The following is a 144,179-nucleotide window of genomic DNA, read 5'->3' as shown; positions in this document are numbered from 1 at the left end:
CTCCAAATTTAGTTTTTTGTTTTTTTTTTAAGAAAATTCCACATTGGCTGCACCAGACTGCATTCCCACCAAGAGTGTACTAGTTTTCCCTTTTCTCCACAACCTTTCTAGCACTTGTTTGTTGATTTGGTTATCATGGACATTCTGACTGGTGTGAAGTGGTATCTCACTGTGGTTTTAATTTGCATCCTCTAATGAGTAGTGATGTTGAGCATGACTTCATATTTCTATGGGCCCTCAGTATGTCCTCCTTGGAGAAATGTCTGTTCAGGCTCTTTGCCCATTTTTTAATTAGATTGTCTTCTTGGGGTGGAGTCATGTGAGTTTTTTTACATATTTTGGAGATCAAACCCTTCTCTGAGGTATCATTGGCAAATATGTTTTCCCACACATTTACTTCCCTATTCATATTGCTGATGTTTTCTTTGGCAATGAAGAAGCTTTTTCATTTAGATGTAGTCACCTTTGTTTATTTTTTTCTTTATGTTCCTGACCTAGGGGATGTATTGGCGAAAATATTGCTACATAGGTTATTTGAAGTTTTCCTGCCTATATTCTCCTCTAAGACTTTTATAGTGTCAGAACTTTTATTTAAGTCTTTTACTCATTTGGAGTTAAATTTGGTGTATGATATTAGTTGGTGGTCAGGTTCCTTTTTTTTGGGGGGGGGGGCTGTACTTGTCCAGATCTCCCAATAGCATTTTTTGAAGAAATTTTTGTTTTACTCCAGTTTATGTGCCTGCCCCCCTTGTTGAATATTAAGTTACCATAGAGACTTGGGTTTACTTCTGGGATCTCTGTTCTGTTCCATTGATCTATGTGTTTATTCTTTTGCCAATACCAGACTGTTTTGATTGTGGTGACTTTGCAATATAATTTGACATTAGATCTTTTGATCCCTCCTACTTTCTTCTTTTTCATAATTGCTGAGGATATTCAGGATTGTTTATGGTTCTATATAAATTTTTGAAATATTTGTTCTGTACCTGTGAAATATATTGTTGGTGTTTTGATAGAGAATACATTTTTTAAGGTTTTGTTTCTTTTTCTTTGAATCTTTTCATTATTGTTAAAGTGAAGTTGTCTCAATTTGTTCCCCACCACTATCCCACTAGCCATCCTCAACCTCAATTCTATTCCTTTTGTCTTTTTTCATGTGTCCTTTATACATATTCCCAGACAACCCTTTCCCATTTTCTATTCATTATTGCCTCCTATCTCCCCTCTGCTTACTGACAGTTTGGTCTTAATTTTAATGTATCTGGATATATTTTGCTTGTGTCTTTGATTTCTTGATTAAGTTCCATTTATAGGTGAGATCATATGGCATTTGTCTTTCATTGCCTGTCTTATTTCCCTTAGGATAATGCTCTCAAGATCCATCCATATTGTTGCAAATGGTAGGATCTCCTTCTATCTTTCTGCTGCATAGTATTCCATCATGTAAATATACCATAGTTTTTTCATCCACTCATTTACTGATGGGCACTTCGATGACATGGGCTCTATAGATTCCTTTGGGTAGTATTGACATGTTAATTATGTTAATTCTTCCAATTCATGAACATAACATATATTTTCATTTATGTGTGTCTTCTTTGATTTCTTTCTTTAGCGTTGTGTAGTTTTCTGCATAGAGGTTTTTTTTTACTTCATTGGTTTGTTTAAGTCTAAGGATGTTATTTTTCTAGTTGCTATAATAAATGTTTTTTCTCCAATTTCTGTCTGATATTTCACTACTAGAATACAAAAATGCCTTCCATTTCTGAATATTGACTTTGTATCCTGCTGTTTTGTTGAATTCACTTATTATATCAAGTAGTTTTCTGGTGGAGTCTATAGGGTTTTCTATGTACATTATCATGCAATCTGCAAACAGTGATAGTTTTACTTCCTCCCTTCCACCTGGATACCTTTTGTTTATTTTTCTTGTCTGATCACTGTGGCTAGAACTTTGAATACTATTTTGATTAGAAGTGGTAAAACCAAATACCCTTGTCTTGTGTCTTATCTTAGATTAAAATATTTTATTTTGGGGGTATTGAGGACGGTTTTGGCTGTAAGTTTCTAATATATAGCTTTTATGTTGAAGTATATTCCATCTATTCCCATTTTCCTGGGAATAAATAGATGCTGTATTTAGATAGAGAGAATCTTAAAAGCAGCCAGAGAAAAGCAAATAATTACCCATAAGAGAGTTCCCATACAACTCTCAGCTAATTTTTCAAAAGAAACTTTGTAGCCCTGGCTGGTGTAGCTCAGTGGATTGAGCATAGGCCTGTGAACCAGAGGATCATGGTTTGATTCCCAGTCAGGGCACATGCCTGGGTTGCAGGCCAGTTCCCTGCAGGCCAACTCCCAGCAGGGGACACACAAAAGGCAACCATACATTGATGATTCTCTCCCTCTTCCCTTCCCCTCTAAAGGTAAATAAATAAATTTTATTAAAAAATAGAAACTTTGTAGACAGGAAGAGACTAGCAAGAATCATTGAATGTGATGAAAAGCAAGTACCTATAACTCAGAAGGAGAAGAAAGAAAGCAACAAATTTAAAACTTATTTGAAAAAATACTAAAGGAGAACTCTTCCAGTCTGGTGAAGGAAATAAACTTGCAGGAAGTCCAGTAAGCTTGAAGAGTCCCCAAGAAGTTGAACCCAAGGAATCACACTCCAAGGAATGTCATAATTATGTTACCTAAGATTAAAGATATGGAGAGAATCTTAAGAGAAGCAAGAGAAAAGGAGACAGTTACCTACAAAAGAGTTCCCATGACACTATGAGCTGATTTCTCAAAATAAACTTTACAGGCAAGAAGGGGCTAGAAAGAGGTGTTCAAAATAATGAAAGGCAAAGACATAATTCTAAGATTATTCTATCCAGCAAAACTGTTATTTATAATGGAAGGGCAGATGAAGTGCTTCACAGATAAGATCAATTTAAAAGAGTTCATCATCACCAAGCCCTTATCACAGGAACTGTTAAAGGTATATGTCTAAGAAAAAAAGAATATATATTTTATATTCTTATTTGAACAGAGAAATTCACAACTACCAATAACTGAACATATAAATAAAAACAAAAAACAAACTAAGGCAACAACTAGAAAATAAAAAGAATCACAAGAATGGAGATCACATGGAGGGTTAACAGTGGGGAAAGAGTCAGGGGAGTGGGGAAAAAGTTACAGGAAATAAGAAACATAAATGGTAGGTAAAAAATAGACAGTGAGAGGTTAAGAATAGTATAGAAAATGTAGAAGCCAAAGAACTTATATGTATGACCCACGAACATGAACTAAGGTGGGGGAATTTGAGTGGGAGGGGGTATGAAGGGTAGATGGGGATATAGGGGGAAAATGGGACAACTGTAATAGCACAATCAATAAAATATATTTTACTAAAATAAGATACATACAAAAATAAAAATAAATACAATCTTTAAAAATTATAAAACATATCTTTTTTATAATATTGTGTCATAATCCTTTTGATAAAATACTTATGGTCATTTTTGCTCTTATGCCTCTTTGCCTATTTATTCTGGCATAATTATTATTAGTTGTATTTCTTAAGTATTCCTTTTCTTTCCTCTGAAGAGCATGAATGGAGTCAAGAATTCAGTATAAGTGTGGAATCAAATAGGTATATTACACGTGTGAAATTAGTATATTGTATACTAACTATATATCAACTATACCTAACTAAAAATTGAAAGAATTCAGTATTCTGTTCATTAATTCATAAGAATTCATTAAATACTGGCTCTGGGAATGTTAATTCATTCAATTCAGCACGGGCCCCACTGTCCACCATGGACAGGGAGTAGAGAAGTGAGTTACAAAGCAGTGGGATGAGTGTCATCAGAAAGAGGGTTTAACTGGCTAGCAGAACACATTTGAAAAGTTATCTTTCCTTTCTCGAGGAGGTTATGGAAAACATGCACAAGGAAAGCTGTGTTTTTGCTGCATCTTGAAAAATGAGAAGAAAAACACAATAAAAGTTGAGAGAATGACATTTCATGGTATCAGAGTAGAAACTACACTGGGCATTTTGAAAGAACTTCCTCCTAGCTGGAATATAATTTGCACAAGGAAATGGGAAACAGGCTAAACAAGTAGGCCGGAGCAAGTCATGATACTCCTTAAACCTCACCCTAAGATTATGCCCCTTTCAGGAGATGTGGAAAGGTGATTGCTGCTTTAACTCATGGTCAGTCCATAGCCCTGCTGTGGCAATGCCCTATTCCCCCTTTGGGTAGCTCCACTTTACAAAGCTATCTTTGATTTTAATGACAGAGTCATTCTAGAAAGTTGGATGCCTCTTCTCGAAACTAACTTGGACATATTAATTTCCCCTGAACATAGTGCTGCACTTCCTTCTGTATGAGGGGGCAAAGTCATGGTAATATTTTCAGGTTATGTAAGTATCCAAAGCCGAGATGTTATATGTAGGTCTTTCTTGGGCCCACTGTACATTAAAATCGCAAATCACTTTGAAACTATGTTAAAAAGAAGAGGAATCCATTTGTTCTCTCCCAGATTCAGTGAATCAGAACCTCTAAGAGGTCTTTTTTTGTTGTTGTACAGTTAGAAAAGTGTATTCCCTTCCCCCAATCTTGACCATCATGCCAGCCATCTCCACCTCCATCCCTCATTTCCACAACCCCTTGTCATTGTACATGTGTCCTTTATAACTTTTCCTGCACCATTCACCTCTTTCCCCCATTAACCCCTCCCCTCTGCTCACTGGCAGTCTGTTCTCAATTTCTTTTTTTTTATTTTTTAAAGATTTTATTTATTTATCTTTAGAGGGGAAGAGAAGGAGAGAAGTATCACTGTATGGTTGCCTCTCATGAGTCCCCTGCTGGGAACTGGCCTGCAATCCAGGCATGTGCCCTGACTGGGAATCGAACCGTGATCATGTGGTTTGCAGGCCTGCACTCAATCCACTGAGCTACGCCAGACAGGGCAGTCTGTTCTCAACTTCAATGTCTTTGGTTATGTATTGCTTTCTGTTCATTTTGTTGGTTAACTTACAGTTGAAGGTGAGATCATATGGCATTTATCTTTCACTGCTTGGCTTATATCACTTAGCATAATGTTCCCCAGTTCCTTCCATGCTGTCCCAGAGGGTAGAAGCTATTTCTTTCTTTCTGCCACATAGATTTCCATTGTGTAAATGTACCATAGTTTTTTATACATTTATTTACTGATGGGCACCTAGGTTGCTTTGAGCATTTGGCTATTGTAAGTTGTGCTGCTATGAACATTGGGGTGCATAGGTTCTTTTAGATTGGTGTTTCAGTATTCTTAGGATAAAATGCTAGCACTGGAATTGCCAGGTCAAAAGGCAGTTCCATTCTTAGTTTTCTGAGGAAATTACATACTGTTTTCCATAATGGTTGTACCAGTCTGCAATCCCATCAGTGGTTCACTAGGGCTTTCTTTTCTCCACAACCTCTCCAACACTTGTTTGTTGCTTTGTTTATTATGGCCACTTTCAATGGTATGAAGTGATATCTCACTGTGGTTTTAATTTGCAGCACTCTGATTGCTAGCAACATTTATTTGAAATGTTTGTTTCTTTTTTAGATAGGCCTGTATCACTATGACCTTACCTCTCTGGATTGTCTTCACTATATCCATAAAATTTGCATTGCTGTGAGTACATTTTCACTTGCTTTCCAAAACTTTTTGATTTCTTCATTGATCTCATTCCTGAACCTGTTCATTATTCAATCTCCAGGAGTTTGAATGTTTTGCAGTTTTTTTTCCTTCAGGTTAGCTGCTAGTTTCAGTCCCTTGTGGTCAGAAAAAATGTTTGATATGATTTCAATTTTCTTGAACATTTTTTCATATGTCTCTGGACTCTCTTGGAGGGTTCTCCTTGGAGAAGTGTCTGTTCAAGTACTTTACACATTTTTTTAATTGGGTTACTTTTCTTCTTAGAGTGGAGTCCTGCCATCTCTTTATATATTTTGGAGATTAAACCCTTGTCTAAGGTATCATTGAGAAATATGTTTTCCTATATGAAATATATTTCTCTTGGTTCTATTTTCACTTTAATGTTGTTTTTTAGCCCTACAGAAACTTTTTATTTTGATGATATTTCATTTGTTCATTCCATCCTCTATGTCCCTTGCTCTAGGGGAAATATTGCTCCATGGAATATCTGAAATTGTCCTGCCCATGTTCTCCTGAAGGATAGTATCATGACTCATATTTAAATCTTTTATCCACCTGGAATTTATTTTTGTGTGTGGTGTAAGTTGGTGCTCAAGCTTCATTTTTTTCATGTAGCTGTACATGTCTCCCAAGACTATTTGTTGAAGAGGCTGTTTTTACTCCACTTGATGCTGCTGCCCCCTTGGTTGAATATTAATTGACCACAGAGACTTGGGCTTATTTCTGGGCTCTCTATTCTGTTCCATTGGTCTGTGTGTCTGTTCAAATGCCAGTACCAAGCTCTATTGATTACAGTGGCCTTGTAATACTGTTTGATATCAGGTACGGCGATCAATCCCTCCTACTTTATTCTTCTTTATCAAAAATGCTGCAGCTATTCTGGGTCATTTATGGTTTCATATAATTTATTGAAGTGTTTGTTGTATATCTGTGGAAATATGCCATTGGTGTTTTAATAGGGTTTGCATTAAATATATAAATTCCCTTGGGTAGTATGGAGTTTTTGATGATGTTAATTCTCCCTATCCATGAACACAGTATATGTTTCTATTTTTTCTGTCTTCTTTAATTTCTTTCTTCAGTGTTGTATAATTTTTTTAATACAAGTCTTTTAACTCCTTTGTTAAGTTTATTCCTAGGTATTTTATTTTTCTTGTTGCTATATCATATGATATTTTTCCTGATTCTTGTTTCTGATATTTCGTTGTTGGTATACAAAAATGCCTTGGAATTATGACTACTCACTTTGTATCCTGCTGTTTTGCCAAATTCACTTGTTAGGTCAAAAAGTTTTTCGGTGGAGTCTATAAGCCTTTTTTTATGTACACTGTCATTCCTTTGGCAAACAATGGCAGTTTTGTTTCATCTTTTCCAATTTGGATTCCCTTTATTCTTTTTTTTTCTTGTCTGATTGCTGTGGCTAGCACTTCCAATACTATGTTGAGTAGAAGTGGTGAAAATAGACAACTTTGTCTTGTTCCCAATCTTAGTGGGAAAGTTTTTAGTTTTTACCCATTGAGTATGATATTTGCTATAGGTCACTCATATATGGTCTTTATTATGCTGAGGAGTGCTCCCTCAATTCCCACTTTGCTGAGTGATTTTATCATAAATGGGTGCTCTACCTTATGAAATGGTTTTTATGCATTTATTACTATGATCATGTAATTTTGTCATTCATTTTCTTTATGTGATGTATTATGTTTATTGATTTGTGAATAATGTACCACCCTTGCATCTCTGGGTGAATCTCACTTGTTTATGGTGTATGACTTTTTTTGATGCATTGCTGGCTGAGGTTTGCCAATATTTTGTTGAGGACTTTAGCATCTATGTTCATCAGCAGTATTGGCCTGAAATTTTCTTTCTTTGTTATGTCTTTATCTGCTTTTCTGAATAGAATGATGCTAGCTTCATTAAAAAGTTTGGGAGTCTTCTATCTTCTTGAAGTTTTTGAAATAATCTATAAGGGATAAGCATTAACTCTTCTTTAAAAGCTTGTAGAATTCTGTGAAATTGTATGGCCCAGGGCTTTTGTGTCAGGGATTTTTTTTTTTTTACTGTGGCTTCAATTTTGTCAGCTGTTATTGGTCAGTTTAGGCTTTTTGCTTCTTCATTCAGTTTTGGAAGATTATATTTTTCTACAAATTTGTCAATTTTACCTAGGCTTTCAAATTTCTTGGCATATATTTGTTCATAGAAATATCTTATAATCTTTGCATTCCTGTGGTATTGGTTGTAACCTCTCCTGTTTCATTTCTGATTGTGTTTATTTGCATCCTCTCTCTTTTATTCTTGATGAGTCTGTTTAAAGACGTGTTGATTTTGTTTACCTTTTCAAAGAACCAGCTCCTGAAGTCATTGATCCTTATAAATTGTGCTTTTAGTCTCTATGTCATTTAATTCTGCTCCAATCTTGGTTATTTCCTTTCTTTTACTTTCTCTGGCTGTTTTTGTTGTTGTACCTCAAGTTCTGGTAGGTTTAGAGTTAGGTTGTTTATTTGAAATGTTTGTTTCTTTTTTAGATAGGCCTGTATCACTATGACCTTACCTCTCTGGACTGTCTTCACTATATCCATAAAATTTGCATTGCTGTGAGTACATTTTCACTTGCTTTCCAAAACTTTTTGATTTCTTCATTGATCTCATTCCGGAACCTGTTCATTATTCAATCTCCAGGAGTTTGAGTGTTTTGCAGTTTTTTTCCTGCAGGTTAGCTGCTAGTTTCAGTCCCTTGTGGTCAGAAAAAAATGTTTGATATGATTTCAATTTTCTTGAACTCATTGAGGCTTGTTTTGTGGTCGTGATAGATCATGTGGTCTATCTTTGAAACCGTTCCACGTTGACTTGAAAAAAATGTGTTTGCTTTTTTGGATAACACTCTCTCTCTCTCTCTCTCCATATATATATATATATATATATATATATATATAATGCACATTATATATATATATAATGTTAAGTTCATTTGATGTAGGGCATTTTTTGAATGCCACAATATCTTTTGATATTTTGTGTGGACTATCTATCCATTTTTGACTGCGGTGTGTTGAAACCTCCTACTATATTTGTGTTGTTGTCAATATCTTTCTCAAAGTCCTCCAAGATTTTCTCTAAGTACTTGGGTGCTACTATGTTGGGTATATATATATTTACAATGTTTATGTCTTCTTGTTGGATTTTTCCATTGAGTATTATAAAGGGATTTTGTCTTTTTTATGGCTCTTTTTTTTAAATCTATTTTGTCTGATATGAGTATTGCTATTTTGGCTCTTTTTTTCCTGTCTGTTTGCTTGGAAAGTTCATTTCCAGCCCTTCACTTTTAGTCCATGTTGGTCTTTTTTCTGAGGTGGGTCTCTTGTAGGCAGCATGGGTTTTGGTTATGATTTTTCATCAGTTCAGCTAGTCTGTATCTTTTGTTTGGAACATTCATTTCATTTATGTTAAAGGTTATTATTGATAGATATTTATTCATTGTCATTTTTTATACCTGTGTTTCTATCTCTCACTCTTTTCCTTCCTTTCCTTAAAGCAGTCCCTTTAGCATTTTTTGCAGAGCTGGTTGGTGGAGGTGTATTATTTTTTACTTATTTTCTACAGAAACATCCTTATTTGGCCTTCCATTTTAATTGAGAGCTCTGATGGATAAAGCAGCCTTGTTTGCTGGCCTCTGTTTTTTATTACTTGTAGTATTTCTTGCTATTCCCTTTTGGGTTGTTGTGTTTCCATTGAGAGGTCAGCTGCTAGCCTTATCAGGGCTCACTTGTGGGTCACTTCCTTTTTCTTGCTGCCTTTAAGATTCTCTCTTTGCCTTGAAAATTTCCCATTTTAATTATAATGTGTCTTGTTTTGGGCCCTTTGGGTTCCATTTGATTGGGACTCTGTGTTTCCTGGATTTGTGTGACTTTTTCTCCCATCAAATTAGGGAAGTTCTCCATCATTACTTTTTCAAACAGGTCTTCTATTCCTTGTTCTTCTTCTCCTTCTGATATCCCTATTATACAGATATTATTACATTTCAAGTTGTCTTGCAGCTGCCTTACTACTGGCTTATTATTTCTGAGTCTCTTTTCCTTTTCTTTCTCTTCCTGAGTGTTTTTTTTTCTACCTTGTCCTTTAACCCACTGATTCAATTCTCTGATTCATCCAGCCTGCTTTTAATTCCTTCTAATTTTTTTTTATTTCTGACAATTTGCTGTTCATTTCTTCCTGATTTTTATTTATAATTTCTATTTTCTTTTTCATGCTGATGTAGTTTTCACTCAGTTCCTTGTGGTTGTCTGTGAGTTCCTTAAGCACCTTCATAACCATTACTTGGAATTCTATAACTGTTTCCTCCATTGTGTTTAGCTCTTTTAGCGGGGGATCTTCCATTTCTTTTGATTGCATGCTCTTTCTTTTTCTCCCCATTTTAAGTGACTATTTTTGTTTGTTTCTACACTTTCTGATGTTTTCTTTTGCAAGATGTATTTGTAGTGTGGACTTCTATGGTAGGGATTCTATGGAGTTCAGTGGTGTGATCTCTTTGATCTCCTTGTCTGGACCCTCAAGGTTTGTGTTCTCTCTTGTTTGTGTGGGCCCTCTTGTTGTACTTTGTTTTTTACCTCTCAGTGATTTCTTTGTTGATGGTTTTTCTCCTCTAGCAAGTATACTTATATTCACAGCTCCCACCTATTCTTGTATGTGATCAGTGATGGGGGGTAGACAAAATGCATTAAGACAGAGGAAAAGTATTTTATGGAATTTAAATGACCAGCAAGTAGAGAAGAGATAGAAAAAAATGGCATAAATTAGCATTATCTTTGATATTTCACCCAACTATCCACTTTTTAAAAAATATTTTATTTATTTATATTTGGAGGGGAAGGGAAGAAGAGAAGGAGAGAAATGTCAAGGTATAGTTGCCTCTCATGGGTCCAGTCCCCTGCTGGGAACTGGCCTGCAACCCAGGCATGAGCCCTGACTGGGAATCGAGCTGTGATCGTGTGGTTCACAGGCCTGCACTCAATCCACTGAGCTACACCAGCCAGCACAACTATCCACTTATTATAAAAGTTGAAAAAGAGGTAAGACCCTTCTAGAGGGGAGGATGATTGTAAGCTGAATCTAGAAAACACAGTGCTTTTGTAAGGTTGAATGATAAGATATAGTGAGAGTAAAAGATTGAAAGTAGGCATAGTGTGAGAGAGAATAGAGTTAACCACAATAATAATAATACTCAAGAATAAAGTGGGCTAAGATCAGGGAAGGAGGCTGTGTAATATGTACAACTGTATTGTAAACTATTATTTACAATAGTACTGGAACAACAATAATATATGATTGGAAAAACATATATAATAATAATATATATACTGGAACAACAGGAATATATGATTTGGGTAACCAAAATAGAAATTACCTGATCAAGAGTTGTGTGTTATTGGAACATGGGTAAAGTGAAAGAAGGAAAATGAGAGTACAATAGAGAAAGAATAAGGAAAACCAGTCAAACAATGCAGTTAATCAGAGAAATAAAAAGAGGAAAACTAAACATAAGCAAGAAAAATTTAAAAAATACAGATAAAAGAAAAGTGGTAAAAATAATGAAAAAAATAATAATGCACATAAACAATAAAATGCCAGCTCTATGGGATAGTAAAGTTACATGTGTCTTGGTTTCTCAGTTTTGGAGGTTACCCTTGTGTTCCTCCGTTCAATCCGTCTCTGAACCTTTCATAACCCCAGGTCTTATTGTCTCACTTGAGGAAGAAAAAATAATAGAAAAAGGAGAAAGAAACAAAAAAAAAATCTCCTGGTGACTTTAATTTTTTTCAGTGAGTTCTGCTGTCATTCCCAGAAGCCACAAGAAGGGGAGAGCTGGGCTTCCCTTCCTATGGTTTTGAGAGGATGAGGACCAGATCTGGGCCACAATATTCAGTTTCCCCGCTTCTGGCCCAGGTTCTCCATGAACTGCCAGGCTCATATCAGCCACTAGCTGGGCACCGCATGAGACAGCAGGGTAGTTTGCTTCCACAGGACCATTGATTCTCTGGGAGTTTGCAGCTGAAATCACCCTCAGGGCCAGCCAGCCACTGAAAGAGCATTCCTTACCAAGCACCCGCCCACTGTTCTTAACAAGCTCATGGCTTTTCACATAGCCCAACTTTCCAACCAGTCCAGAGACCATCTGAGTCAGTGTCCAACAGGGCCCAACTCCTCCCTTCTCTAGATGTCACCTAGCACCTAAATTTCTCTGGTGCTGGCATCCACAGTCCCAGTGGATGTGTACTGCCTCTGCGTGTCTCCCACTTCATCTCTATTTCCCACAGTAACTTCCCGCATCTGGGTCTTTTCTGCTGCTAGGCTTCCCTCCTTGCTCTGGTACAAGAGGGAGGTGGTGATCTAGCTCTCCTCCCCATATCCTACAGCAGGTGCAGGTGGGGGCAGGGATTCAACAGCCCTGGTCCCAGCACTGATCCCAGGGACCTTACCACCCCAGCGTAATCTCCTCACCATCTGTTTTTCAATGTCCTCTGTAATTTTTGGCCTCCAAACTTCATATAAGCTGGGATTCTGTTGGCTGTTCAGTCTATTCCTCAATTGGTTAGGTATTCTAGCTGGGCACAGGGAGAACTGGGCTCTGCTCCCACCTACCTTGCTGTTATCTTGTCTCTCCTCTAGGAGTACTTGCATGGGCATTTTTCAAAATTTCTTCAATTAGCCTAAGTAAAATAAAATTTGACGATAATTACTCTTGCCTCTTATTTTTTTTAATAAGGATTATTTTAAAGAACACTTTTGGATTTACAAAATCATTACAAATATACAAAGGTATTATAGACAATTCCCAGCCTAAGAGCTCTGTCCAAATTGCAGATTTGTGGTAAGAAAAAAAAGCCTTTTTAAAAATGCTTTTTTAAAAAGAAACGGTTAGATTTTATGCTAGTTTGTTAGCAATAGATAACCAAAGTACCTGGTTTTTCAAATTTTTTTTAAAGACAAAAATCTAAATTTGGTGAAATCCATGACTTAAATGTTATCAACTAATTCCAAATTTAAAATGCTTTCTACACATTGCATAAAACATTCTTACATTATTTTCTGACTTTTGACCACAGCTTACACATTTTCTCAATCATCACAATAATTATAATCCTGCCAGGCATTTGTTATTTTATCTTCTACAGATAAGCCAAGAAACACTGAATAAACCAGTCCAAAGTAACGCAGCTGGTGAGAAGTACAATCATGTTCTGAACTCTGCAAATCTGCTTTCCCTACAGCATGCCATAATTTTAAGCTTTATATAGAAGACGTTATTCCCTGCTTCATTTAATCTTCGTATTTCTCACTCATTTAGAAATGGACCCAAGTTAATTTCATTTCTTTTGCTTTTCTATCCAATTGGTGCTGCTTTTCTTATACTTCATTTCACCACATCCATTACTTCCACCTTCATTTCTTATTTTGGGTTCCAAAGAGAAAATAAACCAAAGAAGAAAAAGGTGATCTTTTATCACAGAGGATTCACTCAGGACTGCAGTGAGTCATGCTGTGGTATACGAGAGATATAACAAGCATGAGTTAGGTTAGTTTTATAAACATCTCCAACCCAGACACTGCGAACATAGTTGTGATGTTGGTAGAATTGCCATTTTGTATTTTGTTTTGTTTTTATTATTTATTTTTTTGGAACCAGTTATCATTGATTCAAATCCTTTTTACTATGAAAGTGCTACAAAGATGTCACCATCAGATTCAATATTTGGAAGTGTATTTTTATGTATCTATTTGTCTATATAGGTAGATCCTATGCTATCCTTTTTCTGTTGCATTTGAAAGACAAAAGAGAAAAGATGGTAAGAGCCACCACTGTTTCCTAGGTGATTAAAAGGAAGAAAAAGAAAATCCTACCCTCATTTTTGAACAATGTTACCTTTGAGACAAACCCAACTGGATCAACAAAAAAAAAGTATGTACTTCAAACAAATATAATAAATTGGCTTTTAGGATAATGGTCTTAATTTTCTTCACAAACATTTCTCAGCATTTTCACTCACAAATGTTCAAACAGTTCTGTGAGCATTTTGATTATCAGGATTTTAAATTCTCCATCAGTTAGGTGGGCAATGTCCTCATCACTGAGTCCTGAGGTTTGGCTGTGTTCTTCCATTTGGGCCATATTTATTTGTTTTGGCACACCTAATAAGATGTAAAAGCTGGGGCCTTAGATATTCACCTGGGCAGGGCAATCCTCCTTGCTGATGAAATTGATCCAATCAATTTCATCTCAGAATGCTGAGTGAAAATGCTGATTGAAATTAGCCAGACAGTGAAAGATAAATACCATATGATCTCACCTTTAACAGGAGCCTAAACAACAAAACAAACAAGCAAGCGAAATATAACCAAAGACACTGAAATAAAGAACAGGCTGACAGTGATCAGAGGGCAGAAGGGAGGGAATTTCAGGGGAAAAGAGGAAGGGTTTACAGGAACAACTATAAAGGACACATGGACAAAAACTAAGGGGTGGAAATGGGAGGGAGGTGGAGAGCATTGAGGGGTTAGACTGGGATGGGAATAAAAGACAGAAAACTGTACTTGAATAAAAATTAAAATAAATTTTTCAAATAAAAAAGGTGAAATAAGCAAAAGGGGCAAGCAGTCTCTTGTTTCCTGGGAATTTTTAAGGCATTTCCACTAAGAGCCCTTGCTAGCTCTAACTTTCCAAGTTTTGTACATATGCTGAAGAAGGAAATGCACCTGCAAGTGCTCATTGGGGTAATATCTAAATGGAAACTAGATTTCAAGCTGAATTTGAGCATAGCATTTTGATTTTTTTAAAGAAAAATTTTCACGTGAAAATTCTGCTCTTCTTATACAGTGATCCATAAACATGCTATGACAACATTCAGAACTGTTTAAAACTAGGCCTGTATTTCTAAATGTAAAGTCCTGAGTCAGGGTAAGTAAAGCAAACAAATCTATTCCCTTTAGATATATTCAAATTGTCCATGAATTGAAATTTTCCATAATTTCCAGTTATTTATACTTTGGCACCTTGTTAATCTCCTCCTCCCTCCATCCAATAAAAACATTCACACAAACTAAAGGAAAAATGTGAGCAAATGTCATTGGAAATTTTGTAAATTTAATACAAAACAATCAGAAGTTAAAGAAAAATATTTCTGAAGATAGATATAACAATCAGCCAAGTTATTTAAGGGAATGAGTAGCAGCATGAGGGTAAGTTTGACTCTTATACAGTTTATTTATCACATTCCTTCTTTTTTACAGTTGTTCACTTACATCTGTTCCACCTTTTTCCACATTATTCACACCTATCCTGCCCCACCCCAACCCCATACTCAATACCCTCCTCATTGTCCATGCCCATGAGTGCAGTCCTCAGTTCATTTTCCTTTGCTTGCCCCTACCCCAACTTTCTCCCTGTTATCTCCCTATGGTCATTGTCAGTTTGTTCTTCATTTCCACTTTTCTGGATTTATTTTGCTTATTTGTTTGTTTTGTCAATTAGGTTCCACTTATTGGTAAGATCATTTGTTTTTCACCACCTGGCTTATTTCACTTAGCATAATGCTTTCCATTTCCATCTATGATGTCACAAAGAGTAGGAGTGCCTTTTTTCTTTCTGCTACATAGTATATATTGTGTAACTGTACAAGAGTTTTTTCAATCCACTCATTTACTGATAAGCACTTTGGCTGTTTCTAGCACTGGGCTAATGTAAATATTGCTGCTATGAACATTGGGATGCATAGTTCTTTTGAATTGTTGATTCAGGATTCTTAGGGTATAGTCCCAGCAATGGGATTGCTGGATTGAAAGGCAGTTCCATTTTTAGTTTTTTGAGGAAATTCCATACTGTTTTCCACAGTGGCTGTGCCAGTTGGCATACCCACCAACAGTGTACTAGGGTTCCCTCTTCTGCACATCCTTGCTAGCACTTGTAGTTTGTTGATTTGTTAATGATGACCATTCTGACTGGTGTGAAGGGGCGTTTCATTGTGGTTTTCATTTGTGTCACCCTAACGGCTAGTGATGTTGAGCATTTCTTCTCATGTGTCTACTGGCCATCTATATTAGTATCCACAGTTGGTGTCTCCTTGGTACCTTACTTACTAGGAGAAAAATTCATAATATCAAGGTCCACATGAAGACAGTGGATAATTTACAAGAAAGTCACCCAGGCAGCTCGTGGCTGAAATGTGTCAAAGTACAGAGAATTTTTTGCGAGCGTGATAAAACATGCATAACACAAAATTGATCAAGTTCACTCACTTTGAGTACATTCACATTGCTGTGCTTCCATCACCACTATTCATTTCCAGAAGTTTTTTATCACCCGAAACTAAAACTTCATACCTCTAAAAAAAAAACTCCCTGAGCATCTGAAAAGCAACATTCAGCTTTTGTTTCTATGAATTTGACTATTCTAGGTATCTCACATAAGTGATACAAATGTTCATCTGTTTCACTTAGCAAATTATTTTCAAGGTTCATCCGCATTACAGAATATATCAAAATGTTTTTCTTTTTTAAGGCTGAGCAATGTTTCATTGTATATATACCACATTTTTTTGCTCATTCATCCACCAATGAACATTTGAATTGTGTCTACTTTTTGGTATTGTGAATAATGTTGCCATGAATGTTGATGTACATGTATCTGTTTAAGTCCCTGTTTTGGGTACACACTCAGAAATGAGACTGCTGGATCATATGGTAATTCTACATTTAATTTTTAAAGAATGACCATACTTATTTCTACAGTGGCTGCTGCACCATTTTATATCCCAACACCAGTTACATAAGGGTTCCAATTTCTTCACATCCTTGATAACACTTGTACTTTTTAAAAAATAATAGCTATTCTAATAGCTATTAGAATGACATCTTATTAAAGTTTTGACTTGCACTTCCCTAATTATTAGCATGCTGACATCTTTTTATATGTGTATCGGCCATTTGTGTATGTTTTTAAAGAAATGTTTTTTCAAGTCCTTTTCTCACTTTAAAAAATAATTTGTCGTTATCGAGTTAGCAAAATTTATATTCATAGATTAATTATGACAATGTAATTGTCAGCTTAAAAGTTGTAAAAAACAGAGGTAAAAAATTAATGATGTGCCATATTCACTGTTGAATAAATATATTTTTAGTCAGTAAAGGGAAATTTGTTTTGTTGTATGTAACTCATCCTGTATAAATTATGTTCTCCTATTTTTGGCAGAATTTTCTCATTTTACAGATTTTTTGGGTACTCTCATAATTAAAGATCAAATTCAAAAAAAGTGTTTTCCCGTGGTATTTCTCATCTCTTTCTGTTTACTCAGTTCCTCTTACTGCGAAACAACAGTATTACAGCAACAGGATGTTTTATTTGTTTTAAACACATAGCTCCCAACCTGGCCTTGTGTGAAAGAGGACCATATAGCATCTTTTACCTAACCAAACTTTGTCACCATGCTCTATCACCATGACCTTACTGATCACTTGCTCATGGGTGCCTTAGTTAAGTCTCCTCACCTCTTGGTGCCTCCCTTCCTCAGGTGAAAGCTCTATTTGACATGACCTTATAGGATGACCTGAGGCCTCAGCTGGCAACTCCTGCAAATGCTTAGACCCCCTCTCTCACTACTATCACCACCTCAAAATGGAAAACCTGAACTTCTGGTGGCTCTGCCCAACCTGCGCACAACTGGCAGTATCCGGCAGCCTGAATGAAAGCATTAAGCAAACACATAGCACTTACCTTCAGCATTTTATGCACATTAATTCATTTACTTCTTGTAATAAACCCAAACATCCTCTTATCATCCCCCCTTTACAAATGTGAAATCCATAGCACGGAGAAGATAATCGAAATGAGTGAGGTCACACAGTCAGTAAGTGGTGGGAGGCAGATTATATGCTTCCAGGACTTCTTAATCTCTGCCTCAGTCTGCCCCTTGCATTTGCTTGACCCCCATGTCTCAGTGTTCAGATCCTGCTCCCTCCTAATCTCAATACTTATCACTCATGACCCACTTTAAGTCACCAGAAGGAATTGCTTCACTTCTAATTTTTTTTATTTAAATATATACTTTAAGGCTCAAACACGAAACCTTGTATTAAGGATATTATTATATCCATCTCTCATCTTCATTCAATTTGTCATCTCACTTGCTCATATTTGAGATTAATGAACTGACCATCAAAAATTGCTAAATTGAAGCAAAATAAGATCAGAGTTGAATTGATTGTGCATCCAACTGCTATATAACTATTGTTTTCATGAGATGAGAATTACAAAGATAAACCATGAAGATAGCTGTATGTGCTCAGAAACCAAGATAAAAACATTCAAATAAATTGTGATGTTTCTTTTTTTAGAGAAAAACTAGTCAAAAGGGGCAAAGTAGAAACAAACAATTGTGAATAATATAGTAATCATAGCATTGGTTAGGATTTAGAATATTCATCTGTGGCAGTATTTTAACTGAAAATCAATCCCTGTTAATTCATCACAGCTAATATGCAAAGTATCCCCAAATAACTGGATCCAAATCCAGACATATAGTTGCAGGATGTTCTGCATTGAAAACCTTTGCATGATGTTACAATTCTGAATTTCTCAGACCATAAAGAGATTTCAAGTCTTCCTCTCAATCACCAACCTCAAACTGGGTCTCAGGAGGAGGCTCCCAGTTCCACAAGTCTGGACAGGCAACACCTGTCCTTTGATGAGAGAGGAAAACGTGAACAGTTTTAGAGAGATGGTAGAAACCGGTTCTGAAATAAGGGCCACCTGAGGAACTGGGAGTAAAAGAAACAGGGAAGAACTCCAGGTAAAAAGAAAGTATCAAGTGGGTAAAGGTGAGAAGGAAGGAGAACGGGTGCAAGCAGATGCAGCAATAAACTAAAGGTAGGATTAACCAATAAGTGCTATTAATATTTTCCTTAAACTGATGAAGAAACTGAGACATACAGAGAGTTGATATAAGATCTCTCAACATTTGGCAGAGATAAAAGTCACAGAAAGAACTACTTTGACACATCGCTATTCAGGATGACTTTTCACCTAACCTTGTACATTGTCATTCTGTACATTGTGGCCCATTCTGCAGGATCTGTAACAGAAAAGAAGCAAAGACCATGGAGGAAAAAAATGGCGTAGTTATTACTTACAGATAATATAACTGATTTTTTAGGAAGTCTGAGCATTTTAGGACTAATACCAACATAATGTTACTAAATACAAAACAAACACAGGTTTCCCTTGCTGTCCAAAAGCAGAGTGTTCCTATGAAACTTTCTTAAGTTGAAATGGGCTAGAAAACAAAGAAGCAATTACCATTGGTTTATATGAAAAAACTTTTGAGCATTTCCAAACCCCCAAAATAGCTTTAAGAATAACACATAAAACCTAAAGTAGCACTAACATAGTAGTAAATGCAGGAAGGGAAAAAAATCTTGGTAGTTCCACTATTGCTGCCTGAGGTGCACACTGCCTTTAATGGCTTGCTTCAAAACAAACACTATTTTTAACTTTTTAATTTTTTTAACCTAAATGTAAAATTCATCCTTGGATTTCTTTCAGGTAGTAAAAATAGGTACAATACAAATCTCTCATGAAAGTAAAGTGGCAAAAGTGAAGACTACTTGTATACTAAAATTAAGTGGTTTTCCAAGTATAAGCAATTATTTATTTAAAAAAACAATGAGGAAATATATGAATCACACAAGCAGAAAAAATATCATAAAAATAAAGAAACATAAAAACAAAGAAATGAATTTAAGAATAAATGTGCAAAAGCAAAACATAATCACCCTAAGTTTTACCTGAAGGTCATAAAATCTTATTATTTTGAAAGACAAGTCATGGTTTATAGAGGATAACAGATTACGGCACAACATCAGTTTCTTCCAAATAAATGCATCAGTTTTATAACTCTAATTAAGTCAAATCAAGATTTCTTTTAAAATTTTTCTGTTCGGATAACCAGGCAAAAAAGTCAGAATTTAAAAAGTAAGAAAAAATACACTAAGAGTGACTTCTCTTAGCAGCAAGGAAATGCAGCAGGAGTAGAGACAGTGATAGTAGCTACGGTTTGTGACTAACCCCTGTGAACAATATGTCCTGTCTTTTCTGAGCTGTCACATTTCTTTTCTTCCCACAACCTTATGCAGAAGGGACCACAATAACTCTCTCTTGGTAAGGACAAGATAATTTGCACACCTCTTCACAAAGTCGCACAATTAATGGCAGGCTTTTGCACAGCACAGTCTAACTTCATTACTGACCCACTTAACCACTATGTTATGAGCTATGTACAGTCAGACCAACTAGCATAGGTGCACAATAAATGACAGGCTAACCATCAGAAGTGGACATGCTGCATTAACCATGTGTTAAAAGAACCACCACCAATCAGAAAATACGGTATCTTTAAAGACTTTGCTGAATAATTACTTGACTTTTGGGGGAAAATAAAAAAAAAACTTTCATATAAACTTTCATATTATGTGATCTACTAAAGTAAATTCCATCTGTATTAAAAAAAGTAAATGAAACCCTGGCCAGTGTGACTCAGTTGGTTGGAGCATCATCTCATATATTAAAACAGTTGGGGGTTTGTTTCCCAGTCAGGGCACACACCTGGTTTGCAGATTCAATACCTGGTTTGTGCTCATATGGGAAGCAACAAATTGTGTTTTTTCTCTCTCACATTGATGTCTCTCTCTCTCTCTCCGTTTCTTTCTCTCTAAAATCAATAAACTTCAAAAAATTTTAAAGCAACATGGAAAAAGTGAAAATTAAAATAAAAAATTGCTGTACAGAAAATTACATGAAAATCTAGCTGTTATAATGTTGGAGGAGAAAGTTCTATACATAAAGTAAATCACAAAAGTATTAAGAAGATTTCATTGTCCCTCCCCAACCTCCTCAACCCAGCCAAACCCACCTCCCTACCTTGGTCCCACCTTACCCCTTGTTTTTTTCCATGTGACCTTTATACTAATTCCTAAAAACACTTCTCCCGACTGTCTCCTTTCCCCTCTTTTCTGGCAATTGTTAGATTCTTTTAAATTTCAGTATCTCTGGTTATATTTTGTTTGCTTGTTTTTTCTTTTCTTGGTTGTGTTCCAGTTAAAGGTGAGATCATATGGTATTTGTTCCTCACTGCCTGACTTACATCACTTAGCACAACACTCTCCATTTCACCCATGCTGTTGCAAAAGGTATAAAGCTCCTTCTTTCTCCCTCCTGTGTAGCATGCCATTGTGTAAATGTACCATTGTATTTTGATCCAGTCATTTGCTGATGGGCACTTAGGATGCTTCCAGCACTTGGCTATTGTAAATTGTGCTATTATGAACTTTGGGGTGGATAGGTTCTTTTGGATTGGTATTTCAGGGCTCTTAGGGTATATCCCAACAGTGGAATTGCTGGGTCAAAAGGCAGTTCCATTTTGAGTTTCCTGAGGAAATTCCATACTGTTTCCCACAGTGGCTGCAGTAGTCTACATTCTCACCAACAATGCACTAAGGTTCCATTTCCTCTGCATCCTCTCCAACACTTGTTTGTTGATTTGTTTATGTTGGCCATTTTGACGGTTGTGAGGTGGGATATCAAGGTGGTATTAATTTGCATCTCTCTGATGGCTAGTGATGTTGAGCATCTTTTCATATGTCTCTGGGCCCTCTGTATGTCCTCCTTAGAGAAGTGTCTGTTCAAGTCTTTTGCCCACTTTTTAATTGTTTTTTTTGTCTTCCTCAAGTGGAGTTCTATGAGTTCTTTACATATTTTGGAGATCAAACCCTTGTCCAGGGTTTCATTGGCAAAAATGTTTTCCCAGACAACAGGTTCTCTTTTCAGTTTAGTGCTGCTTTCTTTAGCCATGCAGAGGTTTTTAATTTGATGAGGTCCCATTTGTTCATTTTCTCCTTTATGTCACTTGCTTTAGGAAACATAATAGTGAAGATGTTGCTGCTTGGAATATCTGATATTTTCTTGCTGATGTTTTTCTCTAGGGCTTTCATAGTGTTACAGCTTATATTTTATTATTTTATCCACACTGAATTTATCATTGTGTATGGTGTAAGTTGGTGATCAAGTTTCATTTTTTGCATGAAGCTCTCCAGATCTCCTAACACCATTGGTTGAAGAGGCCATTTTTGCTTCATTTTATGGTTCTTCTCCCTTTGTCAAATATTAACAGATTGTAGAGGCTTTGTTTTATTTCTGGGCTCTCTGTTCTGTTCCATTTGTCTATATGCCTGTTTTTATGTCAGTTTCAGGCTGTTTTGCTTACAGTCACCTTGAAATACACTTTGATATCAAGTATTGTGATCCTTCTTGCTTTGTTCTTGATGTTCAAAATTGCTGCAGCTATTCAGGGTTGATTATGGTTCTGTAAAAATATATGAAATGTTTGTTGTACATGTGTGAAATATGTTATGGGTACTTTGATAAGGATTTCGTTAAATTTATAAAACGCTCTGGGTAGTACGGCCATTTTGATGATATTAATTTTTCCAATCCACGAGTATAGTACATGCTTCCATTTGTTTGTGTCTTTGTTAATTTCTTTCTTCAGTGTTGTGTAGTTTTCTGAGTACAGGTCTTTTACCTCCTTAGTTAGGTTTATTCTTAGATACTTTATTTTTCTTGTTGGTATATCAAATGGGATTTTTTTCTGATTTCTGTTTCTGATGTTTCATTGTTGGTGTAAAAAATGCCTTTGATATCTGAGTATTAACTTTGTATCCCACTATATTGCCAAATTTATTTATTGGGTGGAGTAGGTTTTTGGTGGAGTCTGTAGAATTTTCTAATTACACTATCATGTCATCTGCAAAAAATGACAGTTTTACTGTCTTCTTTCCAATTTGCATGCATTTTATTTCTTTTTCTTGTCTGATTGCTGTGGCTGGGACTTCCAGTACTATGTTGAATAGGAATGATGAAAGTGGGCATACATTTTTTCTTTCTGATCATAGTGGTAAAGCTCTCAGTTTTTGCCCATAAAGTATGATGTTTGCTGTAGGTCTCTCATATATGCCCTGTATTATGTTGAGGAATGCTCCCTGTACTCCCACTTTGTAGAGTGTTTTTATTACAAGAAGGAGTTGTACTTATCAAATACTTTTTCCTTATCTGTTGACAATATCATATGGTTTTTGCCTTTCATTTTGTTTCAGTGGTGTATTAGGTTTATTGATTTGCAAATATTGCAAGATACTTGCATCCCTGGGATGAATCCCACTTGGTTGTGCTGTATAATCTTTTTAATGTATTGTTGGATGTGGTTTGCCAATATTTTGTTGAGGATTTCAGCATTTATGTACATCAGAGGTATTGGCTTGAAGTTTTCTTTCTTGGTAGTGTCTTTATCTGCTTTTCTGAATAGGATGATAATGGCTTCATAAAAAGAGTTTGGGAGTCTTCTATCTTCTTGATTTTTTTTAGAATAATCTGTGGAAGGTGGGGATTAGTTCTCCCTTAAGTGCTTTGTAGAAATCTGTGAAACCATCCTTCTAGGGCATTTTTGTGTCCCGAGGTGTTTGTTTTTTTTTTTTTTTTTTTTTTTTTTTTTACTTTTCCAATTTCATCTGCTGTTATTGGTTTGTTCAGGCTTTCTGCTTCTTCTTCATTGCGTTTTGGAAGATTATATCTTTTCTAGATTTTTTTTCATTTTACCTGCTTTAAAATTTCTTGGCATACTGTTCTTCATAATAATTTCTTACATACATTGTATTTCTGTGGTATCAGTTGTAATCTCTCCCCTTTCATTTCTTACTGGGTTTGTTTGGTCTTCTCCTTTTTTTTGTCTTGTTGAGCCTGCAAATAAGCTTGTGGATTTTCTTTATCTTTTCAAAGAACCAGCTCCTGGATTCATTGATCCTTAGAATTGTGCCTTTAGTCTCTATGTCATTTAATTCTGCATTGATCTCGGATATATCATAACTTCTACTTGCTCTGGGCTGCCTTTGTTTTTTTTACTCAGGTTCTTGTAGGTGTAGGGTTAAGTTGTTTATTTGAAATGTTTCTACCATTTAAGGTAGGCCTGTATCACTATGAACATCCCTCTCATGATTGCCTTTGCGGTGTCCATAAATTTTGGGTTGTTGTCAGTTCATTTTCATTTGTTTCCAGAAACTTTTTTATTTTTTCTCTAATTTTATTCTTGACCTATTCATTGTCTAATAGCACGCTACTCAATCTCCATGATTTTGAGTGTTTTGGGTTTTTTCCTTGGGGTTGGTTTCTAGTTTCAGTCCCTTGTGGTCAGACAAAATGCTTGGTATTATTTCACTTTTCTTGAATTTGTTGAGGCTTGTTTTCTGTCCTATCATGTGGTCTATCTTTGAAAATGTTCCATGTGCATTCAAAAAGAATGTGTATTTAGCTTCGTTGGGATGAAGGGCTCTATATATCAGTTAAGTCTATTCATCTAGGGAATTGTTCAATGCTACAATTTTTTTTGGGGGGGGTATTTTGTTTGGTATTTCTGTTCATTTTTGACAGTGGGGTGTTAAAATTCTCTACTATAATTGTTTTGCTGTCAATATCTTTCTGGAAATCCTCTAAAATTTTGTTTATGTATTTGGGTCCTCCTATGTTGTGTGCATATATATTTCCAATGTTTATGTATTCTTGATATGTTCTTCTCTTGATTATTCTGAAGTAACCTTCTGGGTCTCTCTCTTTATGGCCCTTTTTTAAAAGTCTGTTTTGTATGATATGAGTATTGCTACCCCATCTTTTATTTTTCCTGTCTGTTTGCTTGGAAAATTTGTTTCCATCCTTTCACTTTTGGTCTGTGTAGGTCTTTTGTCCTGAGGTGGGTCTCTTGTAGACAGCATATGTGTGGGTCATGCTTTCTTATCCATTCAGCTGTTCTATGTGTTTTGATTGCAGCATTTAATCCATTTGCATATAAGGTTATTGTTGATAGGTACTTATTCATTGCAATTTTTGTACCTGTATTTCTCTCTCTCTTCCTTTCTTTCCTCACAGCAGTGCCTTTAGTATCTCTTGCAGAGCTGGTTTGGTGGAGGTGTATTTTTTAGACTACTTTTTTTCTGCAAATCTCCTTATTGGGCGTTCTATCTTGATTGAGAGCTTTTCTGGGTGAAGTAGCCTTGGTTGCAGGCCTCCGTTTCTCATTACTTGGAATATTTCTTGCCATTGTGTTCTGGCTTGGAGCATTTCCATTGAGAAGTCAGCTGTTAGACTTATTGAGGCTCCCTTGTATGTTACTTCCTATATCTTTCTTGTTGTCTTTAAGATTCTCTCTTTGTCTTGGAATTTTGCCATTTTAACTATGTTGTGTCTTGAAGTGGGCCTCTTTGGGTTCCTCTTCATTGATATTCTCTATGTTTCCTGGATTTGTGTGACTTTTTCTCTCATTGTATTAGAAAAGTTTTTCATCATTGCTTTTTCAAATAGGTTTTCTATCCCTTGGTCTTCTTCTCCCTTTGGTATCCGTGTTATATGGATATTATTATGTATTGTATTGTCCTGCATTTCTCTTAATCACTCTTTATTCTTTCTGAGCCTCTTTTTCCCTTATTGCTCTTTGGGGGTGTTTTTCTACCTTGTCCTCCAGCTCACTGATCCAATCTTCTGCTTCTTTGAGCCTGCTTTTGATTTCTTCTGTGTTCTTCAGTTCTGGAATTGCATTCTTTGTTTCCTCTTGGTCCTTGTTGATAGTTTCAATTTCCTTTTCTATGTTGATATAGTTTGCAGGGAGTTTATTGCTGTTTCCCTGTAGTTTTTGGTAATTTTTATGAGCTAATTTAGCTTCATTATAATCACTTATTGGAACTCAATATCTGATAGTTGCCTTATCTCTATTTCCTTTAGCATTATTTCTGAGACTTCCTCTTTTCCTTTCATTAGGGGGATTGTTGCATTGTCTTTCCATTGTTTTTGAGACTCTTCCTGTTAGCCTCAGCTTCTTAAATTTATTTGTTTTGACTCCCTGGGTTTATGATGTAAATTTCTATGATAAAATACCTATGAGATTCAGTGTTGCAGTCCTTGATTTCCTAAAATCACTGCTCTTGGGCTGTTGTTTATGTTGGCTCTATGTTTGTCTTTGGTTTTTAATTGCTGTTGTATCTTTCTTTGGTGGGTCCTTTCCTCCATTTGGCCAACTGATGATCACTCCGTCCACCACCTCTTGTGTTTTTGTTTTTTTTTTTGTTGGTCTGGGCAAGCTGTGTTAAAGCTGGTTCTTCCATGTGTAAAATTGTCTGAGACTTCTCTCTTGCTCTTGTTCAGTTGTTTGTTCTGGGTAATTTCTCCACTATTTAGTTGTATGTCCAACTAGGTCCTGAATTGTGGTTATTGTGGCTTCCTCTCCCTCCTTCACCTTTTTCTGTTATTATGTGTTGGTGGTTTCTTTGCTGGTGGGTTTCCTCTTCCAGTGGATATTCTGGTGTTCACAGCTGCCATATATGCTTGTTAAATTGTATCGACAGGTTTCTCCTGTTCTCCAACTGTAATCAGTTGAGTATTGCAGTTCTCCAACTGTAATCAGTTCTCCAACTGTACTCAGTATTACAGTTCTCCAACTGTAATCAGTTGGAGAGGGAAGGCAAACTGATTTAAGACATCAAGAGTGTATTCTATGGTATTTATAGCAGCAGCCAATAGAGAAGAGATAGGGGATCCTTTGGCTATGTATAGTGTTAACTGTGTTATTCCACTGAACTAGTCACATTTTTAGGAGGGGTGGAAAGAAAACAATACTTTTGTTGAGGAGGGAAGGATTTTGACTTGGATCTAGAAAGCAATGAGGTTGTGGGAGGTCATATTCTGAGGTAAGGTGAAAGTATAGGTTAGTAAATAGGCGTAGTGCATGAGAGAATAGTTAACCACTACTGCAATAGAGTTCAGAAAACCATGAAGTGAGCTAAGATCTGGAAGGGGTGTTTTGAAGTATTTACAATTGTATGGAACAGCTTTATTTACAATAATGTTAGAGCAACAATCATATGAGAGAATCTATGTGATCTGGGTAACAAGAATAGGGAATACAGAATCTTGAGTAGTGTGCTAATGGAACACAAGTGCAGTGAAGGACAGTAAATTAGCAATACACTATGAAACAGAGAACAGGAGAAACCTGTCAATTGATACAATTTAACAAGCCAAGCAAAGAAGATTAAACAGAAAGAAGAGGAATATGAAAATACTATTAAAATAAGAGATGTAAGAATAAAAATAATAATAATAATACAAATATGCAATAACTTGCTGGTTTTCTGTAATAGCAAAATGAAATTTGTCTCACTGCCTCAGCTGTTTAAATGACCCCTCTTTGGGAACAACTCTGGTCTTTTCACAGTTCCAGTGTTTTTTGTCTCACTTGTGGTTATTTTAAAAAAAAAAAGAAGGAAGGTAAAAGAGATAAAATTGTAAAAAAAGGAGGAAGGAATAAAACATGAAGGTAGGAAATAGAGGAAAAAGGAATCAAGAGATAAAAATAAAACTTAAAAAAATAAAGACTTACTTAAAAACAACAACAACAGCAACAAACCCTCTTGATTGTTTCAAACTGGCCAGACTCATTTTACTTGTCTTGCTGGCTACAGCAGGCTGAGGGGTGAGTAGTTTTGCTTCTCTGCCTTCCGGATTCTTACTCATACAGCCTCAGGGGCACTCTCTCCCTAGGGATAGCTGGGTGCCTTTCCCTGGGGCTTTGGGTGTGGGTTCCAGGCCTTCCTCAGAGTGCAGTTTTTCTGGGTTACAGGCACACGTGCTGGGCCAGGAAGCCTCCATTCTCTCAGCTTCGGGTGTGCACCCTTCCCAAGGTTATGGGAGTGCACACAGGGCCTTCTGCACCACGTTGGGTGCACTGCCTGGCTGGATGGGGAGGAGGCTGAAGCCATTGCTCCAGGATAATTCCCCAAACAGTGTTTCTTTTTCCACTTTTACTATTTTAAAAATGCCTGCTACTCAAGCCTGCGACTTCATAAAATACACTTGGCTTCTCACACAACCCAATTCCCCAACCAGACCAGGAACTATCTGGGTCAGCGCTTGTCCAAGCCCAGCTCTCAATGCTCCTCAGCAGGTGTCCACAGACTCCATGGGTGTTTACAGCCCCTGTATATTTGCCACTTAGTCCTTATTCTCCTCTCTATGATTTCAAGCAACTAGGTCTCTCCCAGTGCTGCTCAAACCTCCTTTGACAGGGGAGGGAATAGTTGACCCAGTTCTCTCCCAAGAACCCTGTGGCAGACCTGGAGCTACAGCTGCCCTGGTTTCCATGCTGGTCCCTGGGACCTTATTGTTCTGAAACACTCTCCTTACCATCTGGTTTTTTCATGTCTGCTATAATTTTTGCTCTCCTATTTTCGTATATGTTGGAGTACTCTTGGCTGTTTGCTCTGTTTCTCCATAGATAAGCTAAGTTTTTCTCCCATTTGTAGGGGGAAGTGGAATCTGCTCCCTCCTACCTCACTGCCATCTTTCTCTCCCTCTCCCTTTTTTTCTTGATAAGCCTGCTTAAAAGCTTCTCTATTTTGTTTATCTTTTCAAAGAAACAGCTCCTGGATTTATTGATGCTTAGTATTGTGCCTTTAGTCTCTTTGTCATTTAATTCTGCTCCGATCTTGGTTATTTCCTTGCCTCTACTTGCTGTTGGCTGTCTATATTGTTGTTCCTTGAGTTCTTGTAATTGTATCATTAGGGCATTAATTTGAAATGTTTCCATCTTTTTTAGGTAGGTCTGATTTTTCATAAAGTTACCTCTCAGAACTGCCTTCAGTGTGTCCCATAAATTTTGGATTGTTTTCAGTTCATTTTCATTTGTTTCTTTCCAGAAAGCTTTTGATATTTCCTTGATCTCATTCTTGACCCATTCATTGTTTCATAGTATGCTACTCAATCTCCATGAGTTTGAGTGTTTTGTTTTTTTCCTTGAGGTTGGTTTCTCATTTCAGTCTCTTGTGGTCAGAGAAATGGCTCGATATGGTTTCAAATTTATTGAATTTGTTGAGGCTTGTTTTATGTCATATCATGTGGTCTATTTTTGAATATGTTCCATTTACATGTCAAAAAATATGCATTTTGCTTCTTTGAAAAGAAAGTCTGTATATGTATCAATTAAGTCCATTTGATCTAAGATTTGTTCAATGCCACAATATCTTTGTTGATATTTTGTTTGGAAGATCTGTCCATTTTTTACAGTGGGGTTTTAAAATTTCAGACCATAATTGTGTTGCTGTCATTATGTTCCTCAAAGTCCTCCAAAAATTTTTGTGTGCTTTGATGCTCCTATGATGGGTGCATATATATTTACAATGCTGTGTCTTCTTGCTGGATTCTGCCCAAGTATTATGAAGTAACCTTCTGAGTGCCTTTTTTATGGCTCTTTTTTGGAAGCCTATTTTGTCTGATATGAGAATTGCTAGCTCAGCTTCTTTTACTGTCCACTTGCTAGGAATATTTGTTTTCAGCCTTATGTTTCAGTCTGTGTAGGTCTTTCATTCTGAGATGGGTCTCTTGTTGGCAGCATATGTGTGGGTAATAATTTCTTATCCTTTCAGCTATTCTATATCTTTTGGGAGCATTTAATCCATTTGCATTTAATAATATTACTAGTAGGTTCTTATTCACTGCCATTTTTTGTACCTGAGTTTCTCTGTTTTGCACTGTTTTTCTTCCTGTTCTTAAAGCAGACCATATAACATTGCTTGCAGAGCTGGTTTGGAGGAGTTATCTTCTTTGAGGCTTCTTCTGTCTGGGAAGCTCCTTATTTGTTGTTCCATTTTAATTGATAGCCTTGCTGGATAAAATAGTCTGCGTTGCAGACCTCTGGTTTTTATTAATTGGAATATTTCTTGCCATTCCCTTCTGGTTTGTTGCATTTTCATTGAGAAGTCAGCTGCTAGACTTATCAGGGCTCTCTTGTATGTTACTTTCTGTTTCTCCCTTGCTCCCTTTAAGATTCTTTCTTTGTCTTGGAATTTGGCCATTTTAATTACAATATGTCTTGAAGTGGGACTCTTTGTGTTCCCCTTGATTAGGACTCTCTGTGTTTCCTGGATTCGTGTGACTTTTTCTCTCAAGAAATTAGGGAAGTTCCCTATCATTACTTTTTCAAATAGGTTTTCTATCCCTTTCTCCTTTCCTCTTTCTGATATCCCTGTTATATGGATATTACTATGTTTCATGTTGTCCTTCATTTCCCTTAACCCCTCTTCATTCTTTCTGAGCTTCTTTTCCTTTTTCTTAGTCTTTCTGGATGTTTTTTCTATGCTGTCCTTCAGCTCACTGATCTGATCCTTTGATTCATCTAGCCTGCTTTTGAGTCCTTCTACAGTGTTATTAAGTTCATAACTGATATTCTTCATTTCCTATTGACCCTTTTTGATAGTTTCTAATTCTTTTTTATGTTGATATAGTTTGCAGTGAGTTCATTGTAGTTTCCTTGTAGTTTCTAGTAATTCTCTGTGAGCTCGTTGAGTTTCCTGGTAACCATTGCTTTGTACTCAATATCTGATAGTTGACTTGCCTCTGTCTCATTTAGCTTTCTTTCTGAGGATTCGTCTTTTTCTTTCATTTGGATATTGTTTCTTCATCTTCCTATTGTTTGTGAGACTCTTCTTGTTAGCCTCTGCTTCTTCAATTGATCTGTTCTGACTCTCTGAGTTTCTTCTGTAAACTATCTTGTATAACACTTGTGAGATTCAGTGCTGTTGTCTCTTTATTCTCCTGAGCTCACTGGTCCTTGGTTGTTGTTTATGTTGGTTCTCTGTATGTGTTTAGGTTTGGTTGCTATTGATGTTTTTGGGGGAGGGAGGGAGTCCTTTCCTTTAGCTGTTTAACTGAGGATTACTCCTTCTGCCATATCTTGTATTCTGTTGTGTGGGTGTGGGACAGATTGTGTTGAAGCTGGCTCCTCTGTGTGTACATGGCTTTGAGACTTCTCTCTCACTATTGTTTAGTTTTTTTTTTCTGGGTTATTTCTTTACCATTTAGTTGTATTTCCAGATTGGTCCTGGACTGAAGTTAGTGTGGTTTCCACTCCCTCCTTCACCTTCTAGCATTGTTAACTGTTGGTGGTTCCTTTGTTTGTGGGTTTCCTCTTCCAGCAGATATTTTTGTGTTCACAGCTCCCACCTACTCTTTTTTATAGTCATTTGTGGGGGAAAGCAAAATGGTTTAAGACAGTGGGAGTGTATTCTGTGGCATTTAAAGTACCAACCCATAGAAAGATCTAGGAAATTTTTTGATATATATTTAACTGTGATATTTCACCCAATTATCCACTTTTTAGAAAGGGTGGAAAAGGGGTGAGACTTTTGCTAGGTGTAGGGAAGTATTGTAAAATGGATCTAGAAAGCAGTGAGCTTGTGGGAGGTCATATTATGAGGTAAAGTAAGAGTAAAGAATAGAATATAAATGTAGTGTGTGAGAGACTATAGTTAACCACAACAGTAATAAAGTTCAGGAAACAGTGAAGTAAGCTAATATCCAGGACGTGTGTTTGTAGTATTTATGATTGTATGGAACAGCAATTATTTACAGTAGTAATGCAGCAACAATAATATGACAGAATCTATGTAATCTGAATAACAAGAATAGAAAGTGCATGACCTAGAATAATGTGCTAATGGAACACAAGTGAAGTAAAAGAAAGAAAACAAAAAATACACTATGAAAGAAAGAACAGGGGAAACGAGTCAGACAATGCAATTTAACAAACCAAGCAAAGAAGACTAAAGAGAAAAAAAGAAATAAAAAGTATTAATAAAATAAAAGATGTAAAAATGATAATACAAATACACAATAACTTGCGAGTTTTCTGGAGTACCAAAGTGAAGTTTATCTCACTGTCTCAGTTGTGGCGATGACCCCTCTTTGGGCCTAACTCTCATCCTTTCATAGCTCCAGGTTTCATTGTCTCACTTGTGGAATTTAAAAAATAGATAAATAAATAAAATAATAATAATAATAAAGGAAAGAAGGAAAAAGTAATAAAACAAAAAGAAAAGAAGAAGGAATAGAGAAAAATATTTTAAAAAAATGAGGACCAGCTGCTGGCTTTAAATTGGCCATTTCTGCTGGTCTTACTGTCTGCAGCAGCCTGATGGGGATTCGTTTCCCTTTTCTCCCTTCTTGAGCTTCCCGCTTAGCACTTGTCCATCCTTCAGTGCAGTTCTGCAGTTCTACTGGGCCCCCAGTCCCCTTCTGCACCCTGTCTATGCCTTCAGTCCAGCAGATGTGCTCCCCCTTGAGGTGCATCAATTAGAGGCAGCTCACACACCACCTTCTCACTCTTTGCTGTTCTATATGCCAATTACTCTCAGAGCCTCTTCAGAGTAGTTCAGCTCTCACACTGAGTTAAGTCTTTATGGGGATTGCTGAATCCTTGAGCCCTGCAGCTCTCCTCTTCAAGGGCATCTCCACCTTCCTCTTATATAACCAGTTGGCTCTGCAGGGCAAGGACTCCACCATGGCCGCTGCTGCAGATGCAGGCACTCACCTTCTCTGCTGCTGCACCAGGGGCCCTGGGGTTGGGCATGAGGTGCCTGTGGGTGATGGGGCCAGGCAAACTCTGTCCCTGGGGCTCTCCCTGGGGCTGTGGATATAAGTGTTCAGCCTCTATTCCTGGGGAAAATGGGAAGCTGCTGGGTCTCAGGTGTGTGTGCACACCATCCCCAGGGCTTTAGGTGTAAATACATAGCCTCCACTGGGCCTGGGCCAGGGTGGTGGGGCCAGGCACACTCTGCCACTGGGGCTACAAGCAAGAGTACTTGGCCTCTGCTGCCACAAGAGCACAGACACTGTGGCCAGGGGCATAGGGGCATAGGAGGAGGGGTTGGTTGCTGCAGGAGAATTCCCCAAACGACTGTTCAATGCTTTTTTTAACCTTTAAAAAATTTCTCCTATTTGAGCCTGCTGCTCCAAACAAGTGTCTGACCTCTCACATAGCCCAACTCTCCAACCAAACTGGGGACTATCTGAGTCATGGCCCATCATGGCCCAACTCTTCCCAGCTGGCATTTACAGTCTCAGGGGGTAAACATTGCCCCTGTGTGTTTGGCACTTAGTCCTTACCCTCCCCCCCCCATGGTGACTTTAAGCATCCAGGTCTCTCCTGGTGCTGCTCAAACCTTGTTGGGCAGGGGAGGGAGCCGTTGACCTGGTTCTCTCTCAAGAATGCTGCTGCAAACTCAGAGGTTGCTGGGCCTGGAGTTGCAGCTCCCCTGGTCCCTGTGCTGGTCCCAGGGACTTTATTGTCCTGAAGGACTCTCTTTATCATCTAATTTTTCAATGTCTTCTACAACTTTTGGCCTCCAATCTTTATATATACTGAGATACTGTCTATTCACTTGTTTCCTTAGAAGATCAACTAGGTATTTCACACCTGTGCTCAGGGGAAAATGGATTATCCTCCCATCTATCCTGAAACTTTCTTTTTCTTCACTGGAACTCTGGGTTGCATGCTCTGTCTCACTCCCCAGTAGTTCCTCCTGGTTTATTCACAGGTACATATGAGATAGTGTGGTCCACCACCTGCTGCCTCCCCTACATGGTCCTCTAGCTGCCACCTTGTCATGTGTCCATCCCCACCCTCTTTACCAGTATGAGTGAATGTTTCTTTATGTCCTTGGTTGTTGAACTTTTTTACAGTTCAACTTTCTGGTAATGCTGGTTATTTTTTGTTTTTAAATTTGTTGTTGTCCTTCTTTTGGTGGTACGAGGAGGCAACATGTATCTACTTATGCCTCCATATTTGCCAGAAATCCAATTCTTTTTCTGAACAAGAATTGAAGAATGGTAAAAAATTGACTTTGCATAGGCATCTCAAAAATAACTGACGTGCATTTATTCCCCAGAACTTGAAAAAATCTGAAGATAGCTTGAGAGGCAGTATTCACTAACAAGGAATCTTGGGTTCTGAAAAATTTTGCTTTCACACACACACAAAAGAAAATCAAATGAGAAAGACTAGAGAAAGGGATATCCCAAAAGGATATCCTGAAGTTCCTGGAAAGTGTTATGAAGCTTCTGCACATCACTATCTCTGCTATGTGCACCCCTTCCCCACATGCTTATAAAGATCTAGATACTCACTAAGAGACAGATCTGCCTAAGTAATAATTTACAATTAATTTCCCCCTTTCAGACATTTTACCTGTAGATCTTGAAGTGCTATTTTAGAGTGGACCTAATAAATTAATCCCAAAATATCTCTATATGATGATTTAAGATATGACACTATTACCACCAACATTATAAGAATTTTTTTATACTTTCACTAAATGAGCAACTCATATAAAATTTTATGTATTCAGCAATTCTAGACTAACACTAGAGAAACTCTAAGGAGCCCTCTAGGCATAACATTTTAAAATATTTAATTAATTAATTAATTATAGTATATTTGTTTGTTTATTTATATTTCTTAAATATATTTTATTGATTATGCTATTATAATTGTCCCAATTTTCCCCTTTGCCACCCTCAACCCTCTACCCTTCATTCTTGCATGTAATCCACCCCTCTTAGTTCAGGTTCATGGGTTGTGCATATAAGTTCTTTCACTATTCCATTTCCTATACTGTTCTTAACATCCCTGTGTGTATTCTATATCTACCAATTTGTATTTAATCCCTGTACCCCCCCAATATTTCTCCTTCTCCCTCCCAACTGATAACCTTTAAATGATCTCCATATCTATAATTCTGTTCCTGGTCTAGTTGTTTTCTTAGTTTGTTTTTTAGATTTTATTAAATTGTAGACAGTTGTGAATTTATTGCCATTTAATGTTCATAGTTTTGATCTTCTTTTTCTTAAATGAGTCCTTTTAACATTTCATGCAGTAATGGCTTGGTGATGATGAACTCCTTTAACTTTACCTTGCCCGGAAAGCACATTATCTGTCCTTCTATTCTAAATGACAGCTTTGCTGAATAGAACAATCAAGGTTTTAGGTTCTTGCTTTTCACCATTTGGAATACTTGGTGCCAGTCTCTTCTAGCCTGCAAAGTTTCTTTTGAGAAATCAGTTGACAGTCTTATAGAAACTGTTTTGTAGGTAACTATCTCTTTTTTTCTTATTGCTTTTAAAATTCTCTATTGGCCCTGGCTGATGTGGCTCAGTGGATTGAGCGCCCTGAAAATCCAGTTCAATGCCCAGTCTAGGGCACACACCTGGGTGGCAGACCAAGTCCTGAGTAGGGGCACATGATAGGAATCCACACATTGCTGTTTTATCCCTCTCTCTTTTTCTCTCCTTTAACCTCTCTAAAAATAAATAAATAAAATATATTTTTAAATATTTTATTTAATTATCTTCAGAGGGGAAGGGGAGGAGAGAGGGAGAGGAATATCAATGTATGGTTGCCTCTCATGGGTCCCCTGCTGGAAACCGGCCCACAACCCAGGCATGTGCCCTGACTGGGAATTGAACCATGATCATCTGGTTCACAGGCTTGCACTCAATCCACTGAGCTACACCAGCCAGAGTTAAAAGATTTTAATAAATTACTTTAAAAAATAAACACAATTATCTCTTTATCATTAACTTTTGGCATTATAATTATGATGTTCCTTGGTGTGGTCACCTATGTGTCCATCTCGTTTGGGACTGTCTGTGCATCCTAGACTTGTATGTTTATTTCCTTCACCAAATTTGGAAAGTTTTCTTTCATTATTTTTTAAAATAAAATTTTTATTTTATATACTTTCTCCTTTCTTTCTGGCACCACTATGATTCAAATGTTGGTATGTTTTAAGTTGTCCCAGAGGCTCCTTAGCCTATCCTTATTTTTTTAAATTATTTTTTCTTCTTGTTGTTCTGATTGAATGTTTCTCTTCCCTTATGTTCCAAATCATTGATTTGATACTCAGTTTCATCCACTCCATCTGTTAGTTCCCTGCAATTTTTTTATTCACTTAGTATAAGCTTCATTTATTCTTGGATCTTTTTTTTTATGTTGTTGAAGTACCCACTGAGTTCCTTGAACATCCTAACAACCAGTGTTTTGAACTTAGATTCTGAAAGATAGCTTATCTCCATTTTGTTTAGCTCTTTTTCTGGAGTTTTTTTCTCTTCTTTCAGTTATCCCATATTATTGTGTCTTTTCATTTTGACATCTTGCCTGTGTTTATTTCTATGTATTAAGTAGAGCTATTTTTGACTCACTATCTTAGCTTGGCTTGTTGTAGGAAAGCACACGAGTAATTTGGGTGGTGAAGAGTCTTAGGTAATTGCCAGAGCTAGGTAACTCATGTGAACCAGGTTGCGGGAGTCTCAGATATGGTGTTGCTCTGTGGCTTTGTGTGGGGGAAGACTGAGAAAGGAGAAAATGCCATCTGGTTTCTGGAGTTTAGTCTGGGAAATAGCTGTCCCCTCACCTTGATGCCAGACATTTAATTTTATCACTGTATGCCACTGGTGCCCTTCCAGCTGCTGCCCCAGTGCTAAAACCCAGATGGAGTGAATATGCATAAGTCCCAAGTCTGTTGCAGGCTTTTTAAGAGAAGACTTTCAAGATCCTGAACTTTGTTTCACTGTCTCAACCCTCACTGTTTTTTACAGCCTGAAGTTATAGGGAAACATCTTCCTGAAACTGGAACCCTGGACTGGGTGGTATGGTGTGGGGTTGGTATCTCCCACTCCCAAGGTACCTCATACAATTTTTACCCACTGCACATGGATGTAGGACTACCCATTCTGCATCTATGTACATCTCTGAGACACATTCTGTGTCTCTGTACATCTCTGCACTTTTTGCGTGTCTCCTTGTCTCTGTCCCTTCTACACATCTAGATGAATGTGACTTATTTGATTTCTTGGTTGTAAAACCTCCATATACCTCAATCTTCTGATAACTCTGGACAATATTTGTTTTGTAGTCTAGTTGTAATTTTTGCTGTGGTTGTGTGAGGAGGTGAGCTGTGTTCACCTACACCTTCATCTTGACCAAAAGTCAAGATTTTTTCGAAAACATTTTAAAGATCTTATTTATTTATATTTAGAGGGGAAGGGAAGGAGAGAGGGAGAGAAATATCAATGTATGGTTGCCTCCCATGAGTCCCCTGCTGGGAACTGGCCTGCAACCCAGGCATGTGCCCTGAATAGGAATTGAACCGTGATTGTGTTGTTCGCAGGCCCATGCTCAATCCACCGAGCTACACCAGCCAGGGCCAGAAGTCAAGATTTAAAGGACACATAGACAAAACCAAGGGTAGGTGCAATCAGAGGAAGGAGGTAGAGATGGCTGGAGTGGGGGAGGAGTGGATGGGAGAAAAGGCAGACAAATGTACTTGAACAACAAGAAAAATAAATACAAAAAGAAGTCAAGATATTACTGTCTAGGTATAACTTGACAGAACAATATTCTAAGATGGCTATCCACTCTCTAAATAGGCAGAAGACTCTGGATTTTAGAGGGTCCCTTTTATCATTGGGAAATATGGTCACTTCTCTCTATTTCTTTTCCAAGCATGACTGGATCCCATCTATCCACCCATTTACACTGCTCCCACAACCTATTCAGGCCACTGACATCTCAGGAGAAAATTAACCTGAGATTCTGCTACTTTTTTTTTCTAAATCCAATCTCTATTTGAGCTATTTCACCTAATTAACACCAGCTATTTCTTCAGGCCCTTTAATGCCTCTTCATTGCATTAAAATACAAATAAAATGCAAATGCCTCACTATGCCACAGGCATGGTCATATTTCCTCAACTCCCTCAGCATGTTCTCCGACCTCACTTCCTGTGTGTGTTCTCTCAGTTTCCTGAACAGCCTAAGCTCTTTCCCAATGGAAGCCTCTGCCTACACTGTTACTTCACGAGAAACACTTTTACCTGTATTTAGCAAGCCTCTGATTGACTGTAATCTCTTCGAAATGCCTCTGTGACTTCTCTAATTCAGTCCATCCCTTTATTATCTTCTATCTTAGCCTATCATTTGCACCTTCATAACATTTCATATCCTGTATATTTTGCCTATTTAGCTGATCTCTGCCTGTACCCTCCATTGTAATGGAAGCCCCTTGAGGGCACAGAATTAGACATTTAGCATTATATTCACAGTGTCTTGAATGTACTTGGAAAGTTTTGGACACTCAAGAAATATTTGTTCCCAATCAGGGCACATGCCTGGGTTGCAGGCCAGTTCCCAGCAGGGGACTCATGAGGGGCAACCATACATTGATACTTCTCTCCTTCCCTTCCCCTCTAAAGACAAATAAATAAAATCTAAAAAAAATAAATATTTGTTAAATGATAGAAGAACTGAAAATAATCTTTCTTCTTTCCTGTTCTCTAAATTGTCGGACTTTATTCTGCTCTTTTATGCCATTGAGATGATATTCAGGTGGCAACCTCTACTTGTTTCTTTCTGAAGACAACTCGTGGCCATTCTTAACTCTTAATGTGTGAACTTTGGAGCTAAAAAAGAAATTACAGGTGGAATAACAGCAGGGTAAAAGCATAATATGAGCCAAGAACCATGCATTTTGCTAAATATTTAACTCTTTATTTCTTACAAAAACATAGTGAAATAAGAGCTATGATTCTTTCCACTTTACACATAAAAAAAATAAGGGCTCAGAAATATCACCTAACATGATTTGAAAACACTGTTTTGAGAGTATATCTTCAATGCTACAAAACTTCTTTATATTCTTCAAAGGGGAGTATGGTTTTATGAATGTGCTTCATTAGAATTGGTTATTATATCAATACTAATTGGTAATTGCTGATTGTGGTACATAGTAGGCTTATATTAAAAATATTGGCTACTTTAAATCTTACCCATCCTAAGGAGCAAGGGATAGAAACACTGAAAAAATAATGGCATAAAACTTCCCTAACCTAGAAAGGAGTAAGCCACAAATGTTCAGGAAGCAGGGGGTCCCAATCAAGTTGAACCCAATAAGGCACACTACAAGACACATAATTAAAATGGCAAAATTCACAGGGAAAGAGGCACTCTTAAAGGCAGCAAAAGAGCTCCCATAAGGCTAACAGAATATTTCTTAATGGAAACACTCCAAGTCAGAAAGCAATTGCAAGAAATATCCCAAGAAATGAAAAGCAAAAGATTGCAACCAAGACTACTCTACCCAGCAAGGATCTCAATTAAAATGGAAGGGTAAATAAGGAGTTTCCCAGACAAAAGAAGGCTGGAGGAATACACCTCCACCAAAACAGCACTGCAAGATAGGCCAAATGGCCTGTTTTAAGAAAAGGGGAAAAAAAGAGAGAGAGAAAGGAACAAGAGTACAAAGGAGGTAGAAGGGCAATTAATCATTGCCCATCAAAAATAACCTTACTACCCTCCCCAGAGCCAAAGCAGCGGAAGGTGCCTGCCTGTGACTGTAGCCCCAGCAGTGTGTGCTGGACCCAGCTGCCACCACAGCAGCAGAAACACCATGACCAACCCCTATACACGTGTGGCTGTGCCCCTCCCTCCACTACCCAACAGCACAGGCTGTGCATCCAGGCCTGCAGCAACAGCAGTGTGTGCCTGCCACCCCTGCCACACGGAGCTGGATGGGCTCATTAAGAGGAAGGCGGGGACACACCCAAAGAGGAGAACAGCAGGGCTCAGGGAGTCAGCAGTCCCCAGAAAGACATAACTGAGTCAGAGAGCTGAACTATCCTGAAGAGGCTTTGAGAGTCCCTAGCACCTAGGGCAGCAAAGGAAAAGGAGGTGGTGTGCAGGTTGCCTCTAATTGGTGCACCTCAAGGTGGCAAAATTGTTGGATCGAAGGTGTAAGCTAGCGAAGGAGGGTATTGGGTTTCCGGCAGCCAACTGAGGGTCCGGGCTGGATGCTGGGCAACTCTGAAGAGCAGGATTCAGACGCCCTCATTCACAAAAAAGCACAGTAAGAGAGAAAAGTGAAACCCACCCCCCCTCAGCCGGCTGCAGCTAGGAAAAACAGCAGAACTCACTTGGCTACTTTAAAGCCAGTAGGAGGTATTTTTTCTTTCCTTCTCTCTTTCTTTCCTTCTCTCCTTCTCTCTCTCTCTCTGTCTCCCTCCCTCTCTGTCTCTCTCTCTGTCTCTCTGTCTCTCTCTCTCTCCTTCCTTCCTTTCTTTTTCCTTTTGTCCACAGTCCCACAAGTGACACAATAAGACCTGGATCTGTAAAAGGACCATAGTCAGACCCAAAGAGGGGCCATTTCAACAACTGAGAAACTGAAACAAAATCTGCTATGCTATTCCAGAGAACTTGCAAGTCATTTTTATTTGAATTATTATTTTCTTATTATGGTTACATCTTTTATTTTATTAGTATTTTTATTTCTCTTCTTTCTGTTTAGTTTTCTTCATTTTGTTTGTTTAATTGCTTTGTTGACTGACTTTTTTTGTTCTCTATTTTAGAGCGTATTGTTTAATTTTTCCCTCAATCACTTCATTTGTGTTCCAATAGCACACTACTCTAGGTTGTGTATTTCATAGTCTTGTTACTCAGATCTCACAGATTCTGTCATATGATCATTTCTCCATTACTGTAGCAATTGTAAATACTACATAGAACCCCTCCTGGATCTTACCTCATTTCACTCTATTCCTGAACTTTATTAGTGTTGTCATTAACTCTAGTCTCTCGCACTTATTTTCCATCTTTTACTCTCACTATACCTCATATTCTGACATCCCACAAGCGCACTGTTTCCTGGATCTAATTCACAATCCTTCCCCCACCAGCAAGAGTCTTATTTATTTTCCACCCTGTCTAAAAAGTGACTAGTTGGATGAAATATAATGGTTCACAATATATAATGGTTCAAAAATCACCAATCTTTTCCCTACAGGTCAGTAGTTTAAGTCCTATAGAATACACTCCTGCTAACTTAATCCATTTTGCCTTCCCTCTCCAACCTACAGAAAAGAGTAGGTTGCAGCTATGAACAGAGAACCCATCAACAAAGGAACTACCAATAGATAATAAATAACAAAAGAAAGTGAAGAAGGGAGTGGAAGCCACACTAACCTCCACCTAGGACCAATATGGAATTATAACTAAATGGTGGAGAAATTACCCAGAACAAACAACTGAACAAAAGTGAGAGAGAAGCCTCAAAATCTAGTATAGACAGAATAGCCAGCTTCAACACAACCTGTCTGAACATGCTCTACAGAATACAAGATGTTGTGGGTGGAGTGACCCTCAGTTGACCAGCTAAAGGGAAGGACTCACCAGAGACAGATCCAAAAATAATCAAAATATAAAAAATACAGAAAAGCAACATGAATGACAGGCCAATATCACTGATGAACATAGACGCTAAAATGCTCAACAAAATATTGGCAAACCACATCCAGCAATCTGTTCATCACATATTGGGATTCATCCCAGGAATATGAGGATGTGATAATATTTAAAAATCAATGAATATAATACATCACATAAACAAAATCAAAGACAAAAATCACACGGTCATAGGAATACATGCAGAAAAAATTTATAACATACAGCACCCATTTATGATTAAAACACTCAGCAAAGTGGGAATAGAAGGAGCATTCCTCAACCTAATAAAGGCTATACGAGAGACAACTAGGCCAACATCATATTCAATGGGCAAAACCTAAAAACTTTCACACTAAAACCAGGAACAGGACAATATTGTAAACTTTTACTGCTCCTATTTAACATAATATGGAAGATGTAGATAGGACAGTCAGACAAAAAAAAGGAAATGAAAGGCATCTAAATTTAAAAAGAGGAAGCAAAACTGTCATTGTTTCCAAATGACATGATAGTGTACATAGAAAATCCTGTAGACTCTAGAAAAAAATGTTCAATCTAATAGATGAATATGACAAAACAGTGGGATACAAATTCAATATTCAGAAATCAAAAGCACTTTTGCACACCAACAACAAAATATTAGAAACGGAAATCAGAAAAAAAATCCCATTTGACATAACAACATGAAAAATATAGACAGTACCTAAGAATAAACCTAACCAAGGAGATAAAAGCCCTCTATTCAGAAAACTACACAAAACTGAAGAGAAAAATTAAGAAAGACAAAAGCAAATGGAAGCATGTACCATGCTCATGGAGTGGAAGAATTAACATATTCAAAATGCCCATACTACCCAAAGCAATATATAGATTCAGTGTAATACCTATTAAATTACCAATGGCATAATTCACAAATACAGAACAAACACTTCAGAAATTTATATGGAGCTGTACATGACCCTGATCAGCTGCTACAATTTTGAGAAAGAAAAAGAAAGTAAGAGGGACAACAATGCCTGATATCAAACAGTATTACAAGGTCACTGTATTCAAAGCAACCTGGTAGTGGCATAAGAATAGATGCATAGAACAATGGAACAGAAAAGAGATGCCATAAATAAATCTGAGTCTCAGTGTTCAATTAATATTTGACAAAGGGGCAGAATTACAAAATGCAGCAAAAAATAGCCTCTTCAACAAATGGTGTTGGGAGAGCTAGACAGCTACATGCAAAAGAAGAAACTTGATCACCAACTTATACCATACATAAAAATAAATTTGAGATGGATAAAAGACAGAAATATAGGTCATGACATAATAAAAGTCCTTCAGGAGAACATAGACAGGAAAATAGCACTAAAATGAAAAGAGAACCACCTTAGGGGAAAACGTATTTGCCAATTATACTTCAGACAAAATAGTTTTGATCCCAAAAATATGTAAAGAATTCACACGACTCCACTCTAGGAAACAAACTACCCAATTAAAAAAATGGGCAAAGGACTTGAACAGGCACTTCTCCAAGGAGGACATACAGAGGGCCCAGAGACATATGAAAAGATGCTCAGCATCACTAGCCATTAGAGAAGTAAAAATTAAAACCACAATGAAATACCATATCACCCCAGTGACAATAGCCATCATCAACAAATCAACAAACAACAAGTGTTGGAGAGGACATGGGGAAAGGTAACCTTAGTGCGCTTTGGTGTGAATGCAGACTGGTACAGCCATTGTGGAAAATAGTATGGCATTTCCTCAGAAAACTAAAAATGGAACCACCTTTTGACCCAGCAATTTCACTGCTGGTATTATATCCTAAGAACCCTGAAACACTAATCCAAAGAACCCATGCACCCCAATGTTCATAACTGCACAATTCACAGTATCTCAGTGCTAGAAGCAACCTAAGTGACCATCAGTAAATGAATGGATCAAACAACTAGGGTACATTTACACAATGGAATTCTATGCAGCAGAGTGAAATTGGGAGCTCCTGTTCTTTGAGAGAGCATGGGTGGAACTGGAGAGCATTATACTAAGTGAAATAAGCCAGGCAATGAAAGACAAATACCATATGATTTCTCCTTTAACTGGAACCTGATCAAGAAAAAAAGGAAGCAAATATAATCAGAGACTTTGAAATTAAAAACAATCTGAGAATAACCAGAGGGGAAGTTGGAGGTGATAATGGGGACAGGGAGGAAGGGAAACTGGGCTTTCAGGAACAAGCATAAAGGAGTCATGGACAAAACCAAGAAGGGGTAGAAGCAGGGAAGGGAGGTTGGGATAGCTGGGGTTGGTGAGGAGTGGTGGGGGGTAAATGCAGAAAACTGTACTTAAACAATAATTATAAACAAACAAACACTGACCAAAATGGTAGTATTGAGATTATATGCCTATGTTGGTTTTATAAATTACAAAAAGATTAAATATGTATTTAGAGCAAATAAAAGGAAGCCATATGTTGCATTCAAATCAGAACTATTTTCAAATACAGAAAGAGAGTAATTAGCTTTCTGAGAAACATGAAAAATGGCATTCTATGAAAGAGTAATCCTATTATATTCTTTGTTATTCACATTACTTCCTTGACTCAGCCAACCACATTAAAATTTTTACTTTCCCCCCCAGTTGTGCCTTACTCATCAGTAGCCAAAATTTGAAAATACTAGTAGAGTATGCTAGTGTGAGAATATGTACATATCAATAATTGGAATAAAATCAATCATAAAAGTTGAGTTAATTTTTTGCAGCATATCTAGTTAGGTAAGGACAAGATACATAAGCACTCATGAGCTACACTGTAGCTGCTACAAAATACAAAATGTGTATTTTAGTGATTTTATATGTGAGTTAAATGATCTTACATTTTCATTTAAAACTGGCAAGTCATGATATGAAGGTGAATGGTAAAATTCATGCTAATAATTTAAATTTTTATTTTTCTTTTTTTAAATAGAAAATAAAAATCACCATGACAACTTGAGAGACGACAGAAAAAAGAAAAAGTATACTTTACTATTGTTGATGGCACTGTTTTCTGTTTTTGAACACAAGGCTTATTTTCATTTTTCACTTGGCCCCCAAAATTATTGAATCATTTATTCTCCCAAGAATTGGCTAAAGCCTCAGTTGTACACTAATTGTGGGTCAGTTCTTCCCTTTGCCTTGTTCTGCTTATTGTATTTTCTTACAGGTGTTCATCTTGAAACAATTCCCCCATAACCCTTCCATACTTGATTCTCCATTTCACACTCTGTTTCCTAGGAACCGAATCTAAAACACTCTGTCCTAGTTCTAATGTGAGGCTCCCTGTCCTCATGGAAATCAGTGGATGAGACTTGGTGGTCTGTTGTCAACCACAGCAAATACTGGTCCCAGAGTGGATGGCTGCTGTGGAGAGGAGCATAGCATCAAGATTCCAGTACTGAGGTATATGTCTTTATGCAAGACTCTCCAATATTTGGAAATACTCTAGAACTCCTAGATTTGGAAACACTTAAATTATTTTTTTTGCAAAAGACAACAATGGCAACTCTTTTGTCTCTTAAATTAAAATATTGTTTTTCAAATGGCATAGGCTCTGATAGCTATCCTGCTATGATTTTGCTGGCATCCCTTTTCATCAGAACCTCATCCTTTAGTGGCCTCTAGGGTGATTCAGTTAAGTGGAGCTCTGGAGGTGAGGATGGAGGATGTGAGGGGCAGTCACTCACCTTTTCATTCCACACAGGCAGGGCCAACATAGAGCTGCATATTAAGCCAAGAGCTAATAGTCATGTGACTCACAGCAAAAACAAAGACTTATTACTAGAAAAATAAAGAAAAAATAAGACTTCTGGCCACTAAGGGAGGCAATAGTAAAGAAAAAATATATGAACAAATATTAGAAAGAAAATTATTTCTTATTTTCACATTGAAAGACAGGTTGAATAAGAATTTTATGAAAATATATGCTACTTATCTTTCATACCCTTTCATCTTTTCACCCCATAGCATTTTAGAACATTTTTTTGCAAATAGCTGTCCAAAATATTATTGCATTTGTTAGTTTTTGTTTTTACTTATTTACTCTAATGTTTAAAAAATTACCAAAATTCTCCTCAAAGGTCTTTTCTTAATTAAGGAATTAACCCACTGAAATGATGCTTTTCCTGTTTGTCCTAAGTGCTTCTCCTGATGGGTAAACCACTGTAAAGTGCTTGTTGTATGCCAGGCTCTATGCTAAGCAAACACTGGACATACTGTAAGGAACAAAACAGGCATAATCTCTACTGTTTTTAAAGATTTTATTTATTTAGTTTTGGAGACAGGGAAAGGAGGGAGAGAAGCATGATGGGTGAGAGAAACAGCAACCAGTTGCCTCTTTCACATCCTCAACTGGGAAACTGACCTGTGAACCAGACATGTGCACTGGCTCAGAATGAAACCAGCAACCTCTTGTTTCTCAGACCAGCACTCAATCCACTGAGCCACACCAGCCAGGGCTCTACTGCTTTTGTTTTGTTTTGTTTTGTTTTAATAAAAATCTAAATGAGAAGAGTATGTCTATGTAACTTTTNAACCAGTTGCCTCTTTCACATCCTCAACTGGGAAACTGACCTGTGAACCAGACATGTGCACTGGCTCAGAATGAAACCAGCAACCTCTTGTTTCTCAGACCAGCACTCAATCCACTGAGCCACACCAGCCAGGGCTCTACTGCTTTTGTTTTGTTTTTTTTTTTTTTTAATAAAAATCTAAATGAGAAGAGTATGTCTATGTAACTTTTGTAGAATTGGTTGGTTTTGATGTTTTTTAATAAAGCATATAAGCTACAATAAGAAAAGAAAGTTGGAGGGGGTAAAGGCTAAATCATAAAGCAACTATAAAAGGAAAAATCATACTCACTTTTTTAGGATTGTGTGTCACCAAAAAGGAACTAGGCACAGAAGATGTCTACCCCAGGCCAGTCTGTAGGGGGTGGGTTCTTGACTCTATTCAGGAAAGATTTCACAACATGAGTCCAGAGAATTTTGAGAATATGTTTATTAAAGCTGTGGACAATGAAACAAATGAGGGACTTAGGATAGAAAAAGTAATAGGAGAGAGCCTAGGCAGTGCTTCTTTGGCCCTTCAGTGATGTTTTGGGAAATAAGTGAGCCACACAGGACTGTCTGGACTCAGTGAGAAGTCAAAGTAACAGTGTCAGAAGTGGGCCAAGGCAATGATGCTTTTAACTCCCTGAAAAGTCAAAGAAAAGGGGGGCTTGGAGACAGGTTCAGGAGGGTAGCACAAGATGAGCTATCACTGTCTGCTGCTCTCCTGGTTGCAAGACTTGTGACAACCCTTAAAGTTTAGATAAACAAGCAAAAGCACAGGCCTGAGAAATGGCGGGGTGCAGGCATGCTCTAAGGAAAACATGCTGAGCCTTTTGTCTTAAGAAATTTTATCCATGCTGTAAAGGTGGAGATAAAACGGGAGGTCCCAGGGGAGGATCTCAATGGAATATTCACTAGCTTTCTAGGTGTGTCCTTTCAGGGTCATGGTTTCCACTGATTTGTTGGTTCCAAGGCAGAAGTTCATTAATCATTGCATCTTGTCCTGATGTCAGCTATGGTGTTGCTTTCTCTAGCTTTGCTGGTTTTCTGGACTTGGAGATGAAGCATAACTGAGGCCTAAATGTTATCTTTAGCTTGACCAAAACTCTGTCTCTTTTTTGGTCAACAGACCTGAGACCTGAGGCTTTTTTCTAATCTCATTTGAGGTGGTTCAGACAATATTTTTTTTCTGCCTTAACTCTCCATTAGTTTTTATCTTAAATCTTATTTATTATCTTTTCTTTTCAACAAAAACAACAGAGGAGGTAATGCTTTAAGTACCATGGGTTTGAGAATACTGTAGTCTTCTACGTTCCCAGAAACAATAAGCTAAGTCTCATCAATGTTGGGAATATGTGAAGGGCTGGCTTTTCCGTCCCAGTTTGGTCTCAGTTTTGGGCAGCCTGTTAAATGTTGATTGGTGAGAAATGCTTGATATATGTGTGACTGAATGTTCATTCTCAACAGAAGAGTGTAGTTATGGAGATATCTTGGAGAGGTAAAAATAATCATGGGTTAGAGGATGAGAACTCCATTTAGCATTAGGCTTGCTTTAGTCAATCCTATACATGTATGAAGATCTGGCCTTCTAATGCATGCTGGTCTCATCTTTTCTTGCCTACCAGGATACTTTGTCCCTTCTGTGAACATTTGCCACCATTTCTAACAGTGATGCTGATGAGTGATGAGGATTAACACTCCCTTGTGGAAACTCATATTCCTAAGTATGGGCTTTCATTGTTACAACCTAAGTAAGGATCACTATATGGGGTGTCAAGATTCAGGATTACTGAATTCCTCTTAATTCTGAATTACTGAATTCCTATTCCCATGTAGAATAGCATATAAAGCCGGGTGATTGGCTAAAATCAAATAGTAAAACGGAGTTTTAGATGCAAATTCTTATTAGCAATCAAAACCTGTGAAAGAGCTGATGAACATAGATGCTAAAATCCTAAACAAAATATTGGCAAAGTGTATCCATAAATACGTTAAAAATATCATACACCATAATCAAGTGGGATTCATCCAAGTGGCACAAGGGTGGTACAATATTCACAAGTGAATAAATGTAATACATCAGATAAAGACAAGGAAGAAAAATCATATGATCATATCAATAGATGCAGAAAAAGCATTTGGTAAGGTACAACACTCATGTATGATAAAAACACACATCCAAGTAGAAGTAGAAGAAGCACAACTCAACCTAATATAGGCCACATATAAGAAACCTACAGCCAAACTCGTACTCAGAGGGCAAAATCTCAAAGCTTTGCCACTAAGACCAGGTATGAGACAAGGATGTGCATTTTCACCACTTCCCTTCAACATAATATTGGAAGTCCTAGCCACAGTGATCAGAAATAAATAAATAAATAAATGAAAAGAATTCAAGTTGATAAGGAGAAAGGAAAACTTTCATTCTTTACAGATGACAAGATAGTATACACAACCCCCCCCCCAAAATTGAACTAATAAGTGACTTTGGTAGAACAGTCAGATACAAAGTCAATATTGAAGCCAACAATGAAATATCAGAAACAGAAATCAGAAAAAAAGTTTCATTTCATATAGCAACAAGAAACACAAGTACCTAGGAATAAACCTAACCAAGGTGGTAAAAGACCTGTACTCAGAAAACTACAAAACACTGAAGAAAGAAATCAAAGAAGACACAAAAAAATGAAAGCATATAATGTGTTCATGGATTGGAAGAGTTAACATCATCAAAATGTCCATATTGCCCAAAGTAATTTATAGATTCAACATAATCTCTATAAAGTACCAGTGATATATTTCACAGATATAGAATAAACATTTCAAAAATTTATATGGAACCATAAATGACCCCAAATAGCCTCAGCAATTTTGAGGGGGGGAAATAATAAAATTGGAGAGATCACTATACCTGACATCAAACTATATTAAAAAGCCACTGTAATCAGAAGAGCCTGGTACTGGCATTAGCCAAGTACCAGGAATCAACACATAGATCAATGGAACAGAATAGAGATTCCAGATATAAATCCAAGTCTCTATGTTCAATTAATACTTGACAAAGGGAGCAGAAACATAAAATGGAGTAAAAATAACCATTTCAACAATTGATGTTGGGATATTTGGAGTGGTACACGCAAAAAATAAAGACATATCACTAACTTACACCATATGCAAAAATAAACTCAAACAGTATAAGGAGATGGAAGATCATGGTGAGGTAGGTGGGAGCAGAGCCCAGTTCTTCCTGTGACCAGCTATAACACCTAGCTGATCTTCTGAGAACAGAGTGAACAGCCAATAGAATCCCAGTTTACATAAAGTTTGGAGGCCAAAAATTATAGAGAATATTGAAAAACAGATGGTGAGGAAGTTGTCTTGGGATACCTAGGTCCCTGAGATCTGAGCAGGGACCTAGGCTGCTGTGGCCCCCTGTCCAGTGCCTTCCACAGAATACTGGGAGGACAGTTAGATCATCAGTTCTTTCCCCTAGCAGAGCAGAAAGAGGCAGGCCAGCACTAAGAGGGACCTGGACACTTGAAGTTGCTGGGGGGAATAGAGATGAAGTATGAGTCACACAGAGGTGGTGTACACCTGCTGGGACTATGGACACCACTGGCTAGGTCATGAACAGACAAACTGGGGAGCCAGGAGACACGTGAAGAAGGAAAAATAGTTGAGCCTTGTGGGACCCTGACCTAGATATTTTCCAGTCTGGTTAGAAAGTTAGGCTGTTTGAAAAGCCAGGCATGTGTTAAGAATTGTGGGCTTAAAGAGGAGGCTTCTACTAAAGAAAAAGGAAAAAGGAAAGAGAATAAAAGAAAATAAAAGAAAGAAAGAAAAGGAAGGAAGGGAGGGAGGGAGGAAAAATATAGAAAGGGAAAGAAGGAGGAAAGGAGGGGGGAGGGAGGAAGGCTGCAGCTGCTTTGTCAGGAACTCTCACTCCTTGTGGCTGGCTTGCCCAGAGGGTGATTTGAGCTGCAAGCCTATGCTTAGCCAGGGCCGTGTCCCAACAATAGATTTCAGTGGAATGCTCGTGATTGACTCTGGCAGTTTGCCAGGCAGCTGATTTGCCCTGCTCACCCTGAGGCTGATTCAATCTGCTTGCCTGCACCAGACTCAGGCAAGCCCCGGAGATGAGTCAATCCACTCACCTGGAGGCAGACTGGTGCAGTTTACCCTGCAGCTGATTCTGGCTACTAAGGATGCCACTAGCCATGAGGCAGATTTGAGCCATGCACCTGAGCTTGACTCACATTGCTCACCAAGATGCTGACTAGCTCTGCTTGCCCAGCAGTAGACTCATGCCATGATGAGCTCGAAAAGAGCAAGGAGGAGGCATATTACATGGACCTCGGTGCAACTGGTGGATTAAAGGAGCAGGGTTGGTGCGGATGGACAGTGGGGGCCCAGCAGCTCATGGTGGACCTAGGCTGGAGGCTGAGCAACTGTGAATCTTTCAGCTCAGACCTGTCCCCTATCCTCACAAAACCTTAAGAAGGGATAAAAGTGAAGCCCAGACTTCTCTTCCTGTGGCATCTAGGAAGACCAGCAGAACTTACTCAACAGATTTAAAGTCAGCAGTAGGCTAATTTTTCTTCTTTTCTTTCTCTCTCTTTTTTCTTGCCCCAAGTGAGACAATAAGACATGGAATTGTGAAAGGTCCACAGATAGATCCAAATAGGGAGAACAAGGCTAACCTCAAAAAAACAGAATCTGAGATACATTTCACATTGCTATCCAATAGAACTAGCATGTTATTCTTTATTTGTACTACTATTTTTCACCATTTTACTTTTTAAATTTTATTAGTATTGTTTTATTTCTCTTCTTTCTGTTTACTTTTATTCTTTTTATTCCTGCTTAATTGCATTATTTCAATAATTTTCTTTATTCTCTCTTTCACATTGTATTTTAACTTTCCTTTTTTCACTTCTCTCATGTTCCAATAACACTTGATCATGTACTTTCTATTCTTGTTATTTAAATCATATATTTCTTGTAATATTATTGTTTTTCTAGTACTATTATAAATAATTGTTGTTCCATATAATTGTAAATACTACACAGTACCCTTCCCTGATCTTAGCCCATTTCACTTTATTCATGAGCATGATTATTGTTGTGGTCATCTCTATTCACTCTCACACCACGCCTACTTTCTTTCCTCTAAACTCACTATATCTCAACATCTAACCTAGCACAAGTGCTCTGTTTCCTGAATTCAGCTTGCAATCCCCCTCTCCTCTAACAAGAGTCTTATCTCTCTTTCATGTTTTATAAAAGCTGGCTAGGCCCTGGCTGGTGTAGCTCAGTGGATTGAGCGCGGGCCTGAGAACCCGAGGATCGTGGTTCGATTCCCAGCCAGGGCACATGCCTGGGTTGCAGGCCGGTTCCCTGCAGGCCAACTCCCAGTAGGGGACGCACAAAAGGCAACCATACATTGATGTTTCTCTCCCTCTCTCCTTCCCCTCTAAAGATAAATAAATAAATAAAATATTAAAAAAAAACTGGCTAGTTGGGTGAAATATCATGGTTAATGCTATACTTATCTAAAGGATCTCCTATCTCTTCTCTACTTGTTGGTACTTTAGGTCCCATAGAATGCTCTCCCACTGTTTTAATCCATTTTACCTAACCTCTGCCACTGATCACATATAAGAATAGGTGGGAGCTGCAATCATCAGTATGCTCACTGGAGGAGAGAAGCCACAAACAAAGGAACCACCAATAGGGAAAAACCCAAATGCAACAAGAGAGCCCTCACAAACAGAAGAAAGAGAAAACATAGAGCATACGGACAAGGAGATCAAAGAGACCACACCACTGAATCCTATAGAATTCTTACCATAGAAATTCTCTCTACAAAGACAGCTAGCAAAGTGAGACATCAGAAAGTACAGAAAAGAAAAAAACAGAGTCACCTAAAATAGGGAGACAAAAATAGAAACCTAAATCAAAAGGAATGGAAGACTACCCACTAAAAGAGCTAAATAAAATGGAGGGAAACAAACTATTAAGTATAGAATTCAAAATAATGGCTATAAAGATGCTCAAGGAACACAGATGATGACAAGGAACTGAGTGAGAACTACAACAGTATGAAAAAGGAAATAGGAACTATAAACAAAAAGCAGAAATAAATGAACAATAAAATTTTGGAAATAAAAAATATATTAGAAGGAATTACAAGCAGGCTGAATGAAGCAGAGGACCAAATTAATGAGCTGGAAGACAAAGTGGAAGAAAACACATAGATAGAGCATCTGCACAAAAAAGAAGACTAAAAAAAATGAAGATAGCTTAAGGTAACTCCAAGATAACATGAAAGGAAATAACATTTGAATAATAGGTATATCAGAAGGGGAAGAAAAGGAACAAGGGATAGAAACCCAGTTTGGAAAAATAATGACAGAAACATTGCAGAACCTGGAGAGAGAAAAAACATGCAAGTTCAGGAAGCACAGTCTCAATCAAGATGAGCCCAAAGAGGTAAAATCCAAGACATATCATAATTAAAATGCCAGAGAACTTTAAAAGCAGCAAGGAAGAAATAAAAAGTAACATGCAAAGTGTTCCAATAAGGCTAACTGATTTCTCAACAGAAACACTCCAATTCAGGAAAGAATGGCAAAAGATATACCAACTAATAAAAACAAAGGTCTGAAACCAAGATTATTCTACCTAGTAAGGTTTCCAATTAAAGTGGAAGGTTAAATATGTATTTTCTCTGACAAAATAGACTAAAGGAAAACATGTCCACCAAACCAGACCTACAAGATTTACTAAAGGGATTGTTATAAACAAGAAGGAAGAAAGGGTGTGAAAGAAAAAGGGACACAGGTACAAAGGGGGAAAAATGAACAAATACCTATCAATATAACAACCTTAAATGATAATGGATTAAATGCCCCAATCAAAAGCCATACAGTAGCTGAATGGATAAGAAAAGATCACCCATACATTTGCTGCTATAAGAGACCCACCTCAGAACAAAAGACTGACAAACACTGAAAGTGAAGGGTTAGAAAAAAATATTCCAAGCAAATGAACAGAAAAGAAAAGCCAGGTAGCAATATCCATATCAGACAAAATAGACTTCAAAACAAGGGCAGTAACACAGGCCCAGAAGAACTCTTTATAATACCCAAAGGAACAATCCATTAAGAAGATGTAAGCATATAAACATATACAAATCCAACAGAGGAGCACCCAGATAAATAAGAAAAATCTTCAAGGGCTTCAAGTAAGATATTGACATCAACATAATTATAGTAGGGAAATTTAATGCTCCACTGTCAAAAATGAATAGATTTCCCAAATCAAATATCAACAAAGATATTGTGGCATTGAACAATGTCCTGCATCAAATGAACTTCACTCATAGGGCTTTCATTCAAAGAAGCAAAATACACATTCTTTTCAAATGAACATGGAACATTTTCTTTCTTTTTATTTTTTAAATTATTCTAGTGTTGTTCAAATACAGTTGTCTGCATTTAAAACCCACCACCACACCCCCACCACAACCATCCCCACCTCCCTCACCTGCTTCCACACCTCTTTGGTTTTGTCCATGTATCCTTTATAGTTGTTCCTGAAAACCCTTCTTCCTTTGCCCACCCCAAATCCCCTTCCACATCCCCTCTGGTTACTGTCAGATTGTTCTGAATTTCAATGTCTCTGCTTGCGTTTTGGTTGCTTGTGTGTTTTGTTGCTTAGGTTCCCTTAAAGGTGATATTATATGATATTTGTCTTTCACTGCCTAGCTTATTTCACTTAGAATAATGCTCTCCAGTTCCATCCATGCTGCTGCAAAAAGTAGGAGCTCCTTTTTTCTCTTTGCTTCATAGCATTCCATTATGTAAATGTCCCACAGTATTTTGACCCATTCATTTACTGATGGGCATTTAGGTTGCTTCCATTACTTGGCTATTATGCTGCTAGAAACATTGGGGTATGCAGGTTCTTATGGATTGGTATTTAAGGGTTCTTAGGATATAATACCAGCAGTGGAATTGCCAGGTAAAAAGGAAGTTCCATTTTTAGTTTTATGAGGAAATCCCATACTGTTTTCCACAGTGGCTGCACCAGTCCGCATTTCACCAGCAGTCAAAAAAACATAGACTATTTTCAAAGATAGAGCACGTGATAGGACACAAAACAAACCTGAACAAATTCAAGAAAATTAAAATTATATCAAACATTTTCTCCGAAAAAAAGTGACTGAAAAGAGAAACCAATTTCAAGAAAAAAACTCAAAAACGCTCAAACTCATGAAAATTGACTACTATGTTATTTAAAAATGAATGGTTTTAGAATTATATCAAGAAAGAAATAAAAAAAAAAGTTTCTGGACAGGCTGACAGGGACCAGAGGGGAGAGGAGAAAGAATTTCAGAAGGAAAGGGGGAAGGATTCACAGGAACAAGTATAAAAGGCACATGGAGAAAAACTAAAGTGGGGGTGGGGTGGGAGGGAGGTGGGGAGCACTGAGGGGTGGGCTGGGATAGAAGTATAAGATGGAAAACTGTACTTGAACAATAATTAAATAATTTTTTTAAATGAAAAAAAAAAAACAGTTTCTGGAAACAAGTGAAAATGAACTCAGAACAATCCAAAACTTGTGGAAATAGTGAAGGCAGCCCTGAGAGGGAAGTTCCTAGCAATATAGGCCTACCTAAAAAAAAAGAAACATTTCAAATAAACCACCTAACCCTACACCTAAAAGAACTTGAGGAAAAATAACAAAGACAGCCCAGATCAAGTAGAAGGAAGGACATAACCAAGATCAGAGTGGAATTAAGTGACATAGAAACTAAAATCACAACTCTAAGGATCAAAGAATCCAAGAGCTGATTCTTCAAAGAGATAAACAAAACGGACAAGTCTTTAAGCAGACACATCAAGAAAAAAAGACAGAGTACCCCAATACACACAATTATCAATGAAAGAGGAGAGATTACAACTGATACCAAAGAAAAACAAGGATTCAAGGAAATTACTACAAAAACATAATCTTCCAAAACTCAATGAAGAAGAAGCAGAAAGCCTGAAAAGACTAATAACAGTTGGTGAAATTGAAGCAGTCATCAAAAAACTTCTGACACACAAGAGCCCTGGACCTGACAGTTTCACAGGAGAAATTCACAAAGTATTTAAGGAAGAGCTAACCCCTCTCCTTCACAGACTATTCCTAATTATCCAAGAAGATGGAAGACCCCCAGACTTCTTTTATGAAGGCAGCATAGTTTAATCCCAATACCAGATAAAGACACATGAAAGGAAGAAAACTTTAGGCTAATATTGCTGATAAACATAGACTCTAAAATCCTCAACAAAATATTGGAAAATCACATTCAGTGATACATTAGAGAGATCATACACCATGACCAAGTGGAATTCATTGCAGAGATGCCAGGGTGGTATAATATTTGCAACTCAATAAACATAATACCTCATATAAACAAAAGGAAACACATAAATCATATGATCATATCAATAGTTGTGGAAAAAACATTTGATTAGGTACAGCACTCATTTATGAGAGAAATATTCAGCCAAGTTTGAATAGAGGGAGCATACCTCAACATATAAAGACCACATAAAAGAAATCTGTAGTCAATATCACACTCAGTGGGCAAAAGCTAAAATCTGTTCCATTAAGATGAGGAACAGGACAATGATATCTGCTTTAACCACTTCTATTCAACATAGTAGTGGAAGATCTTATCACAGTAATCAGACAAGAAAAAAAAATAAAATGCATCCAGATTCGAAAGGAGGAAGCAAAACTCTCATAGTCTGCAGATGACATGATACTGTACATAGAAAACCCTACAGACTCCACTATAAACCTTCTTGAACTAATAGGTGAATTTACCCAAACAATGGGATTCAAAGTCAATATTCAGAAATTGAAGGGATTTTAGTACACCAACAATTAGATATCAGAAACAGGAATCAGGGGAAAAATCCCATTTGATATAGAAACAAGATAAATAAAATACCTACAAATTAACCTAAGCAAGGAGGTAAAAGACCTGTACCTAGAAAATTACACAACACTGCAGAAAGAAATTTAGGAAGACACAGAGGAATGGAAATATATACCATGTTCATGGAATGGAAGAATTAATAGCTTCAAAATATCCATATACCCAAAGCAATTTATAGATTCAATGCAATGACTATTAAAGTACCAATGACATAATTAACAGATATAGAATAAACGTTTCAGAAATTTATATGGAAACATAATCAATCCCAAATAGCTGCAGCAATTCTGAGAAAGAAGAACAAAGTAAGAGGGGTCACAATACCTGGTATTAAACTTTATTACAAGGCCACTGTAATAAAAACATCCTGGTTTGGCATAAGAACAGACAGATAGACAAATGGAATATAAATGAAAACCCATAAATAAACCCAAGTTTCTATGGTCAATTAACACTCCAGAAAGAGGGTAGAAGACTAAAATATAGTAAAAATAGCCTCTTCAACAAGTGGTGTTGGGAAATGTGGATAGCTACATGCAAAAAAAAAAAAAATGAAACTGTAGAACCAACTTACCCCATACACAAAAATAGATTTAAGGTGGATAAAAGACTTAAATATTAGTCATGACACAATAAAATTCCTAGAGGAAAACATAGTAAGAAGAATCTCAGATATTCCATACAGCAATATTTTTTGTTGTTATGTTCCCTAGAGCAAGGGATATAAAGAAATAAATAAGCAAGTGGGTTCTCATCAAAATAAGAGGCTTCTGTATTACTAAAGAAAATATCAGCAATATGAATAGGGAACTAAATGTATGGGGAAACATATTTGCCAATGATACATCAAAGAAGGATTTGATCTTCAAAATATATAACTAACTCACATGATTCCATCCTGGGAATAAAAAAAAAAGTCCAGTTAAAAGATGGGAAAAGGGACTGAGCAGGCATATGTCCAAAAAGGACATATAGAGGGCCCAGTGTCAAATGAAAAGATGCTCAGCATCACTAGCCATCAGAAAGGTGCAAATTAAAACCACACTGAGATACCACTTCACACCTGTGAGAATGACCATCATCAACAAATCAACAAAAAAACAAGTGTTGGAGAGGATGTGAAGAAAAGAAATTCCTAGTACCCTTTGGTGGGAATGCAGACTGGTGCAGCCACTGTGGAAAACAGTATGGAATTTCCACAAAAAACTAAAAATGTACCTGCCTTTTGACCCGGCAATTTCACTGCTGGGTTTATATCTTAAGCGTCCTGAAATACCAATCCAAAAGAACCTATGCACCCCAATGTTCATAACAGCACAATTCACAGTATCTCAGTGCCAGAAGCAACCTAAGTGACCATCAGTAAATGAATGGTTAAAAAAAAACTGTAGTACATTTACATGATGAAATATTATGCAACTGAAGGAAAGAAGGAACTCCTACCCTTTGTGACAGGATGGATGGAACTGGAGAGCATTATGCTAAGTGAAATAAATCAGGGAGTGAAAGACAAATGCCATATAATCTCACCATTAAGAGGAACCTAATCAACAAAACAAAAAAAGCAAGCAAAATATAAGCAGAGACATTGAAATTAACAACAATCTCACAGTAACCAGAGGGGAGGTGGGAGGGGATAATGGGGAAAGGGTGGGGGGGGTGTTGAGGAACAACTATAAAGGACACATGGACCAAACTAAGGATCAGGGACATTAGGTGGGGGAGTGGTTGGGGGTAAATGCAGATAACTGTACTTGAACAATAAAATGATTTTACAATGTAAAAATATAAATGGAAACTAGAAGTGGGACTTCCTTTTAACCTCTCTATCCTACTCCTACGATTATATACTAAGAACCATAAAGCTCCACCTGGAACTTCTATCAGCTCTCTTACTCCACACCACCAAGACCATAAACATTTGCCTTCTATTTTGTACTAAGAATTAACTTCCCATGCTTGTTCACAGTTTGGATCTGTAGTTTAAAAGCCAAAATATATACTTTGCATTTTGTGCTTTTAAAAATACTGTTTACTGCTGAATTATGTAGTGTCCTATTATTAAAAATTCTTCCTCATGGGTCCAATGTCATTTAAGTAAAATTTGTTCTTAAATATAAGCCACATGATTTATCTTTCCTTATATTCCATTGATTGTTTAAAATCATATCACTTTTCAATTTGTTGTCTATTTGGAGCATGACTTTGTTATTTAGTTTTTCTTCGTTTTCTTTTAAGTTTTTTTTTTCTTTTCTTGTTCTTCATTCACAAAAGCATAATGTGTCTTCATCATATTTTCGAGTTTCTTTATCTTTGTATTTGGAGTTAGAGGATCCATTGTATGGTGTTCTTTCCCAAACTCTTCTTTATTTTCACTGAGATGCTCCCTTTCAGAGGGTCTTTCCTTCAGATTCAACCTGGAAGACTTTCTTCAGGTCCACAGTCCAGTTGCCATCTCAGGATTTTCTTTCATATCTCTTTATTAGTGTTTGCTCTGTTCCACTCTTCCACACATTTAACCTCCATTTCTCTGGGGCATGTCATTAATTAACTTCTTAATAAAAGTTGTGTGTAAGATAAACTTTGGAGATTCTCATGAGTAATTATTCTAATTTTGCTTGTGTTTCTTCCTGGTAGTTTTTCTGCACACAAAATTTCATATCCAAAATTATTTTCTTCACAATATTAAATACATTGTTCCACAGTTGCCTCACATTCAGTTCCTCTAATGAGAAACCACTTCAGTCTTGTTTTCACTCCTTTGTCAATGACTTTTCCTTGTCTTTATTATTGGTGTTCTGTAATGTCTTGAGAAAGTGTCTTGTATTTAGGAAGATTCTTCAAAGGGCCTTTACATTAGGACAGACACCTGCACTTTATAAACTCTAATTTGGAGATTATTAGGAGAGTTCAACAAAAATATTTTGAATCTTTTACTTGACCACCTTGATAGACATATTTTGGGTTGTTTTTCTCTAGTTTGCAACTGCTTAGTTTGTATTTTTTTCTCAATTTGCTGAGGTGTAACATTCACACCAAAAAGAAACAAAATGCCAGTGTGAAGTTTAAAACTTCTTCCTAAGTGAATGCACCTGTGTAACCTACACCCAGTTGAAGTCAGAGACATAGCACACCTGAAGCTGTCTTGTTCCCCTTCCAAGTTACTCCCCGCAGCCCAAGCCATAATGGTTCTGACTTCTAGGCATTATGGGTTAGTTTTGCTTGTCCAGAACTTAATATAAAAGGAAACATATGGTATATAATTTTGGTGGTCTAATTCCTTTCAAATTAGGAATAATGTTGAAAAGTAACTCAGTATTACTTTTGTGAGAATCATCATATTCTTGTTTATAAATTATAATATCAATTTATATAGTGTTATATTGTATCAGTGCATATCTTTATTCTACTATTGTTGGATATATGGGTTGCTTCAGTTCGAAATTTGTTATGGGATGGATTTTGTCCCCCAAGATTCACATATTAAGTTTCTAACCTCCAGAATCTCATAATGTGATTGCATTCTAAATTAGGGCTTTTAAAAAGAATATTAATGTAAAATAAGGTCATTAGGGTGGGCCCTAATTCAATATAACTGACCTCTTTATATGGAGTCACAGACCCGCAATATAAACACTCCTGTGTTTATGTTAGGGCATAGACACATAGAGATGGAAAACCAAGTGAGGACACGGGGAGAAGCCAGCCATCTACAAGTCAAGGAGAGAGGTCTCAGAAGAAACAAACCCTGCCACACCATCTTGGACTTTTAGCCTCCAGAAATAGGACACAGAAGTTTCTGTTGTTTAAGCAACTCAGTGTATGGTACTTCATTATGTCAACCCCAGCAAACTGATAGAGATCTATTAAAAGTAATACTGCTATGAAGAGTTTGTATGGGTTTTCTCTGTGAGCGTTTGTACAGATTTCTGCTATAAATATTCCCACATAGAACTGCTATGTTCTGGAGTCTGTGTGTGTTCAGCATAAGTAAATATCATCAAAGAGGTTTTTGAAAGAGGTTGCACTGATTTACATTCTCCCTGCAATATGTAGGAGTTCTCGTGGTTCCTTCCAATCCACTATTTAGCCTCGAGCCTCCCTCTACCTGAAACCTAAACATTTGTCCTTTATTCTGACACCCTCCTCTGTGCTCCCTCATTGATGAGTGTTCTTACAGCTCTTTCTGTAAGAATTTATCTTACTCAAACTTACTCTGATTGTATAAGCGCAGACTTTCCCCTTTCTTTATTCACTAATGGCCTTCCTCCTAGGATGACTTTTTCCCTTTCATAAAAGCTTATCTTGGCTTCAGCTAGGTAACAGTAGGTAATTGCAAATTAATAAGACAATCTGTTCATTGTAAATGGAGTAGGTTCCTTATATGTTTATGGTTATATGCTTGGGTAATAGTCACATCCTGCTAAGTGTTAGAAATACTGGGCAATCAGACAAGAAACTGTCCCATCAAGAACTATTTTTGCGTTTTCCACAGTCATGATCAATACACAGCTGACTGTCCTTTGAAGGAGTTTAATTGTGGACATGGAAAGCAAGTTTATATGTTTTTCACTCCCTCAGGTCTGATTTTCATGTTAATAGTAATAAACACTCATTTCTATGTTTGTTTTACTTTGCTTCATGGTAACATTTATTCAGATGTCCAACAGACTTAAGAAAGAGTATAATGCCATTAACACCACTAATAAAAAAACTGGTAACAGTAGGACAATTTTGCTCATATACCTTACAATTCAAGGCAATTTTGATTACAAATATGTGAGTTGGTCTTTGGGAAAAAGAAAAATATATAAGGGAAGAAGAGAGCTCCCCATTAAAGCCTGTTGCCTCTTGGAGCAGTTTACTTGATGAATGACTCAGAAACTATAGAACAATAATCTACTGTGCAAAACTCAGGCAAAACAGCTGGAAGAACTACTTAAGGCAGAGGACAGAAGCTGGGAAACTAACACTGGTGTAGCCCTGCATGCAAAGTACATGGCGACATGCTTTGCAGATGTATCTGAGATTTTCCTGCCAATGTTTTCCTCTAAGACTTTTTGGTGCTGCAACTTATACTTAAGTCTTTTATCCACTGTGAATTTATTTTTGTGTATGCCATCAGGTTGGTGTTCAAGTTTCATTTTTCTGCATGTAGCTGTCCAGATCTTCCAAAATCATTTTTTGAAGAGGCTATTTTTACTCAATTTTATGCTTCTTCCCCCTTTGTCAAACCAGTTCATAAGAACCTATGCACCCAAATGTTCCTAGCAGTGCAATTCACATTAGCCAAATGCTAGAAGCAACATAAGTGCCCATCAGGAAATAAATGGATCAAAAAACTATGGTACACTTACCCAATGGAATACTCTGCAGCAGAAAGAAAGAAGAAGCTCCTATTCTTTGGGACAGGATGAATTGAACTGGAGAGCATTATGAAAAGTGAAATAAGCCAGGAAGTGAAAGACAGATACTAAATGATGTCACCTTTAAGTCAAACCTAATCAATAAAAGAAACAAGCAAACAAAATATAACCAGAGACACTGAAATTAAGAACAATCTGACAGTAACCAGAGGGGAAGTGGGAGGAGATCAGGGAGTAAATGGGGGGTAGGGTTTTCAGGAACAACTATAAAGGACACATGGACAAAACCAAGGAGAGTGGAAGCAAGGGAGGGGGGTGAGGATGGCTGTGGTGGGAGGGATTGCTGGGAAGAAAATGCAGACAATCATGCTTGAAGGAAAATAAAATAAAATAAAAGTTTCTGGTGGAAAGTAGGGCAGGATATCATCTTTTCTGTCATTGAAACAGTATCAAATTAGTGATGGAAAATGGCAACTTAACTAACCAAAACTAAAGGTAACAGTATAAGAATATTTTTGAAAGTTATAATGGTAAACTATAGGAAAAAAAATAATGCTACAACTATCAAACATTGTGAGAAAGAAGAAAGGAAAAAGAAAACACTGAGATATCTGTCATAGGAATCAGTGGATTTTTATCTATGTATAATAATCTGTAATTTAACAGGCCAGTTGTTAAACCACCAGAAGCTTGAAATCCGCCATGATGGTAATGTTTACATCACAAAAAGTGACAAAAACTATGAGTTAGAAAGCAACCATGATAAGAACTGCAAACAGTATTGCTAAAAAAAAGAAAAAAGAAGAAGAACCTCTGCAATATACGTCTGGAGTAGACAGGGAGCAGAAAGTGACTGGGAACTCATATGTTGCTATAGTTTATATTTTTATATACATGCATAAGTTATTTACTGTGTATTCTTTATTTCTACTATGTATTATATTATTATTCTTATATTTATTTATTTTTATCTACTTATTTAACATGTATTCAAAAAATAATCTTAAATTTCAAAAAGTCATTAATATATATATTTGGGAGCCTACATGTGTGCCATTGTGCGAGGCAATTTGTATGTAATGGCAACTAAGCTGGGAGACCTTTTCCCACAAAGCATGCATGACTAGGGGTGGATGTAGACAAATTCTTAACTAACTACACTTAGTGGGCTAGAGGGATGGGATCACCAAGGACATACCTACACCAGGCTTTGGGGAGAAGAATGGGACTCTAGTGAAAGACAACCAGAGTTAGTGACAAATGCATGTTAGGAAGCTAATGGAAGCATTGGTAAACTGGGAGTAGAAGGAAAGAGGGACACAATCTTAGCAAAAGAATACATGTGTGAAAGTTCAGAGGCAAAAAAAAGGCTAATTGAGAGGATGATGAATATATGAAGGATGCTTATATTTAAAGCATGAAGAATGAGGTTGAAGAATTAGATTTCAGAAGAAAGCCAGGGTTCTGGACATTTTTAGGCACTCAGTGCCAGACTGTCATTTAGAAGGTTCTGCAAATTTATCTACAGTCCTTTCTTCATCTCCCCCTTTTTTTAATTTGTCACCCTAAAATTAGAATGCATTACAAATGTAGTTGGCCAGGCATTAATAATGATATAATTGTAATTTCTGAACATGTTCCTCAAAGTTTGTGGAATGAATGTTATCAGCTTGGAAGATAATATTGGAGACACTAGTAAAACATTATTTTCAGGAATGCTGTATATTCAATGTCTTATTGTTTAAAGGATAATGTCATGTGGGAAAACAAGCATACAAACAAACCTCACAAGAACATCAATGTCTGGGGAGGAAGATGGCAACACGGTAGGAGGGAGCGGATTCTACTTCCCCCTACACAAGGGAAAAAAACCTGGCCAATCTACAGAGGAACAGAGCAAACAGCCAACATTATCCCAGCACATATGAAAATAAGAGACTAAAAATTGTAGCAGGCACTGAAAGACCAGACTGTAAGGAGAGTGCTTCAGGACAGTAAGGTCCCAGGGACTGGCTCAGGGACAAGGGTGGCTGTAGTTCCAGGCCCAGTGCCCATCACAGGGTCTTCTACGGAGTCCTTGGGAGAGAGATGGGTCAACTGCTCCCTCCCTTCCTGGCCAAACAAGGTTTGGGCAGCACTGGGAGAGACCCGGTTGCTTGAAGTTGCAGAGAGGGGAATAAGGACAAACAGGCAAGCACACAGGGGCTGTGATCACCTGTGGAGTCTGGGCTGCTGGCTTGGGAGAGTTGAGAGTCACACAGTGATGGGCACTGACCTTGACAGTCACTGGTCTGGCTGGAGAATTGGGCTGTATAAAGTGGCGAGCTTGAGTAGGAGGAATTTATCAAAAAGAAAAACTGGGGAATTCTGCAACAGCCGCTCGGCCTACTCCCCACCCAGCCAGGCAGCAATCCCAGGGTTGCACGGGAGGTTGTGCAAAGGGCCACGTGGAAGGCCCTGAGCACCCCCATAGCACTGGGAAGGGTTCACACCCCAACCCGTGGGACCCAGGCAGCCTGGCCAAGCACGAGCGCCCACACCTAGGCCCACAGCGATAACCCTCAGGAAACAGTGCTCTGAGGAAGTCCTGGATCCCACACCCAAGGCACCTGGGAGAGGCACTTGACTAGCTCTAGAAAGAGTACATGCAAGACTGGCTGAGTGCAGATAGAAAGGAGAGAAAAGACATACAAATCGTGCCCTGGCATGCTGCGGCCAACAAGACCAGAAAAATTGGTTTGGCCAGTTTGAAAACAACAAGAGCTTTTGTTTGTTTGTCTGTTTGTTTATAAAGTAATCTTTTATTTTTTAATTTTTATTATCGTTTTATTTTTCAATAAATTTTTCATGTATTTGCTCCTTTTTTGTTTTACTCTTTCTTCCTTTCTTTCCAATTTTATCTCTTCTTCCTCCCTGGTCTGGCTTTTTCATTTTATTCAATACTCACAAGTGAGACAAAAAAGCCTGGAACTGTGAAAAGACCAGAGTTGGACTCAAAGAGGGGGCATCCCAACAGTTGAAACAGTGAGGCAAATTTCACTCTCCTATTACAGAGAAATTGCTTCTTACTGCATATTTGTATTGTTATTTTTCATCATTCTTATGTATTTTATTTTAATAGTATTTTTGTATTTCTCTCCTTTGTGTATAGTCTTCTTTGTTTGCCAGGTTATATTGTATAATTTGACAGGTTTCCCCTGTTCTCTCTTTCATAGTGTACTGATAATTTACTATCCTTCATATCACTTTTTTTTCTTTAGCACACTACTCAAAGTTCCATAGCCCCATTCATGTTATTCAGATCACATAGATTCTGTCATATGATTGTTGCTCTAATATTATTGTAAATAATACCTGTTCCATACAATTACAAATACTTCACAACACCACTCCTAGATCTTAGCCCACTTCAGTTTCCTCAACTCTATTACTGTAGTGGTTAACTATATTCCCTCATACACTACACATATTTATTAACATTTACTCTCACCTTACCTCAGAATATGACCTCCCAAACCTCACTGCTTTCTAGATCCAACTCACAATCCTTCCCTCCCCAACAACAGTCTAATCTTTTTTCCAACCTTTCTAAAAAGTGGCTAGTTCAGTGGAATAACACAGTTAACACTATACATAGCCAAAGGATCTTCTATCCCTTCTCTACCAGCTGCTACTTTAAATATTATAGAATACCATCTTGCTGTCTCAAACCATTTGCCTTCCCCTCCAACTGATCATAAAGAAAGAATAGGTGGAAGCAGTGAATGCCAGGATGCCCACTGGAAGAGGAAATCCAACAACAAAGGAACCAACAGATAACACAGAAGAAGGTGAAGGAGGGAGTGGAAATCACACAAGTCTCAATCCAGGACCTATCTGGAAATACAATTAAATAGTGAAGAAACTACCCAGTACAAACAATTGAAAAAGAGCAAAAGAGAATCCACGAAAATTTAATACATGGAAAAACTAGCTTCAACAAAACTTGCCCTCACTAGCACAACAGAATAAAAGAGATGGTGGGCAGAGTGACCCTCAGTTGACCAGCTGGTGGGAAGTTCCCAACAAATAAAAACCCAACAAAAGCAAAACCCAAAGGCAAACACAGAGCCAACTTAAATGACAGCTCAAGGCCAGTGATCTTGGTAGATCAAGGAGACTGACTACATAACTGAATCTCACAGGTATTCTATCACAGAAGTTCACACTGTAAACCCAGGAAGCCAGAACAGATTAAATTAAGAAGCCAAGGCTAACAACAAGAGTCTTACAAACAATGGAAAAACAAAGAAACAATCCCCAAATGAAAGGAAAGGAGGAAGCCTCAGAAAGAAAGATAATGAAATAGAGGCAACTCAACTATCAGATACTGAGTTCAAAGCAATGGTTATCAGGAAGCAGAATGAGCTCATAGCAAATTACGAGAAACCACAGGGAAACTACAATGAACTTACTGAAAACTATATCAACATAGGAAAGAAAATAGAAACCATCAACAAGGGCCAAGAGAAAATGAGGAATACAATTTCAGAATTGAAGAACACAGTAGAAGGAATCAAAAGCAGGATTGATGAAGTGGAAGATTGGATTAGTGAGCTAGAGGACAAACAAAACAAAACAAAACAAAACACCCAGAAAAAGCAAGAAAAAGAAAAGAGGCCCAGAAAAAATAAAAAGGGATTAAAGTAAATGTAAGACAATATGAAACAAGAATAATGGGGATAAAACATGTAGTAGGGATACCAGAAGTAGAAGAAGAAGAGCAAGGGATAGAAAACCTATTTGAAAAAGTAATGATAAAAGACTTCTCTAATTTGATGAGAGAAAAAGTCACACAAATCCTGGAATCACAGAGTCCCAGTCAAAAGGAACCCAAAGTGGCCCACTTCAAGACACATTATAATTAAAATGGCAAAATTCCTAGACAAAGAGAGAATCTTAAAGGTAGCAAGGGAGAAACAGGAAGTAACATACAAGGGACCCCCAATAAGGTTAGCAGCTGACTTCTCTATGGAAATGCTCCAATCCAGAAGCAAATGGCAAGAAATATTCCAAGTAATGAGAACCAGAGGCCTGCAACCAAGACTACGTTATACAGCAAGGGTCTCAATCAAGTTAGAAGACCATAGAGGAACAAATATAAAGAATACATGGACAAAAACTAAGAAGGGTGGACATGTGAGGGAGGGGGGAGCATGGGGGATGGGATGGGATGGGAGTAATAGACAGAAAACTGTACTTGAAAAATAATTAAATAAATTTTAAAAAAGAAGGACAAATAGGTAGTCACAGAACAGCCAGGGGGGTGTAAAGTACAGCATAGAAAATGGAGTAGCCAAAAAACTTATACGCATGACCCATGGACATAAACAATAGTGTGGAGATTGCCTGAGAGGGTGAAGAGTACTGGGTGGAGGGGGAACAAGGAGAGAAAATCAGGATAACTGTAATAACATACTCAGTAAAATGTAATTAAAAAAATAAAAACAGAAACTAAAAACATTTTAAAAAGTAGAAGGCCAAATAAATAGGCTCTCCTTTGAATAGTGATAGCAGAAGGGCTGTTCTTAATCAGAAACACTATCCAGAATGGTCTCATACCACCCTATGTACTTTCTTACTGGCATAATCAAATCAGTCACATCAGGATTTCTAAAGGCTGCCACATATCTCATTGGCTTTTCCCTCTATGTAGGTGCCAAACATTTATTGAGGGTTTACCAAGTGCCAAATAATAGGATAAAGACCTCTTGGAGAGGGCACAGATTCAGCTAATCTTTCCAAGTGCTCCCTGGGAGCAACAAGAAGATAATCCAACCTGTGGATGGAGATAAACTTAAACAGATTAAGTTACTTGGTCAAAGCCAACAGGAAGGGCCTGGTGGAGACCAGACTTGAACCCAAGTCTTCCTAGTCTAGATATTCCAATTTAAATAAAAAAGCCACCTGCTCTTCAAAACCAGTTTCATCTCCCTCTCCTGACTTAATGGCCACATGGGATGTATATTCTCTGAATAATGGCTCTCAAAACTGGGTACGTATGTACTACCAAGTGTGTAAAGCTGCAATTATAGACAAGACACATTTTCTGGAAAAATTATATTTACTTGATAGCTGAAATGTCATTTTCACATTAAAGCAAAGGCACTATGGTAGGAATACTGAGACTTGAGACTTTCACCTACATGTTTAGCTTCCTTTCAGTGAACATATCATTAGGTTCAACCTTGACTTTCTACTCACCTGAGCCCTTCTTCCCTTCATCTTTCTCTCCTTGATCCAACTCTAATTTTACTGAGTTGGCCAAAAAGTTTGTTTGTTTTCCATAAGTTTTTTTTCTGTAATATGGCTCTAGTAGCACTTAGTTGTCTTTAACTTTACTCAAAACAATTTAGTTAGATTGTATTGTGACAGCTATCCATATTAGCATGTATTTTTAAAAATCTCAAAATTGCTGAATTTCTGTGTAGTCATTTTAATATTGAAAATGGAAGAAAATATGCAGCATTTTGGTGTACTATGCTTTATTATTTCAAGAAAGGTAAAAAGGCAACTGAAATGTAATATATATTATGTAAATTATATATATATGCATATATAATATATACACAATATATATTATGTAAATTATATATATGCATATATAATATATACATAATATATATTATGTAAATATATATATATATATATGTCTGTGCCACATATGGAAAAGGTGCTGTGACTTATCCAACATGTCAAAAGCTGTTTGTAAAGTTTTTGTGCTGGAGATTTCTCTTTGGATTATTCTCCATGGCTGGGAAGACAATCTGAAGAAGATAGAGATCAAATGAAGACATTAATTGAGAACAATCAACCTATACCATGTGGGGAATAGCTGGCATACTCAAGACATCCAAATCAATAAAGCTATTGGTGAAAGCAAAAAATATGTCATGTATTTTATGGAAAAACTAAATAGACTTTTTGGGCAACTCTATACATAGTACTCATATATGACCCCACAGCCAGAAGACTATGAGTGTTTGCTGGTTATTTGGAAGTAACCTGCAGTAGCTCCTACTGGAACACTTATGGAACTGGACACCATAGTTACAAGCCTGCAAGCCTGCAGAGTGAATCTCACCTTGCTGCTATCATTCCTCCAGTTGGTTCACATTAAAATGCCCACCGCATGCCAGACATGCTGCTGGCCACAGAAAAATCCTGCACTTAAAGTGGGCATGGTCCCAGGGTCATGGACTCAGCTATGGAGATAGGCATTAAACAAAAAAATAATATTTATAAATATGTAATTGCACATTGTGTTGGGGCACAAAAGAAAAGGTTGCACTGAGGGACTAAAAGTTCAAAACAGAGATTTGGCAGATGTGGAAACTTCTTTGAGGGAGTAACTCTGATATCAACAACTTGGTTGGTGAAGCCTAAGACACATGGCTCTCAACCCTGGCTGCTTATTCCAATCACTGGTAGGACTTTTAAAACATACTTCTGCCCAGGCAGCACCTGACACTGAACCTATCAAAATCACTGTAGTGAATTGTCCATTCCTGTTTTCAGTTTCCCCAGGTGGCCCCAGTGTTCAGCCAAGTTTGAGAAGCCACAAGATGGAGCAGAGGCAGGTGCATGGGCCCAAGGCCCATGAGGCCAATGAGCTTGGAGCATTTGAGTGAAGGGAGGGTAGACAAGAGGGAGGGGATCAAAGGAGCACAGACAAACCAGGCAGTGTCCAGCCTGGAGATACTAGTGAGACAAGAGTGACAGCAATGGTAAAGCTCAGTATGGGTCAATAACAAAGGGAAATAGGAGGTGATATAAAGTTAGGACCTAGAATGGATTGGACAAGGAATTGAGGACAGAATTGGTCAGTCAGGTCACCCCCTAGATTCTTAGGGCAAGCTTCGTGTTGTGTTTGATAATTCACTTAGTAATCCATGATGAAAACTGAAAGGACTGTCAGCAAGAAGCTCACCTGAAGTAGCAATAAATAGCAATGCTTATTTTGGGCTAGCTCTCCACAAGGCTGGCCTGGTAGCTTGGGACAGGCTTCCTGTAATGAGCTCCAATGTAGAAAAAAAAAAAAAAAGAACTTCCACATCCTGACTCTAAAATTATCTCTTCACCCTGTGATTCAGTGCATAAACTTTAATCCAGACCCTGGCAGCACTGTCAACACTCATAAGTCATTAACAGAGCACTGCTGAGGTTCCCTGTGAGAGGAAGCAGGCTGCTTCTGCTGCCTTCCCTGGATGTCAGAATCTTCTTTATTCATGGAAGCCTCAGATGCAAGAGTTTTCTTGACTCTAAAGAAAAAAAACCCTGAAATACAGGACTTTGGCCTCTGCCTCTGTTTTCTATTCCACAGCTGAGCAGTCTAGACCAGGTTTTCCATTCTCTCCCCTCTCTCAGTTTTACCAAGATATCTCTCTGCATACTTAGCAAAGTGTGACCCATGACACTTGGGGCACATGGCTGGATCTCATAGGGTCTCCACTGAAAGACAGCTGGGGCTGAGTCAGACAGCTTGGGAAAAAATCAGAGTATGATCCTTGTTCAGTATGGATTTAGGTGTGAGCCATAAATAAAAATGTAAGTAAGAAAATTAACTTCCCCTTCACCTGAAGCAATAGCCTCTCCTAGTTTTTTCTTGTAAATTTTTCTGTCAAGTTCCCTCCGTGTCTTGAGGTTCATGAATGCCTCTAAGAAGAGCGCAACCTGTCATACATAAGCAAATCTGAGCTTTAAAGCCTGATTTTTCTTCTGTCTCTTCTTTTCTTTTAGGTGATTCTACCTATTTTAGGTAAATTTAAAAGAAACTATTGATTTTGTGACATTAAAATAAAACTAGGCATGAGTTATTAATAAATTGAATCACTACACATAAAATAATTTTTGTAAACTAAAATCAGTCCTGGTGTGTTCTAACTCATCAGTAAGTGATGGGATGGCAGACATGAACTGCCATTTGAAATATATACTACATATACTAGCCACAAAAAAATCACCCAACAAAATGACTGTAAAAAATACATATATATATATGTATATATATATATATATATATATATGATGGTATTTAAATATAAGATGGTATAAGTATTATAAAATTATGCTGAAGAAAATCAAAAGCATTTCTAGGGTTTTGAAGAGTCTCATTATATTTGAAACAGCCTAAGTCTGGTGTTATATAGTTTATGAGCCTGAAAATGAAATTACAGAGCATAAAATGTTTTTAAAAACCTAATCAATATCATATAACTAGGAAGCTTAGAAATGTAAATAACTTATCATGTGCTACATTTGAGGCCCCAAATACCAGAATATGGCATATGGAGAAAAAGTCAGAGTTCATAGTATGCCCGTGTTACCTTGTCCAAGTATAGCAGTTCCTTCTTCAGCTCAACTGTGAGGCTTAACGTCCAAGACACACCTTGTGTTCTGCTGCTGTTCCTTCTAATTCACATTTTTATTTTTCTTAATGGCAGGTGGACTTAGTGAGAAATGACCAATTATTTTATCAATCTCACCATTAACAGAAACTTAATCAACAAAACAAACAAGTAAGCAAAGTATAACCAAAGACATTGAAATTGAGAACAGGCTGACAATGATCAGAAGGGAGAGGGAAGGGGATAAAGGGGGGAAAGAATAAAGGGTTTACAGGAACAATTATAAATGACACATGGACAAAAACAAAGGGAGTGGAAATGGAGGAGGGATGTGAAGAGAGCTGGGGTTGTGGGGAGGGGTGGTGGGAGAGGCAAAAAAACTGTACTTGAAAAACAAATAAACTAAAACATTAAGTTACAAATGCTTTTCAATAATATTTAAACAAGTATAGTTACATTTTAAAAGGCATATTCTCTAAGACAAAGAGAGAAAAAAATTTCCTTTCCTTCATCAGAAAACTTGGACCTCTACCTACTAGTCTCTGTCCACTCTTCAAGGACTCAGTACACCTTTTGTAACTTGGAGCATTGGTTAAAAAGCCTGGCAGCAAATTACAATGGTTATAGTTCCTGGACATGTGGCCTTGGATGAATCACTCCTTATACCTCACTTTTGTCAGCTTATAATGGTGATAGGTCTCTACTCAGATATTACCCCGTTGGGGATACCTGACTTAGTTACCCAATCAATAATGTGTTCTGCTTCCATTTGAAAAATTTAAAAAAGCTTCTTAATATGTTTTAGTTTTAATCACTGACACTATGCTAAAATTATATTTGTTGATTTGCTAATAATAGAAGTTAAACCCCAAGAGTGCTACATTCCTGCTTCTGAAACAAAGCCTAGTCATGCAAAGGCCAGTTTAATGGATGAATGTTGCAGACCCCGTCCTGCAGAGTCTGCCTTTTGTGGAATGCACAGGCAACAACAATCCTGTGTGGGAAAAGGGTACAGACACAACTACTCTCTCAAGGGGAGAGTGCCTATGGTGCTTCGGGCATTCCCTCAAGAGGGGAGCGCTTCCACCCTTACATAGACAGGCTTTTATTGTTTTGCCGGGGTCTTACATCATAGAAAGATTTGTTATCTATCACATAGAATATTATTGTCTACATTCTAAGTACAATCAAGTAAATGAAAATAACATGCAGAGGGGAATGACGATGAGCTCATTAGCTCTGTCCTTGGGAGGACTCATACAGGCTTTGGATATTACCTTAAAGACAGAGAATACATATTTAGACCAGGGTGATAGAGTTTTAGCAAGAGCAAGCCTTAACAATCTGTATGCATTTTCTAGGCCTGATTCCCATGGGAAAACTCGGTTTGAAGATCCGGCTCCTGCCCACCACTTCGCATCTGTAGGTTTTCCATACAGAGCTGAGTCACATTTGCCAGGCCAAGACAAGCTGGTCCCCTACAGATGAATATCATCATCATCATCATCATCATCATCATCATCAAAAAAAAGCTAGATTTAGAAGAAGAAAAGAGGTCAGGATAAATGCAAGCAGTGCCAACATGTGTGGTAGAAAGAAAGAATAAAAGCTTGTAATAGAGAAGTATAAAGATTGCTTAGGAGGAAAGTCAGAAGGAAGTTGTATGGACATGAAAATGGGGATACTAAAAGTAGCAATATGTGGCAAAATCAAGAGACTACTTACTTAAGAAGCCTTATTCCAGCCCCACCTAGACAACCATTTAAAATATAAATATATTTATATAAATATATATTTATTATATATAATAATACATTTATATAAATACACTTATATATTTATATAAAATATGTGCTGTGTGTGTGTGTGTATTGCTCTCTGCCCCACTTCCTGGTACAGAGCTCCTAAAACCCATGCAATTTCCTAAGTGATAAGAGTACTAGGAGAATTCCGGACACAGAGCTCTTGAATCCCTTGCAATTTTCTGCTGGTAGGAGTGTCTATTATTCTAATAAGATGACTCTGGGTGGCCTCTCAGTGGGGCTGGTCACCGGGAAGACCAAGCAATGATCAGAAGCTTGACACTTTCAACCACAACCTTCATTATTTGCGAAAGGGAGAGGGGCTAGAAGTGGGATAGATTATCATGCTTATGATAATCAAAACCATACCAGAGTATGGTTTTTTGGAGAGCTTCTGGGTTAGTGAATGCATCCATATGCAAGGAAAATGGCATACTCCAGCTCCATGGGTATAGAACCTCCTGTGCTTCAAACCCTCCCAGACCTTACTTTGTGTGTCTCTTTATCTGGTTAATCATCTGTACCCTTCATTATATCCTTTATAACAAACCAGTAAATGTAAGTGTTTCCTTGAGTTCTGTGAGCTCTTCTAGCAAATTATTGGACCTGTTGAGGAAGTCGTAGAAATCCCAGTATATAACCCATTGGTGAGAAACACAAGTGATACAACCTAGACTTGTGATTGGCATCTGAAGTAGAAGAAATCTTTTGGGACTGAGGCTTAACCTATGGAGTCTATGCTAACTCCGGTTAGTATCAGAACTGAATTAAATTGTAGGGCAACCAGCTGATCCTGAAGATTTTTTGCTGTGGAAAATACTCACACATTGAATCATGGACATCTTCTATGTGAGTGAGCAAAGGAAAAGAGAAGAGCACTTTTTCCCTGACACTATTCTGCATCAGTGCTATTTGTTGATTGCCCATTGTGTGTAAAACCAAGCACTGTGAGAAACATAGGGAATTAATTCCAATTTATGGTTTAGGTGTAGAGTGGAGCAGGTACTCTGATGCTGTGCCCTGTACCCCTTCACTTCTCTCTGATTCCACATGCTCCGATATCCACCATTTCTATCACACTGACAACTTACAACAAGTACCTTCTGTGTTCTCTGCCTGATGGTTTTCCCTGACTTTCTCTTTCACAAATACATACAACTTGCAAGTTTAGGGGAGCCAAGAGTCCCAGGAACAACAGAGTTAGTGCTCAAGGCAGATGAGATTACCAGGTTAGGGGTCCACACTCCCTGTCTTCCAGTGGAGAATTCTGGGATGTGTCTGTGCACTTCCTCAGAGATTTCTGGGTGAGACTGAACCATAGGTGCCCATGTAGTAACTTGCTTACTAACACTCATACCATATGATTTTATTCCTGTTCTGTTTCATTCTCCTCACTCTCTTTACTTTGTTCACTGGCATCACTTCCAGGTAGTGCACCAGGTCACCTGGTCACTTCCCGGTGACCAGCCCCACTGAGAGGCCACCCAGAGTCATCTTATTAGAATAATAGACACTCCTACCAGCAGAAAATTGCAAGGGATTCAAGAGCTCTGTGTCCGGAATTCTCCTAGTACTCTTATCACTTAGGAAATTGCATGGGTTTTAGGAGCTCTGTACCAGGAAGTGGGGCAGAGAGCAATACACACACACACACACACAGCACATATTTTATATAAATATATAAGTGTATTTATATAAATGTATTATTATATAAATACATAATTATAATTATAATTATAATTATATATATATATATATATATATATATATATATAATCACTTGCAAGTCATTGTTTCAGGGCCTACTTATTTTTAGCGAAACCGAAATTAAGAACATATACAGTAATTGATAACCTTGAACCTTTTACATCAAATCAGGAACATAGAATTAATGCTGTCAAAAATAAGAATTTAACGTTTCCAGGGAAGATGAGATTAATCTGATATATGATCATCAGTGTAGGAAAATTGTTATGGTAGGACATCATAGGGTCAGTAGGATTTTCATAAAATAAGACCAAGGAGCATAAGAGGAGGTGGGAAAATATCAAAAAGAGAAAAGACAAGGGAGAGTGGGCTTAGAAGGAAAAAAAACCTGATATTGTAATTATGAAAATAAAGTTGACATATAAAACAAAAGATAATTCTGGAAATATTGAGTGGAGACAAATTATAAATAATCTCAGAACTTAGCTAAGATTTGAGAGCCATGAAGAGATTTTGAACAGTATCTTGACATGATAACAGACAAGATTTAGTATTTGGGGAGAAACAAGCCCAATGGATGAGAGGGAAAAGAGTTAGACCATAAGAGCTTACACCAGGGTGGTATTTCTGGGTGTGGATAGGAGAAATAAATGTAAAGAAATGTGGTGGAGGTTGCAATGCATCATCCAAATTGCCCATTATGGGAGACCCTATGGCTTCAGCTGCAGGGAAAATTGTGAGAAGATACCCTTCAGCTCCCAGTGGCTTCAGGAGGGCTCAAAGAATCACTTTACCCAAGGGTATCACATGCTTTTTAGTGATACTTGTGCAATGATTAGTCAATCTGGGAGTATAAAGGATTGACCACCTCAGCCCAGCTTGGATCAACTCCTGTGTGGGCCATTCCATTGGTCAATGCTGACACTGAGTATGCATCACAATGCAAGTTCTCTCTGCTTCTTTCTTCCTTCCCCATCTTCCACAGGTATTGATGCTAATGCTTTTTTACAGTAACCCCTTATCCACTAAATTCCATCTTAAAATCTGTGTACTGTGAACTCAACCTGCAACAGAAGGAATATGGAGGATTGTGGGCGTGGGCAGAGGTAAAGCTGGTAATCACTTGCATTTTTAAGGCAAAGAAGAAAGGAGATGGTTTCTGGGATAACAGGAAGCAATTTTTTTTAAATTTTAGATTGTATTTATTTTTAGAGACAGGGGAAGGGAAGGAGAAAGAGAGGGAGAGAAATATGAATATGTGGTTGCCTCCCAGGCCTATGCCCTTACTAGGTCTCGAACTGGTGACCCTTTAGTTCATAGGCCTGCACTCAATCCATTGAGCTACACCATCCAGGGAAGCAATTGTTAGTTAATGGTCTCATCAACCAAATTCAGCCATCACGTGTAGGGAGGTGGATTTTGAAGGGATCTTATGTGCTTGGTTTCAGACATGTTGAGTTTAATCCAAAGAGATCTAAATAATCTGTGTCATTCAGTATGCCCTACCATAGACACTATTGGTTTTACCTGACTTGCTATAAGAATTCTTTACCATGGTCACAGATTAGGCTTTGGTTCCCAGCCTTGGCCTGGTGATTTAAACAAATTAGAATTCTCCTCTAGGCTTTTCTGGAGAGAACAAGTCATTGTTTCCTTTAGTCTCAAAACTGCTGAGGCCCAAAACTTCAAGAGACCATGTCACTTGTCACCAGGGCAAGTTCCTATGGAGGAGTGATTATAAAGACCATACAGAGAGAGAGCATAGAGTCAACCTAGTTGAGTGGGTCCTATTGTATCTGTCTCTTGCTATCTTCATTATTGTTTATAGTGGGTGAAATTCTAAGGTGGCTTCCAAGATTTTCACCCTTTGGTGTACAAAATCTAAATAAACCCTCTGTTGCCTGAGTGGGAGCATCCTATAACTATGATGTGATGCTAACCTTTTGGTTAGGTTTTGTTGCAGGGCAAGGTTGATGGGGTGGTCACACCTGTGATTACATTATGTTATATAAGCCTGCATCTTAGCAGAATTCAGAGAGTCTTGCATGAGTCTTGAAGAAACAGATTGTCATGTTGTACAAAGGGACACCTGAGGGTGGACTCTAATTGATGATAATGGTTATGGTGTGTATCCATCAAAAAATGTGGAACTCAGTCTTACAAGCACATGGAACTAGGTTCAAACAACCAACTGAACGAGTGTGGGAGAGAACCTGGAGCTCCATATGAGAACATAGCCCTGGCTGACACTTCGCATTCAGTCTTGAGAAGAGGACCAGCTAAATTGTGCCCAGACTCCTGACCCAAAGACATGTGAATTTATAAAAGCTATTAAAGTTTGTGGTGATTTTTTACAGAGCAATAGGAAAGTAATATACTATCCCTTTCATATTCATAACTGGAAAATTCCACTCTCTTAAATTTATAGAAATTATTTTTTCTTTTTTCATTCATAGAAAGTTGGAAAATGAACTGATTATAGGTATATAGAAAACTAAGTAACCTAACAAAGAGAAAATTATATACTCAAAATATCCCACAATATATTTAAGGTACATTATATTACTGTTCTAAAACATTTGGCCCCTCTGGAGAAGGATAATAAAATACCTAGTATAAGATAGCCTAATATCTAGAATATCTGGACCAAAAAACATAAAATAATCTTGATATTTTAAGTACAAAACAATGTGTATTGTGTGCTTATTGACAACACTTTTGGACTCTCACTAGACAAGTGGCATGTGTGTCAGAGAGAGCTTGTGTCTTAGCAGTTGTTTTATAAAGTCATGTTTCATTATACTCATTTTAACTTAGTTATAAAACTCCATTGGTGAATAAACTCTTTGTCATTGGTCTTAGTAATATTTTCTGGGATACATGTCCTCCAGAGAGAATAACAAAAGCAAAAATAAACAAATGGGACTATATCAAACTAAAAACCTTCTGCACAGAGAACTAAACATTTAACAAAATGAAAATAATCTACTGAATGAAAGTAGATATATTTGCAAATAATATATAGGATAAGGAGTTAATGTTCAAAGTATATAAGGAACTCATATACCTCAATATCTAAAAATGTGATAAAAATGTTCAGAAGACCTGAATAGATGTTTCTCCAAAGACATAAAGATGGCCAACAGAGATATGAAAAGTTACTCAATATCACTAATCATCAGGAAAATGCAAATCAAAACCACAATGAGATACCACCTTATACCTGTCAGAATGGCTATATCAAAAAATTAACAAACAAGTACTGGTAAAGATTTAAAAATGGGAACCCTTTTGCAATGTTGGTGCGTTTGTAAATTGGAGCAGCCACTATGAAAAACAGTATATAGGTTCCTCAAAACATTAAAAATAGAACTGCCATATGAAACAGCAATTTCATTCCAGGGTATTCATCTGAAGAAGACAAAAACAATAATTTGGAAAGATATATGCACCCCTATGTTCATTGCAGCATTACTTACAATAGTAAAGATATGGAAGCAACCTAGGTATCAACTAATATATGAATAGATGAAGAAGATGTAGTACATATATACAATGGAATATTACTCAGACATAAAAATGAAGTCTTACCATTTGCAAAAAGATGGATGAATCTAGAGAGTACTGTACTAAGTGAAATAAATCAGAGAAAGACAAATACTGTATGATTTCACTTACATGTAGACTCTTAAAAATTGAATAAACAAAACAGAAACAGACACATAGATACAGGGAATGAGTGGGTGATTGCCAGAGTGGGGAGGAAAGTGTGATGAGTGAAAAAAGGTGAAGGGGAATAAGAGGTATACATTTCTAGTTATAAAATTTATATGCCACAGGGATGTAGTATACAGCACAGGAAATATGTTAATAATATTGTAATAACTTTGCACAGTGACAGATGGTTACCAAAGTTACTGTGGTGATCACATTGTAAAAATATATAAACGTCTAATCACTATGTTGTGCACCTGAAACTGACATAACATGGTTGCAAAATATACTTTAATAAAATAAAGTAAAAGGGGGGAAAACCAATACAAACTATGAGAAGAGAGTCATAAACTATCTTGAGAGAAAATATTAGGAGACAAAAGTGGGTCAACTGCAAAATTCTTTATAGTGCCATAGGATCCCAAGGTGAAGGAAAGTGGGGAGCATAGGGGATTTTCTTGGCCCACCAACATCACCTCCCTTTTGGGTGTTGTTTAAAAAGGAGGGAATGAACTTTTGGAACATCTTTACAGTGGCTCTCTGCCATAACCATACACTAAAACCTCTTTTGAATTAGTTTAAAATATGATTATTATTCAGTGAGTGGGGGAAAAGTCTTGAAGATAAGCTTTTTGAATTTCCTTATAACAATATTTTATTTAATTCTTGTTCAAGTACAGTTTTCTGTCTTATATTACCAGCCCTGCCCACCCGCCCCAGTGCTCCCCACCTCCCTCCCATTTCCACCCCCCACCTTAGTTATCGTCCGTGTGCCCTTTATACTTGTTCATGTGAGTCCTTCCTCTTTTCCCCTGTGATTCTCTCCACTCTTAATACTTCTAACTTAGCTAAAGAGATCCAGCATGAATATGATCAGCTGTTTGAATCCAAATGCCAATTTCCTGGCAGTACAGAGGAACACATCAAAAGCAAAGTCTGCAAAACCCAGACTAAACACTCTACACAGAAACAGCCTGGTTTTTTGATGGATACATTGAGAGGGAAATAAAGATATGAGGAAGGAACTTGTACAATAAGAGATTTAAACAACATTTCAAGCTTAAAATGATGTAAGTAAGGAATAACTATTCAATTAGGGTACTGTTGACATTTTGAGGGGGAGAATACTCCCAATAATTTCTTCACCTGAGTAGCAGCTTTAACAGTGTTCCTTCAATCTACTAAGTTAAATATTTTTGTGTAATTTTCTGCATTTGTGTCTTATTTTACAATAACAAGGTAAAAAAGAAAAAAATCATCATATGATTTCAATTTGGAGTTTGAGAAACACTGACTTGCTGCATACCGTATATGGTACCAGGAATCCTCACATCCCCGAGTTAATTTGAATAGGATTGGGAGAAGTTTTTTATTCTCATTATTATAATTTAATAAATTAAAACTCAGCAAAGTTTTGCTGATGTGTTATAATTAGCTAAATATTCATGACAATTCCAGTTTTCTTGAAAGGGTATGGTGTGGGGGGACCAGACAAAGAAATTCAGGGCAATCTCTACTTTTGTTTCATAGAACTCTAGAATGCAGAGGCTAGGAGGCACCTTTGTTGGCAATCTACCATAAACAATTCTCCATTTTTCGGTGAAAACACTCATCAAGTCCCGAGAAAGAACTTAGCACAGAGCTAGTTACAGAGACAACATATACCCCAGTTTTCTGACTCTCCCTTCAGTACTTAGGGAGAACAATTACTGCTTCCTGATTCTTAAAAAGTTGTCTCACTCTTTACCTCCAGAAACCCATTTAATCTTCCACCACTTTATAGATAACAAATAATTGAAGTTCACTAGGTTGAAATTTTTGAGTAATAGCTTGGAAGTGACAGAGCTGGAATTGGATCTACGTTGTAATTTATGGGACTAAGCACAGGATTCTCAACCATAATTTAAGTGGGCTTGTTCTGCCAGTGACAGCTGAGAAAACTATCTTAAAAATTGTGTTGCACTGTACTGCGTTGCTATTCCATTTGGAATTTCCCACAGATCCCAAAATCCTGTCTACCCTTCTCTGCTTTGCCACCTGCCAAAGGTCTGAGCCCCCATGGACTTCATCATCATCAGGCTTTTTAAACCCATTGACCGCTGCATGGATTCAGCCAATAAGGCTCTAGCAAGAGAACACACGGCGGAAAGAGAGAGAGGATGGGGTATTTCTCCCCCTGTTACCTCCCTGGTTTCACATGGTGAGTGTGACAATAGCCTAGTCCTATCTTACTATAGTTCCCTCTACCAACCCAGCTCTCACATGATCCAGTAAACACCAAACGCTCTCCTTAGCTGTTCAGGCCAGAGATAGCACTGGCTTCCCCATGCTGTTTATTTCTGGATGGTTAATCCTTCTTCCAAAGTTAAGTTTCCTTAACTTTGCACATACTTTGGTAAAGAAATTCATTAGTAAATTTTCTTCAGTTAAACCTTTTTGACTGGTACAAAGACTGGCCATAAATAGATGTGAGGTAGGCATGAACCTTAGTTCACAAACTCAGGAATGAAAATCATGGCATGGTGCTAATTTTCTCTTTTCACTTAAATACAACTCCAGAATGTCTGAGATTGGCTAGCAAGACATCCAATATAAGACATTATTGGGTTCTTTTTCACCCCTAGGTCTATATAAAGATTACATGATTTTCATGATAAACAAAATATTCTGTAAGATTATTCCACCATCAGGATATGCTGGAGGTCTCTGTGATTGCACTGTCCACTGCCCATGGTCTCTTGACCAATGGAGGTTCCACTATGCTGGGAGTTTGGATATCCTGAACCCCAGAGCCCAAACCGGCCCTTTCAGGTGCCCCACATATTATACTCTGGCCTCCAGAGGTGCTGTCACCTCCTCTTCAGGTGTCTACAAGAAAGTGGTCAACAAGTACTCAGCACTCCAGTAACACTGGGTGTCATTCTGCTCCCAGTCTCAATTTGTACACTCAAATTTAGCTCTGTGTCCATACTATCTCTTGAGTCATGAAAAATCACAGAGTTGGGCTATCTTCTTGACCTGGACAAGGGTGAAAACTACAGAAAGAACAATACATAAAGTTAACTGGATATTGGGATTACAATATAGGATAAAACCTAGACAACCTAAAGTATACTCCATTATTTCCTTGATAAGCTCTATGGAATCAGACACTGTTCTTTTAGAAACAGGTATTGAAGGAGAGCAATAACTAATTAAACTTACAAGCCTGTCCTGTAGCAGGGAAACACAAAAATCTCCCAGCCTGCTCTATGAGCAAACTAAAGATAACATCCTCCTTCTCTTCTAGAAAGGGTCAATCCAAAGTCTTATTACAGGATCATTTAGAGGTGCCAACAGAAGATATACTTATTTTATTTAATTTATTTTAACAATCATTTATTTAGTACTCTATGAGGTAGAAAACAATAACAAATGAATGACATTTTAAAACTAGATACCCTGGTCAGTATGGTGCAGTGGATTAAGTGCTGATCTCAGAATAAAAAAATGTTGCTGGTTCAATTCAAATTCAGGGCATATGCTTGCACTGTGGACAAGTAGGTCCCCAGTTGCATTCAAGAGGCAACCAATCAATGTATCTCTCATATTCTGATGTTTGTCTCTATCTCTTTTTCCCTCCTTTCCCTCCTTTCAAAAAATAAATAAATAAATAAAATCTTGCCCTGGCTGTTGTGACTTAGTGGATTGATCAATGGCCTGGGAACAAAAGGGTTGACGGTTCAAATCTCAGTCAGGGCACATGCCTAGGTTGCAGGCCTGGTCCCCACTGGGGTGCACACAGAGGCAACCACACATTAATGTGGCTTCTCTCCCTCTCTTTTCCCTCTCTTCCCCTCTATCTAAAAATAAGCAAAAAACATCTTAAAGAAGAAAAAGGAACAGAAAACTGGGACCAGAAAACAAAATCTTAAAAATTTAGAAACTAGATACCCAGGTACATGACGGATAAAAATTTCTGTTCTTAGATTTAGAGAAGACAAAGAACAATTGAATTATAATAAAAATATTTTTAAATAACACCATGAAAGGATTCTACAAAATATCACTATAGGGCTGACATTACCAAGAATTTTAATAATATGTGAATAAAACTATAGACATAGTAAGCACTACAGGGTGTTACATTGTTTTTAACACCTTAAATGCAACACTGTGTTTATTTTTATTTGTTCTTTTAATATAATATATTCTATACTATATGTATGTTAATATAATATACAATGCTGTTTATTCTATTTACCAGGGAATGAAACCAAAGTAACTTTTAAAGAGATAGTCATCTGACTTTTAAAAAGTGTCTAAATTATCTGAGACTTCATGCTTCTTATCTTTAGCTCTAACAACTATATGGATGTGACTTTCAAAAACACAGAGCACAGTTACTAAAGTCCAAAAGCTTTTAATTCATAAAGGCTGGCTCAAATTATAAAGCCAGCCCTTGAATGCAGTGTGAACTTAGGTGAATTATATGATAAGACTCTTTTATAGGAGAATTTTACAAAACATTTCAGCAATAATGTAGCCCTATCCTACTTGGAAATTTTCAAAATATCTGAGGACTTCGAGTGAAAATGAAGGCATAGATAGACACATGTTGTCTCCTTGCACAACCCAGAAAAGGATAACAACAAGCTTAAAAACAAAAAATAACCAGAACTGCAAAAAAATTACACTGTAAGAAAATCCAAAATGAAGGAGTCAAAGAAGAAATATTCATTCAGACTGGTAGGAGAGGCAGAGATGGGCACCCAGGTAAGAGAGAACTCGCAGCAAGGCTGCTACAGGCACACTGGGTGGTGCACATTTGTGTGCAGATAAATAGGGAGGAACAATGGGGAGCAAGATGAACCATGTAACCCAGGGTTTCAGCACAGGGAAATAAAGCCTCAAAACCTTTGACTATAAAAAAACTGTGAGGACAGTAGTGGTGAGAAAAGCTCCTAGCTTCACTGGAGAGTTCATTAGAAAAGTAGACTTTCATTGGAAAAGGTCCCGGAGTGTAGACGAGGTCCAGGAGTGTACACAAACCCACCCAGGAATCAGCACAAGAAGGAAACAATAGGCTTGTAGGTAGCAGAGGAAGTGACTAAAAGGTAAACAAGAGCCAAGCAAGGAGCATTGTCTTCCCCCTGACCCTTCCCCCACATACATCACCAGAACACAGCAAACTGGCGATGGTCATTCCTGGCCAACACGCAAGGCTCTGCTCCTTGCAAAATAACAAGTGCTCTGAGACAAAGAACTATGGCCCAAATAAAAGGACAGACAAAAACCCTAAAAATAGAACTAAGCAATGAAGTGCTAGTCAACCTATAAGATGCAGAATTTAAAACATTGATAATCAGGGTGCTCACAGAAATGTTTGAGCATAATAACAAAATGGAGGGAAAAATAAATACTATGAAAAGAGAAATGAAGAAAAACATACAGGGAATCAATAGTGAAGAGAAGGAAAACAGGACTCAAATCAATAATTTGGAGCACAAGGAAGAAATAAATATTCAACCAGAATACAATGAAGAAAAAAGATTTTTTTCAAAAAATGAGAGGCTTAGGAACCTCCAGGACAACATTAAATCTTCCAATATCTGAATCAATCAGGGGTGTCAGAAAGAAGAGAAAGAACAAGAAATTGAAAATGCATTTGCAAAAATAAAGAAGGAGAACATTCCCAATCTGGCAAAGAAAATAGATTTCTACGAAGTCCAGGGAGCAAAGAGACTCCCAAAGAAGTTGGATCCAAGGAAGCAAACAGCAAGGCACATTATAATTACATTACCCAAGATTAAAGGTAAGGAGAGCATCTTACAAACAGCAACAGAAAAGGAGACAGTTACTTACAAAGATGTTCCCACTATACTATCAGCTGATTTCTCAAAAGAAACCTTGCAGGCAAGAAGGGGCTAGAAAGAAGTATTTCAAGTAATGAAAGGCAAGGACTTATATCCAAGATTACTCTATCCAGCAAAGCTGTCATTTGGAAGGACAGATAAAATGCTTCCCAGATAAGGTCAAGTTAAAGGAGTTCATCATCACCAAGCCCTTATTACATGAAATGTTAAAGGGATTTATCTAAGATAAACAGTTGATCAAAAATATGAACAATAAAATGACAATAAGCTCACAACTATCAACAAATGAACAACAACAACAACAACAACAACAAAACCCTAAGCAAACAACTAGAACAGGAACAGAATCACACAAGTGGAGATTGCATGGAGGATTACCAGCAGAGAGGAGTAAGTAGGAGAATGGGAGAAAGAGTACAGGCATTAAGAAGCATAAATGGTTGGTACAAAATAGACAGGAGGAAATTAAGAATAGTATAAGAAATGGAGAACCCAAAGAACTTACACGTATGACACATGGGCATGAAATAGAAAGGGTGGGGCATGCTGATGGGAAGGAGGTTGAAGGTGTAGGGATTAAAGGGGATAAAAAATGGGAAAACTGTAATAGATAGCTAACCAAATATACTTTATTTAAAAAAAAAGATTTTATTTATCTTTAGAGGGGAAGGAAAAGAGAGGGAGAGAAACAGCAATGTATGGCTGCCTCTCATGCATCCCCTACTGGGAACTGACCTGCAACCCAGGCATGTGCCCTGACTGGGAACTGAACTTCAATCCTTTGGTTCACAGGCCCAGGCTCAATCTACTTAGCTACAACAGCCAAGGCCAAAATATACTTTAAAAAAATAAAACAAAAACTCCAATGAAAGAGAAGACTCCAAAACAACTCTTTAGAAGCCAGTGTCATCTTAATCCCAAAACCAGACAAGACAAAACAAAGAAAAGTTAAGGCCAATATCACTAATGAACATAGACACTAAATTCCTTGGCAAAATATGGGCAAAACTTCACCCAGGAATACATTAAAAAGATCATGCACCATGATCAAATGGGATTCATCCCAGTGATGTGAAGATGGAACAATATTTGCAAATCAATAAAAGGGGTATGTCATATAAACAAGAGAAAAAATAAAATCACATGACCATATGAATAGATGTGGAAAAATCATTTGATAAGGGACAGCAAACATTTATAATAACAACACTCCACTAAGTGGGAGTAGAGGGAGAATAATTCATCAAAATAATAAAAACCATATAGGAGAAACCTACAGCCAACATCATATCGATGGGCAAAAACAAAATCTTTCCCACTGAGGTCAGAAACAAAAAAGGGATAAGTGCTTTCACCACTTCTGGAAGTCCTTGCCACAGAGATAAGACAAGAAAAGGCAATAAAGGGCATATAAATTGGAAAGGAGGAAACAAAACTCTCACTGTTTGCAGATGAAATGATAGTGTACATAGAAAATTATATAGACTCCACCAAAAAATTACTCCACCTAGTAAATGAATTTGGGAAAACAGCGGGATACATATTCAATACTGAGAAATGAAAGGCATTTTTATATACCAACAATGAAAAATCAGAAACATAAATCAGGAAAAAATAATTCCATTTGACACCACCACAACAAAAAAATAAGGTACCTAGGAATAAACCTAACCAAGGAGATAAAAACCTGTACTCGGAAAATTATATGACACTGAAGAAAGAAACTAAGAAGGGAACAAACAAATGGAAACATGTACCATGTTCATGGATTGGAAGAATTAACATCATCAAAATGTCCACACTACTCAAAGCAATTTACAGATTCAATACAATACCTATCAAAGTACCAATGACATATTTCACAGACATAGAACAAACATTTCAGATATTTATATGGAACAATAAACAACCCTAAATAGCTGCAGCAATTTTGAGAAAGAAGAACAAAGTAGGAGAGATCACAATACCTGATATCAAACTGTATTATAAGTCCACTATAATCAAAACAGCCTGGTACTGGCATAAGAACAGGCACATAGACCAATGAATTAGAACATAGAGCCCAGACAATGGACTTGAACAGACACTTCGCCAAGGAGGACATACAGAGGATCCAGAGACACATGAAAAGATGCTCGATATCACTAGCTATCAGAGAGATGCAAATCAAAACCACAATGAGATACCACTTAACACCAGTCAGAATGGCTACCATGAACAAAAAAACAAACAACAAGTGTTGGAGAGGTTGTGGGGAAAAGGGGACTCTAGTTCGCTCTTGGTGGGATTGCAGACTGGTACAACCACTATGGAAAAGAGTATGGAATTTTCTAAGAAAACTAAAAATGGACATGCCTTTTGACCCAGGATTTCCACTGCTGGAATTCATCCTAAGAACCCTGAAGCACCAATCCAAAAGAACCTATGCACCCCGATGTTCACAGCAGCATAATTTACGATAGCCAAGAGTTGGAAGCAACCTAAATGCCCATCGGTAGATGACTGGATCAAAAAACTATGGTACATTTACACAATAGAATTCTAGGCTGCAGAAAGGAAGAAGGAGCTCCTACCCTTTGCAACATCATGGATGGAACTGGAAAGCATTATGCTGAGCGAAATAAGCCAGGCAGTGAAAGACAAATACCATATGATATCACTTTAACAGGAATCTAAACAACAAAACAAACAAGCAAGCAAAATGTAACCAAAGACACTGAAGTACAGAACATGCTGACAGGGTCCAGGAGGGCGGGGGGGGGGGAGAATCACAGGGGAAAAGGGGAAGGACTCACATGAACAAGTATAAAGGACACATGGACAATAACTAAGGTGGGGGGCAGAGATGGGAGGGAGGTGGGGAGCACTGGGGGGCAGGGCTGGGAATACAAGAAAGAAAACTGTAGTTGAACAAGGGTTAAATAAAAAAAAGAACATAGAGCCCAGAAATAAACCCATGTCTCTAAGGTCAATTAATATTTGACAAAGGGGGCAGAAGCATAAAATGGAGCAAAAATAGCCTCTTCAACAAATGGTGTTGGGAGAACTTGACAGCTACATGCAAAAAAATAAAACTTGATCAACAATTTACACCATACATAATGATAAATCCAACATGGATAAAAAACTTAAATATAAGTCATGATACCATAAAAGTCCTAGAGGAAAACATTGGCAGGAAAATCTCAGACATTCCATGCACCAACATCTTCACAGATATGTCCCCTAAGGCAAAGGACATAAAGAAGAATATAAACAAATGGGACCTCATCAAATTAAAAAGCTTTTGCTTGGCTAAAGAAAACAGCATTAAAATGAATAGAGAGCCAACTGTATGTGAAAAACATATTTGCCAATGACACCTCAAACAAGGGCTTGATCTCCAAAATATATAAAGGACTCACACGACTCCACTTCAGGAAGACAAAAAAAACTCAATTAAAAATGGGCAAAGGGCTTGAACAGACAGTTCTCCAAGGAGGACATACAGAGGACTCAGAGACATGTGAAAAGATGCTGAGCATCACTAGCAATAACAGAGATGCAAATTAAAACCACAATGAGATCTCACCTTCCTTACGCCCATCAGAATAACCAGTATAAACAAATTAACAAACAAGTGTTGAGGAGGATGTGGAGAAAATGGAACCTTAGTGCACTGTTGTTGGGAATGCAGACTAGTGCAGCCATTGTGGAAACTGGTATGGAGTTTCCTCAGGAAACTAAAAATAAATCTGCCTTTTGATCCAGCAATTGCACTGCTGGGATTATACCCTAAGAGCTCTGAAATACCAATCCAAAAGAATCTATGCATCTCAATGTTCACACCACCACAATTTACAATAGTCAAGTGCTGGAAGCAACCTAAGTGCCAATCAGTAAATGAGTGGATAAAAAACTATGGTAAATTGACACAATAGAATTATATGCACAGAAAGAAAGAAGGAGTTTATAACTTTTGCAACAGCATGGATGAAACTGGAGAGCATTATGCTAAGTGAAATAAGTCAGGTGATGAGGGACACATTTCATGTGATCTCACTTTTTTAAAAGATTTTATTTATTTATCTTTAGAGGGGAAGGGAAGGAGAGGAGAGAAACATTAATGTATGGCTGCCTCTTATGAGTCCCCTGCTGGGAACTGGCCTGCAACCCAAGCATGTGCCGTGACTGGGAATCGAACCACGATCCTGTGGTTCACAGGCCCTTGCTCAATCCACTGAGCTACACCAGCCAGGGTAATCTAACTTTTAACTAGAACATAATCAACAAAAGGGAAAGGCAAACAAAATATAACCAGTGTTGTTGAAAATAAGAACAGTCTAACAATAGCCAGAGGATGGGGAGGGGACAGAGACGAGAAGGGTTTTCAGGAACACATGGACAAAATCAAGGGGGAGAGTGGAAGTAAGGGAGGCAGGTGGGTTTGGAGGCAGAGGTGGGGAGAAAATACAGACAACTGTGATTGAACAACAATAAAATAATTTTAAAAAGAAATAAAGGGCATGCGTATTGGAAAGGAGAAATTGAAGCTGTCATTTTTTCAGATTTTGTAATAGTATACATAATCCTATCGAATCCACAAAAAATTACTTGATCTTATAAGTGAATTTATAAGTGAATGCAGAAGACTCAGAGATGTGTCAAAGGATGCTCAGCATCACTAGCCATCAGTGAGATTCAAATTAAAATACTACTATTAAAATACTATTTAATACTACTATTAAAATACTATTTCAAATTGAAATACTACTTCACACCAGTGCAAATGTCCATCATAAAGAAATCAACAAACAGCAAGTGCTGGTGAGGTTATGGATTAAAGGGTACCATTTTATCTTCACATCCTAACACTGTCTCTTCTAGTGCATTGTTACTGGGGATCCAGACTGGTGGAACCACTGTTGAAAACAATATGGAATTTCTTCAGAAAACTGAAAATGGAACTGCCTTTTGACCTGGGGTCAAAAGTGGAGTTTTTCAATTCCACTGCTGGGATTATACCCTCAGAATCCTGAAACATCAGTTCAAAAGAACTTATGCACCCCAATGTTCATAGCAGCAAAATTTACAACAGCCACATTCTGGAAGCAGCCAAAGTGTCCCAAAGTAAATGAATGAATCAAAATCGATGGTACATTTACACAATGGAATACTGCACAGCAGAAAGAAAGAAGGAGATCCTACCACTTGTAACTGCATGGATGGATTTAGACAGCCTTATGCTAAGTAAAATAAGCCAGGCAGTGAAGGAAAAATACTATATGATCTCACCTATAAGTAGAACTTATTCAATAAAACACACATGAAAGCTAAATATAACTAGAGACATTGAACTAAAGGATAAGCTGGCAGTGACCAGACGGGTGGGGAAGGGGGGTAATGGGGTAAAGAAATGGAAGTGTCATAAAGGAGCATACACAAAGAACACATGGACAAAGCCAAAGAGGGATAGAATTGAGGGTTGGAGGTGAGGATGGTTTGGGTGTGGGGGAGTCGTAGGGGGGAAATTGAGACAATTGTACTCTTACAACAATAAAAATGTAAAAAGAAAAGAATCTGTGCTTTAGTCTCTTTACCTTTGAAATGAGAATAAGTGCATAATGATGATTGAGACAGTGCATATGAACAGTTCACATACAATCTGCCATTTAAAAAGATCACAATAGTTGAATTCTTGCTGTCATTGTCAGGATAACATTTTCTGGTGCAAAGTGAGCACTAAAAAGATGTGAGAAAAGCTACACAAACCATATATTCTCATTTTCAGCCATGCACCTTAGACATGGAGGTGCAAGGTTTATGGCATTCCTAAAATAATCACCCCAGCTGAATGTCCCAGTGTCTGAAATGTTGCTCCTGGAGGTCCTTGAGTCAGGGCAGCCCCTTTCTCAATATTAGAACACTTAGTGTTTGACCAACTGAGTCAATTCCCAAAGGGGTAAAATTGGGCACTATCAATGACCTTTAAAAAGCCATCTTCACTCTCTAAGACTCAGAGGGCTAGAGCCAAATCAGAATTGTGAAGCTATGAGAAAGAATGTATGGACAGAAAGCTGAAGTTGTGGCAGCATAAGGCAAAAGACATAGTTGTTGTTTGAGAGACCATGGGTGCATCTGGTGGGAAGGGTCCCCTCAGACACCTGCCCACTGCTGTCATCATGGGAGCTCTGGGACAGAGGCTATTCAACCCTCCCACTGGAAAGATGGAGAGTGGGAAGGCTCTGGCTGTTTGACATGCACCTATTGAATAATAAATGGACATCACCTATGTACAAGATTCTCATGACTTTAGTAAAAGTGAAGTGATCCATGAGGGTGAGCTTTGAACATGATAACCTGACAATGGGTTGCTCTTGAAATAGGTGGCAGGACAGGTAGCAGGTGGCCTTCCATAGCAATAGGAAATTCTGATGGTATCCACTCTGCCTTTGTTTGTTTACTTGCTTACTTATTTTCAACTTTATTAAAATATAATTGACATAAAATTATGTAAGTTTAAGGTGCTCAACATGCTGACTTGATACACATGAGTGTATACTGAAAAATCTGCTTTAACCAAGTAATGATGCTATTAATAAAGGATAGTGACATCTTGGTATGAATTATTTTGTCACGTTTTCCTGCAGGCCCTGAATAAGAACTCAGAGAAGCACACAGGTGAGTGGAAGGCCAAGGACCTGACTCTCCTGATGAAAGCTGTGCTTGGGGTCCAGCCTATGAGTGGCAACCACCTTCCCCCAACTTCAATGAACCCCTGACCAAATTAAGGACATTTACAGAAAACTAATCTCTGACTTCTCATTCCGGTTGTCTAAAGACAACTCCCACCCCACCTCCAGCAGCCATCATGATGTTTTTAATTTATATTACGCTTAGAAGACTCAGAAGATGACTTGCTAAGCTGAAAATAAGTGAAATGAGGGCTCTGGTTAACAACTGTGGAGCCCAGAGATGAAAACCAGCCCTGGAAATACTCTCCTTGCCTTGAACCCTTCTTTGCCCACGTGGGCTGTCATTCTTTCTAGCTCCTTCAGCTGCAATGCCCAGATTTGACTCCAGGCTGGCCACTGACTCACATAGGCCATTTGGTGGCTAACTATGAATGAATTTCTAGTGGAGGGGCTTGGGAGAAGGGTCACCTGGGAAAGATCTTCCCCCACTGAGATTTCCCTTGTAAGCTCACATTTCAGACCTGGCATAGGCAGCTGAACTTCCACATACTCCACCTTCCATCCACCCATCCAATGTACATCATTAGAACACTTGCTTGTATGGGCAACTGCATGAGATGCTGTAAACACAGTTGTAGACAAGACTCAGTCTCCATTCTTGAGGCTCTGCATTCCAGCTGGAGAGACAGAAATTAGAGGACAACCAGATGCCACATGAGTGGATTCATAGCTGGGGTGTATCTTATTGTTTGGGGAAATAAGGAAAGAGTGGAAACTCCTGGAGGTAACCAAAAATCATTAGAAAAGTGATATTCTCTGTTATGTAAAAGAGGATTTTTTAAAAGATTTTATTTATTTATCTTTAGAGAGGAAGGGAAGGAGAGAAGGAGAGAAATATCAATGTGTGGTTGCCTCTCATGAGTCCCCTGTTGGGAACTGGCCTGCAACCCAGGCATGTGTCTTGACTGGGAATCGAACCATGATCATGGTTCGCAGGCCCGCACTCAATCCAATGAGCTACACCAGCCAGGGAAAGAATATTTTTAATTATAAAAAGAATACACAGCTATAAAAACTCTAAACCATGCAGAAGCATAGAGCAATCTTGAAAACCCATCACAGCCTCACTCCCCAAATGTAATTAATATTATGTTTTGGACTCTAAAAATTTATATTAAAAAAGATGTATGTGTGTGTGTGTGTGTGTGTGTGTGTGTGTGCACCATAAGGTCATCCTTTATAGACTTTTTATTAAACTGGTTTTCCCACTCAACAATTTAGTATGAATATTTTTTCATGTCCATGCATTTTGGCCTCTTTTCAAAATTATTTTAATGGCTACAATCTACATTATAGGTGGTCCAGAGGTATATAAACTATTGCTCAAACTCTTATTTCAGATCAGTATTGTATTCTAGGCTATATAGCCATACTTCCCTCCTGCCCTTTCAGGCATCCCAACTTGGGCTTTGGTCACAGGTTCTCTTGTCTGCACCAATATGTCTCTTAATAAAAACCTAATATAGATTGTTGAATTCAGGAATATATTGTCATAGAAGCAAACCTGAATGTAAATATTAAGAAAGCTCAAAGTATAATTAGTGCTACATGGAGGAGATATATTTTCCTAAATAATGTTCTAGACTTCAAAATATTGGCCAAATGAGAGCAACCTCTCTGGGTTTGACTACTGCTGTCCTCTAATGACACCCTGAGGCACTGCACCACAGAGTCTCTCTGCAAGCCAGGTACTAGTGTTGGTGGTCTACCTGATTGTACTTGTGAGCTCCCCTGGCCTTCGAAAATGTGTGAACATTTCTCATGTTTAAAAGGTACTTAACAGGCCCTGGCTGGTGTAGCTCAGTGGATTGAGCGCGGGCCTGTGAACCAGATGATCACAGTTCAATTTCCAGCCAGGGCACATGCCTGGGTTGCAGGCCGGTTCCTTGCAGCTAACTACCAGCAGGGGATGCACAAAGGCAATCATACATTGATGCTTCTCTCCCTCTCTCCTTCCCCTCTAAAGATATATAAATAAATAAAATCTTAAAAAAATCTTTAATAAAAAAAGTTACTTAATAGAGTGGCATAGCATAGATCCAGTGAGTTCACTTCAAATTAGACCACTGATTTTTTTTTTGGGGGGGGGGGTGATGGAGCAAATGACTATTTTTCATAGATCCATAACATTGTATGTTGTGTAAAGACATACATTGAAATGCTCATATTAGCTAAACCACTAGTTGTATATTGTGGGTCATACTTATTATCCTAAGGCTTTAGCATAACCACTATTTTTTAGCACATTACCCAGTAATAGTCCAAAAATGCCTGTAACCATTCATTGCCTGTCCAATTAATTTTTAAATCTAATGGGGAGGTCTGTCAAGGAGCTTTATGCCCACAATAAAAGCCAAACTGATCTTAGGTCAGACATTATTGGTGTCCTATTCCCAGTTTCAAAAGCCCAAGAAACCCTAATTCCAAGCAGTCAGCATTTATCCCCTTAAGTAAGCATAAAAGAGCTATGGATACCAAATGATTGTTTAAGTCAACACCTAAATTTGGACAAAGCTAGAGTAACTGCAAAATCCTCAGCTGGATATTTTTTGTAGGTAAAAGATGAGTCTTAGGAACTAAGAAAAGTCCCTCCTCTAGTTGTGTTTATTTTTCATCCAGGATGATGTGGGCAATTCATCAGGCTGCGACTTGTACATATCTAACAATGTTAGGCAAATGGATTATAGACAAACTTTGGAACTGAATCATACCCAGTTGTGTGGGAGCACAAGCACTAAAGAAAGGTGGAGAAACAAGACCAAGTCAATCACCAATAGGTAGCCAAGGAAAGCTCCTTAAGTGGAAAAAAGAAGGCATATGGCAGTGCGTTTTCATAAAATATGATGACATTACAGTGACATGTAAGTTTTTTGTTCTAAAACTTCAGGGTCAGACTACCTGAATTGGTATTCTGATTTTCTGCACTTTTTACATTAACAGATGGTAAAGTGAGAAAACTTTCACTAACTGAGCCATCTAAATGTGCCACATTTAGACTTCAGAAAAATGGAGTTTTGGTCTTTTATAAGCATTACTTTATGTAATTGGAATAAGGTGCTGAGGCTAATGAGATCTTTTCCTCTGATTTCAATTAATTTGCTTGACCCAGTGACACCTTCTTCTTCCTTTGCAGAACAAGGGAATGCCTGTTATATAACTGAATAATCAAGGCTGATGTTTAAAAAAGAACAAAAAAATATTTCATGGTTTATGGCTGTCATTTTTGTCTATGCATTTCTAAATGATAAATATATGTGCTGGGATATACATTTACCATAGAACATTTAGTAAATACATACAAATATAAATAAATAATTAAACCACTCAGTTCCACTATACAGCAATTATAGCATCCAATATTTTAATGTCTATTCTTATGGTTATTTTAAAAATCACTTATATTTATTTCACATATTTCTTTATCTACAACCACAGCTACATAGTTGGAAATCAAATATCTGTAGTATTTTTCTAAAGCTGATTTATTTTGGTTAAAAATGGTAATTATACATGTTACATATTCTTATAAAATATAACTTTGAGGGGTGTATACTATTCCATCATGAATTTACCACACTTTGCTTGTAATTTAAATTGTTTTTATACTGAAAATAATGCTGTAATAAACATCCACTAAGATTTCCTTTGTTTACTTATTTGTTTTATAATTTACTAATAATTCAGATCCACTGAATAAGCAAAGCTTAAAAAGATGAAGATGTTTAGGTTCAAAGACCATGAGTGACTTTCCTAAGATGGCACAGAACAAATCAATAATTGTTTACAAAATAATAATTTCAAATACGATCATATAAGATAATAGGGAAGTGAGAAAGATGCTTCCCTCAAGTCCATTTGTCTGGCCCTGGACCTATCCCACTCCCTGCTGATTCTAGGGCTCAGGGGGTCAGGTTCCACCAGAGGTTTTAATGAAGGCCTGGGTGAGAGACATGAGCTCACAATTGAAGGTCTTTACACACTTCATATTATCCTCACAGCATGCAAGGGAGGTTTATTTTTGACAGATAACGAATCTGAGGATCGGTGACAATTCCAGGAGCAGAACTGTGGAAAAGTCTAGTTTGCCAGATTTACTGAAGCATACTTGGGTTCAACTCTTTTAAGAGGCGGGGAGAGCAGAAGTGGAGAGTAGAGAAGTAAGGAATTGAGGAGAGGTGGGAGGAGTGCAAGATGGGACAAATAAAGAAGAAGAGGAAGGAAAGGACAAATGAGATGTAGAAAGGAAAGGAATAAAGAGGAGTGAGTGGAGAATGGAAGAAGGAGTGGAGGGTGTAGAGAAATAGAGGAAGAAAAAGAATGGAATGGGGAAAAAAGAGGAGGGAAGCAAGAATGGAGTAGGGTGAAGGAGTGGAGAAAGGGGGTGACATGAAAGGTGAAAAAAGTGGTGGGGGAGCAGGAGAGTAGAAGGAGGGAGTAAAGAGTGAAGGATTGGGGAGGGAGAAGTAGAGAATGGGGGAAAGAGTGGAGGTGGGGAGAAGTGGAGGATAAGAGCAAGTAGTATAAGATAAGGAGGAGATTGGAGAATGGGGGAAGGATTATAAAATGGTGGTAGGAGGGAGTGGAAGATAGGACTGGATGGAATGTAGGATGGAGGGAGTAGTGGAGGATGGGGGTAAAGAATGAAGAGAAGGAACATAAGTAGAGGTAAGGAAGCAGTGGCCAGAGGGAGAAGGTGAGCTGAAATGCAGGCTGGGCAATGGCCTCAGCCAAACATAACAATTGGCCCAGAATAGGCATAGTTGTTTGGGCCTTTGTATTCCTACATTTAGGAGGGCTCACTAGATATGTGTAACTTTGAAAAGAATGTGACCTGGGCACCCTCTGCCACTAAGGCTTCCCTGAGGGGATTGACATCTAGACACCAACCTCTCAAAGGAGGGGATTCTGAACATACAGTTCTATACACTACAACTACAGGGGCCAAGCAAACTTCTAAGTGAGAAAGAATTGGAACTTAAAGCCTGAGTCAAGACATTTAAGCTTTCTTCTCATAACCCTTCAAAGCCGCTCAAGGCCAGGTAGCTAGCATCCAGCATCCATTTTGTAGTCCTAAGACCCTGGCACATACTGACTATGTCCCTGCCCTCAGGAGGATTTCTATCCTTGGTTACCTCAGGATCTGTGTGAAGAGTATTTCCTCTGGCTGAGACTGCCCTCAGGCACTCACCTGTCAAAACTTCAACTATTGGCTGAAAAGCCTATACTTATTCCCTCATCCAAATTCTCTCTCATGGCATTCCCTTCTTTCATGGCATTCCTTTAAGCAATTGTATCATTTACACAATGATCTGTCTTTTTATTATTGAGAAGTATCTACATCTCTACTCTGACCCTCATTTAAACCTCCAGATCTGGTCTTTTCCAAAAACAACCCAGTTTAACAAAAGTCAGCCTCAGCTTACCCATTTGACTGAGATCACCCCCTGAGTAGCCCTCATTCCTCTGTATTCAGCCACATTTACAGACCTCACTAAGAGGTGACTTGGAGTTTGTGAAAAATTACTTTATGTTTCATTTTGGAGCACAAAAGCACAGGAAGCTCTCCGTTTTTCTTAAATGGTTCAAAAAGAAGAATACTAATTGCATTGGGAATCCTACCACACCATATAATGTAAGCGATTTTGACAGTGCTGCAAAGAAAGTTGAGGAAGCAAAGAGAAGTGAATTCTCTCTTATGAGAATGAAGATGCTCAGAACAAATAAGAGCTCTGGGGATGATCAAGGTTGCATTTCAAAACATGACAGAAAAAGACTGGGGGATGGGCTTTGTGTTATTAGGGTATTTTTGATATTTAATCTTTAATCAATATTTTTTAGAAAAATAAGTTGTCATGAGAATAATTAAAGGTGATTTTATGTGCTTAATCTAAAATCCTCATAATTTTTGAAAAAAATTGTTTAATTTTAGAGAGAAAAGAAGGGAAGGAGAAAAAGAGGGAAAGAAACATGAATGTGAAGTTGCCTCTCGTGCACTCCCTACTGGGTACTTGGCCTGCAACCCAGGCATGTGCTCTGACTAGGAATGTAACCAGTGACCCTTTGGTTCACAGGCCTATGCTCAATCCACTGAACAACTTCAGCCAAGGCTAAAATCTCCATACTTTTTATTTAATAGTTTCATGGATTAACTAGCAAGTGAATGCATCCAAGGAAATTTATTCTTGCAGTTTTAGTGTTCTCTCAGTTATCGGCAGTGAGATAGAACTTGAAAATAGAAGGGATACAAATAAGCTACTCACCACATTTCTACAGATTTCCAATTTCATAACCTGGTATGGTGGCAGGGTTTGGAAAGGGGAACTAGAATCAGGGAAATGAATAGGATGTGATTAACATGAAATGTACAAACTGGACTTACCAGAGTTCACTAGAAAAATTCATGGAGTTGACAGTTAAGTGAAAGTATATATTTGAACCTCACCCTTCAGACATACCTTTATTATTTTTTTCTCCTATTTCTGTACACTTTCTCACCATCTTCTAAGTAAGCAACTTTTCCCCAGCCCACATTGAGTGCTGGCTTTTCTCAAGGGTATGTCCTTGTCCTGCCAAACGTTTTCTTTCTCTTCTTTCCATATACTCAAGTCTTTACTTCCAGCTGAGCAATTTCTTCTGTGCTTTAGACCCACTTATCAACTGTCCAGAGGAACACCTTGGTTTGAATATTTCCTGCTATCCAAGCTCAAAGTTTTCAGAAATGGTCTTTTGATATTTTTCTCCACTGATTCCAATCACCATTCAACTTTCAAACTAGTTTTGATAAGCCGATTTCAGACTTATTTACATATTGAAAGCTTTTTTTTCCCAATGAGGGAAAAATAAAGTGTCCGTGCACATATATGCCTGCCACACATGAGTCTCTTACTGGGTGTTCCCTAACTCTGTATATAGTCTTCTGTCCAACTCTACAACTCAGGTGCCTTAGCTTAGGTTCCCCTAGAAGTAGATGGAGCCTTAGACAAGGATGTGCCTTAAAATGGTTCATTTGAGATATTATCTAGAGAAGACCAGTAGAAGAGTAAAGAAATCAAAGGGGAAGGAGCCAATGAAAGACATGTAATTAAGCTAGTCCACTTAATGAGCAATTGGGGCTCTTCTGCTGACATGACCATGTAAAATATGCACAAAGTTGTTCAACTGGGAGGGAGATTCCACCAACTCTCACCAGTCCTCTCTTGAGAGCTCCTCCAAGGGGGCGTTCATTTAATAGCTGACCTGACACATGGAAGCTCACTCAGGCAAAGATATGAAAATGCTGGTGATAGTATCGGGATGACATGTACCAAATGATAAGGGCTGAGGGAATATAGGAGCAAAACAAAGTCTCCAGATTATTCTTGACTTCTCCTTCAACATCTTTAATGTTTTCTATCCATTTTAATCAAGTGTTCTGACTAGTAAATTCTGCTTCCTTTACAACAGATAACTATCATATTCTCCCCATATTCATCTCCAGATCTCTGATTCAGGCCACAATCATTTATACATTACTTACAGCAGCAGGTTCTTAGGTTGTCCCTCTGCTTTTATTTTTTAAATTATTTTACTGTTGTTCAATAACAGTTATCTGCATTTCACATGCACCCAGTCATTCCCATACACTACCACTGCTTCCATCCCCCTTGATTTTGTCTATATGTTCTTTACAGTTGTTCCTGAAAACCCCTCCCTCTTTACCCCCATTATCCACCACCACCTCCCTTCTGGATACTGTCAGATTGTTCTTAATTTTAATATCTCTAGTTATATTTTGCTTGTTTTTTTTTTTTGGTTGGTTGATTAAGTTCCACTTAATGGTAAGGTCATGTATTTGTCCCTCACTTCCTGGCTTATTTCATTTAGCACAATGCTATCCAGTAATATCCACTCTGTCGCAAAGAGTAGGAGTATTTCTTTCCTACTGCTGTGTAGTATTCCATTGTGTAAATCTATCACAGTTTTTTCTTATTTATCCACTCATTTACTGGAGGGCATTAGAGGTTACTTCCAGTGCTTGTAATTGTGTAATTACAAGCACTGGAAGTAATTGTGCTGTTGTAATTCTGCTGCTATAAACATTGGGGTGCATAAGTTCTTTTGGATTGGCATTTCAGAGTTCTTAGAATATTATCACAGCAGTGGAATTGCCGAGTCAAAAAGCAGTTCTATTTTTTTTTTTAGGAAATTCCATACTATTTTCCACAGTGGCTGCACCAGTCTGCATTCCCACCAACAGTGTACTAAGGTTCTCTTTTCTCCACAACCTCACTAACATTTGTCGTTTGTTGATTTTTTTAAGATGGCCATTCTCAGCAATGTGAAATAGTATCTCATTGTGGTTTTAATATGCAATGCTAGTGAAGCAGAACATCTTTTCATAGCCCTCTAGGCCTTATGCATGTCCTCCTTGTAGAAGTGTCTGTTCAAGTCCTTGGCGTATTTTTTTTTATTGGGTTGTTTGTCTTTCTGAAGTGGAGTTGTGTGAGTTCATTATGTACTCTGGAGATGAAACTTTTGTCCAAGATATCATTGGGAAATATGTTTTCTGTATAGTTGGCTCTTGTTTCATTTTAATGATGTTTTCTTTAGCCATGCAGAGTCTTTTTAATTTGATTAGGTCCCATTTGTGTATTCTTTCATGTATGTCCCTTCCTCTAGAGGAAATATTGGTAATAACATTACTGCATGGAATGTCTCAGATTTTTCTATGTTATCCTCTGGTACTTTTATTGTGGTGTGCCTTATATTTAAGTCTTTTTAAAAATATTTTATTTATTTATCTTTAGAGGGGAACAGAAGGAGAGAGGGAGAGAAACATCAATATATGGTTGCCTCTCGTGCATCCCCTGCCGGGAACTGACCTGCAACCCAGACATGTGCCCTGACCAGGAATTGAACCGCCATCCTCTGGTTTACAGGCCTGCACTCAATTCACTGATCTACACCAGCCAGGGCTCTATATTTAAGTATTTTATTCACCTTGAATTTATTTTTAAGTATGTTGTTAAGTTGGTGATCAAGTTTCATTTTGTTTATTTATTTATTTATTTTTGCGTGTAGCTGTCCCGGCCTCCCAACACCATTTGCTGAAGAGGTGATTTTTGCTCCATTTTATGCTGCTTCCCCATTTGTCAAATATTAATTGACCATAGAGACATGGGTTTACTTCCGGGCTCATTGCTCTCTTCCTTTGGTTTATGTGTTTATTCTCATGCCAATATCAGGCTTTTTTCACTACAGTAAGCTTGTAAAACAGTTTGATATCAGGTGTTATGATCCCTCTTGCTTTGTTCTTGTTTATCAAAATTGCTGCAGCTGTTTAGGGTCATTCGTAGTTCCATATACATTTTCCAAATGTTTGTTCTATATCTCTGAAATATTCCATTGGTATTTTAATAGGTAATGTCTTTAATGTATATATTGCTTTGAGTAGTATGGACATTTTGATGATATTAATTCTTCCACTCCATGAGCATGGTACATGCTTTCACTTGTTTGTGATTTCCTTAATTTGTTTCTTCAGTGTTGTATAGTTTACTGATTGCAGGCGCTCTACTTTTTTTGGTTAGGTTTATTCCTGGGTATTTTATTTTTCTTCTTGCTATAACAATGGGATTTTTTCCTGATTTCTGTTTCTGATATTTCATTATTGATGTACAAAAATGCCTTTGATTTTTTAATATTGACTTTGTATCCCGCTGTTTTGCCAAATTCTCATATTAGGTCAAGGGTTTTTTTTGGTAGAGTCTACAGGATTTTCTATTACACTATCATGTCCTCTGTAAACAATAATAGTTTTGCTTCCTCCTTTCCAATTTGTATCCCTTTTATTTCCTGATTGCTGTGGCTAGGACTTCCAATAACATGTTCAATAGGAGTGCTGAAAGCAGACATCCTTGTCTTCTTCCTGATCTCAGTGGAACAGCTCTAAGTTTTTGCCCATTGTGTATGATATTGGCTGTGGGTCTCTCATATATGGCCTTTCTTATGTTGAGGAATGCTCCCTGCACTTCCATTTTGCTCAGTGTTTTTATCATAAATTGGTGGTGTACCTTATCAAATGCCTTTTTTACATCTGTTGATATGATCGTGTTATTTTGTCTTTGCTTTTTTAATGTCATGGAATACATTTATTGCTTTCTGAATATTGGACCAACTATGCACCCCTGGGATGAATTCCACTTGATCATGATCTCTTCAACATATTGCTGGATGCAGGTTGCAAATATTTTGTTGAGGATTTTAGTGTCTATGCTAATCAGTGATATTGGCCTGAAGTTTTCTTTCTTTGTTACATCTTTATCTGTTTTGGGGATTAAGATGATGCTGGCTTTATAAAAAACAGTTTAGTAGTCTTCCCTCTTCTTGGATTTCTCAGAATAGTCTGTAAAATATAGGGGTTCGCTCTTCCTTAAATGCTTTGTAGAATTCTCCTGTGAAACCATCCTGTCCAGGGCTTTTGTGTGATGGGAGTTTTTTTTTATTACTGCTTCAATTCTGTCTGCTGTTATTGGTCTGTTCAGGATTTCTGTGTCTTCTTCATTCACTTTTTGGAATATTGTATTTTTCTAGAAATTTATCTATTTCACCATGGCTTTCAAATGTCTTGACATGCAGTTAATCATAGTAATTTTTTGTAATCCTTTGTATTTCTGTGGTATCACATGTAATCTCTTCCCTTTCACTTCTGATTTATATTTATTTGTGTCACCTCTCTTTTTTTCTTGATGAGTCTCTTACAGGTTTGTCAATTTTGTTTCTCTTCTCAAAGAATTATCTCTTGGGCTTATTGATCCTTAAGACTGATCCTTAAACATCATCTTCATGTTGTTTAATTCTGCTCTGATATTTGTTATTTTCTTCCTTCTCCTAGCTCTGGGCTGTCTTTGTTCTTCGAGTTCTTGTATGTGTATGTTTAGGTTGTTGATTTAAAATATTTCTCTCCTATTTAGGTAGGCTTGTATCACTATAAATTTCCCCTTAAGGATACCTTCACAGTGCCCCATAAATTTTAGATTATTTTGAGTTCATTTTCATTTTTTTCAGAATTCTTTTTTTATTTCTTTCTTAATCCCATGCTTAACCCATTCATTGTTAAATAGCATGCTATTTGATCTCCATGAGTTTGAGTTTTTTCTTGAGGTTGGTTTCTAGTTTCAGTTCCGTGTCATCGGAGAAAATGTTTGATACAATTTCAGTTTTCTTGAATTTGTTGAAACTTGTTTTGTGTCCTATCATGTGGTTTATCTTTCAAAATGTTCCATGTGCATTTGAAAAGAATGTATTTAGCTTTTTGGGGATGATGTCTTGCTCTCTCTCTCTCTCTCTCTCTCTCTATATATATATATATATATAGATAGATAGATAGATAGATAAGTCATATATATATATAGAGAGAGAGAGAAATGAACTTATCTGATATATATATATATATATATATATATATATATATATATATAGAGAGAGAGAGAGAGAGAGAGAGTCCATTTCATCTAGGGCATTGTTTAATGCCACAATATCTTTGTTGATATTTTGTTTGTAAGATGTGTCCATTTTTGACAGTGGGGTGTTAAAATCACCTACTATAATTGTGTAGCTGTCAACATCTTCCTTGAAGTCCTCTAAGATTTTTTTATATGTTTGGGTGCTCCTATGTTGGGTGCATATATATTTACAATGTGTATATATTCTTGATGGATTCTTCCCTTGAGTATTATGAAGTGACCTTCTAGGTCTCTGTTTATGGCCCTTGTTTTGAAGTTTATTTGGTCTGATATGAGTATTGCTACTCCAGCTTTTTTTTCCCCTCCACTTGCTTGGAATATTTTTTCCCACCCTTCACTTTCAGTCTGTGAATGTCTTTTGTTATGAGGTGGATCACTTGTAGGCAGCATATGTAGGAACCATGATTTCTTATGCATTCAGCTATTCTGTGTCTTTTGATTGGAGCATTTAATTCATTTAGGTTTAAGATTATTGTTGGTAGGTACTTACTCACTGCCATTTTTTTATACCGGTATTCTTTTCTCTGTCACTCATTTATTTCCTCTATTTGAAACAGACCCTTTAGCATCTCTTGCAGAGCTGGTTTAGAGAAGGCATATTCTTTGAGGCTTCTTTTATCTGGGAAGCTCCTTATTTGGCTTTCCATTTTAAATGAGAATCTTGTATTGTAGAGTAATCTGGCTTGTAGGCCCTTGTTCTTCATTACTCGAAATATGACTTGCCATTCCCTCTGGCATGGGACATTTTCATTGAGAAGTCAGTTGCTTGTGTTATCAGGGCTCCTTTGCATGTTACACCTTGTTTGTCTCCTGCTGCCTTTAAGATTCTCTCCTTGTCTTGGAATTTTTCATTTTAATTATGGTAGGTCTTGAAGTGGGCCTCTTTTGGTTCCCCTTGATTGGAATTCTCTGTGTTTCTTAGATTTGTGTAACTTTTTTCTTCATCAAATTAGGGAAGCTTTCCATCTTTATTTTTGCAAACAGGTTTTCTTTTTTCTTTTCTTTTCTTTTCTTTCTTTCTTTTTCTTTTCTCCTCCCCCTCCTCCTCCTCCTCCTCCTCCTCCTCCTCCTCCTCCTCCTCTTCTTCTTCTTCTTCTTCTTCTTCTTCTTCTTCTTCTTCTTCTTCTTCTTCTTCTTCTTCTTCTTCGCCTCCTCTTCCTCCTCCTCCTATTATATTATTATTATTATGTTTCATGCTGTTCTTCATTTCCCTTAACACCTCTTCCTTATTTCTGAATCTTTTTTATTTGTCTTGCTCTTTCTGTTTTTTTCTACCTTGTCCTTCAGCTAGTTAATTCAATTCCCTGCTTCATCAAGCCTGCTTTTGATTCCTTCTACTGTGTTCTTCAATTCAGAAATTGTATTCTTCTTCTTCTTTTTATTTTTTGGCCTTTGTAGGCAGTTTCTCTTTCCTTTTTCATATTGATATAGTTTGCAGTGATTTCATTGTAAGTTCTCTGTAGTTTTTGGCAACTTTCTGTGAGCTCTTTAAGCCTCCTTATAATCATTGGTTTGCACTCATTATCTGATAGTTGATTTGCCTCTGTTTCATTTAGCATTCTTTCTGAGGCTTCCTCCTTTCCTTTCCTTTTTTATTTTTTCAATTTATTTAATTATTTTTCAAGTACAGTTTTCTGTCTATTACTTCCACCCCATCCCATCCCCCGTGCTGCCCCCTCCCTCCCATTTCCACCCTTCTCAGTCATTTTTTAAAAAAATATTTTATTTATTTATTTATTTATTTATTTATTTATTTATTTTTAGAGAAAGGGGAAGGAAAGGAAGAAGGAGAGAGAGAGAAACATCAATGTGTGGTTGCTTCACACATGGCCCCCACTGGGGACCTGGCATGCAACCCAGGCATGTGCCCTGATTAGGAATCACACCAGCTACACTTTGGTTCACAGCCCACACTCAATCCACTGAACTACACCTGGGGGGGGGGCTTTCCTTTCATTTTGGGTTAGTTTCTTTGTCTTCCCACTGTTTGTGAGACTTCTTGTTAGCTTGTGGTTCTTACATTGATCTGTTCTGGGTTTCTGAGTTTATAGTGTGAACTTCTATGGTAGGAGACCTGTGAGATTCAGTGGTGCAATCTCCTGAATTTGTTGCTCTTGGGCTGTCATTTATGTTGGCTCTCTGGATGTCTTTGGGTTTTGATTGTTGGTTTTTCTTCAGTGGGTCCTTTTCTCCAGATGGTTAACTGAAGTTCACTCTGCCTAATACATCTTGTATGCTGCTGTGTAAGTGTGGACAGGATGTGTTGAAGCTAGTTCTTCTGTTTGTCCGAAGTTTTGAGGTTTCTCTCTCGCTATTGTTCAGCTGTTTTTTCTGGGTAATTTCTCCACCATTATTTGCAATTCCAGATTGGTCCTGGGTGTAGGTTAGTGTGGCTTCCATCCACTCACTCCTTCACCTTCTTCTGTTATTATCTGCTTGCTGTTCCTTTGTTGGTGCATTCTCTCCTCCAGCAGGTATATTGGTGTTCACAGGTGCCACCTACTTCTTTATGCAATAATTTGGAGGGGGAGGGAAAATGCATTAAGACAGTGGGAAGTATATTCTATGGGATTTAAAGTGCCAACCCATAGAGAAGAAATAGGAAATACTGTAGATAAGTATACTGTTAACTGTTATATTTCACCCAGCTAGTCACATTTTAGAAAACATGGAAAAAGTTAAAACTCTTAGTAGAGGGTGGAAGGATCGTGAATTGGATTCAGGAAACTAAGCTCAACTGCCAGTCCAGTTCCTCAGTTCACTGCTGGGCTCCCAGTGCCCTTCTGCATTATGCCTATGCCTTTAGTCCACCAGCTGTGTTGTCCTTGAGGTGTACCAATTAGGGGCAACTCACACAACACCTTCTCGCTCTTTATTGTCCTCAGTGCTAGAAACTCTCAAAGCCTCTTCAGGGTAGTTTGACTCCCCCACTGAGCTAAGTCCTTCTGGGGACTGCTAACACCCTAAGCCTTGCTGCTCTACTGTGCAGGGGACACTTCCTCCTTCCTCTTAGCAAGGTAGTCTGGCTCCACAGGGGAGAAGTACTGTTGTGGCTGAGGCAGGGTGCAGGCACACCTCTGATGCTGTGTTGGTGGCTGTTGTGGTGGCAGGGTTAGGGCCACAGTTGCAGGAGTGGCTTGGTCGGGTGTGCACTGCTGGAGTTGCAGGCCTGGGGGTATGTCCTCCTCTGCTACTGCAGTGGGGGCACAGCCATGGTTTAGCAGGGTCAGACATGGGCTTCTGTGGCCTCAGAAACAGGTGGGTGTACTTCACAGCTGAGGCCAGGCGTGGGGTAGGAGTGTGGCTGTGGTTGTAGCAGCAGGGACAGGCCCTCAGCATAGGCTGTGGAGGCTTTGGGGTTGCAACCAGGAGAGGTGGGGCTGCTGCCCAAGAGAACTCTCTAAACCACCATGAAGAGTCTCCTTTTTTTTTTTTTTTTTTGAATGAATTCCTCCTGTTCAAGCCTGCGGCTCCAGACAAGTGCCTGACCTTTCACACTGCCCAATTTTCCAACCAGACCAGAGACTATCTGGATCAGGGTCTGTCATTACCCAACTCTTCTCCCTTCTCCAGGCATCACCCAGCTTCCCAATTTATCTGGCAATGACCCAGTTGGCATCTACAGTCTCAGTGGGTGAATACTGCCTCTGTGCTTTTGCCACTTTGTCTTTATTCCCCCCAGTGACTTCAAGCATACAGACCCATCCCGGTGCTGCTCTATCCTTGTTTGACTGGAGAGAGAGCCATTGACTTGGCTCTCCTCCAAGAATCTTGTGGCAGGCCTGGAAGGTTTGGGCCTGGGGCTTTAGCCTCCCTGGTTCCCTCAGTGGTCCCAGGGACCTTATCGTCCTAAGCAATCTCCTTACCATCTGATATTTCAATGTCCTCTAAAATTTTGTCCTCCAATCTTCATATATGCTGAATACCATTGGCTGTTCACTCTGTTGCTCAAAAGATGGGCTAGATGTTCCACTGTGTGCAGGGGGAAGTGGACCCCACCCCCATCTATCTTGCCACCATCTTAATTCTCCTGTGCGAGAATTTTAGTTTTTAGTCTCTAATTATTACCAAGATTGAAGATAAAAGCAAATCCAATCATCTCACTTCACTTGCATATAATTTTTCATGGCTTCCTATTTATCTTAGAATAATTTCAGTATCCTTAACAAAAAGTATAGGTATGTTAATTATCTTCCCCCAGGTATCATTTCTGGTCTCATTTCTTGTCATCATAACCCTGGTTATGGTTTTTTGTTTTGAAAGTTTTTTGTTCATATTAAACTTTCTTCAGTTCAACAAAGATGTGCAGGTCTGGATATATGTATTTTCTTCTCCTTATAACATCATTCCTCTGTCCTTTAAGTTCCTTGTTAAGCTAACTTGTTTTCCTGGCCTTAGCTTATGCATGACTCTTTTACATAAGGGGCTTCTTCTCTGGACTCGAATAATGTATCATATGTCCCTATCAAAGACTTTGTCAACTCCATTGTAGTTTCTTTTTGGCTTGGTTGCTTCTCCTTCTAGACTCAAAGCCATGAGAGAACAAAATCATTAAAATTCTCTTTCTGCCAAATATGCTATGGCTCTCTTTTTAACATTATAACCTCTAGCATCTAACAAAGTACCATGGCATGCATTTATAATATTGAATGGATTTTGACATGAATTACTCCCAAAGCTAACACATTACAAATTATTAACCTTCTAATAAATTTAAATTTTTCTACTTACTAATATGTATCAAAATAGTCTTTTTTAATTGTTAAAAGTCTATGCAAATTAATGATAGAGTCTGATTCAGATCACTTTGAAAAAATGTGCCAAAACTGCACCCTAATGTGACAAATTCCAACATTGTTTATAGGCCAATTTTAGACTTATTTACATATTTCAAGGTTTTTTTCTCAACCAGGGAAAACAAGGAATTCTTCAACACATATGCTTGCAACTCAGACATATTACAAGGCACAAGACGTTTTGTTCCTTCTTGTGACCTTCGATGCTGAGCTGTGCATTTATTGTTGTCAATAAATATTTTCTGAATTGAAACACATATTTGAGTCTCTGAAGTACAATATTTATTTCATTAAAATAAATATATAATTTATTATATATTTCTATATATGTGCATGTGTTTATATTTACAAACACACACATACATACACACACATGTCCACATATAGTGGCAAAGTGAGAAAAACACAAACTATGAATTTAGATGGATTTGGGTTCAATCCTGATTCTACCATTTTACCATTTAATGTTGGTATTGCTCACAAATTATTTAATTTCTATGAGCTGCAATTTCACATTGAGCAATATGGAAATAATAGTACCTACTTTGTGGGGCTGCTGTAAGAGTACTTGGTGTGTGAACAGTGTTACATAGTACACAATACCTAATTATTATTTTTAGTAATATTGATAAATTGGTAGGATATTATGACAAAGAGGAGACAACTGCATTTTCTCTCACTGGAACTTCAGGGATTTGCAAGTATAACCCACTCTGGTGTTCCCTGGCAGGGGCAAGAACATGGACAAACTAGAATTGGTAAAGATGTTAAGTACTGGTAATTGTGGTAGTAATGAAGCAACAAGGATCAGCTACAGGGTTTTAGGGTCATGGTTCTATACAAGTCTCCAATTCTTGAGAAGTCAAGGGGAAATGGCAACAATTCTGGCTAGGTCTCTATACATTCTGGTTACTGCCACAGTCTTTCATTTCTTATTTGGCAGAAATCAATAAAACTGGCTTTTTGGCCATCTGCTCAAAAATAAACCTGTTTGTGCTCATTTATCATTTCCCTGGCCATAGAGGCATGTATCATCCCTGCTTCAAGGATGTCTTTCAGGTTACCTGAAAGTATGAAAGATTAAGAAATATTTTGAAACTGAAGATATCAAACCTTACAAGACTATATATATATAACAAAAATTTGTTGTATATATATACATATACATGTATATATATATAACAAAAATTTGCTCACCAGTAAATTTCTGTTTTATTTCTAGTAGTGAACTTGTGTGAAATTTCTATAGCAATAGAAGGGTGTCCTTGAGGTAACTGTATTTTTCTAAAAGTACCTCTGAGAATGAGGGACCAGCTGTAGAAACTGCCATCTCATCTTTTGTTTTCATTTTACCTAAGTGTTATTCTTTTTAAAAAATTATTGTTGTTAAAGAATAGTTGTCTCCATTTTCCCCACACCATTCTCCCTTGACCACCAGCCCCCACCTTCCACCCTCAATCCTACCTCCCTTTGGCTTTGTCCATGTGTACTTTATACCTGTTCTTGACAACCCTTCCCCTTCTTTCCTCTGTTATATCCTTCCCCCTCTCCTCTGGTTACTGTCAGTTTGTTCTTATTTCAGTGTATCTGGTTATATTGTGCTTGCTTGTTTGTTTTGTTGATCAGGTTCCACTTATAGGTGAGATCATAAGATATTTTTCTTTCACTTCCTGGCTTATTTCACTTACCATAATGTTCTCCAGTTCTATCCTGTGGGGAGATATAAAGCCAAGAAGAAAACATGTCCACATTTACACCTGTTTCAGAGGATGTGCTTTTAATTTGAACAAGCAAATGGAAAACATTCTTTAGGATTAAACCAAAATGTTATATAGTTGATAATTAAATCAATAGAAACTTGGAAAAGTATCATAAAATTACTCCATAAGCAGCCTTAATACATTCCTTAAAATACACATTACATTCAACAAATAATCATTAATTTTACTGCATGTTAGGGTTCCTTGCATACTGCAGGTGTGACATGGATCTTAATATTCTACTCAGGCTTAGGTACCAGTTTCTCTAATGTACATGCAATTTTCTATTTTATGCTATTTTTTACCCAAAATTTATATTCTTTATTTCTTCTTATAAAAATTGTAATAATTTTCTATTGAGCTCTAGCACAAAGTTTACTGTTTATGAGTGAATAAAAATATACCTTTTTCTCAATGATGGAAAGCACTTTCACTTTTTCACAAAAATAACATGGTTTTAATACATAAAAAACTAAGTTTTTTGTATGTATTAAATTGTTTAGAGCTCTGGCTGGTGTAGCTCAGTGGATTGAGCACAGGCCTGTGAACCCCACGATCACGGTTCAATTTCCAGTCAGGGCACATTCCTGGATTGCAGGCCAGTTCCCAGCAGGGGACTCACGAGAGGCAACCATACATTGATATTTCTCTCCTTCTCTCTTTCCCTTCCCCTCTAAAGATAAATAAATAAATTATTTAAAAAAAAAATAAAATAGTTTAGAGTTTGTACATAGCAAAGTGAAAACTGGCACAGTCCCTTTAATCTTTAGAGCTATTAACAAAAAGATTTCAAAAAAATTAAATCATGCTTTCTTGTGTTATTTGAAGTAGTGACTCTAGTGTATTGTTTTGTGAGAGCAAATAGCAGTATGGATAGAAGTAAACTTCAATACACTTGATGATAAAATACGTAACCTAAATAAACTCTCATTATATCAGTGATGGATCTGGACTTAAGCTTTATTAGAAAAAAATCATGGCCCTGGCTGGTGTAGCTCAGTGCATTGAGTCCAGGCCTGCGAACCAGAGGATCACAGTTTGATTCCCAGGCAGGGTATATGCCTGGGTTGCAGGCCAGTTCCCAGCAGGGGATGTGGGAGAGGCAACCATGCGTTGATATTTCTCTCCCTCTCTCCTTCCCTTCACCTCTAAAGATAAATAAATAAAATCTTTTAAAAAATCGCAAGAGCCACAGGTTTGATTAATTGTTTTCACAGCTATAAAATTCATGAAACATTTCTACTGGATGTGAAGAGAGCAAAATTTTAGAGTCTAACTGCAAACACCAGATCTTCAATCACATGGCTATAGTGGTAGCAGGCATGTTCATAAAATAAGACCCTCCCTGGACTTTTGGCCACGTGATACAACCCAAAATGGGCCCACAAGTGTCTTCCACTTGAAACCAGAAAGAATTAAGACTAGAAGAATAGAGTCCTGAACTGGCTGCATCTTTTACTGCCAAACAACATGATTTATGGAGAAGTTGCCAGGAACTCTTTTTCATTGTGACATGGAAATCAAAGGCTTATGGGCAATAGAAAGAAAATTGATCAGTCCCTCAGAGAGAAGCATAGCTGAGAGATACACAAAGAGAATGATTTGGGCTAAAATTAAAACTCTGGAATGTAGTATATTACAGCCCAGAATCCCAAGGACACCCTTGTGGAGGGATTCCAAGAGCTGATAACCAATATCCAAAGCTCCCCAACAAGTTTTCATCTACTTGGAGTCAAAAGAATCCTGACTACTGATATGGCAATTCCTGTGCTAGGATTATATCCTAAGAACCCTGAAACACGAATCCAAAAGAACCTATGCACCCCAATGTTCACAGCAGCACAATTTACAATAGCCAAGTGTTGGAAACATCCTAGGTGCCCATTTGAGTAAATGAATGGATCAAAAAGCTATGGTACATATACAGAATGGAATTCTATGCTGCAGAAAGGAAGAAGGAACTACTACCCTTTTCAACATTATGGATGGAACTGGAAAGCATTATGCTGAGTGAAATAAGCCAGGCAGTGAAAGACAAATACCATATGATATCACCGTTAACAGGGATCTAAACAAAACAAACAAGGAAGCAAAATATGACCAAAGACACTGAAATAGGGAACAGGCTGACAGGGTCCAGAGGGGAGAGGGGAGAGAATCATAGGGGAAAAGGGGATGGACTCACATGAACAAGTATAAAGGACACATGGACAATAACTAAGGGTGGGAGGTGGAAACGGGAGGGAGGTGGGGAGCATGGGGCAGGGGGGCGGGCAGGATTGGGAATATAAGACAGAAAGCTGTACTTGAACAAGAATTAAATAAAAAATTATGAAAAGAAAAGAAAGAAAGTTTACACTTCCTCACCTTGATTCCCAGAAGAGTTAAAACTCTGATATTCATGATAAGTCTCAAAAAAGTGGCTCTCCTATTTGAAAATGAAATAGATCCCAATTCATGTCTATGGTTATTAATTTGTTTCTATTTTTATTGCTGTTCAAATACAGTTGTCCCCATTTCTCCCACATTACTCTCCCCTGCCCTACCCATTCCTGACTGCCACATTCAATCCTCCCCCACTCTGTTGTCTTCATCCATGAGTCTTTTTTTAATTTATTTATTTTAATTGTTGTTCAAGTACAGTTTCCTGTCTTTTAGTCCCATCCCAGCTCAATGTCCCCCCACCCAGAGCCTTTTACACATGTTTTTAATGACCCTTCCTCTTCTTTCCCTTGCTTTCCACATCTACCATGTCCCCTGATGACAGTCAGTTTGATCTTTATGTCCATGTCTCTGGTTCTATTTTGCTTGCTTTTTTGTCTTGTTGATTAGGTCCCACATTTACATGAGATCATATGTTAATTGACTGTCACTGCCTGCCTTATTTTACTTAACATAATGCTATCCAGATCCATTCATGCTGTTGTGAAAGGTAGTAGCTCCTTCTTTCTTTCTTCTGCATAATATTCTATTGTGTAAATGTACTGAGTTGCTTTCCAAGTCTCTCCCTCAAGATTACTGTTTAGTATTTTTTTGTGGTTCCTCTTAATAAAAAGACGAGGCATTTTATATAGTTCCACTTAATTAAAATAAGGTGATAGCTGACTTGAACATTAAAAGGCCCAAGCAACAGGGATGTTCAATGGAGAGTGCAAGTGTATTATTCTGTTTTCATTTCTGATGAAAGAAATAATTCTGGCACTGAATACCTAAGCAAAACTGAGATTGGAAGAAAAGAGGAGAAAAAAAAGGAAAACTCAGCAATTTGACCCAGCAAATTAGTACACCAAAAACATGTATGCCAGATTATATATCTTACTTTAATTTCCTTCTCTCAAGAAAGATGTTTTATTTATACTTTCTTATATTTGTATTCTTACATGCGTATTTCATACATATACATGTGCATATTATATATATAATTGATTATATATAATATATATGTATTGTATATATTATATATATATATAATTGATTATGCCATTATAGTTGTCCCATTCCCCCCTTCACTCCCCTACACCCTGCGCACCCCTCCCCCACCATTCCTCCCCATTCGTTCATGTCCATGTGTCACAAGTTCTTTAGATTCTGTATTTCCCATAGTATTCCTGCCCTCCCCCCTGTCTATTTTCTACCTACCATCTATGCTACTTATTCTCTGTACCTTCTCTCTCCTCCTCCTCCTCCCACTCCCATGTTGCTAAGCCTCCATGTGATCTCCATTTCTATGTTTCCGCTCTCAATATAGCTGTCCTCATAGTTTGCTTTTGTTTTAGGTGTGGCTGTTAATAAGTGTGAGTTTGCTGTCCTTTCACTGTTCATATTTTTTATCTTCTTTTTCTTAGATAAGTCCCTTTAACATTTCATATAATAAGGGCTTGGTGATGATGAACTCCTTAAATTTGACCTTATCTGAGAAGCACTTTATCTGCCCTTCCATTCTAAATGAAAGCTTTGCAGGATAGAGTAATCTTGGGTGTAGGTCTTTGGATTTCATGACTTGGAATACTTCTTTCCAGCCCCTTATTGCCTGTAAGGTCTCTTTTGAGAAATCTTCTGACAGTCTGATGGGCATTCCTTTGTAGGTGACTGTTCCCTTATCTCTTGCTGCTTCTAAAATTCTCTTCTTTATTTTAATTTTGGCTAATGTAATTATGATGTGCCTTGGTGTGTTCCTTCTTGGGTCCAACTTCTTTGGGACTCTCTGAGCTTCCTGGATTTCCTGGAAGTCTATTTCCTTTGCCAGACTGGGGAAGTTCTTCTTTATTATTTGTTCAAATAAGCTTTCCACTTGTTGCTGCTCCTCTTCCCCTTCTGGTACCCCTATTATTCAGATGTTGGAACGTTTAAAGATGTCCTGGACGTTCCTAAGCCTCTCCTCATTTTTTTGAATTCTTGTTTCTTCATTCTTTTCTGTTTGGTTGTTTCAAATTTCTTCTTTCTGGTCCACTCCATGATTTGAGTCCCAGTTTCCTTTCCATCACTATTGGTTTCCTGTGCATTTCCCTTCATTTCAATCAGTTTAGCCTTCATATGTTCCTCTAATTTGTGGCTAAAATCAACCAATTCTGTGAGCATCCTGATCACCAGTATTTTGAACTGTGTATCTGAAAGGTTGGCTATTTTTTGGTCAGTTAGAATTATAGGCTCTGGGGCTTTGAGCTGTTCTTGAGCCATAATATTTTGGTCTGTTCACACCTGTTATGTATGAGGGGTGCAGCCTTAGGTGTTTAGCAGGGCCAAGTGACCCAGTTGCTGGGATGTGACATGATGTAGGGGCAGGGTCAGAGAGGGAAAAAAAATTGTGCTTTGCTCCACTCTGCTCTCTCTCAGATTTCTGTCCCCTCTGCAGCTTCCCACAAGCAAATTGGGCCCCTCTGGTGCTGGTTCCCAGATGTGTGGGCCCATGTACTCTCCAAGACCCTGTGGATCTCTCCAATGAACTCTCTGTGAGCCTGGGAGCCTCTCCCGGCACCTCGACCCTTAGAATCTTTCCAGTTGGTGCTTTCAGGCTCTGATTCCCATCGCTGGGGCCCTAGCCTGAGCAGTCTGTCTCACTGTTCGCTCCTTCACTTGGTTTATCTGCACGCAAATGTGTGACCGCAGTCAGCCAGCTGCCCTGTGCCCTCACTGGGTTCGCCCCTGACCACCCCACACCTGAGATCCATCAATCACCTCTGCCTTCACTCCTGGGTCAGTCTGACCGATCTTTCCAACCTGACCGCACTCCACAGCTGACTCCACTCCTCTTACTGGTCCGGCTGAGCAATTCATTGTTGTCGGACTTCTGTACAGTTCAATTTTCACTGTTTTGGCTGCATTTTTTTTTACTGAAACTTTGCTATCTTTAAATTTAGTTGTGGGAGGCGCACAGTGTTTCCACCTACACCTCCATCTTGGCCTGAAGTCCACATGTTTATTTATTTTTTAACTTTTTTATTGTTATTGAATTACAGTTTCCTGCCTTTTCCCCACACCCTTCCCAACCACCTCACCCTTCCACACCACCCTAGGACTCCCCAACTCTCTCCCCTTCTTGTTATTGCCTATGTATCCTTTATAACTATTCCTGAAAACCTTTCACTCTTTTCCCTCATTAAGCCCTCCCCTCTCCTCTCTGGTCACTGTCAGCCTGTTCTCAGTTTCAGTGTATTTCATTATATTTTGCCTATTTGTCCACTTTGTTGATTAGGTTCTGGTTAAACCTGAGATAATTTGTCCTTTAGTGCCTGGCTATTTTACCTGGTATAATGCTTTCCAGTTCCATCCATGCTGTCACAAAGAGCAGGAGTTCCTTATTTATCTCTCCTGGGTAGAATTACATTGTGTAAGTGTACCATAGTTTTGTGATTCCTTCATTTACTGATGGGCACTTAGGTAGCTACCAGCATTTGGTTATGGTAAATTGTGCTGCTATGAACAGTGGGGTGCATAGGTTCTTTAGGATTGGTGTTTCATGGTTCTTAGGAGATAATCTAGCAGTGGGATTGATGGATCAAAAAGCAGTACCATTTTTAACTTTTTGAGCAAATTCCATTCAGTTTCCCATAGTGGTTTCACCAGTCTTCATACCCACCAACAGTGCACTACGGTTCCCTTTTCTCTACATCCTTTCCAACACTTGTTTGTTGCTTTGTTTATGATGGCCATTCTCAAAGGTGTGAGGTGGTAGCTCATTGTGATTTTAATTTGCATCTCTCTGATAGCTACCAGTACTGAATATCTTTTTCATATGTCTCTGGAACTGTGTATGTTCTCCTTGGAGAAGTGTCTTTTCAAGACCTTTGTCCATTTTTAATTTGGTTGCTTGTCTTCTGAGAATAGAGTCCTATGAGCTCTTTATATATGTTGAAGATTAAACTCCTGTCTGAGGTATCACTGGCAAATATGTTTGGTCATACACTTGGTTCTCTTTTCATTTTAATACTGTTTTGTCTAGCCATATAGAAACTATTTATTTTGATGAGATCCCATTCATTTATTCTTTCTTTTATGTCCCTTGTACTAGGGGACATATCAGTGAAAATACTGCTGCATGAAATATCTGATCGTTTCCTGCCTATGTTCTCTCTGGGGGCAACTTTGCCCTCAAGTCATCCTTGACACCACAGATGAAAGTAAACACTACCAAGACATAATCTGCTTAGGGAGAAGAGGCAGCCAGTTTACCAGAGGAAAAAGGCCTGGAGCCCCTTCCTCCTGGGGCTTTTATTGAATTGTAATACACGGGAATACACGGTGGCAAGGATCAAACAGTAGATAACATTTCAAAGAAATATGAGGGCTTAGTCTGAGTCAGTGTCTGTCAGGAAAGGGGGTTTGCAGAAACTGGGAGATATACTCATTTCCTGATCAGACCCTTAATATAGGAATGAAAGTACTCTTATCAAAGTAGGTTTCACAGGATTTTTATGAATTCTTTCTTATGCCATATTTCTCCCTGGATACTGCTCTAGCAAGGCAAGGAGCTGCACCCCCTCCCCATCAGGTATTCAGGCTTAAATGGATTAGATCCAGGAAGAGCTTCTCCCAGAAGACATGGGGAATCAGGCTATGTCACATAGTCAGGGGGCAAGGGTCCATTGCTCCCCCTTTGTTGCAGCCTTCCAAGTCCTTTCATGATGGCCTCCCAGGTGATTGTGTCTGGCTTAGGTTGCCCGTGCTGTGAGTAGTTTTACCCATATCAACATTGACCATGATTTGGGGACAGGGGGAGTAAGCTGAGACAACATTTGCTACCAGAGACAAGCTTTTGTCTCCTGTGGCTCGCATTCTGGGGGTCGCTCACTCATCCTTAGCCATTGGGCGGTAGTTGCAATTCCTGAAACCAGGCAGAGTGGTTCCCAACAGTTCTCCTCTAGGACTGGACTTTAAAGGTGTCATGACTTATACTTAAATATTTTATCTACCTTGAATTTATTTATGTGTATGGGGTAAATTGGTGTTAGAGTTTCATTTTTTTGCATGTAGCCTTCCAATTTTCCCAACATCATTTGTTGAAGAGGGTCATTTTATTCCATTTTATGCTGCTGCCCCCTTTATCAAATATTAATTGACTGTAGAAACTTTGGTTTATTTCTGGGCTCTTATTTCTGTTCTGTTGTTCTATGTGTCTGTTCTTATGCCATTACTATGCTGTTTTGATTCCAGTAGCCTTGTAATACAGTTTGATATAAGGTATTGTGATCCCTTCCACTTTGCTCTTCCTTCTCAAAATTGCAGCAGCTATTCTAGGTTGTTTATGGTTTCATATAAAGTTTTGAAGTGTTTATTCTGTATCTGTGAAATATGCCATTGATGCTTTAATAGGTATTGCATTGAATCCATAAATTGCTTTGGTAATATGGACATTTTGATTATGTTCATTCTTCCAATTCATGAACACAGTACATGTTTCCATTTTTTTTGTTTCTTTCTTAAGTTCTGTAGTCAGTGTTTTGTAGTTTGCTGAGTATAGTTCTTTTAACTTCTTGGTTAGGTTTATTCCTGGATATTCTATTTTTCATGTTGCTATATCAAATGAGATATTTTCTTGGTTTCTGCTTCTGCTGTTTCATTGTTGGTATACAAAAAATTTCTTTGATTTCTGAATATTGACTTTGTACTCCACTGTTTTTCCAAATTTATTTATTAGGTTGAGCAGTTTTTTTTTTTTTTTTTGGCAGAGTCTATAGAATTGTCTACATACAGTGTCATGCCATCTGAAAACAATGACAGTTTTGTTTCCTCTCTTCCAATTTGGATTCCTTTTATTTTTTTTCTTTGTCTGATGGCTGTGACTAGGACTTCCAATACTAAGTTGAATAGAAGAGGTGGAAGTGGACACCCTTGCCTTTTTCTTGATCTTTGTTGGAAAGAGTTTGGTTTTTGCATATCGAGTATGATGTTAGCTGTAGGTCTCTCAAATATGGCCTTTCTTTTATTGAGGAGTTATCCCTGCACTCCCACTTTGCTCAGTGTTTTTATAATAAATGGGTGGTTTTCCTTATCAGATGCTTTTTCTGCAACTGTTAACAGAACCGTATGATTTTGTCTCTGCTTTTGTGTATGTGATGTATTACTTTTATTGATTTGCAAATAATGTACCATCCTTGCACCCTTGAGATGAATTCAACTTGGTAATGGTGAATGATCTTTTTAATGTATTGCTGGATGTAGTTTGCCAATATGTTGTTGAGGACTTTAGTGTCTAAGTTCATCAGTGATATTGGCCTGAAGTTTTCTTTCTTTGTTGTGTGTTTATCTGTTTTTTGGGATTAGGATGTTGCTGGCTTTATAAAAAGAGTTTGGTAGTCTTCCATCTTTTTTGATATTTTGGAACAGTCTGTGAAGAATAGAGGTTAGCTCTTTCTTAAATGCTTTGTAGAATTCTCCTTTGAAACCATCTGGTCCAGGGCTTTTTTGTGTCAAGAGTTTTTTCATTACTTCTTCAATTTCATCTGCTGTGATTGGTCTGTTCAGGTTTTCTACTTCTACTTTATTGATTTTTGGAAGATTATATTTTTCTAGAAATTTGCCCATTGCACCTATGTTTTCAATTATTTTGGCATGTAGTTCTTCATAATAATTTCTTACAATCCTTTGTGTTTCTGTAGTGTCAGTTGTAATCTCTCTCTTCCATTTCTGATTGTGTTCATTTGGTTCCTCTGCCTTCTTTTCCTTATGAATTTTCCTAAAGGCCCGTCAATTTTGTTTGTCTTTTCAAAGAAACACCTCCTGTACTTATTGGATCCTAAGATTGTGCTTTTAGTCTCTATGTTGTTTAATTCTGCTCTGATCTTTGTTATTTCCTTCCTTCTACTAGCTCTGGTGTATCTTTGTTCTTCAAGTTCTTGTATGTTAGGTTGTTTATTTGTAATGATTATCTCTCATTTAGGTAGGCTCATATCACTATGAACTTCCCCTTCAAGGTGCCTTGACAGTGTCCCATAACTTTTGGATTATTCTGAGTTCATTTCCACTTTTTTTTTCAAGAATTTTTTCTACTTCTTCCTTGGTCTTATTCTTGACCCATTCGTTGTTTAATAGTGTGCTATTAGATGTCCATGAGTTTGAGTGGTTTTGAGTTTTTCCCTTGAGGTTGGTTTCTAGTTTCAGTCCCTTGTGGTCAGAGCAAATGCGTGACATAATTTAACTTTTCTTGAATTTGTTGAGGCTTTTTGTGTGTGTCTGTCTTCCAAAATGTACCCTATGTATTTGAAAAGGATGTGTATTTTGCTTCTTTGGGATGAATGGTTCTATGTATATCAGTTTGATTCATTCAATCTAGGACATTTTCAATGCTGCAATATCTTGGTTGATATTTTGTTTGAAACATCTATCTATTTTGACAGTGAGATTTTGAAATGCCCTACTATATTTGTGTTGTTTTTAGTATCTTTCTTGAAATCCTCCAAGATTTTATTTATGTATTTGGGTGGTTTTATGGTGGTTACACATATATTTACAATGTTTATGTCTTTTTGATAACATCTTTCCTTAAGTATTATGAAGTGATTTTTCTGGATCTCTGTTTATGGCCCTTGTTTTGAAGTCTATTTTGTCTGATATGAGTATTGCTATCCTGGCTTTTTTTTTTTTCTTCCTGTCTGTTTGCTTGGAAATTTGTTTCCAGCTTTTCACTTTCAGTCTATGTTGATCTTTTGTCCTGAAGTGGGTCTCTTACAGGCAGCATATGTGTTGGCATGCTTTCTTACCCATTCAGCTATTCTGTACCTTTTGATTGGATCATTTAATCTGTTTATGTTTAAGGTTATTATTGATAGGTACTTATTCGCTGACATTTTTGTACTTGTGTTCCTCTCTCTCACACACTCTTTTCCTTCCTTTTCTTAAAGCAGTCCTTTGCGGATCTGGTTTAGTGTATGTGTATTATTATAGACTTCTATTGTCTGTGAAGCTCCTTATTTGGCCTTAAGGAACTTAATTGATCCATCTTAATTTATAGCTTTTCTGGGTATAGTTGCGTTGGTTGCAGAGCTTCTCATTCTCATTACTTGGAATATCCTTTCCTATTCTTTTCTGGCTTGGAGCACTACTATTGAGAAGTCAACTGCTAGCCTTATTGGGTGGGGGTGCTCTTGTATGTGACTTCCACTTTCTCTCTTGCTGCCTTTAAGATTCTTTCTTTGTTTGGAATTTTGCCATTTTAATTATGATGTATCATGAAGTTGGCTTCTTTGGGTACCCTTGACTGGAACTCTCCGTATTTTCTGAATTTGTGTGACTTTTCCTCTCATCAAATTAGGGAAAGTTTCCATCATTACTTTTTCAAACAGTTTTTTCCCTTGATCTTCTTCTCCTCCTTCTGGTATCCCTATATATATACATATATTATCATGTTTCATGTTGCCCTGCATTTATCTTAACCCCTCTGTTCTTTCTGAGCCTCTTTTCCTTTTCGTGTTCTTTCTGGGTGTTTTTTTTCTACCTTGTTCTCTAGCTTGCTGACTCATTCCTCTGCTTCATCTAGCATACTTTTGACTCCTTCTACCATGTTATTCATTTCAGAAATTGTATTCTTCATTTCCTCTTGGCCCTTGTTGATAGTTTCCATTTTCTTTTTCATGTTGATATATTTTTCAGTGAGGTCATTGTAGTTTCCCTGTAGTTTTTGGTAATTCTCAGTAAGTTTATTGAGCTTCCTAATAATTGTTGCTTTGAACTCAGTATCTAATAGTTGAGTTGCCTCCATTTCATTTAGCATTCTTTCTGAGGCTTCCTTCTTCTTCTTCTTTTTTTCATTTGGGGATTGTTTCTTTGTCCTCTCATTGTTTGTGAGATTCTTCTTGTTAGCCTCAGCTTCTTAAATTGATCTGTTCTGACTCCCTTGGTTTCTGGCATGAACTTTTATGGTAGAAGATATGTGAGATTCAGGGGTAAGTCTCCTTAATCTCCTGAGCTCACTGGTCTTGGGCTGTTGTTTATGTTGACTCTCTGTATGTCTTTGGCTTTTGATTATTGTTTGGTCTCTTTGGCAAGTCCTTCCTTGCAGCTAGTCACTGAAGGCCATTTTGTCCCCCATGTTTTGTGTTCTTTTGTGCAGGTGTGGACATGTTTTGTTGTTGCTGATCTTCTGTGCATTCAGAGTTTTGAGGCCTCTCTCTCACTCATGTTCAATTGTTTGTTCTGGTAATTTCGCTGCTTTTTAGTTACATTTCCAGAGTCATTCTGAATATGGTTAGTGTGGCTTCCACTTTCTCTTTCACCTTCTTCCATTTTTATATGTTGGTGATTCCATTGTGGGTTTCCTTTTTCAGCAAATATACTGGAGTGCACAGCCACCACCTACTCTGATTTTCTAAAGCAGGGCCACCTACAGCAGTCATTTATTACAGCACCTCTTCCACAGTGTGAAATTTACTTTAGCCTTGACTCCAGCAGGAGGAGAGGAGAGAGGACTACAGTCATGTGTGAAGAGTCTAGGGTTTGTGCCTCTTGGGGGAGAAGTGCTTGGATTCCTATGCTGAGTCCCTCTCCTGCATTTTTCTTAGGAGGAGCGCCAAAATGTTTTAAATTTGTTAATGGAGAAAGTTAGCACTTTTACTTCAAGAAACTTAGAAATCTGAATTAGTGCTTTGAGACCCAGTAAAATAGTTCAGTAAATTAGAGCATTGTCCAAATATACCAATGTCATGGGTTCAATTCTTGGCCAGAGCACATACAAAAATTAACCAATGAGTGAATATATAAGTGAAACAACAAATAGACACCTCTCTCTCTATCTATCTATCTATCTATCTATCTATCTATCTATCTATCTATCTTTCTCTCCTTTCTTCCCTCTCTCTCTGTCTTCCTCTCTTTCTCAAATAAATAAATAAGAAAAACCTAGTTTAGCCTTCATTTGTTCCTCTAGTTTGTGACTAAAATCAACCAGTTCTGTGAGTATCCCAATCACTAGTGTTTTGAACTGTGCATCTGATAGGTTGGCTATCCCTTGGTTGCTTAGAAGTATTGGCTCTGGGGCTTTGAGCTGTTCTTCTTGAGCCATAATGTTTTGGTATGTCCATGCCTGTTATGTATGAAGGGAAATGCACAGGAAAACAATAGTGATGGAAATGAAACTGGGAATCAAATCATGGAGTGGACCAGAAAGAAGAAAAAAATGACCAAACAAAAAAAATGAAGAAACAAGAATTAAAAAAAAAAGAGGAGAGGCTTAGGAACCTCCAGGACATCTTTAAACATTCCAACATCTGAATTATAGGGATAACAGAGGGGGAAGAGGAACAGCAGTGAGTGGAAAATTTATTGAACAAATAATAAAGGAGAACTTCCCCAATCTGGCAAAGGCATTAGACTTCCAGGAAATCCAGGAAGCTCAGAGAGTCCCAAAGAAGGTGGACCCAAGGAGGAACACACCAAAACACATCATAATTACATTAGCTAAGATTAAAATGAAGGAGAGAATCCTAGAAGCAGCAAGAGATAAGGGGACAGTCACCTACAAAGGACTTCCCATCAGACTGTCAGCTGTTTCCTCAAAAGAGACCTTACAGGCAAGAAGTGGCTGGAAAGAAGTATTCCAAGTCATGAAATCCAAAGACCTACATCCAAGATTGCTCTATCCAGCAAAGCTTTCATTTAGAATGGAAGGGCAGATAAAGTGCTTCTCAGATAAGGTCAAATTCAAGGAGTTCATCATCACCAAGCCCTTATTATATGAAATGTTAAAGGGACTTATCTAAGAAAAATAAGATAAAAATATGAACAGTGAAAGGACAGCAAACTCACAGTTATTAACAACCACACCTGAAACAAAAGCAAACTATGAGGACAGCTAGATCAGGAGCAGAACCATAGAAATGGAGGTCACATGTAAAGTTAGCAACATGGGAGTGGGAGGAGAAGAAGGAGGGAGAAAGTACAGAGACTAAGTAGCATAGACAGTAGGTAGAAAATGGGGGGGATAGTATGGGAAATATAGAATCTAAAGAACTTATGAAATAGACATAAACTAAAGGGGAGGGAATGGTAGGGAAGGGTGTGCAGGGTAGATGGGAATGAAGGATGGAAATGGGACAACTGTAATGGCATAATCAATAAAAATATTTTTTAAAAAGAAAAACCTTGTTAAAATTACAGCTTTTAGTTCTTTTTGTAGGGGTTGTTCTCATGGTATGTAGTGAATAAAACTATTTGTTTGTTTGTTTATTTATTTGTTTGTTTATTTATTTATTTATTGTTCAAGTACAGTTGTCTCCACTCCCCCCACCCCCAAACACACACAGCAGTTTTTTTAAAAAAACATTTGGTACAGATAAAGGCTGATCACCCATTTAAGAAAAATCATTTCACTATCTGATTATTATATAATAAATGGCATTTTATTCAAAAGAGTATGCCATGTTGGTCAGCAATATATACTCTCACTAAATAACCAAAATTCACAAGTCGAAATAAAGTGAACTCCTCTTTTAAGAGTTAATGAAAGATTCCTGTTAGTGAATTTTAGGCTTTGGGATCCAAACTTTCTGAACAACACCATGGATTTACTGGTGATTTATTACTGTTTAGGCAAGAGGCTAACAGAGAGTTACTCTAAGGATAGTTGATATCTCCTACCTGTGAAGGTAGCTTTGCTATAATCTGGACACCAGCTCTTATGGCCACAGATCCTTCTCAGGCTCTTTCAATGGGAAAAATACTGTTTGGCCTTGTGTCATATATTCTCCAGGGACTTCTCCTTTCTCTCCCTAATGCCCCAACTCCAGTCCTACACTGCTCACCTTCCTGTCACTTGGCTCATTCACCCCAGGCCCAGACAAAGCTTACTTCCTCCATTGTCGTCTCATCTGATCCTTTGTTTGTAAAAAATGATGCAGTAGAATGATTCTAAGGCCAGTTTTGCCTTTTTGACTTGGGAGGTAATTGATCTGGAGAGGATTTTTCAGACTCTTCTTAAAATTTTCCAGATGAGTGTGGTCTTTTCCACGTATACAAATAGTGGCCAAGTTCCCTCTCCATTTTTAAACCCATATTACCCATTTTGGAAGAGGACCATGCCCTGGTGCTTTCCAGACTGGCAAACCCTGTGGAAGACTGAAGGACTCTTCTGAGACAGGTGGATTCTAGAAAAAGAGCATCTCGTGTCACATATTTGGTCATTCACAGTGGTTGGTGGGTAGAATCCAGAGCAGAGAAGCTGGGTGTAAATGAGGCTGTGTTTTGACACTACTTGTATTGGGGTGTTTGAAAAACCCTTCTCTCACATTCTAACATAGGGTGATCATAAATATAACTGACCCCAATACACTCATTAAAGTTAATGTATGTTACTCAGTTGTTTTTCTTTACTCATTTTGATAATTGTTTGGAAATGACACAATTTTAACATTTATTAATATAAACTGAAACTAACAAAATGTAGAACAATTGCCTTTATCTTAAAATGTACTTTTATATTTTTGAATCTCTAGGTTTATATATTCTGTTACAACCTTTAATCTCAAGCAGCTAACATCTGACACAATCCTGCACATATCCTTTTATAATGTGGCATCCTGCCTGATGCAATAGAAAGCCCAAAACAAGAACTGCACCCAGAAATTCATGGTCTGGTTGGAGGTAAAGACATAAGCATTAAAGGGATACTGAATGAGGTTACTATGGGAACAGAGGCGCTGAAGAGAGCTGAAGAGCTGACTCCATTGGTCTAAGGCTTCAAACTCTGCCTTTGTTGGTTTCACAGAATGGGAAACTTGTGTAGCTTCTGAGCTTTGGTGTACATATTTGAAGGTGAAGATAATTTGAACTAGCCCTGGCTGGTGTAGCTCAGTGGATTAAGTATAAACTGCAAAACAAAGGGCCACCAGTTCAATTCCCAGTCAGGGCACATGCCTGGATTGCAGGCCTGGTCCCCAGTGAGGGGAGTGTGAGAGGCAACCACATATTGATATTTCTCTTCTTCTCTTTCTCCTTTCCTTCTCTTCTGCCTAAAAATAAATAAATACAATATTTTTAAAAAAGATAATGTGGAACCTACCTCACAGATTACAGTGAGCATTAAATGTGATGACTGCTATGCATGGCACTCTGTAAAATATATGATAGAAATCCATGATCACTGTCACTAGAAAGTTTTTGAGTCATGAATAAAAAGCTCACTCATGGAAAAGGTGCAATTTTAGTTAGATATTACACAGTGGATAATATCTAAGAAGGAAGAACTATTTGTTTTGAGAAGTTAAGAAAACTAGAGGTGTGAATTATACATCTATATTTGCCTTCATTTCCCAAAATGATGTCTTATTTTCCTGGTCTTATGGAAACATCTCATTCATTGAAGAGAAAAAATATTTATATTTTGGTAAAATATTTAAAGTCAGATACACCAAGCATAGTTTTGGTAAATACAAAATAGAGGGACAATAATATTATTTATTTAACTTAAATGGAGGATGAAGGAAAGCAAAGCTTTAAATAGTTCACAGTTCTATAATTTGGCTAAAATTTATTTCCAAATAAAACCCTTTACAGTACCATCCTGGCCTTTTCTTTCCTCTCTTTCTGTTCTAACTCACTCTTCACAAGAATGGCCATCACCTTTTCCAAAGCAGTGCTGAAGAAAAACTACACTTCTGTATTTTTCTCTTTTTTTGACTTCTTTATTGTTGTTCAAGTACAGTTGTCTCCATTTTCCTCCCACCACTACCCTCAACCTTAGCCATCCCCACTTCCTATCCTTGATCCTACCCTTATTTGGTTTTGTCCATGTGTCCTGTATAGATCTTCCTGAAAACCATTTCCCCATCCCCCCCCATTATTCCCTACCACCTCCCCTCTGACATCTTAACTAAAAACATATGAACCCTTAGAACTGAATTCTGAGCTCTAAGATCAATTTTTTTAAAAATCAAGCTTATCAATTACCTATGAATGTGCTGATTATGACTCTCTCCATGGAGAGAGATCAGGCCATTTGGAAATAAATTCAATTGAGACATTCAAATGTGAAATTTATGTTTTCACTATGATAAATATCTAGAAATAAACAATTCTAGGAAAAAGATGATTTTTCATTCATATTAGATAAGTCGAGAATTGTTGAGCATTTCTTCAGATATTGGTTGTGAGAGGGTAAAACAGACATTTGGTCCAACATGAAAATTTTGGCAAGGAGCAGTGTATCCACAACACTGCTAGACTTTTGCATTTTACCAAGTGTTATATCTGGCTTCACTTTGAGTGCAAAAATTCTTTCAAATCTCTCACTTCTGTCCAAATGAGATGTGCTAATGTCTTGAAATCACTGCTTTCCCAGCTATTTCTACACAAGGTGCCTGGAACTTGCCCAGTACATTTTTTTTATTTATACACCTATGCTCTTAATTTTACTGCCATTTCTGTGGATTATGCTAGAGATAGAATGAGCGTGGAGATTTTGAGCAAATGGTGTCTCAAGATACTCTAGTGTTTCTGCAGGCACCAAAATCCAGCTCAGTTGAAGGATGGAAGGTAACTCTGGGATGGCATATTCATGATCAGAGAATCTTTTATCAGTAGTATTTCCATCCAAAATTTTTCTTCCAAGATTTTGTTATTCTTTATTAAGACAAAGACTATCAGGGAAGTTGCTGGTACATCCAGTGTGACTATGAACCCCAAATTTTCTCAAGAAAAATCTACAACTTTCCTTGTTTAAAAAGGCCATGTTAAATTTAAGAAATCTGGGAAAGTGGAAATGTCATCTTGGCAGTTAATTCTGGAAAGATTTGCATAACTGGTCTTTGAAGTCATGAGGACAGAGGGAAGGTTGTCCAGGACTGAGTTGCAAGGGTCTCCAAATTTTAGATTGTCTGAAGGTGGTTTATCCAGGTGTGAAACACAATGCAAAAATATCTAAAATGTCACATATTGCCTCATGTTTGCAATGTATCATTGGAATAACTTCAGAGAAACTCCAGTGAGTTCAGGATCAGATATTGAAAAACAAGGGGGAAAGGTGGGTGGAGTGGGGAGGAAAATATGAACTTGAATGCCCAGTACCCCCTCTATAAGGTCCTTAATGTTCTGCTGCCCAAGGTAGTGTGTGCAATTCATGCTCGGTCACCACTGGAAGGCAAAGTGAGAGCTTCAAGCCATGTTTCACTTGTAGAAGAAGCACACATTTCTAATTATTCTAAAAACTGACAGATATATTCTCAGCCTGAACCAATATGTTACCAAGAAAATAAACCAGTTTCCTTACCATGGGAATTTCACATTCTGCAACCATGCTTGTCTTTTAAATGCCAGGTGCCTTTTAGTCACAGTGTCTCTTTATTCTAGAACCTTGTAGCTTCCCCCCCAAAATAGAAGTTGTGCCATTTGAATGAGAAACTACTGCTATAATCCACAATTTATAGTGTTATCTTCACTTCCATTTACTCACAATTTGAGCCCCATCTATTCTAATGCATTAGCCATTCAGAACTCTTGTATATAATTCAGTGTTGGCCTTTTATGTTTCATAGTTTATGACTTAAACCAGTCTACAATCCTGGAGAATTATACTGAAGCTGGTATCCCCCATCACCAAATCTGAAAACTCTATATCCTGCTTTGCTTCTACAATTAAAGATTTCCACATAGACACACAGATTTATCTACCTTTTTCTGATTATTAAACAATGCATCATTCCATGCTTGCTTCTATCTTAACTTGATGTGGAAGGAATAGCTAGGATAGGAATTGCTGGATTACTTCAAATCCAACATTTATAACATTTTGTAAAAGATGAAACACTTAAATTTACTTTCAAAAATCCAGTTGCTGTTTTATAATTCACACCTTAGGCAGAACATTTGGAAATGTCTTCCTTGAGGAACTGTCTTCATCAGTTATTCCTAAGCTTGGCTGCATATCAGAATCACGTGGGGATATTTATGTAAATTATAGAGCCTCTGGAGTTTCCAAATTAAAATGTCTGTCCTGCATCTCAGAAATCTGTATTTTAAACCAGCATTGTTTATGCATCACTATGAAATCCACATTAAATATATAGGATCTTCTAGCACATAAAATCAAACCAGAGGAAGAATATCTGTAGTTTGAAATGGCTGTAAATGATGCAGCATTTCATTGCCTTGATTAGAGTTGAAGCAGCTGTTGTACTTATGACCATCCTGTACAAAATCACTAGTCACACATAGTTTACTAGATTTGATTGTTACTGTATTGGTCTCAGTTGCTATAAAGATTGTAAAAAAAAAGGACCTTAATAATTTTTTTCTTATTGTTCTTCAAAATCTTTTAATAAATGCTGGCCAGAAATGTTAGAATCAATGCCTAAAAGGCCCTAAAGAATATTATCTCTGGTATACACATCTGAAGCCTGGAATAATTGTTCATTTCTCAGCTCCTTGGTTTAGGCTCAATGACCCAACCCATTCTCTGGTCAAATGATGATGAGAGATGTCTCAGGGCCCGATTCAAACAACCTTTCATACTTAAATGAAGCTTAAAATAAAGTGTTTCAGATGTTGTTTCTGATTATTGTACCCATTTTTCTTCCCACAAAAGGATCTTGATTTTGCTAGCTGGGTTTTGAAACATCTGAACCAAGAACATGGAATCTTTGTTATAGATGATCCATGAGAGGTGGTCTGGACAATGTCGACTTACAAGAAATATATTTTCCCAGGTTGTTTTTGATGACAGCAAAACCATCAAGATCATCTCTTCAACAACAGAGATATCAGAGTGTGCTCCATGGACTCTCTACAACAGCATCCCCTGCATGACTGTTAAAAAAACTACTTTTAGCTTCCTCTCCTAGGTTCTGAATCAGGATTTCTGCTGCTATCTGGAATCTATGTTAACAATTTCTCTGAATGAGTCTTAACTGCAATAATGTTTTGCAAACAATACTTTAATTATGGACTTACAGAGTGAAGGAGGCAGTAATCTGCCACCTTTCAGTTCTAGAATAATACAAGAAAAGCCTTGGAAATAAATGTTTCACTAACTGTTCACTTAAGGGTATTACCACCAATCCCTAAACCTGCCAGTTCCTCAAGTTTACTCATCTTAGTAAAAGACACTTCTACTCCTTACAGTCATTCTTAACTTTCACTCATATCCTTCATTCAAATTTAAGCAGAAGATTCTGCCTATTTTTTCCCGAATCTGGTCACTTTCAACACCTCTGTTGCCACCAACCTCTTTTTGCCTAATATCTTGCTTTGCTTCATCTTGTCCCTCTTGCCCCCTCTACCCACTGATAGCCATGCAGCAACCCAAGTGCTCCTTTCAAAGCAAAATCAGGATGTGTGACATTGCTGTCCAAAATTTTCTGACTCCAAATCTCAGCAAAGAATAAAACAAAATGTCTTTCTTGTGGCCTCTAAATTATACATATTCTGGAACACGCAGACTTCTTAGCACTCCTTCCCCCAAAAGTGATTCCCTGTCCTTCCTGCTACTTCTGGAGTATATAAAGCATACTCTCCTCAGGGTCTTTAACCTAGCTGTGTCCTCTGCCCTAGTGTTCTATCTCCAAATATCTCTCCAACTCAACCCTTCTCTCATTTATATCTCTGTTCAAATGGCATTGCATCGTGTCTTCCTTGGTGACCCTTCATATGGAACATCTCTCCCCATTTTTCCTTCCCTTTGCTGCATTTTCATTCATAGCACCTTTTACTTCCCAACATGTACATTTTTATTGTCTTTTTCCTCTAAGTGGAATGTATAGTCCATAGTAAGAAGGTGTTTTTCTATATCTGTCTTAGCTAATTCTTCTGTGCCTCAGTAGCAACTGTCATATTGTTTATTCAGTGTGTGAGTAATTGATGGATATCTGAACACAGGGGAGGACCCCCATGATGTAGACACTGAGTTTGGTATTGTACCTGGATCATCTTACTGATGTGTGGTTGTTATTATCATCTCAACAGAGACAAGTCATCATGAACTAATACTGTGGTCTTTCCTTTTCTTTCCCATTATATGTACTCCTAGAGCCCCCCTCCACTTGAAGGTCTTCCATCCTCCAGCAGTCTTAATTTCACCAACACCACAGAGAGCATTTTTTAAAACCTTGCTCCACTCCTAAATTCATTTCCTTGACTCCCTTTCTCATATGATTCATGCTTTCTACACCCTGCTCTTTATGCCTGACACTTTAACCTGTATTATAAGCTTTTTGGTCAAGGAAATCAAAATTACCTCTTTCATTTGCTGCTATCTGTCGCTGGCATTACTTCCCCATACTTTGAGCCAGTCATGAAAATGACTCTCACTGACTTTCCAGGACCATTGTTCTGCCTGGCAGGAGATGCTCTTTGTCCATCAGCAGGGCCACCATCGCAAAATGGACACAGAAGTACTGGTTGTAGACTGTAATGAATTTACATAGGGTAATTTCTGAGAATGCATTTTAATCTGTTAATTCAAGTGAGCCTGGCATGATAAGGGACACATATTCCCATTTCTAACTCAATTTAAACCCTTTACAAACCAGATTTCTTTGCAGCTCTTCCAACATGCTTTGAGAGGTTTAAAGTGAATGCTTTATTCACAGAATAAAATTTTCTCAGAAAACTAAAAATGGAACTGCTTTTTGACCCAGCAATTTTACTGCTGGGATTATACCCTAAGAACCTAGAAACACTGACCTAAAAGAACCTATGCACCCCAATGTTCATACTACTACAATTTACAATAACCAAGTGCTAGAAGCAACCTAAGTGCCCATCAGTCAATGAGTGGATCAAAAAAAACTATGGTACAGCCATGGCTGGTGTAGCTCAGTGGATTGAGTGCAGGCCTGTGAACCAGAGTATCATGGTTTGATTCCCAGTCAGGGCATATGCCTGGGTTGCAGGCCAGTTCCCAGCAGGGGACCCAAGAGAGGCAACCATACATTGATATTCTCTCCCTCTCTCCTCACACCTTCCCTTCCCCACTAAAGATAAATAAATAAAATCTTTAAAAAAACTATGGTACATTTACACAATGAAATTCTATGCAACAGAGAGAAAGAAGAAGCTCCTACATTTTGTGACAGCATGGATGAAACTGGAGAGCATTATGCTAAGTGAAAAAGCCAGGTGGTGAGGGACAAATATATGATCTCACCTTTAATTGGAACATAATCAACAAAAGAAAAAAAGTAAATAAAATATAACCAGAGACATTGAAATTAAGAACAATCTAATAAAAGCCAAAGGGGAGTGGGGAGAATGGTTTTCAGGAACTACTATAAAGGACAAGTGGACAAAACCAAGGGGGAGGGTGGAAGCAAGGAAGGAAGGTGGGTTTGGCTGGGGCGAGGGGAGTAGTAGGAAAAAAATTCAGACAACTGTAATTTAACAACAATAAAGTAATAAAAATAAATAAATAAAGTAAATGCTTTATTCAGTCATGTAACTTGAAAAAAATAAGCAATGTTGTGAAGTGGCTTTCTATAATTCCACCTGCTTTGACTGGTTTGGAAGAAAATAGGTGTGTGTTTTTTTGTTCCTCTAATCTTTTAGTATTTGACCCACTTTTGATACCTCCCACATTAAATGCACTCTGTTCTGCCTGTAGGAGCCTAGAACCATGTCAAATAAGAAGCACAAACAATGCCATGGTGCATGGGGTCCAGGCCTATAATCTTTCTCCACAGCTGGTGAGTTCCCTCTGAGACTCTCAGAAAACACTCATAGTCAGCAACAGTGACTGAAAGGCATATTCAAACAAACAGAGAGATAAAAGGTCTATGCTCCATAAAATGAGTGCCAAAGAATAACCATTGTGCAGAATGGAATGGATGCTCATGGTAGGAGTCAGCCTCAAGTTTTCCCAGAGGCTGTGCCTGCTGAGACAACATGGCTGGCCCCATTGCCTTCCCATCCTCTCAAAATCCAGTCGTGGTGTCCAAGCATGGTGACAGCAAGAAAGCTGGAAACACAGACAGAGGAGCAGACAGATCTAGGTAGTACTGACAGGGTTGGTGGGTCTGACAATCATCCTTCCCACATATTTACCTACTGTGCTATAGGGGCATGGATCACTTTTAGTCATGTGGCTGTGAATGTGCCTATTCAGTGATGGTTACTGCTTGTGGGAGTGGAAGTGCCACCATCAAAATTCCAATTTCTGTCTTTTGACTCAGACTAGTAGTGCAATGTTTAAGTTCTGTTTGAAGAACTGCAAAAACATGAAAATCAAGATTTCCTGTTATTTAAGAGAGAGGACTTTACCATTTTCATCTTCTCTTTTCATCTAGATACTACCCATCTATCTTTTCCTTGGTCATCCATTGATTTGTGTGTGTGTGTGTGTGTGTATGTATAAATATATGCATATGTGCATGCATACACATGTGTGTATGATTGTATGACCATATGTTGTGTGCATCATCTACTGTGCACCAGATAATATTGTGATGATCAATCTTAGCTCCTCTTCTCCTCTTTATGAATATCCCTGATATAAAAATGTAGTACCTGAATACATATGCCATAGCACACATATTTCTCCTGTCTATAAATAGTCATGGCAGAGATTGTTTCTATTTTGTCTGATATTCAAATTGTTATTTTTTTAAATTTATAGTATATCTAGAGTTTTTCTCTATTTATGTTTTTTCCTATCACCATTTGTCCCCCTATAACTTATTTTATCTCCACCCAGACCTCTGCCCCCCAAAATTACCACACTGTTGTCCATGTTCATAAGTACTTTAAAATTTATATTAAGTGTCACAGCAGACATTTCTCTAGGGTGTTTTAACCTGAAAGCACAGCCATATACACATGAGTAGGTATCATGTGGCTTCTTTTGTGATGATAACCATTCATAGCTTGAGATGGTTACAGAAAATAGTAGCCCACCACATTTGGGGTCTACACAATGCTTAGAATATACAAAAAAATAAGTTTGTATTTCCCCATCTTGTGATTCTCTGAACCCAATCTGGGTCTCTGGAGAGGGTGAGGACAGGAGTAAATTTTCTTATTACTCTCCTTTATTAATCCATTCCTTGAACTAATACTTATTGAGTGCCTACTACATGTCAAGCACTGTGTCATAGTCATTGGGAATCCAGTAGAAAAAAAAAGTCCCATTTTCATGATACCTATGTACTCTTACCTCCAGGAACAGTAGGAAAACCATTGTAGTATTATGTATTCATTGACATTAATGACCACAAAAATGGGAATCACAATCTGAGAATGGGCTTTTACAATACCAAATATTTAAGTATTTGGTAACATTTCAGTTGTTTTTCTCTTACATCTTCTATTGATGATTTTTCTTTTTATTTCTTATCCAGTCTTTCATTCAACAAATATTTATTGCATAAGACTATATACTGAAACTATAGCAGTGAACAAGTCATACATTTCTTCTATCCTTTGGATCTGTCCTAATTGGTTCTTTTTATTTATTTTTAATGTTTGATTGGATTACTTCAATTTTTTCAATTATACCAAATCAATTTTTAAATGTCCATAAACTACACAAGCAAAATTCAGGCAAACACAAAAATCAAGTCTACTTGCTATCATGTGTTTTATGTCTAGATTAGACAGTCTGAGATGGATGCAGTGGGGAAGACTAAAAGATCCATCAGTGACTGAAATATAGTACCAACCTTCAGAGACAAAGAGATAGAAAAATCAGGGGAGAACAAAAAACTACTCACACGGTAGAAGGGATCCTGCTTTTTGTCAGGACATCACCTTTTGTTGGTCAAGAAAAAGAATCTAGAGACAAAGGAAAATGGTGGCAGAGTAGGACAGAGCAACTCCAGTTCTCCTAACCCTGGGAGAAAATCCTGGCAGATTTACTGAGGAACAGCACAATCAATCCCCCAACAAAAAACTCCCCAGCATTTATGAAAATAAGAGACCAGAGATAGTGATGGACCAGACAGCTACAGGTCGGTGGGATCTCAGGGACATGAGTAAGGACGGAGGTGGCTGGGCTGGCAGCCCTCAGCCAGTGCATAACGGCCCTGGAGCTGTGACTACCCCAGGGGTTGGGGCCCAGAGGCTTCCATCTGCGTCCAGCAATAGGGGCGTCTGCCACAGAAGACTCATCCAGAGTCCAGCACCGCAAAGTAAAGTCAAAAGAGGCAGCGGCGGGACCAGCAGCCCTTGGCCGGCAGGTAAAGACCTCAGAGCTGCTACAGCTGCAGCTATCAGGGACCAGAGGCTTCTGGCTACAGACAGTGTTGGGGCATCTGCCACACAGGACTCACCGGGAGCCCAGCACCTGTGAGTAATGACAAAAGCGGCAGTGGCAGGGTTGGCTGCCCTCAGCCAGTCTGTAATGGCCTCAGAGATGCCACTGCCATCGCATTAGGGGTGTAGAAGCTTCCATCTGCAGCCAGAGTTGAGGGTGTCTGCCGCGGAGGATTCATCGGGAGCCCCACACCCAGTGGAGCCTTGGGCCGGCTGCGGGGTTCTTGGAAGAGAGCCGGCTCCCTCCCTCCCCATCTAGGCAGGGGTGGGTGGCAGAGACCTGTCTGCCTAGGTGTGCAGGGAGGGTGGCAAGGACAGGGGGAGATGTTCAATTGTGATCTCTGTGGTAGCCAGCCCACCAGTCCCCCAGCCCATGAAATTTGAGAGGAGCATTGTCCTAAACAGTCAGGTTGGGGATTGGGCTGGGCTGAGAGGCATGCTTTCTGGAGAAGTTTTTACTGGAAAGTGGACTGAGGTATTCTCCTGTGAAGGCAGGTTGACTTGCTTCTCACCCAGCCACAGGACTGGGAAGGACCAGCACCAGCCCCCGAAAGACTCAGGCAACCTGTCGGATGGGCAGGCGCCCGTACCCCAGTCTGGTAGCCTGGCTGGTGGGCAGGTGTGAGCCTGAGCCTACAATGCAGCCCACACAGGGTTCCTGCTGAAACCAGAAAAACCGGATTGGACAATTTGAAACCAACAAGAAAGTTTTTTTTTTTAACATTTAAAAAAATTTTAAAACAATTTCTTTGTAATCATATATTTTTAAAATTTTATTGTTGCTGTATCTTTCAGTACTTTGTTCTTCGACATTTTTCCATGGTTTAGTACTTCCTTCATCCCAAACTTATTGTTTTTTTCTCACTTCTCCTGCCTTTTTTTTCTGTTTGTTTGTTTGTTGCTTTCTATACCAATGTAAATACTTCACAACACATCTCTCGAGTGTTAGCACACTTTACAGGATCCTGAATTCTATTACTGTAGTGATTAACTCTACTTGCTCACACGCTATGCCTATTTACTAGTCTTTACTCTCACCTTACCTAAAAATCTGACCACTTGAAACCTCACTGCTTTCTAGATACAACTCACAAGCCTTCCCTCCCCAACAAGAGACTTATCTTTGGTCTATTCTTTCTTAAAAATGGCAAATTGGGTTAAAGATTATAGTTAACACTATATATAGCCTAAAGATCTTCTATCTCTTCTCTACCGGCTGTGACTGTAATATCATAAAGTCCTTTCCTGCTGTCATAAACCATTTTGCCTGCCCCTCCAACTGATCACACACGCACACAAAGAAAGGAGTAGGTGGAAGCGGAGAACATCAAGATACCTGCAGGAGACTGCACCACTGAATTTCACAGATATTCTACCACATAAGTTCACACCATAAACCCAGGGAGTCAGAACAGTTTAATTTAAGAAGCTGAGGTTAACAACAAGAGTCTCATAAACAATGGGAAGACAAAGAAACAATGCCCAAATGAAAGAAAAGGTGGAAGTCTCAGAAATAATGTCAGATGAAATAGGTGAAGGCCTTTAAATAGGCTCATTAAGAAAAGAAGAGTGAGGACACAAATAAACACAATAAGAAATGAAAGAGGAGAAATTACAACTGATACCACAGAAATAGAAGGGATTGTAAGAAATTAGTAGGAAGAACTGTATGCCAAGAAATGTGAAAACCTTGGTGAAATGGACAAATGTCTACAAAAATATAATCTTCCAAAACTCAATAAGAAATAGAAAGCTTGAAGAGACCAATGATAGCAGGTGAAATTGAATCAGTAATCAAAAAACTCCCATCGTCCAAAAGCCCTGGACCAGATGATTTGACAGGAGAATGCTACAAAGCATTTAAGGAAGAGCTAACCCCTATTCTTCTCAGACTATTCCAAATAATCCAAAATTATGAAAAACTCCCAAACTCTTTTTATGAGGCCAACATCATCCTAAAAACAAAACCAATTACAGACACAAAAAAGAAAGAAAACTTCAGGCCAATATGGCTGGTGAAATTAGACGCTAAAATCCTCAACAAAATATTGGCAAATCGCATCCAACAATACATCAAAAAATCATACACCACGACCAAGTAGAATTCACCCCAGGGATGCAAGGATGGCATCCAACAATACATCAAAAAAATCATACACCATGACCAAGTGGGATTCAGCCCAGGGATGCAAGGATGGTTCAATATCCACAAATCAGTAAATGTAATACATCACATAAAAAAAAAAACAAAGACAAAAACCACATGATCATATCAATTGATGCAAAAAAACTTTTGATAAGGTACAACACCTATTTATGATAAAGGTACTCAGCAAAATGGGAATAGAGGGAGCATTCATCAATACAATAAAGGCCATATATGAAAGACCTACAGCCAACATCATACTCAATGAGCAAAAACTCAAAGCTTTTCCACAAAGATCAGGAACAAGACAAGGCTGTCCGCTTTCCCCACTTCTATTTAATATAGTACTGGAACTTTTAGCCTCAGGGATCAGGAAAGAAAAGGAAATAAAAGGCATCCAAATCGGAAAGGAGGAAACAAAACTGGCATTGTTTTCAGATGACATGATAGTGTACATGGAAAATCCTATAGGCTCTACCAAAAAAATGCTGGAACTAATAAATTAATTTGGAAAAACAGCAGGTCACAGAGTCAATATCCAGAAATCAAAGGCACTTTTGTATACTAACAATGAATCAGCAGAAGTAGAAATCAAGAAAAAATACTATCTGATATATCAAAACCAAAAATGAAATATCTGGGAATAAATCTAACTAATGAGGTAAAAGACCTGTATGCAGAAAACTACACAACACTGAAGAAACAATCAAGAAAGTCACAAACAAATAGAAACTTATACCGTGTTCATGGATTGGAAGAATTAATAACATCAAAATGTCCATACTACCCAAAGCAATTTACAGATTCAATGAAATACCTATTAAAGTACCAATGGCATATTTCACAGACATAGAACAAACGATTCAAAAATTTATATGGAACCATAAAAGACCCAGAATAGCAGCTGCAATGTTGAGAAAGACAAACAACGTAGGAGGGATCACAATACCTGATATCAAACTGTATTACAAGGCCACTGTAATCAAGACAGCCTGGTACTGGCACAAAAACAGGCATATAGACCAATGGAACAGGACAGAGAACCCAGAAATAAACTCAACTCTCTATAGTCAATTAATATTCCACAAAGGGGGCAGTAACATGAAATGGGTAATAATTGACTCTTCAACAAATGTTTTGGGGAGAACTGGACAGCGACATGCAAAAAATGAAACTCGAGGACCAACTTAAACCATACATTAAAATAAATTCAAGGTGAATAAAATACTTAAATATAAGCTATGACACCATTAAAGTCCTAGAGGAGAACATTGGCAGGAAAATATCAGACATTTCATGCAGCAACATTTTTACTGATATGTCCCCTAGAGCAAGACATATAAAGGAAAGAATAAACAAATGGGATCTCATCAATATAAAAAGTTTCTGTGCAGTCAAGGAAAGCAGCATTAAAATAAAAAGAAAACCAACTGTATGGGAAATCATATTTGCCAATGTTACCTCAGACAAAGGTTTAATCTTCAAAATATACAAAGAACTCACACGACTTCACTCTAAGAAGACAACTAACCCAATTGAAAAATGGGGAAAGGGCTTCAACAGACACTTATCCAAGGAGGACATACAGAGGATCCAAAGACACATGAAGAGATGCTCAATATTGCTTGCTGTCAGAGAGATGCAAATTAAAACCACAATGAGATACCACTTTACACCAGTCAGAATGGCTATCCTAAACAAAGCAATAAACAACAAATGTTGGAGAGGATGTGGGGAAAGGGGACTCTTGTCCACTGTTGGTAGGATTGCAGACTGGTACAGCCATTATAGAAAACAGTATGGAATTTTCTCAGAAAACTAAAATTGGACTTGGCTTTTGACCCAGAAATTCCACTGCTGGGATTGTATCCTAAGACACCAATCCCAAAGAACACCAATCCCAAAGAACCTATGCACCCCATTGTTCATAGCAGCACAATTTACAATAGTCAAGAGTTGTGAGCAACCTAGGTGCCCATCAGTAAATGAATGGAGCAAACAACTATGGTACATATACACAATGGAATTCTATGCAGCAGAAAGAAGGAAGGAGCTCCTACCTTTTGCAACAACAAGGATGGAACTGGACAGCATTATGCTGAGTGAAATAAGCCAGGTGTTGAAGGACAAATACCATATGATCTCACCTTTAACAGGAACCTAAACAGCAAAACAAACAAGCAAGCAAAACATAAACAAAGATACTTAAATTGAGACCAGGATGACAGTGACCAGAGGGGAGAAGAGAGGGAATTTCAGGGTTAAAGAAGAAGGGTTTACAGGAACAAGTATAAAGAGCATATGAACAATAACAAAGTGGCAGTGGAAATGGGAAGGAGGTGTGGAGAACTGGTGGTGGTCTCAGGTGGGCATAAGAGGCAGAAAACTGTATTTGGACAATAATTAAAATAAAAATATATAAATACTTACAAAATAAGAGTTGTAAAAATTAATGAGAAAATGATAATAATACACATACACTATAAAATGTCAGCTCTGTAGGATAATGTAGTGACATTTGTCTCCATTTCTTAATTTTGGGTCTAGCCTTTTGCTCCCCCTTTTGTTCTTTCTCTGGACCCTTTGTAACTACACATCTTATTGTCTCAGTTTTGGCAAGAAAAAAAAGGGAAAAGAGTGGCAGGATCCTAAAAAAAAACAAGAAAATGAAATAATACAATAAGCTACTTGCTGACTTTAAACTTGTTCAGTGAGTTCTACTGGTCTTCCTAGATGACACAAGAAAAGGGGAGCTGAAGACAGAAGAACCGGTTCTCTCCCACCAACATAAGGAAGCCAACATGAGCACTCATGAACGGATTTTGACTCAGAGTCTCAAAATAACATACATGAGCACTGTGACCTTGGCCGAGTGATTTAGCATCTCCCCTTCTGCATCTGAACAATGACAAAATAATACCCATTTTAGAGAAGCACATTCCAATAGAAGTGTCTGGAATGATAGAAATGTCCTATGTCTTTACTTTCTCACTATAATAGCCAGTGGCTGCTTTGGAACACATGACGTTTGTCTATGGAGACTGCAGGACTAAATTACACATTTTATTTAATTCATAGTTAACCACAGGAGACCAGCACTGCCATGTTGGGTACTGCTGCTTTAGAGCATGGTTTTAAGGATTGGCTGTGCTGCATTTACCCTGGCCCCTCCACCCTAGGGGTGAGATCTTACTCATAAGCCAAGTCTCTGTATCCTATGTCATTTAAAATTTGTCTCTTAAACAGAAGTGTGTTTGGTTCCAATGTGGCTGCAGCCAGCAGTCCCCACTGATAGTGATGACTTCCTTAGCTCCTTCTAGCACATGAATTACTTGAATAATCAAATAAAAAATTGAACCGGCAGCCACTAGACTGTTTATGGCCACAGTTTAGTGGCTGCCATTTTAATGAAATATCTTACTTTTATCCCAAACTAGAGGCAAAAGAACAGTCTCCAAGGAGGAAGAAGCAGGACCCAGCATATGACCCAAAAGGCAAGAAGAAAATCTCTGTTTAAAGAATAACAATCAATGGCTGAAAGCTATTAAGTTCACTCTTCTAGTTCAAAGAGACTTGAAATGGCAATTTGTCAGGCAACTGTTGTCACTCTAAAAGTCCCTAGTTGCTTTCTTTGAAGCCCTTGATTGACTACAGAAGGCTATGCCAGATTTTTTTAATGACAGGATTTCCACAGTTGAACACATTTATGCCACAATAATTATGACTCTTCCCAAATTTAATCAACAAAAGGCAAAATAGTGCAAGTTTGAGGAAACATGCATATGCTCTGAAGAGTCCAGGCAATGGCATTGGTGATTCCAAAGCCAGACAGCCAGTCAGGCAGTTGTAGTGACTTAACTGTGCTGATCAGGTGCTAACAAAAGTCTCTCTTTTGACAAGGGAAATAGTGAGAGTCATAGACTGAAAATGTCTTCTTTTGTTCTGTTTGTTCTGTCAGACAATGAGACAAAAAACCTGAGATGCCTAATTCCTAGGAAAAAACAACCAACTGAGAAATAAGCAAACTAACCAGTACAGTATTATCTCTCTAGCTGGCATGAGTAGGATCTGGAAAGAATTTTTTTTCTGGTTGTTTCTGAAAATAGATGCAAAGGAAAATGTGCTCCTGGGAAGCAATGAAAGCCTTGAGTGGGGAGAAGAGCAAAAGAATATTAGCAAATATGAGATAGAACTGTGGCAGCTACTGTGCTCCTGACTCAGAATTTCCTGGAAATGCATAGAATTGTGAGAGAATGGAGTAAATCTTTTGAATCATGTTTGCATTAGGAAGAACAATTTTCAAATTAATTTTCTATTTGTGCAACTCTCAATAACCTGTTCAACACTGGGAAGTGTGTACACGAATATCTGCAGATGGGGTATATAGTAAAAATTGCCATGTTGTGGTCCATCTTAAGCATTCATGAGGAAGGTTAAATCAGAAGGCTTGAGGCTGAAAGAGTCAAGTTGTCCTCATAGCCCAACCTTTTTCTAAACTGCTACACATTCTATAACTGAGTCAACAGCAGCATCCTAGGTAGAAGAGGGAAGAATGATACAAATAGTAATGGGGCACCAAGGAGAGTCAGTAAAGTGGATCCTTACCTAGCAGCTGTGTTCCAGATGTCCCTGCTATGCAATATAGGGGACCCATCCATGACAAATAACTAAAGAGAAGTGACAGCAGAAAAAATAAAACATGATGTCTACATAGGACATGTTGGGACAAGGCAAGCAGCAAGGTCAGGGAAAGCAGCTCACCAAAGGCAGGAGTGAACAGATGGAAAGAAGGTGAAGCAAAGAGAGATCTAGAAAGCTGGTATGGGAGGAAATCACACTTCTAGCTGTTTCACAGGTGTACACTCCCAAGTATAGCAAGCCAGATAGCACCATGTGTGGTTTGAAAGTGTGCCTAAAGTGCAGAGGTTAAAATGCGCAGGGCATCTGGCTGTTTATTCTAGCAATGCTTTTGTGGGTCCATGCTGGCTACACCAGGAGCGTGTCATTGGCAGTGTAACATGGTCTGTGTGAGCCACAAGAGGCCTGTGTTTATGCCGATTGATGTAGGTTCAATAGCTCAAACAGCATTCATCCTCCCTGAATAAATCAAGAAGAAATCAATGCCCACATGAGAATCTGCCTAAATTATTTAAACAGTAGAAAATAAAATGACAACATGCATAGAAAACAAAAATAAATGGGACCTCAAAATTAAATCCAGTTAGAACTCTGAAAAAATATATTCTGAAGAAGAGACAAAAAGACTTTAATTTGTCTTAATTAATTGGAAAAATGTATCTTCCAAGTAGGAAAAGGTAATAGAAAAATATTTTTTCTAGAGTTTTCATCATCATTTTTGTAGTTAAGAAAGTTTCCAAGAACTTTGAGGACAAGGAAATCCTAATGAAGAATTTTGAAGGAGGCAAATGTTAGACACTAACATTCTAACAAATGAGTGTATTTCCCAAGACCATTGCATATAACACTTGGGTAAATAAGAATGTTGTAACTTTACCCAAATTAAAAATACAAAGATTTCACAAGATTATGAAAGAGATTATTATTATTAAGTTGTGATAAAATACTCAAAAAAGAAGCATATAAAATCTTAGCAATTTCACGTGTGTATTTCAGTGGCATTGAATATATTCAAATTGTTGCAACAATCACTTCTATCCATCTCCAAAACAATTTTCAACTTCAATCTGAGAAATTTTACCCACTGAAAAACAACTCCCTATCCTTCTATTTTCTATCCTCTGAAAAGCACCATTCTACTTTCTGTCTGTATGAATATGACTACTCTAGGTACTTCCCATAAGTACAATCATATAGTACATTCTTCTTTGTGACTTACCTATTTATCTCAGCATAATGTAATCAAGGTTCATCAGGGCCAGAATTTCTTTCCTTCGAAGGCTAAACAATAGTCCATTGTATGTATATACCACATTTTGTTTATCCATTCATCCACCAACACTTCCAACTATTTTCTATCTTTCATTTCAATTTTTCTTAATAGCAGTCATCCAGATGAACATGGAGTGATATGAAGGCAATATCTTTAATCATATGGAACTTTCAGATCTTGCTTATTAATTTATACATTCATTGATCCATATACTAAGCTGCATATTTATTATATGACCCCACATATTTGGTTAAAACCTTTTAATGAGTTACTGATTCAGAAAGTATGTATTTTCTGCACATTTGAATACATTCTAGATGGACAAGACAAAATAAAAGTAAATAAAGAGATTATATCTGCTGGAGAGTTTGGGAGAGACAAGATGGTGGAGGAGAGCATCAAAGCCACACTAACATCCTCCCAGGACCAATCAGGAATTACAACTAAATTGTGGAGATGTCACCAGGAAAATAACTGAACAATAATGAGAGAGATGACTTATAAACTCAGACAGCAGAATCAGCTTTAGTACTAATTGGCAAGGATTACGATGGAGACTTGAAAGGGCTGGCTGGGCACACATAGGTGGAAATGCCTGAGGGGTAATTAAGCAACTGGTGGATTTCCCTGAGAATTGTGGAATATAAACCCTACCTGGGATCCTCAGCCAAGAGCACCAAAGCCCAAAAAGTACACAGATAACAACCAATGGTGAGAAGTGACAGGGTTGCTCTTTGCCAGAGATGGATGTCTAGAGATGCAAAGAGCCATTTAAAAGGTCAATGTACAAATTTTCATTTGCAACCACTTACTCTGGGATCCAGGAAATGTGAGGCAAAGTAGGATACAGACAACAAGAGGGGTTGGGATGAAAGCTTTGGGAATAGAACTGAGAGAGTAGTTGCTGGGATCCTGGTGCTGACTCATCACCAATACATCAGTAGCCATCCTTCTCAGGTAAACCACTGCTCTGATAGGAAGCAGTGTGAGGGAAAACAACATTCTGGATCCCAGGAGAGACTTGACCCCAGCTCTGTGGTGCTTAAGCCTGACTGCTTACTACAGAGTGACTAGATTAAGAACTGAAGGAGACTTCCATAGACAGTAGATCACTGGCAGTCTTGGAGCAGGTTGCCTAATGCCAGACGGGTACAATATCTGACATCACCAGAGGGAAATCCAGAAAGAAAAAAAAACAATTGTAAATACTGGAGGTTACATAAACTAAATTCACCACAGTCTCCCCATGATTGATGATACTTTTTACATGCATAACTTTTTATTTAATTAATTATTTTTATTAGCTCGATTATTTTATTTTATTTATTTTTTAATTTAATTGTTGTTCAAGTACACTATTCTGTGATATATTCCCATCCCAGCCCACCCTCCCACTGCTCCCCAACTCCCTCCCATCTCCATCCCCCTTAGTTGTTGTCCATGTGTCCTTCATACTAGTTCCTCTAAATCCTTCCCCTTTTCCCCTGAAATTCCCTCCCTTCTCCCCTCTGGTCACTGTCAGCCTGTTCTCTGTTTCAGTGTCTTTGGATATATTTTGCTTGCTTGTATGTTTTGTTGTTTAGCTTCCTGTTAAAGGTGAAATCATACGGTATTTGTCTTTCCCCACCTGGGATATTTCACTCAGCATAATGCTATCCAGTTCCATCTATGCCGTTGCAAAGGGTGGGGGCTCCTTCTTTCTTTCTGCTGCATAGAATTCCATTGTGTAAATGTATCATAGATTTTGATCCATTCATTTACTGAGGAGCACCTAGGTTGCTTCCAACTCTTGGCTATTGTAAATTGTGCTGAGATAAACAATGGTGTGCATAGGTTCTTTTAGATTGGTGTTTCAGGGTTCTTAGGATATACTACTGACAGTGGAATTGCTAGGCCAAAAGGCATGTCCATTTTTAGTTTTCTTAGAAAATTCCATACTGTTTTCCATAGTGGTTGTGCCAGTCTGCAATCCCACCAACAGTGAACTAGGATCCCCTTTCCCCCACAACCTCTCCAACATTTGTTGTTTATTGCTTTGTTTATGATAGCCATTCTGACTGGTGTAAAATGGTACCTACCTCATTGTGGTTTTAATTTGCATCTCTCTGACAGCAAGCAATATTGAGCATCTTTTCATGTGTCTCTGGATCCTCTGTATGTCCCGCTTGGAGAAGTGTCTGTTCAAGTCCTTTGCCATTTTTTAATTGGGATGCTCATCTTCCTAGATTGAAGTCATGTGAGTTCTTTGTATATTTTTGAGATTAAACCATTCTCTGAGGTATCATTGGCAAATATATTTTCCCAAACAGTTGCTTCTCTTTTTGTCAAAATACTGTTTTTCTTAGCCATGCAGAAGATTTTAATTTTGATGAGATTCCATTTGTTTATTCCTTCTTTTATGTCCCTTGCTCTACGGGATATATCAGTAAAAATATTGCTGCTTCAAATATCTGGGATTTTTTCCTCTAGGACTTTCATGGTGTCACGGCTTATGTTCAAGTATTTTATCCACCTTGAATTTATTTTGATGTATGTTGTAAGTTGGTGCTCAAGTTTCATTTTTTTTGCACGTAGCTGTGCAGTTCTCTCAACACCACTTGTTGAAGAGGCTATCTTTACTCCATTGTAGGTTGCTGCCCCCTTTGTCAAATATTAATTGGCCATAGAGATTTGGGTTCTTTTCTGGGCTCTCTGTTCTGTCCCATTGGTCTATTTTCCTGTTTTTATGCCAGGCTGTTTTGATTATAGTGACCTTGTAATACAACTTGATATCAGGTAGTGTGATCGCTCCTACTTTGTTCTTTCTGAAAATTGCAGCTGCTATTTGGAGTCTTTCATGGTTCCATATAAATTTTTGAAGTGTTTGTTCTGTGTCTGTGAAATATGCCATTGGTACTTCAATAGGTATTGCATCGAATCTGTAAATTGCTTTGGGTAGTATGAATATTTTGATGATGTTAATTCTTCTGATCCATGAACATGGTATGTGTTTCCATTTGTTTGTGTCTTCCTTGATTTCTTTCTTCAGTGTTGTGTAATTTTCTTCATATAGGTCTTTTACCTCCTTGGTTAGGTTTATTCCCAGATATTTTATTTTTGGTTTTGCAATATTGAATGGGATTTTTTTCTTGATTTCTGCTTCTGCTGTTTCATCGTTGGTATTCAAAATTGCCCTTGATTTCTGGATATTGACTTTCTATCCTTATGTTTTGCCAAATTCATTTTTTAGGCTGAGCAGTTTTTTTTCTTTAGTCTAGAGGATTTTCCAAGTACACTATCATGTCATCTGCAAACAATGGCAGTTTTGTTTCCTCCTTGCCAATTTGGATGC

Source organism: Sturnira hondurensis, unplaced genomic scaffold (assembly GCF_014824575.4).
Source record: "Sturnira hondurensis isolate 20B ecotype Veracruz unplaced genomic scaffold, ASM1482457v3 Scaffold0009244, whole genome shotgun sequence".
NCBI classification, from domain to species: Eukaryota; Metazoa; Chordata; class Mammalia; order Chiroptera; family Phyllostomidae; genus Sturnira; species Sturnira hondurensis.
This window is presented reverse-complemented; position numbering follows the sequence as displayed.